The sequence below is a fragment of the Lacerta agilis genome, chromosome 3 (assembly GCF_009819535.1).
Source record: "Lacerta agilis isolate rLacAgi1 chromosome 3, rLacAgi1.pri, whole genome shotgun sequence".
Classification (NCBI taxonomy): domain Eukaryota; kingdom Metazoa; phylum Chordata; class Lepidosauria; order Squamata; family Lacertidae; genus Lacerta; species Lacerta agilis.
In genome coordinates this window covers 76,195,265-76,339,443 of record NC_046314.1, presented here as the reverse complement: position 1 = coordinate 76,339,443, position 144,179 = coordinate 76,195,265, and the positions used below count along the sequence as shown (strand labels likewise).

The 144,179-nt window shown below is 41.3% G+C and overlaps 1 protein-coding gene across 3 annotated transcripts; it reads left to right on the top strand.

Moving 5' to 3' along the window:
• The first annotated feature begins 50,091 nt into the window (after positions 1-50,091).
• On the top strand, positions 50,092-132,345 carry PLD5 (phospholipase D family member 5). Of its 3 annotated transcripts, none has more exons than XM_033144354.1 (10): positions 50,092-50,297; positions 91,836-91,972; positions 99,950-100,118; positions 104,365-104,479; positions 116,171-116,298; positions 123,518-123,715; positions 126,813-126,952; positions 128,695-128,860; positions 130,324-130,438; positions 130,786-132,345. In XM_033144354.1, exons 1-10 carry the CDS (start codon positions 50,109-50,111, stop codon positions 131,016-131,018), a joined length of 1,590 nt encoding a protein of 529 aa, XP_033000245.1. In that variant the 5' UTR covers positions 50,092-50,108; the 3' UTR covers positions 131,019-132,345. The 3 variants fall into 3 exon arrangements, with proteins under 3 accessions (XP_033000245.1, XP_033000246.1, XP_033000247.1); XM_033144355.1 differs by lacking the exon at positions 50,092-50,297 and adding an exon at positions 81,659-81,800; XM_033144356.1 differs by lacking the exon at positions 50,092-50,297 and having other exon boundaries at positions 91,839-91,979.
• Positions 132,346-144,179: the final 11,834 nt, after the last annotated feature.

Genomic DNA, 144,179 nt, shown 5'->3' with positions numbered 1-144,179 from the left:
TTAGACAGATGATAAACAGAAGCCAGAACCAGTGGGTAAAATTGTTGGGGAAAGTATGCATCTGAAGACACAGGGCACGATTCTATGGCTGAAGCTAAGCAGGCCTGACTCCATGAAGGAACAGTTAGTCTTTTAAATAATTTGGAAGCGGGGGACTGGGGGGTAGCAGTCTCCTTGAATGTGCCAAACTTGTCCAGTCTGGAGATGATTCCCCAATGCATACAAATGTGGTCCCCCTAGATCAGGCACCCCCAAACTCGGCCCTCCAGCTGTTTTGGGACTACAACTCCCATCATCCCTTGCTAACAAGACCAGTAGTCAGGGATGACGGGAACTGTAGTCCCAAAACAGCTGGAGGGCTGAGTTTGGGGATGCCTGCCCTGGATGCTTTTGGACCAACTCCCACCAGCTCTACTCAGCATAGCCAATGGTCAGGGGTGATGGCCGTTGCCGTTCAGCAACAACTGAAGGGGTACAGGTCATCCCTGCCACAGGGAAATTGCTATGTTTAGCATTAGGCTTTGTAAAATTGAAAGGGCACAACAGTGCCATATTTGATTTATTTCAGGTAAGATGTGTGGGTGTTAAGCTTCCTGAATAGATTGGTGTGGAGGACTGGAGGCAGCTAACAATGTAAACTAACTGGGGAGTTGAATGAGCAACTGCTCCTAACAGTAGGCTCTGTAGGGGGCTGTTGCAATGCAGAAGTAAACTATGGAAAGTTTTTGAGATGTAGGCAGCAACTCTATACATACTCACCTGGATTAAATGGGGCTTATTTCTGAGTATACCTGTACATGAACTGGTAGCTGGGTGACAGTAGGATAGTTTGACAAACTCCTGAATCTGTACATTTTTTCTGCAGTTGGAAAGTGAATCTGAGAGATCTTTCAGGTCTTCTTGAAAGCTACACATTTTAGTAGCTCATTCTCGGAGTCTACCCTAACAGTTCCCACTTATCTCTGTGTTATATGTATTCAGAGCTCGTTCTTTCCCAGGATAGGCAGGTAATTGCGGTTCTGCATTTTTATTATCTTAGGATGTGTAACCCAGATTGCTTTATATTGCTGGCTCGATTTAAAAATTGGACTGCATACCTCGGAGACCACCTGACTATTAAGTTGCACCGCAGTGCCGTGGGTCTGTCTTCTGAAGTATTAGGCAGATTTCAGTAATAAGTGAGTCAAACGCAGTATCAAAGCACCACTATTTCCATCACCCAGAGGACACACTCCTCAAGGGCATCGGCAACTTGCCATGGATTCCTCAGTGCTGCTTTCCGTGCTGTTATAATGCATACAGAAAAGGCAATCCCAACTCCCCAGCCTGTCTGCATATGGCAATTTACACAAACAGAGGATTGGCTCCTCCTATAGCCAGTATGTAGCACATTTCTACGGGGCTGTGCCTACCATGTGCCCAAGTCATTTTGCTACCTGAAGCAAAGGATGAGATGATTCCTCCCTGCATTCCACACACAAGCCAGCTAGAGCATAAAATGTGGAATTTGCTTCCCCAACTTGGATGTCTTTAGTGGGAGATTAGGCAAACTGATCGTGGGTAAGGCTGTCAGTGGCTACTATCCCTGGTGGCTGTGTTGTGCATCACATTCCAGAGGTGTCCTGTCTCTAAATACTAGCTGCTGGGAATTGCAAGTAGAGGGAGTTCTGCTGCCCTGATGTTCTGCTTATGGGCTTCTCATAGGCACCTGATTGGCCACTATGGGGACAGGATGCTGAATCAGATGGCCTTTTGGTCTGATCCAGCAGGCTCTCTCTTTATATTCTTATGACAGTTCAATGTTACTCTGGAAATAGAATAACATCCTCCCTGGCACCTGAGGGTAACAGGCTAGTTTAAAGGGTGCTGTTTAGAGAGACCCTTGAGGGCAATATGCTAAATTAGGAGAATGTTGGCTCCCAGCATCTGCTGCCTGAGGCGGTTACCTCACTGCCTAATGATTGGGTCGGCTCTGACCATTCGAAGATCTTGTAACATGAGAAGCAAGCCTTGTTCTATCTGGAATGACCTCTTGTGAGAGCAGGGGCAGAGCAAGGGAGGGGCGTAGGGGCGGGCCATCCCGGATACTGCCCTGGAGGGGGTGACGCTCGGGGCCCCGCCCTTGCGTTTGGCGACTCCCAGCCGATCCCAAAACCTCGCTCGGCGTGTGGCAGTGGCTGGCTTGTGCTTGCTCTCTCTCTCGCTTGGCCGGCTCACACTTTCCTTTATTTATTTATTTATTTTTGTTTTTTGGCACTGGGGTGGGCCCTGGGCGGGGCCGTCTGCAGAGGCGAAGGGTGGGCCAGCGACGAGGGGCGTCATGCCAGCCACAAGCGTGACGCCTCGCTGGCCCGCCCCTCACCTCTGCGCATGGCTCCGCATAGGGCCCACACCAGCACCAAAATAAAACAACAATAAAAAATAAAGGAAAGTGCGAGCAGGCAGAGTGAGAGAGCAAGCACAAGCCAGCCGCTGCCGCACGCCGAGTGAGGTTTTTGCCGGGTGGCGGGGCTTGGCTTGCTCCCTCATGGCTGGCGTGCACTCTCCCTGCTGCTGGGCCCTGGGCAGAGCTGCGGAGGGGAGGGGCGGGCCAGTGAGGGGCGTCACGCCAGCCACAAGCATGACGCCGCCTTACTGGCCCACCCCTCGCCTCTGCAGCACATTCGTCCTGACATGTGCGTTGTGACATCACGACGCACGCGTCAGGACGCATGTACGCTGCAGAGCAACACCCCACCCCCGGGGGTGCCTCTGCATTGGCCGCCCCTGGCAGCCAAGAAGCTTCCTCCGCCCCTGTGTGAGAGGCTTTGTTTGATAGCAACCCATACGGTTAAAATTTGAACCTCCCTATGCACAAATGTCAGCAGTGTCTTTATCACCTGTTCATTTATGAGGGTTGTTGTATTGTTTTGGTCCCTTATTCATCCTCAAGATCTGAGTTACACCTAATAACTTTTTATCCTTTTTTTAAAGTATTAAGCAGATGAAAAAAGAAGAGTGCTGCATTTTCACTTTAAAAATGAAGAAAGAATGCACCTTCACTGAGAGTGGTTTGGAATGTGACAACAAGGGACAGAGTCATTTTGGTTGCAGTCCGTTGTCTTGATGGTGGCTTTTGTGTATATAAGCCACCAAGAAATGTGTTGTGTTGGGCAGCTAGTAAATCAAATAAATAATAATTGTCTATATGTCCAAACAGGTTTGATTCGCCCAGACTATGCACTTATCCACCTCCAAACCAAACTTTACCTCAGTAAGTTGCACAGTTTTGAATGTTCTTTGCCTGCGGAAATGCTCTTTTAAATCTGTGCTTTATTATTTCCACTATCACAGACTGTTGAAATGAGTTATGCAATGCCCAAGGTGATGGATATACTACAGTATAACATTTACCGGTGTGTACACACATATATCATCACCCAGAGATTTGACCATGGTGTGTCCTTCATGCCGAGAGCTCTTGCTCTTGTCATAAATTTCCTCGCTGAGTGCCAGCAGCCAGGAAGCCTGAGAAGGAATCATTACTTCTTCCTATGAAAGCAGAATCCTCATCTTACAGTAGCTCCAGATATTAATGTCTTCAAGCCTCCAGTGTATTGCACTCAACCATTGCATGCTCTGCGTACCCAGAATGCCAGCTCTGTCCAAGGAGATGTGTGAATTCAATCGATCTCAGCTTCACAGATGCACAGTAAATGCACTTGTTGAGAGCACTTATTAATAGACTACCTAAACAATCCACTTCAAAGCAATTAAAATATGAGATGCTTTAAGAAATATATTCTCCTACTCTCAAGACCGTGTGTGTTCTGTGCCTGCTCTTCTTGCTGAGTTTAAAAAATGGTTGAGCAACTCAGGGGAGAGGGGTACTACAGTGCAAAATGTCAGAAGTGTACTACATCCATCCATTATCCCATAATTCATTATTGGGTATTTTGTGTTTTTTATTTTGTGATTTTATGTTGTGAACCGCCCTGAGATCTACAGGTATAGAGCAGTATACAAATTATAACAACAACAACAACAACAACAACAACAACAACAACAACAACAACAACAACAACAACAACAACCTGGATTGTGGCTGAAGACTCCATCAACATGCTTGAATGTTCCACTGGTTTCCAGAGGGTTTGTGGTACAGGTGTGTACCAGCTCCTAGATTTGACTTGTTTCTGTATCACTGTAATTAAAAAAATTATTACCTGTTTCTGAGATGCTTTGTGCTTTCTATGCCTCAATCTGTTACTTGGGTTCCATGCTGCTCTGTATAAAACAAAGCTCTACTTTCTCCATTCACAATAATGAGGCATCTAAAAACACACATAATTTTTCTGCTTTTGGCCAAAGTGGATGAAATTTATAGGCACAGGAGTCCCCACCATTTGGGGTGGATAAAGACTGCCAAATTGCAGACATAAAGGCCAGGGTCTTTCAAGTTGGGTATAAAAGGGGTTTACTTTCATCCATAATCCATATTAGGGCAATACAGTTTTTCAAACTGCAGATTTGAACAAGCCTTTCTGGTGCTTGTTTCTCGGTTAGACTTCACAGTTTGAAGCTATATAGAACGTTGCTTGTGGAGTTCTGAAGATCTCTGTGTTCTTGTTGCTGTTGTTGTAGCAGAGTAACATGATACTTTTTTAAATAAAGCTTTTGACACTGAAAAACCTCCTCTGCTGCTGTGCTTTAACAAAAATAAAGCCAGAGCTCTTCAGTGGGCAAAATTTTGGGAATCTGTACTAATGACGGTGATGCTAATAAATACAATGGTACCTCGGGTTAAGAACTTAATTCATTTTGGAGGTCCGTTCTTAAGCTGAAACTGTTCTTAACCTGAGGTACCATTTTAGCTAATGGGGCCTCCCGCTGCTGCCGTGCCGCCACCATGCGATTTCTGTTTTCATCCTGAAGCAAAGTTCTTAACCCGAGGTACTATTTCTGGGTTAGCGGAGTCTGTAACCTGAAGCGTCTGTAAATCAAGGTACCACTGTGTATTTATAGTGCCTACTATTAGGCATTGAATAATTCTTCCTAAATAATAGCTTTAAACATGGAAGTTTCTAGCTCCTATTATTAATATTTATTATTTACATAATGCTTTTACTGTGCATGCTGTTTACAAAGTACAATAGGATTTATCCCAGGCCTGAAGGGATCACAATATAAAATTCAATACAAGGGAGGCAACAGAGATATGTGAAAGTATCCCTTCAAACATCTAATTATCTGTGCTATTCTACCCTCCAAAGTGAGCCAAAGTGACTCATACACACTTCCAGGGACTTAGGAACACTTACAAAGCAGACTTCAACTCCATTCTAAAGTGTTTCAGAGCTATCTCCCTTTTGCATCCAATTATTTTGGGGTGTTTGTTTTTCTAGTTAATGGAAACTGATTCTCGGAAGACCTCTTGCCGCTTTGATGATATAAACATGGATAATGATTTAGCTTCAAAAATATTCTTTTTTTCCTATGGTGCTTGTCAGATATTGATAATGTTTAATTAGAGACAATTTCATACGGGATGCATAAATGAGACAGTACATTTGGACCTCCTGAAGCACCTGCCCTTTTCAGTTTCTTCAATACCAGTTCTTTTTTTAATTCTTTATTTTACAGTGACTTTCCTCTGCTGTTCCGGCATAGTTAGTGTAGTTTCATACAACTTGGTAGAAGTTGTGAGGAGTCTATTCAACACTATTGAGAATAATCCTGTCTCGGCTACATGAAATTGTTCCTTACTTCCTTTCACTTTCTTAGTTGTAAATGTACAATGGTCATTGACATTCCATTTTACTGATTAGGAGTTGTCTGTAATGTCACTCTGTCAAATTCTTACAATTCCCTACTCCTGTTGCAGCTCCACACACACAATTTTAGAGAGTTGTGACTTTCGGGAGTGGCAGGGGGGCATATGGAGGCTGTAGTGCGTCGAGGAGCTTGGAAACTACAGTACCATTCTGCCCACTCTTCTTTAGATCCAAGTATCTTTGCAGCTCTGCTCTGCTAATTTAACTCTTGTAGTGGAAGAGAACTCTATGGTCTCAATTAAGGCCTAAATGAACAGAATCAAATTTGCCAAAATAAAAAGGAAAGAGAAAAAGATAAATACAAGAAAGAAAAAATGAAGAATGAATAGAATGTAAACCTGACATAATTCACACCAACTTCCAGTAACCATTGGTACAGCATTTGCTGCCAGAAGAGGGTATAACTAAGACTTTTAGTTCTTTCTAATTTAGTTGCACCCAGCAGATACTGGCCCATATTGCATATGGCTGAGAAAAGCTGTGCCCCATAATGCCTTCCTTATGGGGGTTTAGGATGTGGTGCTTAGTGGCAGCACGAATAGCAGAATAATCCTTTGCAAAAACAAAGCAGAGTTGCTCTGAGCACCTTTGAATGAGAAAGAGCATTCTGCAGCCTACCATTCCATCACAATCTTTGGCAGAGATCACCTAGTAGCTCAAGCAATTCTCCATCTGCATCCCACCGCTGAGCTGTTAACAAGAAACCACAGCAAAGCATGCCATGGCTTGAATGTCTGAGTTTACATTTTCTACATTAGGACAAGCATTTGATTCAATTTAATTCACCTCCTTTGCAGCTTGGGAAGCTCCCATATAGCTGTGCCTTAATGGAAAGTGGAAGCACGTATGCTGAAGAGGCACACCTGATCAGTGGCAATATATGGCCATCATTTCAAATGAATGTACCATGTGAACTCCTGGGCAGGACAGGCATAGAAGAGCATCAGTCTTCGCGATGGAAAATTGATGCTAGGCTTTGTGCCACCTACAAGGCTGCTGCGGAAAATCTGTGCACTGCGCCACTGAAAGTGAAATAACAGAAGAGCAGCAGCTAGATGGATTATCCACCTCATACTTTCCAACCTGTTAGCAACTGAACAGTGAGCAGGAAATTGAATTGGGAAGACGTCTTGAGTGTGATTCTGTAAGGTTCATTCCTAGGTTTTGTGCTTTTCGCCACCCTCATTACGGTCTGGGGTGAAGTCATTAGAAAACCATTAATGTGGGCTAAATTTAATTCATTGGTGTTCTGGTGTGGCCGCACCTGCTGTTCCCTCGCTGCCATTTATTTCCCAGCGTATGCGAGTCTGAAAACAAAACAGATAAGTCATATTTATTTCTCGTTAATGACCACTTACTGTCATTTGGTTGTGCTGCCTGCAAGATTAGATAAAAGGAAATGGTGGGAAGTTAAAGGGGACGTTCAATATTCTATTCTCCACTTGTTCGGCAAAAGCAATTCTAGTCGTCCGACAGGCTTTCAGTTATTGTAGTCAAGGCTACAATAGCTATGTGGCTAAAGTGGTACCTTTTGTGAATTGAGAGGTTAGAGGTGGACAAATTTCCTAACACTCACATTTCATGACAGCTGGGCAATTCTCCTTCCTTTTTGCTGGACTCATCCCAGATGCATATGGAGGGTGTCCATATCATCAGAATGTGGGTGCCAAGCATGTGCATGTCTGGAGTGGGGGCAGCAGGATCAATCCCACTTCCCCTCTATGTATTTCACATATTTAGCAGAGGCACTGTGGCAGCTTATGAAAAGGTCTAGAATACCTTCTGCTCCTGCAAACTAAAATGAATATTGTAGAACTGAATAAAACACAAAACAGGCCAGCCCATCTAGTTCAAACCACTGCAAGGCAAGACTCACAACCAAAAAAATTCATGACAGATGTCCATCCAACCTCTGTTAAAAAACTTGCATGAAGAAGAGTCCACTGCCTTCTGAGGTAGTCCTTTCCAGTATCAAACAGCTACTGCTGCCAGAAATAGCTGTATACCTGTATGCCTTTGGCTCTGTATACCTGAAGGAGCATCTCCACCTACATCATTCAGCTCAGACACTGAGATCCAACTGTGAGGGCCTTCTGGTGGTTCCCTCACTGTGAGAAGTGAGGTTACAGGGAACCAGGCAGAGGGCCTTCTCGGTAGTGGTGCCCGCCCTGAGGAACACCCTCCCATTCAGATGTCAAGGAAATAAACAACTATCTGACTTATAGAAGACATCTGAAGGCAGCCCTGTTTTAATGTTTGACGCTTTATTGTGTTTTCAATATTCTGTTGGGAGCCACACAGAGTGGCTGGGGCAACCCAGTCAGATGGGCGGCATATAAATAATACATTCAATCAATCAATCATTCAATCATTGAAAGTTCTTCCTAATTTTTAGCTGGAATCTCCTTTCTTGTAATTGGAATGCATTGGTTCAGATCTTACACTCTGGGGTAACAGAAAACAAACTTGCTTCGTCTTCCATGAGCTTGCTCCCTCTTTCGTAATGAGGTGACTGGAAGAACTCACCTGTGAGAAAAGGCTGCAACATTTGGAGCTTTTATGTTAGATGAAGAAAGGCAAGTAAGGTGTATAACACCTTACAATAGAGGTGTATAACATTATGTATGGTGTGGAGAAAGTGGATAGTTGTTTTTTGTTTTTTGTTTTTTTTTGCCCTGTTTCACCATACTAGAACCTTGGGTCATCCAGAAAAGCTGAGTGGTGGGTGATTCAGAGAAGGCAGAATGAAATGGTTCTTCACGCAGCTACCACAAGATGTGGTGGTGACCAGTGACTTGGACGGCTTTAAAAGGGATATTAGGCAAACTCATGGAGGATAAGCCTACAGTGGCTACTAGGTATCATGGCTATATTAACTCCAGAATCGGAGGAAGTATGCCACTGAATACCAGTCACTGGGAAGCACAGGTGGGAGAATGCTATTGGATTCTTATCCCACCTGCCATGAGCATCTGTTTGGCCACTGTGGTGGGATGCCGGACAAGATGGGCATTTGGTCAGATACAGTCAGGCTCTTCTTGTGTTCTTAACTTGGGGTCATCACTGAAATTGGCAGGCACAAGTTTCAGGACCAATTGAAGGAAATACTTCATCACCCCATGTGCCATTATTCTGTGGAATTCTTAGTTGCAGCCTGTAGCGATGGCACCTGTCTTAGACAACCTATAAAGGCAATTAGACAAATGCACTCAGGGCAGTTCTATCAATGGTTATTAGCCAAGACAGGTAAATTGAACCTCCCCTTTCAGGAGTCAATAGTGGGAGAAGACTATTGCCATCACACCCTTCTTGCAAGTTTGCTGGGAGCATCTGGTTGGGCACTGTTGAACAGAAGATGCTGGACTAGAAGGATATTTGGTCTGATCCAGGATTACTCTTCTCATGTTCTGCTACACAGGTACATATAGGACCAGGTTCTCAATTAAAGTTGTATCTGTTCTGCCTATGGTGTCCCATACAGAAGAAATAGGATTATGGTAAAATATTTGACAAAAGCCATTTTTTCCCCAGGATGAAGGATGACCTTTCACTGATGCCATATTAAATCTGAAATAAAATGATAGACTATTTTGCTTTCTGAAGCTACGTCTTAGAAAGGAAAAGAGAAACAAAAAACTATTTCAGGAAACTGGGGCGGAAGGGACAGCTATCAGGAGAACAGGAAGACAGAAAAACTTGGGAAGTGCCAAATGAAGAGAACAGGCAGAAGCAAAATGGAAGCTTCTTATCAAAGACCTGAGGATTTTTAATGCCTGGTTTAGCTAATAAACCATTTGCCATTTTAATCATTTATGAGACTGGAAAGTTACCTTTCTGTTATAGGTCAGCCCCAGCTTATGAAACAGAATTCAGACAAGAAATAGCCTTCAAATGAGACCCACCACTAATGAGATGAAAATCCTGTTTCCAAGGATGTTGCATTTCCTTCAGGTGAGGATATTCAATCTTTGTTGCCATACTTTGAGCAAGCCTTTGCATCTTCCCTGTAAATCCAAAAGTGAAAATGGAGTAGGTTTTATCCCATTAGTTAACAATAACAGTTATGAAAAATACAAACATAATACAAAACTACTAAAAGGGGGGTGGGTGGGTCAGTCAATGATCAGAGTGTGATTCTGTCATCTTTCAGCCTCCTCAAAATATTGCCTGGATTAGCACATTGTAATACCTCTCGAGCTATTTGATTTCAATACACTTAGTGCTGTGTATGTATTATAGTCCATTGCCACATGTAAGGATCTATGGAAACAGACACCTATCCAACCAGTGAAAATTATTAGAAAAGGAATAAAACAAGACAGCTCAGATTTCCTCCTAAAACCAGACAGCTGGAGAATCCATCTTGCCCAATGGTATCAGTGACTGGCTGCAGTTGTGCAGGTTGCGGTCAGACAGGAATCTTTTTCAGCCCTGTCTGGAGGACCAAACCTGGCGTTTTCTGAATATGTGCTCTACCACTGAGCTACAGCTCTGTGCATGTGCACAAACACACATCATGTATCTTGCACCCCCAATAAAACATTCCCTGAAATTTTACAGTCACTGCAGTATAAATGTTATAATAGTTTAAAACAAAGAGATTCATCAGCTTTAAACTTTCCCCTTGAGATGAGCTCCAGTTTTGTAGAGAATGTCCCATAGCAAGTTAAATTTAATAACAGACTATCCTATCAACAGCTCACTGAAACCTAATCAAATTATTCCAAATGGCTTCAGTGCAAAGTCTAGGATGTTTGTGGATTAAGCAATAACTCTAAATTCCAGGTGGTAAGTCATATACAATATATTGCAATTATTTTCTTCCCTTCGGTTCATAGCCTTAAATTTTTGGCATGGACATTTGCTGTGCAAATCTGATTTTCAGCTTTTAAAAAATAAACAACAAGTGACGATACGTGTTTCTGGCTGTACCCTTTCAAAGTACAGGTGTCAGTCAAATATGGCGCCTGAGTAGGAGCAGCAGGACAAGCTCCAGGGCCTGATTTAATTAGAGCAATTTGTTTTGGAAGCTGAATGTACTTTGGGGGCTTTCAGTTGACTGTTGTGGAGGAAGGTAGAGTTTGAGCAGAAAATAAGTTGTGAGGGCTAGAACTGCACTCTCACTGAGGAAACATGTAGCTGTAACAATGCCAAACGGGTGGTATAAAAGCAGAGGCTGGTCTCACCACTTGTAATTCTGTGTTGGATGGCGCCACACCCTCACCACCTTCCAACACCTCCATTATGGAGGTTCTACAAACAAGTTCCACCAATGTAGCTGAGATCAAAATGCATGTGTGGTGACCTCTGCAGATCATATGGAACAGAAGCTGGGCTGTCTGGAAAATTGTGTCTCTGGTGTTGAGGACTACAAGAACTCTATACGTAGCCTCCTTAAAGTAATGAAGACAATGAAGGACAGTCCTGCAGAAATACAATATGCATTGTTGGGGTGTGGTAAAGAGAGGAGTGGGGCAACCCAGCAACATTAATTGTGACCCACCCAAGAGATCTGCTGTAACTTCCTATGGATTATTCTTTGGATATTGAGAGGCACCTTTGTTCACCCAGCCCAGCCCCCCATGGGACACATTTACTTTTTCTCACTGTATTTTTTTGTTTGTTACTGATGTGCATATGAACCACAGAATAAGATTTTTAAAAGCTAGACTGGCTTCCACAGCTGTATTGATCAGAATTCCATTTGCCGGAAATGTTCATGTAATTCTCTATAAATGACATTTTACAACATCTAAGCACTAATAGAAAACACTTGTCCCACATTAGGAGTTCATTAAACTCATCTTTGTGTGCAGTGAGATGGTTCAGGTTTTATGGAAAAAAAATACTCATAAGAAAATCTTTACTTGTGTTCAGAGCTCAGCCACAGTTTTTTCTCCTTATGAAATTTTTACTGTATTGTAATTTACTAGTTCCCCACCAAGAACGTGGCTCTTATTTCTTGTGGATCTCTTAGCAGTGTAAAGATTACTAGGATTCCCTTCCAGTAGAGGCTAGTTCAGCAGGGATCGTGCCTGTCTTCTAGCATACAACCAGCTGGAGCAGCTCTGCTTGTCATTGGCTCTGGCCCCATGCCTTGCACTCTACCAGTCCCAATGGGCAACAGCCACCAGGGTTCTTATTTTGGAAAGGCCGCTGCACCTTTAATAAATGAAAGGCAGCAAGGAATTTGGGAGGTAAAGCTTTTCCCTGCACTGCATCTTCACATGGCCAACAGCTTCATCTATTGGCTTTCAGCTGGTTGCAGCTGGTAAAAGTCCAGGAGGTCTGCCTAAAACTTGACAATCCTACATGTCTGTACTTAGGCAAATGTTGCTATGCATCATATTTCTGTGCCTTAGATTCTGCAGCTTCAAAGTAGGGGTTTTTCATTTCATAACATGAGCTGTACATTTTGCGTGAGATTTTAACATTTGAGTTTAAAGCTTGTAAAGGACCATGCTGGGGAGAGGATTTTGAAAGATAAATCAAGCAGCAAAAGAAACACAGGGCTGTTATGAAAATGAAAGTGGGAACAGGAAGACGCAGCCTTGAATGAGTAAAACCAATATTAAAATTATATACAAGCAGCAACAAATATGCACAATTTCACAACTCTCAGCAAAACTCATACACAAAACATATTGCCAGTTTAGATGAACAAAAAGTACCCATGACTACAGTGTATAGGAATTTTAACTTGCTGCTGCTGCAAGCTGTTTGCTGAATCATTTTCTGTTATTGTGTATGTTTACTGTATATTGATAAGTGACAGTCCAGTTCTGACAAGCAGACTAGTAATGACTGGGTGTGGGACAAGGAAAACAGGATGGAATTGCAATAGCACATTTTTTTTCTAAGCAGGAAGGAAGCCTTGTTTTTTTCCCCAGGGGAATTACTTTTGAGTAAAATAAAAACACCAAAGCCAGCCAATAACATTCCATTCTGCAAAGGCAGCACACTTGGGGAGTGAATGAAATAATTTGTATGCGGAAGACAGAGCTTAAACAGACATACCCCTGTATCCTCCTCTAGCAAGTTTCAGGCCAAAAACCATTAGCCTCTCCTGCTTTTTCTGCTCTTGGGGGGGGGGGGCTCCTTCCATATCCCACATGGAAGTAGCCATATTTTCTTCCTCTGGTTGCTTAGCAACAGTGAATAAGTGCCCCTGGCAATGGCAGTGCCTGCCTGCTGAGTACTGAAGCCCTACAGCTGCCTCTGCATTTTCTGCTCTAACTTTCTTCAGAAATATTTGATAGATTTCATTTTTTTAAACCGCTACAAATCTGGGCCCCCTGCTGTACCCCATGTGGGCAGTCTTAAGGCTAGATATTATTTGAAATTTAAGGGAATCTGCTTTGTGTTGTATAACATGCTCCAGTGCAACAGAGTCCAAAAAAGTTCTAGTTCGGGGTTTACACAAAGCTTTGGAGCTCTAAAGGGACGCGGGTGGCACTGTGGTCTAAACCACAGCGCCCAGGGCTTGCCGATCGGAAGGTTGGTGGTTTGAATCTTCACTATGGGGTGAGCTCCCATTGTTCGGTCCCAGCTTCTGCCCACCTAGCAGTTCGAAAGCACGTTAAAGTCCTTTGTGTACAGAAAGGATTACACTATTGTTCCAGATCGTACTGCCGAATCTCATGCTACCGGTGATAATACTGCCATCATACCCTGATTAGCAAACCAAATATGCATTTATAAACAAGCAGGATTTCTAAATCCTATTAAGTGTACAACAGCTTAGTACACAATGTGGAGTTTTGCTTATTGAAAATTGGTATGCACAACACCACCTTCTCTGTCATAACATAATGCTAAATCTTTCCTAGGCTGACTTGAAAATATGACCTTGACATATTCATAGATCACTATACAGTTGTTTGATGCTTAGAGACAAGAGCTCAGAAGAAAACGAGTACAGGCCTAAATAGGCCTACCGTATTTTCCGGCATATTAGATGACTGGGTGTATAAGACGACCCCCAACTTTTCCAGTTAAAATATAGAGTTTGATATATACTCGACCGCAGATTCTCCACCCAGCGTATAAGACGACCCCCGACTTTTGAGAAGATTTGCTTGGATTAAAAAGTAGCCTTATACGCCAGAATATACAGTAATAGCAAATGAAGCTAGTGCTGAATTTTAGAGAGGCTCAGGTTTTTTGGGAGGCTAGGGAAGTATATATGTATATATATATTGCTCTCATTTAGTGGCGAGGGAACCTACTTTCTGCTCACTGGTATTTTTTGTTTTGTTTTACCTATTCATAGCTGTTGTTTCCTGTTTGCTGCTACTTTGGGTGGGGAAGAAGGAAAGTATTCTGGTCTTACCTCCCAGACAATTGGATCAAGGTTCCCTCCTGTCTTGTTACATTCCATGGGCAGTTTCATTGCCTGCCAACATGGAATTGCAAGATGCTTTGACCCTAATCTAACTCTAGCAATGTGGAGTCACTCAGAAGTATTTGGCACATGAAAGAAGAAAAAGGTGGGAGGGAAGGACATCAATACAGGAAATGGTAACAAGAGGGATCCTCAAAAGATGGACAGCAGGAATTCATTGGTTCAATCTGTTTTGAAGTAACATGATGAAAATTAGCACCCCAAACTCTTCGGAGCAGCTCATCTCAAAAGACAGGTTTTGTTTCCCTTGGGGAGGAGCCTCTCGGCTTGACATGTTTTCAGCCCGTGTTAACAAACCGTACACTCTTTAGGTTTCCTCTTCTCTTCATTGTGTGACTAGCTGGGGACAGAATGGGGACTGGGCTTTGCATCTGGAGACACATCAAATTAAGCCCCTCATCAAAAATAATGTGGTGTAGATGAATGGCATTAACATGTGAGTGTTGTCCAGACACACTGCATGACTTCCAATGGGATGTGCATTTGAAAGTTTGTCTTCTCTTCCAACCAGTCAGCTATGAATCACTGGATCAGGACAAGGCCCTGTTGCCCCAGTTGCTTTAGCAGCTAACGATCTCCTCAGCCTTCCTCTGACACCTGCCCCCTCAATACCCTTTTATAGTGGGGTTCAAAACCAGCAAGAGTGGGGTGAGTTGCACAAAGGGCAAACGTTTTCATGAAACACATCCCCCCCCCATTTTGTTTCAGAATTATACAAAATGCCCTTTTAGCATTTACACAATACTGCTTCAGGAGTCAGTTTAAAATTGCTTCGATATAGAACAAGTTAAAGTGGGATTTGCAGCAAAATGTTGCAATCTATTCTTACCTTCTAAAGGGATCACTCATGTTCAGGCTTCCAGTCATTTCCTTTTCCAGATATTCCATTTTAACCTCCACCCCACCCACATTTTTCATTTTTTTTGTTTCTCACTGACACACAGTAGCTACTGAACATGCTGATTTTTTAGCTGTTGTGTGTGGTTTCTGATTCATTTTTTTCTTCAGGTGGAGAAAATACTTCTGCAAACTTCATGCGGATACCTCCATCATGTTTCTCAGCAGTCTTGTTGTGACTACAATATTGTGAGCACTGACAATATGCATTTGCTATTTGAGGGAATTATAATGTTGATGTCTTCGAGCTATTCCATTAAAAAAAAATGATTTCCTGTCAGATATTTGTTTACGTGCTCTAAACATTTCTTTGGGAATAATTAGAGCATTTTAGGTTGAGATTCTCTAATGAGGTTTTGACAGGCACGGATCTAAAAATAATGAAAGCCGAAAAGAATACATCCAGATAGGAACTGATTGCATCTTCAGTTAGAATAACAAACAGGGTGGGTGTTCCAGAGGTCTTTTTTGATATATAAAACCTCTGCCACAATTAAAGTAATAAATGGCTTCAACATGCATTGCCTGAATTTTTCTTTCTTTCTGTGATGTGGCTACATGACAGCTGGAAATGTTTGCATGTGGCTGAGTGAAGAACCAAAGGGGTTCACCCACACTTAGAACATCGTATCTGGATGGGAGGAAAGACTGGCAGCCTAATTCATTAGCTTAAGTCATGAATGAAAATGGCGGGTAGTCAGCTAAGGCAGTGTTTTTCAACCACTGTTCCGCGGCACACTAGTGTGCCGCGAGATGTTGCCTGGTGTGCCGTGGGAAAAATTGAAAAATTCAAGAGAATTACTTTATATATAGTCAATATAGGCACAGAGTTAACTTTTTTAACGTTTTCTAATGGTGGTGTGCCTCGTGATTTTTTTCATGAAACAAGTGTGCCTTTGCCCAAAAAAGGTTGAAAAACACTGAGCTAAGGCATACCCAGAGAAGACCCAGGGAAATCAATTGATTTAATTCTGTTGTTGTTGTTGTTGTTGTTGTTGTTGTTGTTGTTCAGTCGTTCAGTCGTGTCCAACTCTTCGTGACCCCATGGACCAGACCAGATTTAATTCTACTCAGTGACTAATGTTCGATGTCACTATTACAATAGATTAATAGTACCATTATTCCTAAACATCCTGCCGAAGATTTCATAGATACAGACATTCTGTAATTTGATATCAACTATCTTCATTCCTAAACATCCTGAGGAACAGTGCCAGGAGCGCTACATAAAGATTTTCTCGGCTAATTATCCCAACCATTTTACCTAGAAAAATAAGCATTTCCTGTTGTCTTATACTACAAATGTAGGACACAACACATTCTTCGCATGCTGATAAAACTATAGTGAAGCATACACTTTTTGTGAAATGGGAATATATAGTTTTAAGCCTATTCATTCACCTGGGGAGTTACTGCAGTATTTTGTTTTGTTTTCATTTACAAGAAACACAGGACAGTGGTGGGAAAGAAACTAGGTAATGACTTTACAAAGATGAATGACTGAATTTTACGCATTTTTTGTGGAAGTGTGCTGCCTGAAGAACCACTAACAAGAACTGTCTGTAGTCATTGCTTTCAAAACTAATAAGCCTCTACCAAGTTGATTCACCAGACACTTGCAAGAAATGACTACAAGTTGGAACTTGTTAGTGTAGCCTTTTCTTTCTGTGCTTGCTACCAATTACCCTGAAACATACTAAAAGTGATGTAAGATACTGCCAATACCTGTGACTTGTTTGATAAAGTGTTATTTGTTTTCATCTATATATCCAAAAATAGCATTGCTGGAATCAACCCAAAATGCATATTTTACTTAGAACACAGAAATCTGTAGTTGAGGGAATGAAACCATTCAGCCATTTTGTGTTTTGTTCTTAGTTATGAAATGGTTTGTTTTCTGTATAGAGACTATTCTTGCCAGTGGATTGGAAAACTCATAGAAGATTTAAAATGTGACCTACTTGATGGATGAAGGACCTTGTTCATGGCAGCCCTGAGATCACTGAATGAGACCATGTTTTTAACTGTTTTTAGAATGTTTTAACTGTTTTCAGAATGCTTTTTTTTTTTTTAAGAAAAATGTTTGCTTCCTAGAACTCCCTTGGAAGGAAGCATAGCATACAAATTGTTATCATGGGGTTATGATAACACAGTTTCTCCATAATAGGATTGTGTACAGCTACATCATGACCTTTTTAAAAAATGGTGAAAGGTTCCCTTTGGTCCCCAGTATAAAACAAGAGTAATCATTTTCATTTTCAAAATGTATATATTAGAATTTCACTATTCTGTGAACTTTCGTTACTGTAAGATTTTAAAAAACGACAGTTCTACAGTGTATTGCACAACCGGTTTTTGATCCTGCTCCTCTCTTGTGTAGTGGGCATCACTTGAGGATAGGAGTTGTGTGACTTTTCCTATTTTTCATACTCAAAGTGATTTGCCACACTCTCTTGTTCTCTGACATAGGAATAAGCTCAGATTGCCACCACTCAGGCTTAATAGTTCATTTCTGCTTCTGTTCTCTTTCAAGGAGAAAAAGACTTCCAATTACATTCTGTTGATAAAACATGACACATCAAGTAGCACAGTCCCAGAATTTGATGTGTAAAACAAACTAATTTAGATTATCACACCCACCCCACCATTGCCACCAAAAAAAATCTAATGGTTTCTGGTTTTCTGCTTCCTGGGACTGGTATTTTCACTGTTTGCTTTGAAGCCTTCTTTATATGTTGAAAATATTATCTGAATAAGTCTATAATGAAGAGCAGTGCAGACTGTATGCCTACTGTGCCCCTTGGTATTGACTCATCCCAGCAACTGTTTCAGGTTAATGCCTTTGTATATATGCACAGTGTTCTTACGCATACCCTTGGGTATGTGGACAGTTGAGCTCCCATAAATTACTGCTTGAACAGCTCAAAGATGACCAGAGTGCAGGCTTGCACAGTTTGTGACCCATCTAACCTGATGGGTTGGCATTTGTAATATATTATGACTGGGTCCTTTGCAGCCTCCTGACTTTGCAGATAGAAGATTCATTGAACTCATAGAGTGGTACTCTTTATGGTGAGTAGGATTGCCAACTCTTGGTTTCAGCTTCTGTCCTCTGCTTTTATGTGCAGACATCAGCTCAGTTTTATATTCTCTGTATTAAATTCAGGGCAGCATTCTGGAGAGAGGAAGGTTGACAATAAAGATATGCTTGCATGCATAAATCTTGGAATCCGAAGCTCAGGTCACTGTGACCAGCAGATTATGGAGAATATTTGCAAGAGATATAAACTGGAAGCAAAGCAAAATTCATGTCAATAATATTCAGGTAAAAATAATAATGCTAATGTATGGATGCAGTCCTATTTTGAAGCTGCACTGGTTGAGGGGCTTTGGGATTTGGTGGGAACCGTCCTATGGTAGCAAAACTTCTTCTTTGGTGATCACTCATAGCCGAGTAAGATTCCAACTCAATGGTGTAACATTGGGAAATGTTGATCACTTCTACCTAGGCAGTTATCTTTCCACAAGGTAGCGAAACACCAGCTACATCACCACCATGGTATGCGGTCAGATTTGCGTGGACAGGCGGAGTCCCCCCAAACCCCATGTGACCCCTGAGTGGAATAATGACACAAGACAACGTGCTATGGGATTAAAATTGGCCACAACTTTATTAAAATTCAGATGTAGGGAGACCTTGGCTCAGGCATTGGGTGTTTATCCCTCCCAGCCCCCCCCCCAGCCGGGAATCTGGGAGACTTCAGGGTTGTCCAGAATGTGTGGGGGTTGGGCTAGCTCTGGTGAACATATGTTCAAGCAGAGAGCCCCCCCCCCCGTTCACTGCTGTTGGAGGGTGAGAGCAAAGACAACCTCTCGCCGTATGGCCAATGCCTCCCCCAATACCCCTTTAACGGGGAACCCTGGTATCGCCGCCGCAATGGGGGGGTGGGGTCACTGCCCCCCCATTTAGGAAGATGACTAAAGGATTCCACTCAAGGCCTGAAACTGCCACCCGAGACCACAAACTCGCAGTCTCACCGCCAAGACTACCTACACCTGAAAAGATGCTTCGCAAGCCACCATCCAATCCAAAAGGCCATGCCTAATGTCGCTCAGCCACTATGCTCTGATGAACAACCAGGTCATTTTTTCGCGGAGGTGGAACGCAACCGCATCTGGTGGGAAAAGAAATGCAAATTCATGATGCAACTAAGGCAGCAGAGCATCCCGGCACATTCCACGATGACCGAACCAGGGGACGATGACCTTTGGCTGAAGGCCCGGATGTTCATCAGATGAACCTATGATGCCGTTGACAGCTGCCCAATGTACTATGCTGTGGTCGCAGATCCACACCTGTTTGGAGCACAAGTCTGAAATAAAGAATTATATGGTCCATGTCAGTGCCTGTTGATTGTGCCGAATATAGCCCTTGAAGGTGGCTGAGTGCCACCGTCCCATTGCCATTATGCGCTCTGCAGTGAGCCCGCTTGCAGCTGCTTTGGTTGCTGCCCCAATATGGAAGGAATGACCAGAGAATTATGCCAGATCGACTCCAATGTAAGGGCGGTACCCATGCCTAGCTGGTCAGTTTTCAAGGCACGCGTTCTGATGTGCACCCTGCAATTGTTAAAATTGGCATCAGTGCCCTGAGATAGGTTAATCATGTGCCGCCAACGCACTCTCTAATCCGGAGGGCACCAGTAAAGGCCAGAGAGAAGGCGCCCAAAAGGGCCTGACTTAATTTGCTTACGTGGAATGTGTTACAAGGGATAGGGTGCCTCAAAAAATTTCAGTGGTGGGGAAACCAATTTTTTAAAGCTCTGTGCCATGTGGATTGTCACCTCTCCCACCTGGCCACAATACAGCAGAGCAGAAGTTACAGTATAATGCAGCAGCTAATCACAGCACACCACCACCAGTATATAAACCCCACACAGGAAGACCACAACTAAAGGGATAGGCTACATGGCATGGAGTGATAGCTCTCTAGTACCGTGCTGTACACCCTTGGAGCATACAATGGAGACCTCTGTAATGGGAACTGTGAAGGGAAAGGCACTTTGCCCAGCAGCACTGCCATGTGCATTGTGCATATTGAGTAGGTGTGTTATCATCGTGGCCACACCTCTAGGCTCACAAGAGTGTTGGCTCCTTCCATTCCTGGGCAGTGTGGGGGCATCACTTCCACCTTATGTTAGGACAGATGAACAGTGATGACATCTTCATAGTGCCGTGCATTTTATTTCCAGCTTATTTCTCTCTTTCCTCTTGAGTTGAGCATGTGTTTGGATGTGGGGGATGTTCTGCTGTAGTGGTGGCATATCTTCAGGCTCAGCATATTTGCAATATAAGATTGCTCTACTGATCAGGCTCATGGGTCTGCCATTTTGTTTTGCCTCCAGTCATAGATGTTATCAATAACCATGGACAGAGGCAGTAATGCTTCTGAATACCCGTTTCTGGAAACCACAGGAGGGGAGAATGCTCTTGTACATGGGTCCTGCTTGAGGGTTTACCACAGGTACCTGGTTAGCCACTGTGACAACAGGATGCTGGACTAGATTAACAACAACAACAACAACAACAACAACAACAACATATTACTTATATCCTGCCTATCTGGCCAGGCCTCCCCAGCCACTCTTGGTGTCTTCCAACAGGATATTAAACACACAATAAAACACCAAACATTTAAAACTTCCCTAAACAGGGCTGCCTTCAGATGTCTTCTAAAAGTCAGATAGCTTTTTATTTCTTTGACATCTGGTGGGAGGGCATTCCACAGGGAAGGCGCCACTACCAAGAAGGCCCTCTGCCTGGTTCCCTGTAACCTCACTTCCTGCAGTGAGGGAACCTCCAGAAGGCCCTCAGCACTGGACCTCAGTGATCTGGGCTGAACGATGGGGGTGCTTGGAAACATACTGGGAGCCAATGTAGTTCTTTCAGGACCAGAGTTATACGGTCTCGGCGGCCACTCCCAGTTACCAGTCTAGCTGCCGCATTCTGGATTAGTTGTAGTTTCTGAGTCACCTTCAAAGATAGTCCCACGTAGAGTGCATTGCAGTAGTCCAAGTGGGAGATAACCAGAGCATGCACCACTCTGGCAAGACAGTCGGCGGGTAGGTAGGGCTTCAGCCTGCATACCAGATGGAGCTGGTAGACAGCTGCCCTGGACACAGAATTGACCTGTGCCCCCATGGGCAGCTGTGGTCCAACAGGCCTTATCCAACAGGCCCTTCTTATGTTCCTAGCTAGACGAAATAATAGGATTTTTGTCCAAACTCTGACATAATTAAAAATAATACTTTGTATGCACATAACACTTCAGTGTTCAAAGGACCCTTTAAAGTACATCAATCTTATTATCCTCGCAGCACAGATGTGACCTATGCCTAGATATAGATCACTTAACAAGCTTCTCTGTTAAAACTGGACCTATATGCTACACCAAGTCTTATATATAAAATGCAGAAATTAATTGGGAAACGTTTCTGGAAATTATTATTCAGATTTCAAATGTGTCAGGGCCCTGAAAATTATCTCTTCTACCTTTAAACATACTCAATCAGCTCATCAAATATCCTTCTGATATCAATGGCTTTTCTGCAAGTGTACTTATTTCTTGTCTAAATCATTTTGTACCATTAACGTAAGACCTACAGGAGCCAGAATTCCTGTTCTAATTAAAGTGTTTCTCTCCTGCTTTCTATTTCACATTGATGAGGACCACACATTCACATAAATAGTTCTGGAAAGGCTCAAAAGCAATTTAAATCTACGTGTGAAAATGCACTCTTGGTGGCCTTTTTCTTTTAAGTGCTCAGAGTCGTATGCTGCCCAGTTTCAAAGGGGCCATTTTTTCAGGGGCTGAGACGGTGCCAACTCCAGCTTTTGGGGGGGGGTGTCCTTGGGCAAGATGCACCATTTGAGCATCATTGGGTAGAAAGGTGAGGTGTAAATCTAACAAAGAAGAGTAAATAAATACTGTGAGTCAAATAACATCACTTTGCTCAGAAGCTAAACTGCAGCACAATGGAAACAACATTATGTACAATAAACATGGGTCAAAAAGGAAACTGATACCTTCTTACATCCCTAACACTAAATAGTTATTTTGTCTGGCAATCTGTGCTTGACATAGAAGCATTATGGGCAAACCTTTTGTCCTGGATGTGGGATTTTCTTGCCTCACAAAAGTTTTGTGCATGCTGATTATGCTTACGAAGCCAACTTGCACCTACAAGTGAATTTCAAATTGTCCTTGACAGATTGAGGATTTTACAGTAGAAAATATACATTTTTACGATGAAGTCTAGATCACTTACAGTTCTTGTCAGAGAAATTACATTTTGAAGCTGATATACTAATTTCCTAGAATGGATGGAGTCTCTTGTCTGGGTTGCATGCATGAGTCACCGCAATGAAGGTTGCAGTTGGATATAAAACACAGCGGCATCGTATAACTATGAAGAGAATAAGAGCATTTAAGTAGCTTCTGTCTGCTCCAGTAGGGGCATTTCAGTGGCAGAGTATGTGTTGTTAATAATTAATATAGGAAGAGGCCATTCAGGTTTTATTGTTTCTGTCTCTGCCACTTTAAAAAGATTCCGCTTCAATGGAAATCACGTCAGTGTAGTCATTTCAAAGGCTTAGTCCTGATTCCAGGCAAGGGGGGGGGAGAGTATTGTTTTGAGGCTCTCCACATTTCAGGACAACTTGTGGGCAGTGCTAGCCAAAGACATTTTGCTGCCTGAGGCAAAGAGGATCCCACCCTTCTCAATTTCGATGCCCTGGCTTCCCTCCAAAACACACAGATAAAGACCTATAAGTGAGAAAGAAATGTTTATGCAGGCAAGTCATCATGGCACAGGCTGTGCAGCAGACACAGAGCTCAGGAGTCATGATTCAGGAGGTCAGGAGCAGGGCGACATGTTCAGAACTGGATGGAAGTGCCAGAGACTTCCCAGCCAGTTTCCCTACCTCCCTGTCTTAAATTTCTGTAATTTGTATTGTTTGTATTTGAACTAGTGTGTGATTCTTTGTAGGCCACCTTGGGGCCCTTTTTGGGAGAAAGTCAGCATATAAATAAATCAGTAACGTAACATACCTCAGCTATTTCCAAAGTCCAAAAGATGCTGTTGTTGTTCAGTCGTTCAGTCGTGTCCGACTCTTTGTGACCCCATGGACCAGAGCACGCCAGGCACGCCTATCCTTCACTGCCTCTCGCAGTTTGGCCAAACTCATGTTAGTAGCCCAAAAGATGCTACTGGTGCACAATTCCTACTTGATACAGTGGTCCATAGCGAGTATGTGTGTATCTATACACTATAAACCAGGTATAGGCAAACTCAGCCCTGCAGATGTTTTTGGACTACAACTCCCATCATCCTTGACCACTCTTCCTGTTAGCTAGGGATGGTGGGAGTTGTAGTCCCAAAACACCTGAGAGCCGAGTTTGCCTATGCCTGCTATAACTTATCCCACACACACCATTCTTCCTGGAATTTAAAGTACACGTACAATGAAAATGAATCACTACTTGTCTGTCTGTTTTCATTGACCTGCTGAAGCAATTTCTTATTATTGTAGTTCATCCAACTTTCAAGTTTTGAAAATTAATTATTTTCCTCCTTGTACTAGTGTTACATTTTCTACAGCAGCTATGCCAAGTTTGTCAGGCTATCTTATCAGTTTAGCATTCCAAACTTTTGGTCATTTTCATTACTTGTGGTTGAACACTGTCCAGTTGGCTGGATTTCTGGCCAGAGCTGCATTTAAGCACCATCTCCTGTCTCCTAAATGCCACATTTCTGCTACAGCAACACAAATCAGTGCATGCCCTTTTTAGGATCATCATCACATTCACTCCTGCTCAGTTTGTCATCCATAACCAATAATGGAGAGGGGGCTGTTTTAAGATCTGAGGGTTGGTCAAAATTAGATGCATTGGTGGCCGGTCCACCAGTCCACTGAAAATATCTAGCAATTTTAAAAAATGGTTCTAAAAATCTCAAAGCTGTACACCCTTTCATGTCCCACATGTATTTTATGCTTTCTTGTCAATCTCCTTTTCTCTGGCCAATTAGCTCTCTGCACCACTCAGCCATTCCTAATCCAAAGGTACGGCTATGCAAGGAGGTCCCTCCCATGCGTCTCCAAGCAGAAAAACTGTAGGACTGCCTGATTTCCAGCCTGCCTAAAAAAATCCCCACACCATGAGGTCCATCCAACATATTAGAGGGAAGACAGGACTGCTTCATGGACAGCCTCACTTGTCACTTTTCCCCAGGATGGTGAGGAACAATTAATGTGCCCTCTTTGGGCTTGTTCAGAAAACCAGCTATAAATCCACCTAACAGTTACCTCATCTCGCCCACATTTTATCAGCTTCTGCACAAGAATATAAAGGGGGACTTTGTCAAAAGCCTTACTGAAATCAAGATACACTACATCCACAGCATACCCCTGATCCACCAAGCTTGTAACAATGAAAAGAAAGAAGGAAATGAGATTCATCTGGCATGAGTTGTTTTGAGAAACCCATGCTGGGCCTTAGTAATCATAGCATCCTTTTTTAAAGTGCTCACAGGCTGACTGTTTAATTATATGTTCTAGGACCTTTCCTGGTATCAATGTCAAGCTCATCAGCTGGTAGTTACCTGGATCTCCCCCCCACACACACTTTTGAAGATGGGGACATCTGCCCACCTCCCATCTGCACCCCACCTCCCATCTGCAGGGACCTCACCTATTCTCCAAGAATTTTCAAAAATTATAGACAGAGACTCTGAGATTACATCTGCAAGCTCCTTTAGCACCCTTGGGTGCAGTTGTCAGACCTTGGATATTTGAATTCATTTAAAGTAGCTAGGAATTACCACCTCTTTTCCTATCTTTTCCTACCACCTTACCACCTCTTTTCCTATCTTGGGCTGTTACAGCTCTCTCCTTGGGTTACATTGCTCTCAGTATTTATATGTAAAATATTGGGTGTGGATCCCAAGAGTTCAATACCTTACAGATCAAGGTGGGTAACCTAAAATTTGAAATGGAGAATGGTTGGGCTCAAGCTCCATACTATTACATGTAAGGAAAGTAGTGTTGACTGCTCATGTCTGCAGTGCTCTTGGGATCCTTGATTCTGAAGAGGCCATCAGATTCTAACCCACTCACTGAAATATTGATCAGAATGGAACCTAAACACAGTGGAACACACTTTGCTATCCTTTCTCCCTTTCACCAGTGACTCATTCAAGTTGACAAAGTGCTTTTATCTCCTCCTCTGCCTGTTCATGTTGCAGTATTGAAAGTCTTAGGTTTGGACCCAAGAGCCCTTTGCAGACTCTAGTCATCAGCAGGCCTCTCTGATATGGCACTGAATTACCTTCTTACTTCTGCCCACAGTTCTTTTTGTCCAGATTTTTCAGTGGAAAGTTTTCACCAAAGATATAAAGCGAACAAGGTATGAAACTGATTACTGGCTTGCTTTGAGCATTTGCAAAATGACTTATTAGAAAATGTATGATTTAATCCTAGTTCTTTTGAATGAATGGAAGTTAGCTTAACTGAGAGGTGGATATTTCACACTTTTTCCTAATAGAAGAAAGAAAGAAAGAAAGAAAGAAAGAAAGAAAGAAAGAAGTATAAGTGGGAGATAAGAATATCCTATATTAAGAATTCTGGAGGTTAAAGGCGGCTTAGATAGATATCTGCCTTCAAGTAGCACATATTGCAAGAGTACTGAGTCTTGTTCTTTGTGTTCTGAATATAGCCTGCTTGGATTCCTGAGATATCAAAAATGCTAGTAGCAGCATTTTAAACTGGTCAGCTTGCTGGTTCTTGCTTGATGGAAATTCCCCTGAGCAGAGCTGAACTTAGCACCTCCTGCCAATTCAAGTCAGAGCAATCCTTCATTTGCTGTGCATAGTATAGCGCTGTGCTTGACTTCCTCCAACATAGTTCCTAAGTGTAACAAACAGAGTCAAGAGCAAAGCAGAAAATGAACACAATGGCTGGGACAAAACAGCAAGCAATGATGGGAAGCAGAGAACAACAAGGAAGGACTGGGAAGACTGACCAGCAAAATACTGACATTGATTGCAATAGAAATTTGGTGAGACAATCAATTGTTTATACTGGCATGTTATGCCTCTGCATTTGACATGAACAGGGAGCCCAATTGTGAGTGGCTACAGCAATAAGTAAAACTGGCAAGGAGGAGTCTACAGAAGAGTGAGTGGTTTTTATGCTAGTAATGATGTAGAAGGAAGATGCTGGCAGTGTGTGTGGTCTACTACTGTAGAAGAGGAGCCTTCTAAAGCCTATATTAGTAATAAGGGTTTGATCGCTAAAACTAAACATTGGGGGTTGGGTAAAAAAAATTCCTGAACAATATAGAGACTGATAATCTTTTTTGATCCTGTTGAATGCATTTGTTTCTGCTAGTTGCTTCTCTTCAGAAACATTTCCCTCCACGATTCCTTATGTCTTCCTCCTTACTGTGATCCCAGCCAATCAGGAATCAGGTAGTGAGCAGCATGACATCACTAACAGCAATAGTTTTCAGTCAGCCTTGTTGCAGATCCTGCATTTTGTTCCTTTTTGTTACAGTGTCTCAATGAAATCCTTTTCTGCGGTTTTAGTCAGCTTATGTGAATGTTTATTCATCCTGTCACATCATATACTAGTCCATTTATTTACTTGTTTTCCTTTGTTTTCATTTTAAATGCTAAACATAACAAGTCAATACAAAATATGATTCACTATGTGAGGTGCTGGTTGTGTGGAGCTGTTATCTGTATGGATCTGCCATTCTCATGCTGTTACAAACCGTTGCTATGGTGGATCCATGTTGATATCTGCAAATGTTGTCAGCACTCCCATGGGTAAAAGTTGACACTTTTGACTAAATTTTCCACCTGTCATTCTCAGGAACGGTTGTGAGAAAAGGCATTCAGTCTCTACCATTTTCATTCTATTTGTGTTTTCATTCTAGGCATTTGATCTCCGCTCATTGGCTGGATAATAGAATGCCTTGATGCTTATGCAAAAGGTTCCCATTTACTTTAGTGGGCCTTTTCTCTACTGTTTCACACACACACACATGAGAAGCTGCCCTGGCGTCCGCTACTGGCTGGAGGACTGTGGGACACAGTGAGGGACAGTGGCTGCTGTTGTTGCTGCAGTTCCTCCTCCATCTTGTTTCCACTTCTCCCTCCTTGTTGCCCCTGCTTTCTGACCACTCATCGATCCTTTCTTTCTGGACTTGGAGTGTACAGAAAGGAATGAAGTGGCAAGGGTGAGTGAGTGAAGGGACTGGTGAGCAATAGGACTGGTGGCAGTGAGGAGGAGGAGGAGGAGGAGTTGCCGTTGGAACTGACTACATCATTTAGAGTTTCATGAAGAGCCCTAAGAATTGTGAGTTTCACCCCTTCTTTTGCTACAGGTACTTTATTGGGATTCCAGTGGGATGCCAGGCACCTGTTTCTGTAATTGTTATTGGGGTGGGGAGGGTGTCAGGTTGAAACCTGAGACTGTAATTGCTGAGTGTGTGGCTTGTCACGTGGAGGACAAATTCTGAGGTCCTTCTTTTTGAAATCTCACTTATCATGGATTGGAAGCTGTAGTCAGAATCTCAGCAACAAGTGTTATTCTGTTCTCATAATGATGATTGTTTTAATGTCACAACTATTTCACACCCCTAGATACCTGCTAATTATGGCAAGCAGTGCACATTTTCATTGAATTGTCATTTCCACCTTCTATTACTATGCTAATGTGTGGAATATTTTCATGAAAGCCTGTCTTCTGATTTGCAACAGGGGTATAAAAATGTTTCCCCTTTCTGTGCAAATTTAACCCACCCCACTCACCTTGAGACCCAAGGTTTGAAATGTGTTTCTTAAATCAGAAAAGCAGCAAAGGCTGCAACTTTTAGGAGGTAACAGCAGCTGTAGCATATAAGCTTTTGCTTTGCCCTCTGTGGAAATATAGAACCCTTGCTGAACCTTTCGCATCTATGTTTAAATCAGAACATTTTATAGGTGATGTTAAAAATCAGGGCAAGAGAAATCCTTTTTGCAGACTTGCTGTTGCCTCAGAATAACCCCAGGTTGTGTTAAGCATTCTAACAAAAGATTTAATTCTTGTACCAAGAGCAACAACAAAAAGATAATCCTTTGAATTAATGAGCATTTTAATAGATAGTGTTCGAACTATAAATGGATCCTGGAAGCTTGTTTTTATATAAGAAAAGGGCAAGAGCGCCAGACGAGCCTGCTTTACATCAACGTTCAATTGGTACACTTGCAATGTTTTCCCTTTTCGCTATCTCAATGCAGTGAAGACATAAAAAGCAGCAGAGAATTTAAAGAGCAGAAGTCCCACATTTAAGTCACAACTTCAATATTCATGTTTGATGATAGTGCAGTTAAAGAAGGAAAGTATTAAATATAGAAAAAAATGAAATGTTGGAGTGAACCTTTGAGATACTGGAGTATATTTGTGACTAATTACAGTAAGTGCTTGTTAAAGGTTGCAGCAGGAAACGTACTACTGACTTTCATCTCTTTCCCCTAGAGAAAAAAATACATTCTAGCTTTTGTTTATTCCAGGCACTATATGATTGCGTGTGGGGTGGGAATCGGAATCAGAGATAGAAAAATACAGTGGTACCTCGGGTTACAGATGCTTCAGGTTACAGACTCCGCTAACCCAGAAATAGTACCTTGGGTTAAGAGCTTTGCTTCAGGATGAGAACAGAAATCGTGCAGCGGCAGTGGGAGGCCCCATTAGCTAAAGTGGTACCTCAGGTTAAGAACAGTTTCAGGTTAAGAACGGACCTCCAGAACGAATTAAGTTCTTAACCTGAGGTACCACTGTAATGGGAATTAATTGTCGCATACGTTTTATATAATGTTGGGTCACATCCACACCATGCAATTAAAACACTCTTATATCACTTTAACAGTCACAACTTCCTCCAAAGAATACTGGGAACTGTAGTTTGTTAAGAGTGCTGAGAGTTGCTCACAGCTACAATTCCCATCACCCTTTCTTTGCAGGAAGCCACATGACTGTCAAAGTTATAAGAGGGTTTTAACTGTATTGTGTGGCTGTGGCCTTAAAGAGCAAATATTTAGCATCTATACATTAATGTTTAACACATGTACCTATCTAAAACATAGTTACTATCAATTCAGGGAGCTAAAATATGGAGCCGAACTACACTTTCAGTTGACATGGCTGGTTTGTGTGATTTATTCTATGAAAGCATTGTAAAATCTGGAGTTCATTTTGTGTTCTGCCCCTATTTCACGTGTGAATGCTAATACCATAGCTTGTTAAGCACCTAGTCACGATGGGCAAAGTGAATCACATTTATAGCTTATTGATTTCAACAAGAGAGTTAAGCATACGCTCACCTTTTTCTCACTGAAATCAATTGGACTTCTTTTCCCCTAGATTGTATACCTTCTAATTTATTTTTAAAGAGTATTTATCTACTGCCCTCTTGCAAAACATGAGGCTGGCTCACAGCAACATTTTTAACAAATCCTTTTAAAAGCAATACAAGCAGTGCTTTTTTCTAAAAAAAATATGTTTAGGGGTACTCTCATTTTCCTACTCATATTGAAATACTGCCCCTCAATGAGGCCAAACTTAGATTCACACAATGTTTAGGGGTATGCATACCCCTACGTACCCCCAGAAAAAAAGCACTGGGCAGGGTCATGGGCATCAGTCCCCAGAGATATGATAGTGATAGGTACTTATATACGTCAGTCACTGGCCTTTGCCAGTTTGAGTATAAAACACATCATTGGCATTTGAGAATAAAATATAAACCGCTATATACTAGTAAGATGTGGAGCCTGAAAGTTGCAGGAATCCTGACACAGATGATGGTGCAGGATTGCCCCAGAAGCAGGTGTTCTCTTGCTCAGGGTCTCTGAGATCATGTGCAGCTGATGGGGATTACAGGCTGAAATGCAATGAATGGTGCTATGATTAGGAAAAAAACAGGACACCATATAGGTACCATATAGAAGGAATGGCCAATCCATCTTGTCTGCCAATTTCAAGGGTCCGCTTGAATACTCTTGTCGCTTCTCAGGCATGAGTTCCTGGTAGCTCACTTGACTATGTGCTGGCCAGAGGGTCCTTAGTCCCCGAAGCTCTACAAAATGTAAAGTTTTGTTTGGACTAATATGTCACAATGACTCTCCTGTGGACCACTGCCATCTCTCCATCTCTCCTCTCAGAACATTTTATACTTAATGGATGGCCATCTGTCATGGATGCATTAGCTGAGGTTCTTGTTTGAGATTATCTTTGGGGTCTCTTCCAACTCTACAAGTCTATGATTCTGAATTTGCACATGTGCACCTGCTCTACCAACTGGAATGTCAAATGGGATGTTTGTGTTTCCGATATGCTCCATCCTAATTACTTCGCATTCACATTTAGATGCACTAATTTCTTTTTTTAAAAACCCCATAAATCTCATTGAAAGTTGCAAAGCACTCACAAATTCAAAGCACAGTAGGAAATAATATATAGTTGTAGTTTTGAGAATGATCAGGCATGAGTCAGAGGGATGCAAACAGCAGAGAGCGCCTTGGAATTTCACCTGGCATGTGCCCCGCAATCATATATGACCATCTGAACCTTACAAAGACCGTTTAGAGTGCAATCCTATTTGTAACTAGCAGATATGCTGCTGCAGATATGCAGATATGCTACTGCAGCCTTAGCAGCATTCCCAACCTTCACTTTAAGAATGAATTTTTAGAATGTGGCTGTGGGAGGAAGGGGATCCCACAGGAGCTGAATACCAGCAGCCTTGTTTAACTAACTATGGAATTTGGTGCCAATGCTTAAATTTGAACACTTTGGCCCGTGTTCCCTGTGAATCAGCTCTGCCCCTGAAATAGGATCTCTCTCAGCAGTGCCAGTTCAATTGTCAAGGTCAGCCAAAGCACAAACATTTGAGCTCTCTTTCCCTTTAATTAAGGGGCTGCATTTAATTTCTCTTTCTGCATTCAGTAATCGCAGGCAATTAATGTCTAATGCCACTGTTATGATCAAGACAGGGCAATGAATATATCTGTCCCTAGTCCTTAAAGACCAGTCTCCACCAAGAGAAGTCTATATGTAAACATGTTCATTTAAAAGTTATGACTCATTGAGTTCAGAAGGGCTGACTCCCAAGCGGCTGCATTCACATTGCAGCACAAGTATTTAAAATCCATGAAATGTGGATGATTTTGTAAAGAAAGCAAAGCCACTTGCCCTTTTGCTTATACATGAATTGTGAGAACAGGCCACAAAGATTCCATTAAGATATACTTGCAGCTATACGTAGCCGTCACTCACCCATAGAACCATCCCACAGTGATTGGACCAAAATACCTCAAGGACCACCTCTCCCCTTTTGAACTTACCTGGACACTTTAATCATAATCTGAGGCCCTTATTTGTGTGCCCCCCTCCTTGAGAAAGTCAGAGGGTAGCAACACAACAATGGGCCATCTTGTGCAGTGGCTCCCCATTTGTGGAATGCTCTCCCTAGGGAGGCTTGCCTGGCATCTTCATTACAAGGCAGCCCTGTTTAGGGAAGTTTTTAAACTGTGATATTTTAAATGTATTTTAATATTTGATGGAAGCTGCCCAGAGTGGCTGGGGAGACCCAGCCAGATGGGCGGGGTACAGATAATAAATTATTATTATTACATATCTATAAGCACTAGGTGATAATGTTTCTCCATAATCAAGTCTTTGGGAGATTAACATTCTATAGCCTTTTAAATGTGTTTGTGGGAAGGGGGTGATCTTCGGGTGAAAGGCAGTATACAAATGTAATGTTATGTAATAATATAGTGAATGATCCAAACCCATGAATGGGGCAAGTTGTTCTTTGTATCTAGTTGTTGTCTAGCCAGGAGAGAAGGCATTGACAGGGTTAGCAGACCTTGGGCATTCCACTATCAAACAGAACACAAATTATGGGAAGTGTGGAAATTGGGGGTCCTTAATTTATAAGCCTGCCTGTGCCCCCATTGCCTTATCAAAACAGTACATTTTGTGCTGGAAACTGAGTTGTGCAGCCAAAGTGAACAGGATTTACCACCACCTGCTTATCAGCTGATGAGCAGCAAGTTAAATCCTGCTGTGCTGTGTGTTGGGAACCAGCACATGTAAGTCAACAAAGAATTGAACTCCACTTCCACGTCCATCAGCTGCTATCACCCACCCATCAACGGGATGCCACCCCACCTCACAGGCCAAATTGGAACCACTGTGGGCCAATATTGGCCCATGAGTTAGATGTTCCCCACATCTGCCATAGCTCCCCCGTCCTCCTCTCTGTAATTTGAGCCCAGCTGTCAAGTGAGAAGAAAGAAGAGAAGCAGAGGCAGATGTTGGGTTTTGGTGTGAACCTGCAGGGATCCGCCCTTGCCCTCCTGTTTCTCTCCTGCGCCGACCCTCCTTTCCTGCTGCATAAGAAGCAACAGTGAGGGGCTGAAGAGCTGAGCTATTTGGTGCCAAGCAGTTTTATGACCCCCTTCATCTTTCTGCCTTCTCCCCAGACCGTTACATGCAATACCTATCACATTTGTCAGCTGTTAAAGAGTGCCTTTGATGGACATGACCAGCAGGACTGGTGCTAGGCTTTCTTGCACCCTAGGCAAGACAACCTTCTGGCTCCCCCCGCCGCCCGCCCCCCACCAAAGCCTGCTTTAGCGGGAGGTGGGGGTGGTGGAGAGGCAAGCAGCAGTTTCTCCGCTGTAGCGGAGAAGCTGCTGCTAGCCCCCCCCCCCCGCCCAAGCCTTGCCAGCACCCCCTCCATTATTTTGACGCCCTGGGCAATTGCCTAGTTCGCCTTAATGGACGCGCCGGCCCTGATGACCAGCAGGGTCCCTGTGGAAATCATTATACGGAAACATACTGATTGGTTTTTAAATGCCAAAGCATTGTAAGTCCACATTTGTTGATTTTCTTGTAGACAGAGCTCATGCTGCTGCTTGTTTAATTGTGGTTTTTTAAAAAAAAAAAAAAATTGGGGTGATCTGGCAAACATATTCTTCCTAACTGTGACTGTGGAATCCTTCTAACACTGAATCTGCATAATGGGGTGGCAATGTTTGATTAGTAAAAAATATATATTTAAAAATCACTTCACAATAATTAGATAATCTGAGGGCATTTGCTATCATAGGCATCCTGACATTTTGGGAAAACATTTCGCCCATAACTCAGAGAGCGAAGCCATGATTATCTCGCCCCACAAAGCACCAATAATAGCTGATGACTAATTGTAGTTAATAGCTGGTCAGATTGCATTTTTCACTGCATACCCATTGCTCTTTTGCTCATTTTGGCTGCCATCCTAGACAACCTCATGCCTGGGCATGGCCTTTGCGTGGGCTCTGCACAGTCAGGGGTCTTCTCAGATATTTAGTGCAGTTAATCATTCCCTGGTTTTAAACAGAAATGCAGCCTCTTACAGATGGGCGGATCTGTCAATTTCGGTTTTTCTCACTTTCTCATTTTCCCTCTCTTAAGTTCTCCACATTTCTACATCAGTTTGTGATTTTTTATTATTATTATTATTATTATTATTATTATTATTATTATTATTATTATTAAAAAAACTAATTTCTATTAAATTAGTTATCCTTGCTGTAGCAGCCAGGAGCTTGATCATGTGGGCAGCCCTGTTTAGGGAAGTTTTTAATGACCGATGTTTTAATGTATTTTTAAACTTTTGTTGGAAGCCACCCAGAGTGGTGGGGTATAAATTATAATAATAATTTCTGTACTTTTCTATGCATTCTGTACACATTACTTGGCTGTAGAACTGCACTACAAAATTTCAGTAAATGTGAATGTCAAAGGATGGTTCAAATATTGATTGGGAAAGTGCAAATTTGGTAGGTTCAGCTATAAGTGCGAACTGAATCTAATTTGTCCCCCATCCCCATAGCCTCTCCATTCTGTTGAGTAATCAGTTGCAATAAAAACATTCAAAACATTTCTGGAATAATGTGTGCAATTTTCATGCCTGTGACAGGGACTAGGATGGGAAGTATCCATGTGAACTAGGAAAGCAATGCAGTTTTGCACATTTATGGATGTGATGTGGTACCAACCATAGGGAAGTGACTATTGGGGGGGGGGGAATGAACGAATTCCTATGCCCCATAAATAATCCAGAAATGCATTTTAAATAAAAGGACACATTCTACTTATGTTAAAAACACGCTGATTCCTGGACCATTCATGGTCCGGATTGAGAAGGTGATTAGGCCGTATCCGGCCCACAGGCCTTAGGTTGCCTACCCCTGATGTAGACTGCCAGCACTGTGAGAGGGTATTTTGCACCAGAATTGTAAGCCAACCTGTGAATTTGCGGAAAGGTGGGGGCTGAGAATCCTTCTAATAACATAATACTAGGCTTCAGCATCACCCCATTGAATTGGTTCCCGCACAACACTAAGACAAACCATAGCTTGGCATGAATTAGTGTGGTTTCCCAAAAAGGAGTTTGTGGCTACTGTGCTTCTCCCCCAGTCCTCCTGCTGCTGCACGCCATGAGCCAAACCTTGGTTTGGCTTAGCATACTGTACAAACCCAGGCTTGTGGTTTATCTCCTCCAGACAATCCATGAGCTGTAAACACAAGAACTAATGATGGTTACAGCCCATGGTTTGTTTGGAGCGAGATGAACCACAAATCTGGGTGCAGACCATGCACTGAGCCACACCATTAAGCTGGAGGACTGAGGACAGCAACCACAATCTCATCTACAGGAACCCACACAATCATGTGTTCATCCTGTTAATCAGCCCAATCTTCTGAGTCGTTTAAGCTACACAGAACTTGATCAGTGAAGGAATGCAAAAGTGATGCCCCCTTTGAGAGCAAGATTTAAATTGGGTATTATCTTTGCTGGGGTGGACTATAGATCCCCTGCCCAAGCTACCTGATCCAGGTTGGGAAGGTTTCAGCACCTTTCATACTGGCCATGGCAGCTTCCTGATTTCAATACCCACAGCACAAAACAAACCCAATATCAGCAATATATGTGTGTTGCTGGTTTCAACCTGGACTGCCTAACTCTGACCTCAGACTTCACTTTAACTGCAGTTTGTTGACTTTGAAAGTTTTCTGTCACTGAAATTTGGCCGCTCAAAGGCTCTTTTGCAAAGTGAAATCTTGCTAGAACCAGCGCTTTGCTGGGAGGGGATGAGAGCCATCAGAGTCATGACTAGTTTTGCCTTGCTGACCTTGAGTTGACTTTCAGCCATGGCCCTCATTGTGTGTGTGTATGTTTTAAAGTCATAGATTTCAAGCGCTTCCGAGGGCAATCAGGGCGTCAGTCCCACCACTTCATGGCTTGCTCTTTATTTGTTGTTCTTTCATTCTTTTTTGTTTCCCAGTGTGGCGTCAGTAGCTGGAATTCCATTAGTCATTTTCTAATTGCTGAAGGTGAAACAGATGCCAGTGCTGATATATTTTAAAAAGCCATGTTTTGGACTTTCCTGCAGTCACAACACCTGTTCATTTCCCCCTCAACTATGCTGGCACTGAACTTTTCTCTTCTAAATGCTATAAAGTCAGCACTCTGTACCAAACCATTTCCTCAAATTGAACTGGCTCTTCTGTTACAGCTGGCAGCACTTTGTTGGATTTTTAAGCTGATCATAAACTGTGTGTAAAAGTCTCTCATCAGCTGCTTTTAGGTAGTCAAAACAAGCTTCAACATTTTTATTAAGGATATAACATACACACGGCTCCACAAACATGGGATTAACTAGTAGATATGTGTGAGATGATTCTGGTTTAAAATAGAGTGTTCTAAACCTCAAAATGACTACCCTCCCAAGAATGCATTTATTTTCTGAAATCTTCGTAAGCAGGGGTGTAATCACATGGTTATACATTCCATACTTCTCTGAGAAGTAAGAAGTTTCAGAGGAGGACTAACCAGGTCAGCCTTCCTCTGCAGTATTGGAGACTTGGGGATCCTTCAGACACCCTTTTTTATTCTGCATTCATGATGATTTGTGCTCATGATGGTATCAAGGCAGTTATACTTAATCACACTTCCAGCATTGTTTGTGCCAGCACTGGGGAAATATTGCAGAACAACTAATAAAGCAGAATGATGTGTGGACAGCCCAATATAAATCCACCACCAAAGCACTATTATTGTGTTGATGATAATGCAAAAGACAACAGCAACCGCTGCCCAAGTGTTTTTATAGTATCTCTTCAAATAATATGACTCTGTCTTGCCTATATTATGTGCCTTGTGGTTCTCAGTAAAGCAAAGTTTGGCAGGACAATGCCACTTTTCATTATGCCAAGACTTGCCTTGAAGCGAAGGGGACACAGCATCGACTGGGAGTATGCTTACCCCACCCTTCTTCAGTGTTGTTGTTGGACTGATGGAGAACCCTCTATGAAATCCTGGAGAGAGAGGCTGTCAGTCAGTGTAGACAATACCAAGCTAGATGGGCCATTGGTATGACTCAGTATAAGACGGCTTCCTATGCGATGCTATTAGTGGGACTTCTTCCAAATCCTCAGCCAAAAGATATTCCATGTAGGATTGCACCATAAATTTCCCAATGAAAGATAGCGACAACCTGATTTAATTCTGTTTTATTAGGTCTAGCCTCAGTGGCTTTAAAGGGATTGTGGGTCAATTCAAGTGTAGTTGTCAGGATGCTGTCAGTGGCTCCTGGCTGGTTGCCCAGGAAAGAATAAAGACAAGGAACAGTTTCTTACTGTCCTTTTTTATTTCAGTCTTTACAGAGAGAGACTATAGAACTCAGCCTCTTGGATAATGGCATTGTCCCAGATGAATCTCCAACTCCCATCTCTCCCACTTCCTCGTTCATCATTCTCATCGTCTCCTCTCTGGGTGCTACTATGTGCCCTCTGTCTTTGAGCTCTTTGCTCTCCTACTTTTAAGGCTCGCCGGGTCCTGGGAGATGGAGGGTCTGGAATGCTTTCTAATGACAACAGCTGGGTGTTGTTCCAGCTCTCCCATGATTTTCCCCTCATCTGCCTCTAAGCTGCTACTTCTCTCAAACCCCTGTTGTAAATCTGTACTCTCTCCCTCTTCCTCCTCCCTGGAAGGGTCAGAATGGGGAGGTGGTCTCCACCATTCCTCCTCTGCCCAGTCCCTGACAGTAGTAGAGGAATTTTGAAAATTTCAACCATAATATATTAAAGGTATTTTACACACACACACACACACACACACACACACACACACACACACACACCATTTCAAGGATCTTAGTTTGAACAATAGAGCAGGATTTGTTTCTAACTTTGAAGATCTTTTCCCCTGTGCTTTGTTACTTTTCTCCTTGTACTTTCATTTCTCTGTGCTGTTGTTAAGTGCCATCAAACTATAGTGGAAGCTTCCTTTAGTCAATGGGAATTCAATATCTGTAAATCCCCATGAAAGGCTTCCGGAGCCTGCAGAGCTCAGTAAAATAAATTACAGCATCGTATCTCAAGGCAAGACATTAAAATTCTGTTAAAGCTCCCCACCCCCTACGTAGTTCATTTTAGGTTGTTCTGTACATGCAATTACCAGCTAATTAATCACCAGTTTTTAATATCACTGTTTCTTATAAGTTATCATTTAGAAGAAAGGAGGATGTGCAGTACATTACACATAATTAATATTCTCATTGTTAGAGCAATCATGGCTAGTGTGGAGTTGGTCACAGCTATTATTGCAGCTAATACAGAAATGCTTGCGGCATGCAGTACAATGGGATGGTGTTGCAATGGTACAGTTTTCTTTGCAACTCTATAAGATACAGTAAGTGGTTTTCAATTGGGTTATGAACCATGTTTTTGTTCTGTTTCTATAAGCAGTGTACGGGTGATGTGTTATCATATAATCAATTTCCAGAGGGGTTGCTGCATTAGTCTCTTGCAGCAAAAACAACAGAGTATTGTAGCACCTTATTGGCTAAAAACGGTTTTTGCAAGCAATGCCCCACTTCATCAGATGCATGAAGTGTTATCCTAAATTACAGCTGTAAATATGTTTGGTTGGGAGGGGTTGTAAACAGTGAGGTCAGAGGGAAATGGAACGCAGACGGTATATCCAGCGATAATTGTGCTATTCACATTGGCCATGCACAAAACTGTTGTTGGTGATGACACAAACATATGGCGTCGGTAGGCCAATTAAGACATGTAATGTGATTTTTAAAAAAACTTTGTCCAATTCAGTCCCCAAATGGTAGCGTAGAACCTCTTGATGCATTTTAATCCAATCATTTCACATCACAGTCTCTCTTTGAAGTTCCTTTGTTCAAGGATGCTCACTTCAAGGTCAGTCTATATGCGATGTATATGCCCAGTTTATGGTACACATGCAATAAATATAGACCATCAGTGTCAAACACAAAGCACAACCTGAATAATGCAATTTCCAAACAATGAAAAAGAATCTTTTAGATAGTTTATAAAGACCCATGTACAATAAAATACATTATTTTAATTATGAACAGTCCTATACTCCATGTGTGTTAGCTGCTTCATGGAATATTCCTTGTTTTCATCTTACCATTGGAGGAATAGGGAGTTTACCTTAGAACTTATTCCCTTCCAAAATGAAGGAAAATGTACAATGGAAATCTGTATAATAACCTTCATTTTTATTTTATCAATTGGCAATGTACATTAGATTTATCATGTTGAAAGTTTTATAGTTTGTCTCAGCACCCACTCACCCCAACTGAAGAACCAGATAGCATTTATAATAATCAATATAATTCTCTGTGAAGTGTTGGAATTACAAAAATGGAAGGAGTTTTATGGATCATCTAGTCAGTCACCTGTAACTCTCTGTGCTATTCAGATTTCGTATAACTCAGTTTCTTTAGGTCCAAAGTTCCTATTATATCCCAGTGGACAGCACTCTCAAACTGGAAACTTTATTCATCTTCTCTTAGCAGATGGCTAGAATGGTTTATCTCATTTTCTGATTTTGGGTTCTAAAAAACCAAAACAAAAAACCAAAGAGGTTTGGCAAAATGCTGAGTTATTGAAATTTAATGACAATTATAATCAAAATGCCATTAACTACTCAGGGGGGGGGAATCACTTTTGATGATCCTCAAACAATATTCTTTATCTTTAAGTTTGACGAACAATGCAAAATGTGTCAGTTCAGCCATTTATAAAAAGCAATGTTCCTATAAATACTGCTTGAACACAAGGGATCACACACACTCACCCTGCTCTGCCCGAGACCTCAGAAAGCCTTTTATAGTCCTAGTGCCCCATAACACCCACTCCTCCTCCACACAAGTAGAGTGATCTCTCCATTAGGACCAACCTCAAAGTCTAAAAATGTATGGCATATCCAAAGCAAAGGTAGATTGACTAAACCTAGAGGCAAAAAAAAAATGTTAAAGGGTAGGCCAATATGGGACCACCTATTTATGCAATACCTGCACCACTTAAGAACATAAGAAGGGGTTGTTGAATCAGACCAATGTCCCATCTCATCCAGTTTTCTGGGATGATGATAATGATGATGATGAAGTTACAAAATCCATGGAGTCGGCATCTCAGATCACCCTTGCTCATTCTGTATACACCACCTCCATCTTCTCATGCCCTTTTTATACTCTAGCCTTGACAATTGTTGTCGGTTGGACATAAGAACACAGAAGCATAGGGAACTATCAAATTCTGAGGCAGATGACTGGCCCATCTAAGTTAAGTATTGTTTACCCTGACCAGCTTTCCAGCATTTTAGACAGGAGTCTTTCCCAGCCCTACTTGTAAATGTTGAATCTGGGACATTTTGCACACAAAGCAGGTGCTCTCCCAATGAGCTCTGGCCCTTCCTACCACATCTTCATCTCCTGAGTGCTTCCTCAGCCCCAGTCCTAAAGCCTGCAAAATTTCTCCTGCTTACCCACGGTCCTTTAGGGCAACTAATCCTGTGTCCCACATAAAGAGGTGTGGCTATGGTCTGCCAGAATGAAGAAGAAGAAGAAGAAGAAGAAGAAGAAGAAGAAGAAGAAGAAGAAGAAGAAGAAGAAGAACCAGCACAGTAAGGAAGTCTTTCTGAACATCTGTCAAGGTTCTTACAGAAAGACCCAGCTGACAGAATAAGTGCAATATTTCCAAGAATGAGAAAATAAGCACACCTTTTAGGAAAACTTGAAAGTGTTGCCTGACAAGCTGAAAGGGTTGACAGTGTAGATGCAGGCAAAATAGATGAAACGGAGCTATGTTGTGAAATTTTAATGAACAGTACTTGCTAAGAGCTTTAAGAATTAGAGCAGAATGGGGAGAAAGAAGGGCAATTCATTTCCTGCTTTTTGTTTCCAGGCATACCATAATATTTAATGTGCATTTGAGGAGAACAAAGAAGCTTGTAAAAGGTGATATACATTGAAGATTAATAAATATCATTGAATAATGAACACTCAGGAGAATAGCACTTGGATTGGTTTTGGATCTGGCTGATTCATTGCTGACTCTGCCTTGCCTCCTCCCTGCTTTCTTAACACCCTACATTGGCTACCACCAGTGGGAACAAAACCAGTAGTAGCTTCTCCACTGCCCTTCCTTTCAGGTGGGCATAGTGGAGGGAGTGTAGTTCTGACTATGGAACCTATGGCGCCCCCTCCCACAGAGCCTGGTAAAGAGAACTATCTCTCAAACCATAAACTCCTCCAGCAGGGAGGAGTGCTAAGCAGGGCTTAGTATTGCACTGTGAAGCATTTTTAACACTCCAGAATGAAATTCTAACTATATTAGGAATGCTTATAATTATAAAACTTGCATCCATGATTATTTTAATTACGATGACAAAAATGGAGCACCATGGTTGCATGTTAATCTAAATGAGTATAGAAAAACAACAACACAGAACATTATAACAAGGAATGAAAAAACCCCCCCAAAAATTGCAAAATACATGAAGCATGGTTCAGGATTGACATAACTCCAGGCAGAAACATTTCCATACAGACAACTAATGAATGTATGTTTGAAAATGTATCTCATTAAAATTGTTTTGTTAACATTTGTAATTACAAACAGTACTAACAGTACTGTTACCTGGGTTTTGAGTGGTTAAAAGAAAGAACAGTTTAAGTGGAGGGGAAAGAGACAATAAGCGTCTCTCTTCTGCATAGGTTAAAAATGAAGGGAATATTAATCAAGTGCTGATGAGATAAGAAGGTTCTTCCTGCCCTCCTTTCTGCACTTGTCATGTTCTCATCCACCATTTTGTCAAATTCCTGTAAAGAGCAAGTTGCACATAAATTATTGCAGTCAATGTTGGATACCAGCTTTTTGGTTTTTTTACTACCAGAAACAGGCTCACCGGAAGCCTTTTAAGCCCCAATACCCCTTTCTGTTCAAAAATTTCTGTTATTTCTGTAAATGTTCTGCATGTGTACAGATGGCGGCAGCAGGCTTAGATGGGTATCCATCATTCATTATACTTCAAAGACATATTGTAGCCAAAGATTTGTGGAACAAGCCACCAGGATTTCACCTGACACACAAAGACAAAATAGAGTAATATGACTTTTCCATATCCTTTCCCTTTCTAAATCAATAGGAAGCAGCCGCATTTATTGAATCTGTCAAACAACTTAGAATTATTGAGCATGCAAAATAGAGGAGAAGCTTAGCTGAACAAGACTTAAGAAAACGTCATTGCTTACATCAACTTTGTTGATAGATGTTCTTTTTCTTCCTTTATTAATGTCTAAGACTCTTTATTCAAACTGTTGGTTACTATTAAAATCATTCTTTATTCCACAGTGAATGAAACATGGTCAGGTTTTGAGTGGTAATGAAATTTAGTATAAATGAACAGGACCAAAAAGGGAAACAAGGGATTGTCTAGATGTTTGTCATCACTCACTGACCCATACATTTGAATTAAAATGGGAAAAGGATGCAAGTGTTTGGGCTCTAGTCTACATGCCTAGTCTCAGGAAATCTTTGCTTATGTCCATGGGCATATGAACACAGACTCTTCAGTAAAGTAGTCAGTGCACAACAAACATTAGATTTGAAACTTATCTGGAAAAATTATTCAGCTTGGCATTTTGTCAGTGGGAACAGTTAGTTTAGGTCAAGCCTAATAAAAGTTTGATAAATTCATAATTTATTTTGAGATGATGCATAATCTAGGCTAATACTAAGCATTACTATTTCACTTCCTTACATTTATAGTCAGAGTAACTTACATGGGGTTCCAAGGAAGTTTCCCATCCTAATGCTCTTCAGCATTTAAAACACAGCAGCAACAATCATATGTCCTTTGGGCTTAGGAAAAAAGGAAGCTTTCAGACTGGCTATTTAGATCAATATTATCAGCAGCTGTCCAGGCTGAGATCTTTCACATTCCCTACTGGTAGCTGATCCCTTCTTAAAATGTAGATGCCATAGATTGAACCACCAGCCTGCAAAGCATTATGTCAGGATCACAACTGACCCAGGCACTGGAGAGAATTATTCATAGAAAGAGGCACACACACACACACACACACACACACACACACACACACACATCCTCAACATCCTTTAAATCTGGAGTGAAGAAACTTTGTCAGCCCATATCTTCTGGACAGCCTTCTGGAGACCACACTCCTGTGCTGAGCAAGGCCAGAGGCAAAAGTGGAAAGAGCAATGGATGTGAATTTTACCTTTGCACAGCTGAGGAGAGCATGAGGTTTACAAGAAAGCAGTCAGTATCAGCACCAAGAACAGGACCTTGGACAGCTCCAAAGGGAGCAGTGCTGGTTGAAGCATTCTACTCCTAAGGCAACTACAGACCATGTTATCTCCGCAAGAAGCTATAAATATTATGCCCTGAATCACATCCTCTTGCATGGATCATGACACCAGTAGTCCCACTCATCCTATCCCACATTGTTCAGGAAAACAGTTTCCTTGGGAGAACCACCAATAGCTGACTTGGGAATCTCCTGCTTATAGAGGATGCAGCTCTGCCACAATCTCCAAGTTAATTTATCTTAGGACCCAAGTAGTTACATTACTGAGGCCTGTTGCTGGAGGGCTTTGCGATTCAGGAGAAATTCATTACTGATCATAATGGGGATTGTTTTTCCAAGGGGTCTATGATGTTTTAGGCAGCTTGGCTAAGTTTGATTCTTGCATCACAATTTTTGGCAGAGAACCAGCATGGATATGGAAAAACACCATCAACTGGTGAAGATGAAGGTGCTTCGATGATCTAATCTGCATTCTGTCTATTGCACTTAGCTGAACTAATCAGATAACACCAGCATTTAAAAAACAAAAACAAAAAAGTGAGACAGAAACGACCAACTTAGGGATGTGCTTTTCATGCAAGCCAAAGACATTTACTATCTTAGACAGCCAGCTTGCTGAAGATTTATATCAAATGTATGGCCCAAAGTGATCTTGCCTTTATTCACTCTATTGAAACATAGCTCTCTTAATCCTATGAGTGTTCACCTAGAGATATATAGCTGTAAGAGGAGAACACATTTCTTTTTGGAACAGAAATTGTTTCATTGGTTACCTTTGTCTTTGATAGCCATTCTGCATTTTATATTGAGGTGGCAGTATTCTGGAACGTAGCATTTTCAATAGGGGTAGTTAGGTCATATTTTTGAATGCTCTCCTTGCTTCCCCCTCCAAAAAGTAATTAACTGCACATCATAGATAAAGCACAAAGTTGAAGCATGGCTGCACATATCTGGTTTACAATACACAAAGATGGAGGTGGTGGCTTTTACATGTTTGTATGAGAACAAAAAAATATACGAATTTACTATCGCCTTCTGAAAAATGCACTCAACAGTGTCTACCACTTTGTTTTCTGTGTAGGCTGACTCTCTTGTTTCCCAATGCTCTTTATAATAAATTCAAATTCTACTAGACTAGAATTATAGACTGGGAGATAATAATTAGGGATATGGTATTCAGCAGGCATGTGGCTAGATATTTGGAAGACTTGGGGCACAGTCACAAGGCACAAATTCGCATATGCTAATTTATGTGTATAGGTGCAGATCTGGGCTGGCTTCAGTGTGGGGGACAAGTGCTGGTTATTGCTCCCAGGGCTAACGCTGGGAAACAGGGTGCTAACATGTTTCCCCATGTACCTTGTGCCTTTCCCCTCTGGGCTAGGCTGCAAGGGAGTGGCTGGCCCATGCTGACACAAGAAGCTTTACCACCATCATCATCCCCTAGGCAAATTATGAGAAAGTAGGTAGCTTTTGCCACTTTCTTGGCAGGATGCCTACTTGCCCTGTAAGCAAAGTTTAATTTGGTAATTTAGCAGCAGATTTGTGACCTGGCACAAAATTCCTGTGGCTTATACCTCTCTTCGCCCACCCTTTTAATAATGCCCTTTGGTATTCAAATAGCTGGATTTTTTCCTATATAACTGACATATTTTCTTAATGAGAGCAGATCGTAGAGAAACTAATGGCTATATCCAGTACTAGCTCTGCTAGTACTGGATATAGCCATGAAATTAATGAACATGGCAAACCTAGGCTCATTAATTTCAATGGATCTACTCTAAGAGGAACTGAGTTGGCTACAACCCTAAATTATTTGGTAGTCTGGAGTGTTTCCTAAACATGTTCTTAATATTTTTAAATGTTTCATTTTATTTTTAATTGTATTTTTTCTCCCTTGTTGTCTGCTGCACTGGGCTCTTTTGGGAGGAAATGAGCTGACTGAAATTAAATACCAGTAAATACATTTTAACCTGTTGCTTATTATAAATTCGCAATAAAAGCATAACATATAATTCTCATTATATTCCTTTAAAAAAAACACTTTCCCAGCCTTCGTTTTAAAAAGTGAACATGGATAATGATGGCTGGCAAGAGACTGGTGCTCTGAACTATAGCAGAGCAGTAAAAAAAATGGAACAGTAAAATAGGGTGCACATGAGTGAAGGCTTCCCGACTGTCAAGATTAAGAAATAAATAAGAGTTCACAGAGAAAATGAGCTGACAACAGCTGCTACTCAGCATTGCTAGAGAGAGCAGAGTTCATCCTTCATCTTGAAAATGTGGACTCTCTGATTGAAGAAAACTGTAAACAGGTTCTGAAAAATAAGAAATGTCCTACGTAAAAATAAATACCATTGATATGCTAAGTGCAACCTGCATTTCTAATAGAACAGCCAGAAGTGGGGGAAATAACATAAAATCAAACAAAGCAATGTGGTGATGCTCTTTGTTCATTTCATGTCTCTAACTACTCACAACTGGCATCAGGGTTTTTTCTGTTTGAAACATTCACCTAATTGGCCTCCTCCACCTCCAATGGAAGTTGGAAGGGAGAGTGAGGTGCTTCTCTATCATTAATATCAATTGGACTGGATGAGTCATAGCTGCAAACTAAAGGAATATCTGCATATGCCTTCCATGAAAGTGCCTGGGGTTCAGAATGAAACCTGATAAACTTGAGCCAATGTGTCCAGTGGCTAGACTACCAAGTACGTCATGGAAGCAAACAAATGACTTGAAGATTTGCTTGTGTACAGAACTAAATAAAGGCAAAAAAAATGCAGTCTAAATACTGTACAGATACAAGGTTTAGATTAAATTTTTATAATTCAGCCTTTCTTTTTCCTTATTATAAGGCATCCTCTATCTCACTCCTGTTCTCTGGAGTACTTATCTATTGGTATGTGAAAGCCACTTTAGTATTTAATCACTAAAGTAATAAAGCTTAGTTCTGAATGCTTTCACTAGCAGTCCAGGTTTTCTTCACTATGTTAGCAGTGGTTTCCGCTATCTAGGATAATGAACAGATTCCCCCACCCCAAAAAGCAGATCTTTTTGACAATGTTTATTACCCATTAATATAAAACAACCCTCAAGGTATTCTATTAAGAAATAAAATGTGAACAGTATAATTGTGCTCCTAATTATATTCCAAATTATACCCCCATGTTGTCCTCTAATGCTCTTCTTTGTGTAATCTTCATTTTAACATTAATATCACCCTTGGCTTTCAGGCTGGAATGGAAAACAGAAAATAAATGAGATAATCTGATAAACATGTTTTCTTTCATCAAAATGTAGGGGATTCCCCCCCCCCCTGAGTTTTGATGCCAGTACCTAAGAGGGAAAAAAGCAAGGCAAGATTTGCCAAGTTCAATCAGAAGCAAACTTAGTCTAGTTCGTTCGTAGGGAACCTCTGGCCCTGTGGATCAAATTAAGCCCATGGACCTCTTAATTTGGCCTTAATTCCCCCATTTTGGGAAATCCATACCTATCTAAAAGTAGTTCACTTGCCATAGGTAAGAAGTAGACAGCTGTTATTTCTGAGACCTGTTGTCCAGTCTCATGCACTGCAAGTCTACTCACACAAGCCATGCAACACTGCATCTGGGAGTGTTGTTGTGGTGGCCCCAGGATAGGAGGAACTGGGCTGCTTGGTGCATGCATACATACACCCTAGCATTTGCATCTGGGGAGTGTGGTTGCAGGTTTAATATTCCTTGGCCATGCCCCTAATGACCTCTCTGACCATCTTTCCACACCTGCCCAATTTGCTCTTTGTTCCAATGTAGGATCACCAGTCACTTCAAGGCTAAGTTGAGATTTTTTGCGTGCCTGCACCTTAGCAAACAGGATTCCAAACCCCCCCCCCCCGTGCTGGTTTCAGGGATGTTGGTGTTTAGGGGGCAGTGCTGTTAAATAAGTTGATTTGGTTGCATGGTTAAGTTGGCCACATAGTTGGCAGAGAGGTGCGGGAAATGTAAAGGTTAAATAAGGTAATGGGTGGTCACCGTTTGAAGGTGAAGGATGTTTCTGGAAGCCAGCTGTCTGGATTGTGGGGTCCTTGACCTGTATATGGAACATTCTAGAGGCTCACAGCTGCCTGAAGCTGTGGAGCCCAGGAGGGGCTGAGGTAAGAAGGTCTCCTTACTCACCATAATGCTTTGAGGCTATGATTTGTCATGCCCCTTGAAATGGACAGGGTTTTGCTCACCCAATGTTGTAGTTACATTAGCTTCCTGCTCTTCTCATTTCCCCCTGCATATATTTTAAATAAAATGTGACCCTAGTTCAACCTGTGACTTGTGTCTTGTTTCTTTAATCCTGGGTCTGATTAAGACATCTTTATTCCCCTTTGTATAATATATGATTTACTGCTTTGAACTAGTGTAATCTCTCTCTCTCTGTGTGTGTGTGTGTGTGTGTGTGATCTGAATGTATTCACTCTTCTGGAAATATTCAATCTTGCAAGTTGTTGTTTTACTATACAGTAGTTGTAGTAGTAGTAGTAGTATTTTTCAAATTTTAATTGTATTTTATCATTTTATGACTGTGAGCTACCACAGAACAATGCTATTGGGCAGCTTTATACAAATCTAGTAAGAAAGAAAGAAAGAATGTTAATATGGCCAGCTCTGTTTCCATCATGCCGTTACTTCATCTTCCTTTTTTTAAAAAAAAGCTTTTCAATTATTCTTCATGTCATACATTTTGCAATCATCCTTCAGTTTAATTCATAAATCTTAAGTAGTCATACTTTGGCCACAAATGATGTCTAAATAGCTACTGCTGATGACCTACTTTCTTTCTTTTTTGCTACATGTGCTAAAGGTATGCACTGACCACAATATTTGACTTGTATCTGTGGCTCTGGGAAGGAAACTAATCTGTTTTGGAACTACTTTGTATCTTTCCAGTTCAACTTGTTATTTAGGACCAAATTACACCTGTTAAAAACAAAGTTCTGTTTTCCTTAGGGAGAACAAGGGAGGGTATTATTTTGCTTTTCAAAAAGTAGGTGAAGCTTGCAAGCAGATGTGCCCCAGCCAGTGTGGCCAATGGTCAGGGATGATGAGAGTGGTGGCCCAACAACACCTGGAATGGTTCCCCATTCCTAACTCATGGCATCTACTTTAGCCCCAATTCTACCCTAAGGTTGCCTCCATTTTCCTGACAGTGTTTCTGTATCTCTAACAGTAGCATCTCTGGCACAATTGCAACAGGTGAAGATTCCCACATCAATACACCTCAGTCAATAGACTTCATGTGCTGAGTTCATGTGCTACGTGGCTGTAAAAAGCACACTTTCCTTTTTTGGGGTGGGATGTCAGGATCTTCTTGACCCAGCCTCTCAAATGAACCAGATTAGACCTTGGTTAACATCTGTGCTGCTTGCTTGCATTTCTCTCCAGGCGGGCCCTCTGTTCCTGCCCCCACATTCAGTCTCTTGCAGGAGTCTCAGAGGGCAGGTGGCTTCTGCCAGTCACCTTCTGCCTGACAGAAACAGCCTGCCCTCGGGGGAATACTGACAAAATTTCATCTCTTCTTTAATGGTGGCAATTCCCAGATGGATAAAGGAAACCAGACAGATGGAAGTGAAATTATAGCATGAGCCACAGCAAATGCTGCTGCAAACACCATGGGAAATATACCTGCAATAGAAAGATGGTGTTATAGGTGATATATATTTTTTCTCCACGGTGTGCTGTTATATGGGCTTCCTGGAAGTCCATGGGAGATGCTGAAGGTTTTGTTTTTCTTTAGCATGAGAAGCCACTCAGGTCGTGGGGTGTCTATGTCATATTTGGCTTCATTTGCAAATCTACAAGCAGAGCCTATTGGAAACAAGCAGGCTCCTTTGAAATGCACCACAACTAGCGGTCCTACATCAGATTCCTAAACAGATACTGTCTGTTTTCCCCAGTTTCGGCTATTTAATTGCACTTAAACTCTGTTTTCTGCTTGCCTCTCACCATGCAAAACTATCACATCCCAGCCGCTACAATGATTGTGTGGAAGTAAGGAAGAGTGGAAATGGGACGGATGCTAGTGCCTTCAGATTTAGACATGGATAGATCCCACACGGATCCCTTGGGGAGCTCGGCTAACTGGATGATGGCGATCTCAACCCCATCATCCACATTTTAAAATTCATCCACATTTTAAAAACATGTGCAGTGAAGCCGTTTAGCCACGCTGCACCCTGTGCCCACACCTATGTGTGCGTAAGCCCACGGGGCTTACTCCCGAGTAAACATCCGTAGGTTTTCACTGTCCGATCCCTTTCTTAAAAGTCCCGGACGCTCCCGGGTTGCCCATTGCACGGGCTCCGGAGCCGGCGGAAACTCGCAACAGTTATTTTTCAACTTTCCAGAACCAACGGCGTGGACAGCGCATGAAGAGCAGTCGCGTTTAAGAATCTGCGAGGGAAAAGCCAAGGAAGCTGCTGCAGGTGACGCGAGAGGGTCGCACTGCAAGCCCCACCCGCCTCCTTTTCAACCTCCTCGCCTCGCTCCCCCCCTCCCAAGTTATCTCCCGAAGAGCCTCTGCCAGGCGAGATAAGGCGCCTGCCAAGGCAGGGAACCTGCTCTGGGGTAGCGGCGGCGGCGGCGGCGCGTTTCGTCCGGAGGCGGGAGCTGCGCGAGGGGAGGCGAGGGACGCGCGAGGGAGGGACGCAGCCCTTCCACTGCGCCAACCTGCAGTCTGGCGGCATCCATGGAGTGGGAGAGGGCGCGCGCCCCTCGCTTCCTGCCGCCGCTGCCGCCGCGTGCGCCCCTCCCTCCTCTTCCTCCTCCTCCCCTGCGCGCGCGAATGTGTGCTTGGCGCTCTCTGGGCCCGCCTTCCTTTCCGTGGCGCCCGCTGCCAGCCAGTGCCGCAAGGAGCCGTTTCGCGCGCCACTCGCTACTCTCGGCTGCCGCTCGGAGGGGGGCAACAAGCGGCGGCTTCCCCCACCCCGCCTCCTCCTCCTCCTTGGGCACTTTGACGCCTTTTACCCCCTGAGCTTCCCGCTCTTTTCCCTCAGGAGGGTCTCGTGGGCTCTTCCGCCTCGGCTCTTTGTTTCCCGCCCCAGCCCCAACCCCTCCTCCTGCTGCTGCTGCTTCGCCTTCCTGGGGGTTCTTCTTCTTCTTCACCGCCCGGTTCCTTCTGCCGTTGCCGCCTTGTCATGTCAAGATGGAAGGCAGGAGCGACTGGCTCGCCTCGTCGTCCCGCCACGAGGGCTTCGAGCAGATGAGGCTGAAGAGCCGACCCCGCGAGCCGTCGCCCAGCCTCACCCGGGTGGGCTCCAACTTCTACAGCTCCGTCAAGCAGCAGGACTACAGTGCCAGCGTCTGGCTGAGGAGGAAAGACAAATTGGAGCATGTAAGCCACTTTTTTTTTTGCTTCTCCGTGCTCATTCATTCTCACCAACAGCCCTGCCAGGCAGGCCACTTATTGTCCCCATTTGGACAGGTGGAGCGAGAACCTCATGAGCTTTCCGCCAGGTGAACCGTTTGCACCCGGGACTCTGTATGGTACAGGTCCAATGGGATGGTAGAATTGTAGGGTTCCCAAGGATCATCTAGTCCAACCCCCTGCAGTGCAGGAATCTTCTGCCCAACGTGAGGCTGGAACCCAGGACCCTGAGATTAAGAGTCCCCTGCTCTACCAGCTGAGCTATATATAAACGTTGGTTCTGAGCATAGTCTGTCCCAACCCGGAGCTTCGCCCTAGAAGACCCAAATAGGTTTGACAACATGTGGGAGATCTTGGGAAGAAGGGTCCCTAAGGCTATAATGTGATGCACAATGGCTTGGAAGTAAGTTCCATTAAACTCAATGGAGCTGTCTGCCAAGCGAGCGTGCACAGGATTTCTCTGCAAAAGTGGGAGACGAGGTTCATTTCTCTTTAGGAACAGCGGGACATCAGAATAATTTGAACGATCTGGATCACAGCCCTTCTGAATTGCGAACATGTCCCCCTGTGTTTTCTATATGTGTATACTTAGTTCCTGTTCTGTGGACTATTGTCTACTGCAGACCAATTTCACATCCCTTCCATCTCCATGCATGTACATAGTACATATGGAACAGCTTCAGCTCATAGCCGGGAAGTTACAGTACCTTTTATGATGTTGCAGAATTCAAGTGAGAACAGGTTGGAATGTTGTGGTGATTAGGATACGTGTGTTTTGCTTTTGCAATCCTTATTTCCTATTTGGAGATGCAAACATTCTGTATTCCAGACATACTTTCCCTCCCCATCCCCTGTGTGGGATTTTAAGGCAGTTTGAAGTAGATTGCTTTCCAACATCAATTTCTGCAGCAGCAATGCATGTTAACTAAGTGGTTTTGGGACCAGGGAGAAGCTGTGGCTGGCTGCAATGAATATTTTATGGGGATTTTAAGGTGCTTGGAAATATTCCTGTGGTTCGGATGATTCAGAGCAATGGGCTCTTTTGTTCTTATGTAATTTGTAACAGTAAGAAATTGGATGAATGGCACCCTAGGTTAGCACCATCTGAATAGAGTATTAGATGAAGTCCGTAATTACATTCTCCCCCTCCAGGCACAGATATTATGTTTGCTGCATGCTACTGGGGAAGCATTGCTGGGTTTTACATTGCAGCAGGCTTGCTTAAGAAGACATGCATGCAGTTCAAAGCTGACTTTGTGACATAGAAGACAAGTATGCTGCTTTTATAAAATGCATCAAAATATTTTAATGCAAGTAAGTTCCTTGAAAGAAATACCTGCATCAAAACATGTCTTTTGCAAACCTATTGACTCATTATAGTGCCCACACATTATTTACACTTTGTTAGAAACTGATTCAGTGCCAAATGATGTAATCCAAAACGCAAAGATACAGCAGTACAATAGCTGGAAGCTACAAAAAGTATTAACTTTCTTATCTGCATTACTATAAAAGTATTATTTATTTGGGTGAGATTGCTAAAGGAAAGGATTGAGTGTTCAGGAAACCCCCCCCCCCCAAAGGTACATGTTTGTGGCCAAATATAAGTCGTGGTGATAAATGGCATTGTCAAGATTGATCAACTGTGGAATGTACTGTTCCTCAGCTGTGCTACTAGTATACCTGTCTATCTTGATTCAATAAGACTTCTCAATAGTGGCATGTGAAGTTTAATGAATGGCTGGTGGCTTTGCCTGAAATCTTGAATATAGAAATACCCGTTTTCTCACTATTGGGTTGCATCCTATGTTAGTTACTCAAAGTAGACCTATTGAAATTAATGGATATAAGTGAGGTCCATTAATTTCCATGGTTGTACTCAGAGTGCAACTTAGCAGGATACAACCCACAGACTTTTACATGAACTACCTGTGTAGGTGAACTATCACTTTGCAAATCTGAACATTTCCCATTTCTAATCACAACAGTATGATTACTATCAAAGAAACAGCTAGAAAATTGTAGTATGGTAACAGAGAACCAGAGCAGCCAAATAGGCTCATTAAAACATTAAAGCATTTCTGGTACACAACACAGCACTTGTTTTATTTAACTTACTTGGATTTGTGAACTGCTGTACCCTTAGGTAATGTTGACAATGGATAGCAACTTTTATAAAACAAAATTTTAAAATGTGCATAAACATATGCAGAAAGTAAGACGGTCTTGTAGTGTCTTTGGAAGATGCTCAGGCTGTCTTTGACAAGAGTTGGAGAATTCTTTGATATAAGATGCACTCATATCCACATTTACCTAGGAGTTTTCCCAGTGAACTAATTTCAGTAAATATGGGATGTTAAAGCGATTATTTGACAGTATTGTATAATAAAGCTTGTGTAAAGACCATGACCATTTGAGTTCAATGGCACTAAACTGCATACTTATACAAAGTATTGTAGCCTTAGTTAAACTCCACATAGTTTTGTTTCAGCTGGTTTATAGATTTGGCAGAAGGGAGATTAGGTTGAAATGTAGACTTGGAGCACATAATGGTCCTGCAGCAATGTGAAAACATTTCCTGTAACCTTTTTCAGATAGATGTACAGTAGTACAGTATTCATTGGGATTGTGCAGTAATCTAAAATTGCAAATGCACTGTAATATAATGCAGTAGTTGACAGAGGGCAATGGGTTTGGTGTCATACCTACAGGGCTCAGATGTGGTATTTTTATAGGGCCCGCCCCTCAGTTCTGATTTGACAGCCTGTCTTCTGATTGGGTCTACCTCCTTACAAAAGAGGCTCTCCTCCCTTCAGTTAGATGAAGACACCAGAAAGGGAGGACCAAAGCCAAGCTTTTTCCATCACCTATTGAACTACTCTTTGAGCAGCAGAGATGATGCTAGCTGAATGGAGGCTCCCCACAACAGTGGCAGGAGAGGTAAGATTACCTGGGATACTTGAGAAATCAGCTGTTGATGCCCATACTTTGGCCTTGTTAGGGCTGAGATAAAGAATACCCAAGTGTTTAGGTGTCCCTGGAGCAAAGTACACCCTGGACCATTGTGGATTTGGGGCTTGGAGGATGAGAGGAAATCCTGATGTTGATTCTGGCCATGATGATACCATGGGTCATGATAGCTTTGTGTTTATGGTAAAACTGATGATGGTCCATTGCCCCATGGATCTGAAAGAGGAGCCCACTCTTGCTTTTAATAACAGTGACAAAACCTTCTAATATAGCTATGTTTTGCACAGGGGTAGAGCCTCCGTGTCAACATGGTTGTTACTGTTCATAATTATCCACATTTTGGGGTCTATATAGCACATTACAGAGAATGAGTCTGTGATACATTTATATTGACACCATACTTCAGATATATCCAAGTTCAGCTAAGTAAAAAACCTTTAGCTGATCTCACTGGAATTGCACTTGAGACAAGTTGGTCAACCATATGCTTCTTGTGAAAAATGCCTGTAAGCTAAGGGCAGAGCACACTGAATTGTTTTCAGATGATTAGAATGGTTTTCTGATTTGACAGGTTTTAGCTTAGTCAGTATGTACTTTGCAATACAGTGGTACCTCGGGTTACAGATACTTCAGGTTACAGACTCCGCTAACCCATAAATAGTACCTCAGGTTAAGAACTTTGCTTCAGGAAGAGAACAGAAATTGTGTGGCGGTGGCGCAGTGGCAGTAGGAGGCCCCATTAGCTAAAGTGGTACCTCAGGTTATGAATGGGTTCAGGTTAAGAATGGACCTCCGGAACGAATTAAGTTCTTAACCCGAGGTACCACTGTAAACTTACTGAATGGTGAGATCAATATATAGTCAACCAAAGTACTTGTAAATTCAATATGGCTAAAATATGTTGGACAATTTTATCTAAGTTTGTGCACATATGTGCATTATTTCATTATTTGAAATTTCATGATCTGTCTTGAGTGCTCAAGATATGTTTGATACTAATGGGTAAGGAGATGTTAATAGCCCATAAAAGAACATTACATTTTGTACATTTACGAAAGGTACAAGACCATCTGGTGCTGAGTCATAGAGACAGACTAGGGTTGCAGTTGGTGTACTGCTCACCTTGTTTCCTAACTGCCTCCCTGGCCAAAGTGATTTCAGCAGTGATGTTGGAGAAGCCCAAGGCTGTGGTCCTGGGTGAGCTCAATATCCACACGGGGACCACTACTAGCATTTCTGCTCAGGACTTCATGGCTTCCATGAAAACAATGGGATTGCCTCAAGTGGTCATTAGTCTGACATAAAGAGTAGGTCATACTCTTGATTTGTCTTTGCCTCAAATGATGCAGGGTGTACGTCTGAATATTAGGGGCAGGCTGTGGAACTCTGGTCATGATCAGATTACTGGACTTGCCTGCAAGCACTCCAGTTGGAGAACAGCCGTGGACTTTATGGGTTGGGTTCACCTAAAGAGTGTTATCAGTGGAACCCTTGTGCAAAGACTTAACTAATGCAGTTGGGGATTTCCCCCTTTCCACTCCCATGTGCCCCCTGCCTCCCAAAATTGTTGGGGCATGGAGAGAGCCCCCAGAACAGTTCGTGGGAAGACAAGAGGTGGGATTGTTCCATCTGGAAAGCTGAAATGCTTGCACAAATGGTGTGTAATAGCAACACTGAATTCCACCCACAATGTCTGACCTCCCCTATAAGGATGAGAAGCCCATTCAGTCAGCCCACACCTGGTGGCTTATAGACTCCAAGGGATTCCTGAATGCTCTGGGGGATGTTCCAGTGGCTAGATCTAACAATCCTGTCAAAGCTCTGCTCTTGCTATGGTATGGCTGTTGACATCATCATTCTCAAATGCTGCAAAGCCAATTTTGCCTCTTGGTATTCCCAGGAGCTTTGGGTGTTGTAGCAACTGAACAGAGTACAAATGGCAGAAATCTAACTATGAGGCCAATCATATAATCATGCCTATTGTGTTGCATTATTGGTAGTGAAGACAGCATATTTCACTGTCTCCATTGCATCCTCAAGTAGCCATCCAGTGGAGCTTGTTAAGATTGCCCATCAGTTATCATCTCCCTTAGCTAACCATTCAATAATACAGATGTAGATATTGTTGGCTTGCTGTGATCTCCTTGCAAGGCACTTGGAAGGGGAAGTTGCTCATCTCCATGGAGACATTGATACTGGTTTGAGTTCAAATCCAGTTGAGGTGTTCAATGCTACATATAATTCTATTCTGTGAGGTCTGTTTCAGTTAATGTGGCCTGATGACACGGGCAGGGAACTTACAGGAATGAGGCAGATTACATGCCATCTGGCTCCTTGTCCTTCTTGGCTGATGAAAAGTAACCATCGGGTTCAGGATGTAGTGAATGTATCTTCATGCTGGGAAGTAGTGCCTGGTGCCTTTTAAGGAAGCAACAGAGCAGCCGTTCCTGAAAAATCCCACTCTAGACCCAATAGTTTGTCAACTACTATTTGGTTGGTAGCATCCTCTTTTACAATAAATCATGGTAAATGCCCCCTACACTCAACAGATTGTAGCTGCCGAGGTCCTCTCACAAATTTTGTAAAAACAAATTGGAGAAGAGCTTGCAGGATCTTCAAATCTGGGAGAGTTGTGTACAGCTATTAACCAAATGAAAAACAACAAAGCTGGGGGACCTGATGGGATACCTGCTGAAATTCTCAAAGTGGGAAGAATTGGATTTACACAATGACTTCACAAGCTGAACGAAAAAATCTTCAAAAAATAAATAAATGCAGAGAGCAAAACCAACCCCTGTATATGGCGTTTATAGACCTACCTAATGCCTTCAACACTGTAAATCGTAATGCCCTGTGGACTGTCCTTCTGAAAATCTGCTGCCCAGATAAATTTGTGAACACCCTTCGGCTCCTTCATATGGCAGCAACAATCGTGGATAACAATGGCTCTCAAAGTGAGCCATTCACAGTGGGATCAGGTGTTAAACAGGGTTGTGTTATCACCCCAACTCCATTTATTATTTTCATTGCCATGATCCTACACTTTGTCAAAGGGAAATTCCCCACCGGGGTAGAAATCATATATCGAACAGATGGAAAGCTCCTTAACTTGAGCAGGCTGAAAGCAAAGAGTCTTCTTTGGCAATCACTTGTAGCCAAGTAAGTTTGTCTTCCATAATTCTTGACCCACACATCCTTCCACAGTGTGGACATTGGTTCCTGGGCGGGAGTTATTCATGGTGTGGATTTGCCAAGCGTGCCTTCCTCTTAGCAGATTTCTCCCTTGCATTCTGAGTTTGAGTGTCTTCAAAGTCCATGATACCTTTGGTAAAGGCTGTTCTCTAACTGGAGCGCTCGCAGGCCAGTGTTTCCATGTGCCGGTTCATGACTAGGGGCTTTCAGATTTCACAATCCTGCCCCTGTTACCATTTGTCGATTGCCGTGGGACTTTTGGGGTTTGGGTTGGGTTTTTGTAAGACACTTGTGCATGAATTTGTTTTATGTGAGTAGATCAGTGCATAACTTGTATCATAGAGCTTCAAAATTCTGATGACAACATAGTGCATGCACACTCAGCGGATGGCCTCCAAACCATCCTAAATATCTTCGCAGAAGCTTACGGAAAGCTTGGCCTATCACTCAACACCCAAAAAACCAAAGTTCTGCACCAATAAGCACAAAGGAACCCCTCTGCAGCACCACAAATCCAACATAATGGTGTAACGTTGGTAAATGTTGATAATAATAATAATAATAATAATAATAATAATAATAATAATAATAATAATTTATTATTACTTGTACCCCACCCATCTGGTTGGGTCTCCCCAGCCACCCTGGGCGGCTTCCAACAAATATTAAAATACATTAAAAATGTATTGCTCTGCTCTGCTTTGGATCACGTCATTGAGACTGGGTAGCCCAGGACCTTCATACACACTGCCCAGGCATGTGCCCTGGAGAGGTCACTTTGGACTTCACCCCCGGAGGTGCACTCCATTGCTACTTGAGACAGATGGATGCCAACAATATTATTTTAGAGATAAGCACCTAGTTACAATATTGGATATCCTCAATACTATTGTTTTCAGGGGCCAAATTAAGCAACACATTTTTTGGAATTCTGATTTAAGTCTAATGGACTAGAATCAATGTAAGCTTTCATTAATGTCTCACGCACTTGATATTGATACTGAAAAGCTGACTTTGCGGGGTCTAGCTTCTAAGCCAAAGATCTTTCAATGATTGTTCAGTGGGATTTTCACACAACTCAACCCATAGCACCTTGGCATCTGTTGTATCTATAGCTTTCCATGGGCCTAGTATCCACCCTGATTTCATTCATGCAGCTGTTGGTGTGTAGGGTAGACTGAGGACAGAACTCACAGTACCCTTTAACTGTAACTGACAGTTTGCGTAATCTTATTGTGCTAAGTTTGCTTTTTGATTGTAATATAAACTCTGTCAAGCCAAAACTATATCTAACATCCAAACAATAAAGTGCAAAGAGGTCAAAAAAGCTCCATCGTTGAGGGAGTTGACAACTTGAAGGTCTTTCAAAAGCAAAAAAAGAAAAATATTTGATCAGCAAAATGCAGTAAATCATTAAATGTCTTCTCCAGCACACTCTCTGCTATGAAGACATGACTGGAATCAATTGTGAGTCAAATTGAGCAAGATAACTTTTCAGCTGAATATAAATGAAATTTTCAACCCTTTTGTATTATTAAAGAGTGCCTAGAAATAAGGCATATGATGTTACAGTAAATGGTATAGCATCTTGTATCGGGTAGTGCAACATGATTCTAAAAGTCTAAGGAGGAGCTCAGCACGATATAACCGGAAAGCATTTTTTCCAACTTCCCTACATTAGGTTACCACACTAGGTCTAGTTTTTTACTAGTAAATATTATTTCCCCTGATTTCTGATCCCAGCATTACCCCAAGGCAGATTCAGATGAATCACAGGCCACCCTGACCCCCACCCAAGGGAGTCCTTGGAACCTCCTTTTACATCATGAGGGTGTGGCTTTCCTATCATCTTCAAACTCCACCAGAGAAGATGACTGCTCTGCAGCTTCTCCTTCATAACCATGCAAAGGTATGCAGCTGGAGAACCACTGAAGCCCTTTAAAGGATTACAAACAGTTCTGCCAGTGGGTGGGGGCAGAACCACTGGAAGCTCAAGCTGTGCCAGCCTTCGCAAGGCTTCAAATAACTCTGGTCTTTCTACTGCTCAGCAAGCAGAGCACACTCGGAGCTACCCATGGTTTTGATTGCTGCTCACTGGAACCTGCCAGGACTCAGCCTGACTTGACCTGATCTGACTTATTATAGCTGGACTTGCCTCAGCCTGACTGAGTTTGACCTAAGCTACTTGACTGGGCCTGGCTTAAAATCATTTGACCCACAGTACCCTGGCCCATCCTGATTAAGAACAATTGATCTGCTTGAGTGGGCCCCACCTGAATCTGCCCAACTTACCTGCTTCTTCCCTTAGATCAGGCATGGGTGCAGCTGTTTTGGGACTACAACTCCCATCATCCCTAGCTAACAGGCCCAGTGGTCAGGGATGATGGGAATTGTAGTCCCAAAACAGCTAGAGGGCCAAGTTTGGCCATGCCTGCCTTACATGGTAAGGAAAGGGGGTTATTGAACATTCTGGCACTGGGCAGCCCACCCCCTTGTTTCTTGTTCCCCCAGACCCAAACATCCTAAGTGGCAACACAGTTGAGGGGATGAAATTAGGTTGCTTCTGTCTCTCAGTTAGCAACCACACATACAGAAATCCCCCTCTATCTGTATTAACCTTCAGAGTCATCTAGCAGTTCTTCACTTGCCAAGGCTGTATTTCTGAACGGCAGGCAGCAGAGCAAGAAGCGCCATTACTCAGTGGTAGAGCATCTGCTTTGCATGCAGAAGGTCCAGGATTCAGTCCCTGGCATCTCCAGGTGGGGTTGGGAGAAGCCTCTGTCCGAAGCCTTAGAGAGCCACTGCCAGTGAAGACAACACCGAGCGAGATGGACCACGGGCCTTGCACAGCATAGGGCAGCTTCCTATGTTTGGGATCGATTCAGATGACCCATTCTGTAGTGTCTTCTGTAGTGAGTTACAGTCAGCCACACCAGGATCAAAATGAAATGGGCTTGCCTGAAGCTTTCTGATGGATTTTGACACCAACATGATTTTTGGCAAGTTGTTTTTTTTTTTTTTAAGTGCTGTTACATAACATAATTGTCAGAATCTTATCAGGTGTTGACCCCCTTTTGAGCCAGATTGTAAGCGGATCCCACAATATGGTGATTGCAAAAGTGATCAACAGGTCACCCTTAGTGTCTTGTACCTCTCTTCCCATATCTCTCATATAGCATTGGACTTAGGGTTCGTAACTTGCTGTGCTAAAATCTGTACTCCAGTTGCTCAAAGCTTCTCTTCCCCCTGTGAAGGAGAGTTCCACTTTTCCTGCCTTATTCTTAGGGCATTTTAGAATTTATTTAGGATTTAGGTGGGTGCAGGTGTTTGAGTGAGGGCAGTGCTTTGTTTTTCTTCCCAGTAAAACATTTCTTCTGCGCCCTGTATCCTCCCTTCATCTGAGAAAAGCCCCATGGGAAGATTTGCCGCATGATGTCATCTCCCCCAGTTTTAATTGAAGTGCAGGTATATAGGAAAGCTGCAGAATGCAGACCACTGGTGAGATTATTTGTAGATTGAAAGAAATGACACCCCCAAATACCTCTCAGTCACATCAAAAGTAAGGTAACAATGACAAAAACCCATGAGAATTTTGCTTTAAAATTCTCTCCCTTTGACAATTTTCTTATGCAATTTCTTTTCTCATTAATTGATAGAGATTTTTATTTTATTGGTGGGCAGTGGGAAACAGGATAAATTTCTGGCATGGCATTATTAATAAGTGCAATTTAATAATATTTGCTCTGACAAATGCGAAGATTTGCCCAGAATGAGCATTTGTAGCAATACTGATGCAATCCAGATAAATTCTAGTTTGGGATCATAAAAATTAATTAATTGGAGGACACAAGAATCTGCAGGGGAATCAGCAAAACCCATCCCTGCCTTCCTTCCCCCTCCTCCTGAATGGATCCAAGCCAGTATTTGCAGTTGCAGTTAATATTGTTACATTTTTAAAATGCACCTCCATTTGTAGCTACTGTAATCATTACTGCCTTTTAAAGTACAACAGAAGCAGAAGCTTATTTAAAGATACAATGGTGGAGATTGATGTTTGCTTGGTAAAAGAGTTGAATGCCTAAAGGTTCCAAGTAGCCTCATGCCAATTTCTGTGTAAGCTTGCTTTATTATAATTACATTCTTTGTAAAAGGCTCTAATTCCATGTATTTTTCTAAAACAATAAAAACAGTAGGGTTCCTTTTCCAGTTATTGCAATAATAATTAAAACCAACATGATTGTTATAGGAAATGAGACATGGCACATTGCTAAAAAAAAGTTTGCCAGTAACTTACAGTGCAAAAGAGGGACATGGGTGGCGCTGTGGTTTAAACCACAGAGCCTAGGGCTTGCCGATCAGAAGGTCGGCAGTTCGAATCCCCGCGGCAGGGTGAGCTCCCGTTGCTCGGTCCTAGCTCCTGCCCACCTGGCAGTTCGAAAGCACATCAAAGTGCAAGTAGATAAATAGGTACTGCTCCAGTGGGAAGGTAAAGGGCGTTTCCGTGCGCTGCTCTGGTTTGCCAGAAGCAGCTTAGTCATGCTGTCCACATGACCCGGAAGCTGTCTGTGGACAAATGCCAGCTCCCTCGGCCTATAGAGCGAGATGTGTGCGCAACCCCAGAGTTGTGCGCGACTGGACCTAACGGTTAAGGGTTACCTTTAAGGTGCATCAGTAAGCACCTTTGTACCAGACTCGGGGTGTGTGTGTGTGTGTGTGTGTGTTTGCATTGGATTTGGTGAAAGTGTCTTTCTCTCTGGCCCTGGTAACTTTTGCCTTTAGAATGATGCCAGTGTCACCCTGCAGCTGCAGACCTCCTCCTTTCAACTATAAAACAGGCAGACAGGCCTGCTGCCAGTGGAATCCCCACTAGTGGCAGCCAGCAGAAAGCCCAGAAACGCACAATTCCAAGAGCAGCAAAGGGATGAGCTAGCCTAGAATTCACTGGATTCACATGACAGGATTGAGCCTGATTTGGGTCCGATCCCTGTAGCAATTTCAGGATGACAGTGATTTGCATCCCCCACCCCACCAGCATGTGTGGCAGGCCTGCAAATGCAGCAGTAGCTCCAAAGCACCATTAAAAGCCTGTGTGAAGAGGGATCCCTTGTTTCCATTACTTTTTCTGTCTTGACAAATTGCTAAGTCTTAAATTCCGAATCATCCATACATTATGCACACTTTATATCAAACTTTCGTAATTAAAGTTGTAGAGATAATAACAGACTGATTCTTTGGTCTCACTGTGCATACGTAACATAGAAAAGTGTCACAGGCCATCAGTGCAGGAAATGGGTGCTATATACACATAATTTCCCTCTCTTGAAGTTGCCCAACACTTCCTGTATTAGTACTGGGTGAAGTTTCTTAGTTTGCCCGGACACATTCCTGGTGTCCACTAGGCCTGAATACTGTGCACAAAGGATTGGTGGCTGCAGGGGTGGGGTGGGGGAGGAAACAAACCATCGCCTCTACAAATAAATTAATTACTGTCTTGAACAATTCTACAAATACTGTACAGCTCAGTATTCTCAAGATGATTTAAAATCTGCAGAATCTTTTATAGATTTCTACGAGTCCTCTTGGGAATCCCTTGCAGGATTATTCTCCTTTGGAAAAATGTGTCGTTGGTATTTCTTTTCCGCATAATGGTTTAGGGGCATTTCTAAGTCAACCGCTTACTTGGAAAAAGATTAGGGAAACAAGACGTTTTGAAATGGTTATGTTCAATATACAGGTAGTATGGCAGCTGTTAAAAAAAACTGCTTCTTGGTGGCCCGGCTTCTACATCTCATTGGGGACGGATAAAATCACTAGCATGTATGTTGTCTGGATCATGCGATTACTCATTGTGCCAGCAGCTCCAGTAGAGGTGCCAACCTGGTAAGGGAAATAACTCCATGATAAAGTACAGCTGTCACAGTGATGATGTGTAGATTGTCACTATAGGTGGGTTGACTGTGTTTCATCAAGATGAGAGCTTATTACAGGGACTAGGCTCTCTTTAATTTGCAGCATAAGACTAACGGAAGCAACAGAGGAGGTTGTAAATCCCAGATGATCTGTTATCGACAGAGGAGGGAAACCCAGAGGTCTAATTGCTTAACTCCTTTGCAGGTTTAGAACGCTGGCTGCTCCACAGTGGCAACCATGACAAGCAGTTTATTTGCTTTAAAATCCATTGTGATTACCAAAAAATAAAATCATGTCAGTACTGTAGTATGTTTAAGAGGCATACACTGTGTTACACTCAGCTCAGGAAGCTGGTATTAGAAAAGAAAGAAATTCTGTTGAAGGAATACAAAATAATGAAGGACAGAGGAGCTAGAAATTGTTGGGGTGGGGCAGTTGTCATGATTTCCAAATGGTGTTTCTATTTTTGCACTTACTGCCATCTATTTTCTTAATAAATGGTTAGTTACATTAAAATTTAAAAGCAAGTGCTTACTTATAAAAGACCTTCATTACATTTTTCTCTGCTGTAACAGTTTAACTTCTCAATAAAAAGTGGATGACGGATGCCAAGGCAATAAACAAAGGCATTTGCACTGTTCGCAGATTTCATACTTCCTCGGTCTTCATGTTTTATTCTCTTTTAATTGGAAATGAGCACCTGCTCATATATTACTTAAGCTACCAGTCACAAACAAATAGCAGACGCGCTGTTTCCTCTTGGGATGAATAAATTATGTGAGCAAGTGAAAGAATACACTGGTGTTTCTGTGTCTGTGGCTACATAGATATGCTTTTCAGTGAGTGACAGAAAAGGCACTCTGTCTGCAATTCTGTTTCTGTTGTTTCACTGAGTCAGTTTCTTAAAGGAGAAGAAAGCCAATGAGGGAACACACAATTATAATCTATGGCGAGGGCAGGAGAGCTGCTGCTGTTGCAGCAGCGGTAATACAGCTTGCCATGTCCCTTTCTGCTGCTGTGTGGCGTAAGCAGAGGTTCACTATGGCAGCATTCTGTGTGAGGCAAGCAAGCCAGAGCTTCATGTGTATCTTAGGTCCAAACTGTGTGACTTCTGTGTTCATACTTCCCACAGTTTCTAAATGGTAAATGCATCTGCAAGACCCTCAGTTAGGGCCCATACTATGTTATTGAGGAAGTGATATTTTGGGGGGAGGGATGTTTTAACAGTGCCATTTTCCCACTCTGCTCTGCCCTCCATGCTGCTATTAGTCTCTTTGTGAGGAGTCATTTACATATCCCATATGGGAATATGGTAGCTTCCCCCACAGCAAATACAGCTTGGGAGGGCAAAAGGTCAACCAAGGAAACGGCAAAAGAAGCAACTGCATTTTCTGTGAACAGAAGCTGTGGGAGATTATGGGGCTTCCAATGAAGGGATGTAGAACCCTACATTCTCACTGCCCAATCCCCAAATGCTAGCATGGCAGTCTTGCATGAAGGCTTTGCCTCCTGCTAGGAAACAGCTATGTTACTCAGTTGCCCAACATTCTGTGGATGAAGGGTGGGAGGCAGAATGGTTGGATGCTGAACAAGCAACAGGCTTGAGTGAGAGAGGAAGAAGAGACAGAAAGAGCTGTAGATACAGGACAGACAGCTGAGGAGGAGGTTGCAACAGATTCCCAGCGGTTTGCCAGTCCTACTGTATTCAGCTCCCCTTGTCCCTTGTCTCCAAGGGCATGGGGGGCTTTGCATGTAGCAGAGCAAAGGGCACAGAGAACACAGGAGCCCCCTCCCTGACTGAGTTTAACACTGCTGAGAAAACAGCCTGCTGAGGAGGAAACTTACAGGGAAGTGGGAAACACAGATTGTCAGTTCTGGCAACTGCTTTACCATGGCCAGTTTTGCCCGTAGGTTTCTCTGTTTGTATTTTGTTTCCTTGGATAAAGATTCAACTTTATTGCTTATCCGTGTGCTGACTTGCAGCTGAACCAGCCCTGACAGCTGTCATTTAAGGGGTTTAGAGTAAATATGGCTCATATTTCTGGTAAAGGTTCTGTTAGTTTTGTCTACATTTGACAGAAGGGCATCCAGAGCATCAAATTTTATTTTGAATTGCTCTGGGAGCCTTTTGGCTGAAGGGCAGTGTGTACATATGCATACATAAATAAACTAGTTATTTCAAATCATTAATGAGTGGTGTGTGTGTGTGTTGTAGCTCAGTATCGGAGCATCTGCTTTGCCTGCCAAAGGTCCCAGGTTCAATCCCCAGCATCTCCAGGTAGGGCTAGGAAAGTTCTCCAGCTGAATAGCTGCTGTCAGTCAGTGTGGACAATACAGAGCTTAATAAACAAATGTTCTAACTTGGTATAAGGTAGCTTCCAATAATGTAGTTTAGGGGACCCTCCAGAGTGTGCGGGGGGTGGTTGGTTGTGTGTTTTGCAGGTGTATTCTGTAGCATGTCACTGATGCAGCAGTAACAGTGCTGGATTGTGCACATAACGTTTCACTTTCTTAGCTGTTCTGCAGTGCTCCTGTGACGTTATTGCATTATTGTGATCTGGAAGGGCACTCTTGCACTACTGCACAACAAAAGCAGGGCAAAAAAATAAACCAGAACAAATGTGATATAAATAGTTACTGGATTTCAGCTGGGCATTAGGGGCCACGCACTGATTGGAAACCAAGCAGTATGTCTGGTGCATAAGTGTACATGAACAGAAACTAATTAGGTGGGGAAGACTTACGTTCACATATTCTTTCAAATTAACTAGCCAAGCTTTTGATGGCAGGTTTCTAGTTCCCTGTAACTGAAAAAAAACAAAACACATAGACTGCTGGAACTTCAACAGTACTTTAGTTTTCTTTTCTGATAGCTCTCTGCTAATATAATGGGATTCTTTATTTAGTGGATATGTCCCCTCCGCTTGACATTTAGGGTGCCCTTTCTAGTTGTCATCCTTCCTATCTACCTCTACTCACCTTTTAACATTATAACTTGGCCTTCTCATTAAGTCCCTCCAAGTGACGTATCTTAAAATACTTCCCTTCTTTGAAATGCTTTCAACAACCACCGAGCTAAGAATTCTATATTAAGAGTATATTGACCAAGTTGCCTACACCTCCTAACCATCTTCTTATTCATGGGCAATGAAAGAGTTTGGCAGTCACACAGCTCTCATTTCAACCTCTGCCTGTACTGAACGAAGTGCAGATATTTTTGTATGAGATCTCATTCTTAACTTCAGTTGCAGCATACAGTGAGCTCTCTAGAGAGCTGGGCATTTTAACAATTCTGAGTGAAACTAATATCTTTGGGAGTTTCCAGCCAATTAACTAACTCAGCTTTCATCTGCCTCAGCTTCTGTGCTCTTAGGTCTTTCTGATTAATTGCTCCAGGCTGTTCTGCTGGTGAAGTGTTTTTAAAATTTTGTGCTGATCTGTTACTTTCGATGCTGGACTCACTACTAAGCTATGATTACAATCTTTCCAGAGTTGCTGTTTCACAGGGCTAAAAGCAACATAAGAGAGAAGACTTCATACTGAGTAATACAATGACCAGACCACCACCTTTACCGTTAGCTGCAGGAAAGCTTTTTAATCATCTAAGCTTCTTCTTCAGAAGATGACTTTAGGGCATCAGATACCTGAGTTTCACTGGAAATCAGTGGTGTTCATACTCCTGACATTTCTATTATGTTGAATCTAGTTTCAAAGTTTTTATTCATTAAATGTCAAAGGGATTGAGACATGCTTGAATATTTTAAATACTTCTGAAAATGCCATCCCATAGCTAATATATATTTTCTCCAACGATGTTGTGCAATTCCCACAATATTGCTACACACCACCCCAATCTCCGCCAAGTGGTGTGCGAGATTTCAGGGGTTGCAAGTGCGCTCCCCAGGGTCTGTGTTACCTTTTGGGACAATGAGGCACAGCAGAGACTGTGGTGTCATTGTGAAATATGGTTTATTTGCACATATATACAATCTGAACCTAAATGATGGGATTGCAGGGCATTCACATTCAAAGCAGGCCTAGCCTCCTCCATAAGTGCAACATTGGATTCAAAAAGAACAGCAAAAAAGCTATCCTCTTCGTTTCTGTTGCAGCTTCTCCCAGCTAGCCTCCATTGTGTTTTGCCCCCTCCTTCTCTACTTGCCAAGCCGCTTGCAAAACTGACTTTTTCTGTTTGCTTATGTTATCCACCCTGAAATCCTAAACCCCTTTGGTCTCTTCCCATCAATGCACAGCTGGAAGAGCTCCTTGTCTGACAGTGTTTGCTCTCTCTTGATGGTTTCATTGATGGGCCATCACTCAGCTAGCCCTGACTACCAGCCTGGCTTGTTAGCATAAGCTAAACCCAGGAATGTCAGTGTTTGGCACAGTTTAATCAAACCTTGATTAATTCTAACTCTTATGGGCGACTTGTGCCCACAAACCCCAGCACCCAAGATCTATAACCATATGGTACTGGTTTATTTGTCTCTAAATGCAATTTGTTACAGGAGAGATATATTAAGCTTCAAGTAGGCAAAACAATACATGAACTAATGATGAACAAAGTAGCAACGAGAAAACTGTGGTATTGTGGCTGAAAAGAGATATTAATTTTTAAAAATCCTGACATTTGACTGTTGAAAAGACAAATAATCTGTCTTAATCCTAGTTTCTGTGTCGTTTGTGCTCACTGCAGAGTTAAATGAAGCAAGTTTTCAGATGTTGCACTGCTCATGTGAATATATCACAGTTATACAGTTATACATAGTAGTTGGCCCTGGTTAGTAACATCTGCACAACCTTTCATGCCATCTTTTGTCTGCTGTCACATTTGTGACAAAATGGTAATAGCTCGGGTTGCATTCGCTGCGGGTTGCGTTTGCTACGGGTTATGAACGCGCCAAACCCGGAAGTACCGGAATGGGTTACTTCTGGCTTTCAGCGCATGCGCATGTGCAGAAGCGCCAAATCGCGTCACGCACATGCGCAAATTTGACGCTTCAGGTTGCGCTCTTTTCATGTTGCAAACGGGCCTCCGGAACGGATCCTGTTCGCAACCAGAGGTACCACTGTACTCTGGTTAAACATTAAACCACATCATTATGCACATATATATACAAAACTTTCCCCTGCTTCCACTATCATTTAGCTAGGTCCTAACTTTAAGACAGTGCGTAGTATGCAAAGTGATAGCCAATGTCCAGCACCAGACCCACTGCCAGAGGACTCAGTTTACAGACTTTGACTGTAAACTGAGGAGTGTGCATATGCTTAAACATGGCTTTTGCTTACCTGTATACAGCTTCCTCACTGAGAGACATTATGAACAGTATGCAGAACAGGAAGGAAGTGACAAGGAACATAGGTGTAGTGGGAAAACTGATGGGATAAAGGAGTGGGAGGTGGGGGTTTGAAGAGCAATGCACAGTGCAATGAGATTGTAAAAGCCACAGAGCATGCAAAGCTGTTGTAAATTATATGACCTGCAGAAGAGTGGTATTTGTATAGAAAAGCAGCACTGCAGAATTTAAGGGGAAATAAACTTTTTATAAATAAACACGGGTGGCGCTGTGGTCTAAACCACTGAGCCTAGGGCTTGCCTATTGGAAGTTTGGCGGTTCGAAGCCTTGTGATGGGGTGAGCTCAGTCCCGCCTCCTTCCCACCTAGCAGTTCAAAAGCACGTCAAGTGCAAGTAGATAAATAGGTACCACTCCAGCGGGAAGGTAAACAGTGTTTCCGCGTGCTGCTCTGGTTTCGCCAGAAGTGGCTTAGTCATGCTGGCCACATGACCCGGAAGCTGTCTGCGGACAAACGCCGGCTCCCTCGGCCAGTAAAGCAAGATGAGCACCGCAACCCCAGAGTCGTTCGCGTCTGGACTTAACTGTCAGGGGTCCTTTACCTTCACCTTTTTAAACTTTGTAAAGGAAAGACAAGATCAAACTATTGTTTTTCTAGGAAGAAGTTCCCTATTCATTTCACCAATAGTGTTTTCACAGAATAATGTAGTTAGGACAAGATGCCGTCCATTTTCTTCATTGTTTGTTAGCTTAAAATGCAGTAGCTCAAAACAGCAAAACTATCCCTGTCTCACATTCATACCTGTAATAGAGAGAAGGTGAAAATGGAGATAATGTGATATGCAAATCAGCAAAAAGAACATGTGTTAGTGGAAACTTGTAACTGTGGGAGGAAAAATCTGCCATTTGCTGAATGGAACTCGAAACATCCCACCCTCTCAATACATAGGAATTTATTGTGTGCATTCATTGAATTCATCCCTGTTGAGCTGCTAGTTGAGCTGCTTGTGAGGGAATGGAATTAATTTCATATAATTATTTGAACTAATCACCCAAGTGTTTGACTGCATGGTTCTAGCAATTTTTAAATTGCTAGTAGGCCTATCCTACTCTTTTAGACCAAGAACTACAAAAAAGACACAGTCTTCTTCTAGAGGGGTCTAGGCCAATGAAAGCTACTTGTGGTCTGACCTGGTACAGAGTTACCGTATTTTTCGCTCCATAGGGCACACCGAACCATAGGGCGCACCTCGTTTTTAGAGGAGGAAAACAAGAATTTTTTCTGGTTTTCCTCCTCTAAAAGGTGGGGGGGCGCTGGAGGGGGAGCGGAGGAGGCAGCGGCGGAGGGACCAGTCCAGCGAAGGGGGCAGGGAAGGCAGGGGGAGCCCGGTAGCACCGCTACAGCATCGCTACTGGGCTGATCTCTCCCCCACCCCGCCGCCGCCGCCACCAGCGCGCTCCCTGCCAACCCCATTCGTGAAAGCAGGCTTGTTTTTGCGAACGGGGTTGGTGGGGAAGAACCAGCAGCATCCCTCTGCCGCCGCCCCGCTTCTCGCTGAACGCGGCGGAGACGAAGGGAGGCGGAGGAGATGCTTCACGGAGCAGGAAAGGGGTGACGGGCAGCTGCCGCACGCCCCTCCTTCCCTGCTCCATGCAACATCCCCCCCCCGCCACCGCGGCTTGTAAAAGCAGGCTTTTGCAAGCCGCTGCCACGGCGGGGGGCAGCAGAGATGCTTCACGGAGCAGGGAAGGGGCGGCAGACGGCTTGTGTGACAGGGAGCCTTTGCACCATAAGACGCACAGAGATTTTCCCTTACTTTTTAGGAGGGGAAAAGTGTGTCTTATGGTGCGAAAAATACGGTACGTATCCCTAAGCTGACTGATGTTTTTGAAGTTATGTTCATCTAATTCTGCATAGGAATGGGCTATGTCCCACATTCGTTATATATTTGACTGTGGAAAAACCTCCTGAGAGAAAAATCACAGAAGAGAATAGGAAACTGGATCTGAATAACTTTACTAATACCCATGGCTGGGATTCGGAGAACATCCTTTCCCTTTCTTTCTAAATATTTATTAATTATAATGTTTATTTTGTCAGTACAAAAGAATAAAACAAGTAAAAGTCATGGCAACATTCATTCATTTAAATACCCGAGAAAATTGAAACATCTCCCATACTGCTCTGTGCCTGAATTCTAATGAGCTGACTTGCACAGCTAGTTCCATAACTGCAGCAGCTAGTGAGACATCTAATGGGAGGGTGTTCCACAGGGCGGGCGCCACTACTGAGAAGGCCCTCTGCCTGGTTCCCTGTAACTTCGCTTCTTGCAGTGAGGGAACCACCAAAAGGCCCTTGGTGCTGGACCTCAGTGCCCGGGTGGAGACACTCCTACAAGTATACTGGTATACAGAAGCTGACTGTACAGTACTGGAAAGCTGGCTGTTTGTGGTGGAAATGAAAACCGAGGGGAGGGGAATGGAATGGATCTCCCTGGGAAAGTGCTGGAACTCTGAACAGGAACATTCTAGAATGCAAGTCCCACTTTTTGTATTGTAATACATTACTGCAACCTCAAGTTCCTACGGGGTACATTTTGCACATACCATTTTAAAATAGTAGTACCGTAGTAGTAGTAGTAGTAGTAGTAGTAATAATAATTTATTTGTATCCTGCCATCTGGCTGGGTTTCCGTAGCCACTCTCGGTGGCTTCCAACAGAAATTAAACATACATTAAAACACCAGTCCTTAAAAACCTCCCTAACACTTAAGCCTTTTAATATCAGAAAGTACACCACCAGCCAATACATGCAGTTGTCTCTTTTCTTCCATCTTTTCTCCCATAGGCGTAGCTTGGGGGAGCAATTTTGAGTGGGAAAACAGTGCCATGGGAAACCAGTCCCATTTCGACTTTTTTCCTTTCACTGGAAGCCTCTGGGGCTGCTTTCCAGCTTAAAGAAACCACAGAGAAACAGGAAGTTTAGGGGCAGACACGCACAACTGCATTAACATCTCATTTGGGTCTCAGGCGACTGTGAACAGTGAACTGTTGCCACAATCTACTTCAGAAAGCAGTTCCAAAGCAAGAAGCTGCTGGAATGTGAATTAAGCACTTATGCCACCTAGTGGTGTTCAACTGTAACTTCAGTTTTCTGTAGGAGCAGCAGAACAAAGAATGTTCATCTTTCTGTGTGTTTAGGCCAGTTTGCATGGTTGGATGTTGCAACACGACAGCAACATCTGACCATTAGAAGGTGTGTCAGCAGTGTGGCACATCAAAAGGACTTGCTGGAACAGTGTAAGAGCAACCACTGGGGCAGTAGCAACCAATACACCTACCTAACATTTAAATAAATTCTGCGTCTACTGCACACTTTTAATCAGAAAATAGTGGAAAGTAAAAAATAAATAAATGCAAATAGTGGCAGAATATTAAAATTCAACATTTTAATAAATAACTTTGAAGGAGGTAATAACAATATTATATCCTAACACTTGTAGGAACCTGTACTCGAGTTTTCTTATTTCCTCTTTCCATCCAAACCATGTTCCTTTTGTGTTATGGCTTTTTAGACTCTAAGTCTGAGGTTAAGTACTGTCTCTTTTAAGTGATTTATAAGCTGCTCTGGGAGTATTTTTGGCTTAAGAACAAGCAAATTTTAATAATAAATAAATGATGATGATGATGTTGGTGATGGAAGGGTTGGCTATGGCAAAGGTGCCTTGTTGGAAGCAGAGAGATCACATACAATTTGGAGACACCCATGGACAGTTCCATGAGCATAGAATTACCACTAGTAGTAGGGTTCAAAATGAGATATTCTAGGGCAGAACTGCATCTACCTGTTCCTAAGCTGCTTTGCTATGCCAACTACATACTATGCCCTAACTTGATGAATCTTCCACTGAGGACCTAGCATTCCTAATGACCAAAAAGACCCTGATGTGTGTGCGCGCGCACACACACACACACACATGGAGAGAGAGAGAGAGAGAGAGAGAGAGAGAGAGAGAGAGAGAGAGAGCCAGCCAGCACTGAAGTCCCTAGTATGCTGGGAGGAACCTTCCCAGGCCAGCCTCCAGGGTTTCCCTGGAAGGACACTAAGGGTGGAGAGCAGAGCTGAATCACCCCCAACCCTTGAGAGTGTTGGTGCCAGAAGGTCTAAGCCAGGGGTCTGCAACCTTTAAGACCAAAAGAGCCACTTGGACCCGTTTCCGAAAGGGGGAAAAAAACTGGGAGCCGCAAAACCATTGTGACATTTAAAACAAATATAACACTGCATTTTATTTTTAAAAATCCGATTTAAATTTTAAAAAATCGGATTTAAATAAAAAAATCGGATTTAAATTAAAAAATTGGATTTAAATTAAAAAAATCGGATTTAAATTTAAAAAATCCAATTTTTTTTTAAAAAAATAATCATTCATTTTTATCCACCCTGGGGACCACTACCAGGTCACAGCCTGATCCAAGGTGGGTTGCAACAGCATACAAATATTTGATTTGTTGTTGTTGTGTTTTTTAAAAAAAATGAGTCCTCAACTGCACACTTGTGTTAAATGTTTGTCCCATGTCTAATTGAAGACTGCTGGCTTTTACAATAATCTTAGTGTCTTTTACCCTTAATATTCCAGACCAGAGGCTATGTTCACCTCTTCCAACCTCCTCTCTTGCTAAATAAAGCACAGAATTGCACCAGAGAAGCCTGTGATGTTTGTGCTGACTTGCATACAGGTGGCTGTAGTAGTTCGTAGTGTTCAAACCTTTTTAGGGGAGTTCCCTGCCCCCTTAATGACAATGGCGATAGATTTTGCACATGAACACAGATCCAAGTTAGGACTCCTCTCTTCCATGCCAACAGGTGCTTTGTCAAGGCTCCCCTAACACACACTCAGGACAGAGGAAAAACTGCAAAACGTCCCGGCCTTGCTCCGGGGCGGAGAGAGACGCGCGCCCCCTCGCCCTCGCCCGCCACCCACCGCCCCTGGCCTAGCCCGCAGCTGCCTACCTCGTCGTTGCCTCGACGCAGCAGCCAGCAGCCTTCCAAGAGGAACCGCAGCCAACCCGCCCCCGCGGTCCCACGACCCAGCCGAGGAGTCCTGGCCTCCAGTGCCCGTGCGGGCACGCGTCTGAAGGCCCCCTTCCTGCCCCCATCCTGTCCCGCCTCCCAGCTGCCTCTGGATGCCGCAGGGTCCCACATAGCCGCCGACCCCGGAGCTCCCCTGTCTGCCCCGAGGCCGCCTCCCACGCTAGGAAGACTCCCGGAGCTGGGCAGGGTTGGTCCCGCCAGGCAGGCTCGGGGGGGCGGCCTCTCCCATGGGTGCCTGCTTCGGAGGCGGAGGCGGGGTCTTCAAAGTTCCCCCTCCTGCTCGCCCAGCTCCATCTCTTCCCGAAGGAGCGCGCGCGCCTCAGGCGCGCTCCCCGCCAGAGCCATCGGCTGAGCTGTGCCGCCTCTACTGCATCCCCACTGCCTCCGAGCCCCGCTGCCCCACTGTTCAAGGCCAGGTGATCCTGGGTACGCCCCTGAGCAGCGCCCTCAGCCTCCGGAGGGCGGGCCGCCGGCCAGCTGGAGGGCGGTCGCTGCCACTGGCCAGCTGGAGAAGTGGGCGGGCGTATCCGCCCCGGAGCCGCGGCAGCCGTGTAAAAGAGCCGCATGCGGCTCCGGAGCCGCGGGTTGCTGACCCCCGGTCTAAGCCTAGGTGGCTGATCAATGATGGAGCACATGGCTCTAGAGCAGGGTGGCCCAAGGGTTGCATGCAGCCTTCGGGGCCCTTTATGTGGCCCTTGGCAACATTTGACACACACACACACAGCCCTCACACTGCCTTCCCAAAGCGGGGTATGCCTGGCATTGGGCTTTGGGAAGGAGGCATGAGCGCTCTGGTAGGGTCCTAGTGTTCTTTCGCCTCCTTCCCAAAGCCTAGTTAGCGCTTTCTCAGCTTTGGGAAGGAGGTGGGAGGGCTCTAGGACCCTGCCAGAGCCTTGAACCTCTTTCTCAAAGCTCAGCATATACATTTCTATTCTTATTCAAGTAATCACACACACACACACAGAGAGAGAGAGAGAGAGAGAGAGAGAGAGATGAGAGATTTTCTTGGTTTACAAAAGTTATGTGCACTGTCTCTTTTCTCAGATTGTGAAGTCTTTTCTAAATATGTTACATACGATGTGACACGTTAGTGTTGTATACAGAAATGTCTGATCCTTCTAGCTTCTGACCTCTGCCCCTGACTCTGCCTTTGGATCATGCACAATTCCTGACTGCTCTCTTGTTCTTGACCTCAAATTCACCTTGACTTTGCTATTGAACTCTTTTTGTGACTGGTGGTAGTTGCTGTTCCTGCTGCTGTGTTTTCAGAGATTTAAACCAAACCTAGCCAGAGTAGGACACCATCTCACTCCCTGCTCTGACCAGTGTGAGCTTGTAAGGTTTTGGAAGCAGTGGGTCATTCACCTCTGCCCCCCTCCTCTCTAAACTACCAATGAACTTGTGCTGTGTTCATAGATGTTCATGGTCAGTTCATTAAGGTAGTCATTGTACAACATTAAATCTCTGCACTACATTTTCCTGGAGCACTGCAAAAATAGTATCTGTAATGGGTGCCAATGGCCATGTTAATTAAAGAACTTATATATGCTTCTCAGGTAGGCACAATTTGATGAAAGCATGAAGTCTATTGCTTTTTAGAATACAAAGTATTCAGACTAATTATTTATTGTGTCATCGTCCCCATAGATTTGAAAATGCTTTTTCTTTACATCCTTCAAGAAAAACACCCAGATTGTATAACAACAGTACAGTAGCACAAGGCATCATTTTTAATGATCAGTTTTGTAAAAAGACAAATTGGCTGTTTAACTTCAGCTAAGAGGTTTTGCAGCGCTGTAGCACTCTCTAGTGGCCAAAAGGAAAGAGAGGTTTAATCATTTCTCTATGTCAATGAAAGACTCAGCCAAGAGAGCACAGAACAAAAGCATGGATTATGGAATATTGATCGCTGCTGCTGTTGGCTTGGCTTGCTGTTTGAAAAGACAGACAATATCAGTAGCTGAGATCAATGAAATTGGGCTTTGTTTAGCCATTTTTCATGTCAACAAGACATGTTTATCTATCTGGCTTACTATTGTATAATAGCAGCATAGACGGTAAAATTATAACATATCCTAAGTCTGGTCTGCAATTTGCTGCAAGGCTACACAGTATTTTAATAAATTGTGAACTGTTGTTGGTTTTATGCCACTAGTGGTCAACCTTTTGGCAAGTATATCACAAATCAGGCTTAAAGTATAAGTGGTGCTTTGGTGTCCTGACTTGCTGTGCTTCTAGGGGTGCAAACCTGCTGCTATGACATAGCCAGGCCTGTGGAATTTTCTGCTCCTATCCAATTGCATTACATAGGAACATAGGAAGCCTCAGTCAGATCAGTGGTCCATCTAGCTCTGTACTGAACACTGGAATGTGAGAGCATGCTTTATTTTTTACTGGGCAATTAGGAAAACTACTGACACCTTGCTATGTTGCCTATACAATTACAATAGTAAAAATTGAAATTAAAGTACATCACTCTACTTTCCATTCCCTGGTGGTTACAGGCCTAAGGTAAGTCCCCTAGGAATCAGTCTCATGTTGAACGCAAGTAGGACTTGCATATCTGTAAAACATGCAATAATCGGGCTAAAGTAAGATTGGTTGAAGCTTTGGAGTTGTACTAATTTAAAGGAGTAGAGTACCAAGAAAAATAAGGATCTTTGTAGTACAGAGATATATCACTCTGGTTAAAGCATGTGTGGAGAAGAACCTTCTGCCCTCCAGATGTTGCTTAATTACAAATCGCATCAACCCTGGCCATTGACCATGCTTGCTGGTGCTGATGGCAATTGTAGTTGAGCAGCATCTGGAGGCTCAAAGGTTCCCTATGCCTGGGAAAAAGGAATCAAAATTTGATGCCTATGATACAAGCAATAAGATCCATTTTGTAGCCATCTTATACCTCCTATATATTCACAAGAGTCATGTGTGGTGTACGTGGTATTGGGGGAGGGAAGTACCTCTGGGGAGGGGCATGTTCTCCTCCTACTCAGGTAGTTTGTCCACCTTTGTTCCTCACCCTGCACTCAGCTGTCCCTGTGGTTCCTAGAAGCTGTCAGCATGTGAAAGTGTCCATACAGCTGGAAATGGCTTTTACTGGCCAGCCATATCAGATGAGGGTAGCCAATGGGTCTCAAAGCCTCAGTGAGTTAGGGACTTCCTGCATGCAAAGGCAGGCTCTGGCAGACTGAGCAGACAAGACCAATAATAGTGGGTCCAACAGTCAAGAAGGCAGTTATTGCACATGCTGTAGAGGGAAATGAGGGGCACATGGGGCTCATCAATCTGGGAAGGTAGCCCATCTAGGAGAAGGAAAGCTCTGATCCTAAATCTCCACAGCCTTGTGACTATACTCATTCGTGAGAAACCCTTTAGGAGTAAATCCCGAGGATGGTGCCTTGTGGAACATCTTTGGGAGAAGTCAAGGCTAAGGGGTAAACCCTACACAAATCTGAAGTGGAGTCCCTAAGATGGATGGATGGTGTCTTGTACACCTTCTTCAGGCAACTCTTGCAGCCATACTGGTGCCAACAGTACTGCTATGCTTTCCATTGGACTACAACAGTGAGGCCATGAGTAGGGCCTTATAATCTGAGCATTCCAGGCTTGCACCCCAGAGAGGTCACTTCAGTGCTGCTAACACAGCAAAAACAACATGGGAGGCAGCAGTTATGAGAAGATGATGATGATGATGATGATGATGATGCAGCCAAAACGGTTTGACTTCACCCTTGGAAGCACATTCTATTGTCTCACAAGACAGACAGATGCCAATACTGACGTGCAGCAGGAATTATTTAAGCAGAGTTTTCATTGAAACAAATAAAAACTTTTATTAAGCTTAAAATAAACTTCTTCTTAAAAATAGATCACATATAGAATACAGGCTCTTCTCTATACAGGCACAAACTCTGAAAGAAACTAGTCACCACAGTCAAGGTAAGTAACTCACTGAATGACACCTACAGACTAGAATGGCAGTTATGGCAGTTAGACTCCAACAGCTGTTCCTGCTCTCATGCATCTTTGTAACATGACAAATACAACAGATATGAGGTGGGTTAGTCTGCGAGTTGGTGACTGACCGAAGTTAGGAGGTGAGCAAAAACAATGGGAAGTGAGTTTAAAATATGAAACTGAACATGCCCAGAATACCTTATTTCATGAATTTCTTTTTTGGGAAAGACCCTGTTTTGGGAACTGCACCAGAGCTCCCAACCACTTCAATTAAGCCTTGGAAGAGAGGCCTGTTTATACTTCCTAAACTAGGAGTATGTAGAGTCCCCTGGCTTCTGCTTTCCAGGGATTTATTTGATTCTGCAGGGAAAGCTTTTGTCTATCTTTTTAGACAGACAAAACCTTCAGTTTCATATAGCAGGACATATCTCTTTCCATAAAATTTAATTAGAATCTTCAACTGAGAATCAAACTGGATGTGGCATTAACACGATACTTTTAGGATTTGCACTAACACCCACTTGTCTTTAGTAGTAAGAACAGCTTTGTTATCAATGATGAAATTATTCAAGATCCTGCCCAGTTGCTTAATAAAGGCAAGGGCACTTTCATTTATTCCAATGCTGCCCTGGACAAAAAGTAAGAGTCTCCCATTATGGCTGTGAATGGCCCCAGAAGAAATGCACATGAATGTAATGGTGGGGTCAACAAAACAGCACAGTACCTAATGCTTAAAAAGGTAAAGGTAAAGGGACCCCTGACCATTAGGTCCAGTCGTGTCCGACTCTGGGGTTGCGGCGCTCATCTCGCTCTATAGGCCAAGGGAGCCGGCGTTTGTCCGCAGACAGCTTCCGGGTCATGTGGCCAGCATGACAAAGCCGCTTTCTGGCGAACCAGAGCAGCGCACGGAAACGCCGTTTACCTTCCCACCGGAGCGGTCCCTATTTATCTACTTGCACTTTGATGTGCTTTCGAACTGCTAGGTGGGCAGGAGCTGGGACCGAACAACAGGAGCTCACCTAATGCTTAAGTCCTCCCAAAGCTTTGATGAAGATTCGGATGCAGTTCTGTAACTTGTAAACAATGGTATAAAGTTACAGTTCTAGATTAGTTTCAGTTCTGCTCTAAATGGAGGTGATAATTATGGAGAGAATTCTGTTTGTTGATTTGTTTATTCATTCATCCGTCATTATAATTTATTTTCCACTGTGCACCCTACTATCATCCCATGACATGTTACAGAAAAAAGACCAATCTCCAATAAAACAGCAAATCGTTAAAGGAAGGATAGCTCAGGTGGTAGAGTAGGAGGCTCTTAATCTCAGGGTTGTGGGTTTGAGCCCCATGTTGGGCAAAAGACTCCTGCATTGCAATGGGCTGGACTAGATGATCCTTGTGGTCTCTTCCAACTCTACTATTCTAAGATTCTATTATTAATATGCATCAAAAAATATCTATACACAACAGTCAGCAGCGCCATTTCGTAACTCACAGCATATCCTATTTGACTCCCACAAAAGTCCAGGTGAATAAATGGGTTTTCAGCTGGCAACAAAAAATAAACAATTACAGGGCTAGGCATAACTTAGGGAAGGGAGTTCCATAGCTAAGACAACACCACTGAAAAAACCTGGGTCACCACAAAATGTGCTTGACATCAACAGGATGACCAGGAGAGCTTTCCTATTGATCTTATTACATGGGCAGGGAAGATGCCGCTGCCACATCAGCTCCTTGCTGCCCACATGCTGAGCACATCTGTCCAGGCAAGCCCTGGGAACCCAGCAACAGGAAGACCATGAAGACCGTGTGGTGATTCAGCCTCCTGACTCTAGAATGTGATGATTACCTGCTCGCTCACTCACTCACTTGGCTGCTTGGCTCCTCCCTGTTAGGACCCAGAGTAGCAACTGCATTTTAAAATGGGAGCGTCACAGTTTCCTTATGTGGAGGCCAGCCACCATCAAACTGGGATATGTGACAGCAGACATGCATGGCCACAGCACATGAGAGCTGAGCTTGCTTCCTGTTTCTGTGCAAAAGCACCAGCTTGCTCACTTCTGAATTTTCCTTGCTGGTATTGTTGTAGGAGATGCTACTCCTGTTTCCTGGAAATCCTCTCAGGCAGTGCTGTGGGGTTTCCTGCCTTTCTGGCAGGGCCAGAGCAAGAAAGACAAGGCTGGGGTACAAAATGCTTTATTTTTATGCTAGTTGTATACCATTGATGTTAGAGGCAAGCCATGGTTGTTATGGTGGCCATGAAGTTCTGAGCTGGCCTTGAGGGCTAGAAACTTACTTTAAAAAAAAAGTAAGCTCAGAGTCTGGGTCCCAGTGGCAGCTGGTGGACACTGGACATGGTGGCTCTTCTTGGAAGCCAAAAAGATTCCAGAGGTGTAAATAGGTCCCCAAGTCATAGCGAAGTTGTTCTGGCTTTCTTCCTGTCCTCTTCCCTTGCAAAGATACTGTGGACACTTAAGCTTTGCAGTTGTACAAATAATTAGCACTTAACTGAAAACTGTTTTACGTTGTTTTGGAAGGAAATCCCTTCTGTCAGTTTCTCTCTCAGCGGGGGTGGGGTGTGGGGCAGCAGCAAAATGAACCAGGCTGCCCCTGCCCCTGCCCCCAGCTCCTTCACTTTTATGCCCTCTTAAGAACATAAGAAGAATCTCTGGTCCCATCCAGGCCAGTATCCTCTTCTCAGTGCTCAGCCAGATGCCCATGGGAAGCCTGCAAACAGGATCTGGGGGCAACAGCACTCTGCCTACCTGCACTTCCCAGCAATTGGTGTTCAGAGGCATCCTGTCTCTGACAGTGGAGGTTGAAGACTTGCTCCACCATGACTAGCAACCATTGATATCCTTATCTTCCATGAATATGTCTAATCCTGTTTTAAAGCCACCCACGCTGAAATATACTCGGAGTCCAGTGTGAATTTCATGCTCTTTATTCAGCTCATAGTAGTGAGGAATGCAGTTCCCCCAAAACGTTTGCTTTATATACACTATTTACACAATGGGCCCCACGTGATTGGCTAATTCCGGGATACTCCTGTATGCCAATCGGAGTGTGGATTCACTTCCACCTGGAGCCGGATTGGGTGGCTCCTGCGGACCAATCAGACAGCTGCAATCTCAATCCTATTGTTCTGGGACCAATCAGACTGCTGCAATCTCAATCCTATTGTTCTGGGACCAATCAGACTGCTGCAGTTTGGATCCTTTTCAACTCAGTACATAACACACGCCCTGTGTCCAATGTAATCCTTACTCAGCTTTTACATTGCCTTTTAAATGGAGTGGCAAACTTTCAAACCTGCCCCCCTGGGTCTCCACTCACATGTGCTTGGTCTTTAAAACAAGGTGCAAGCGTGCCTGGGATCAAAGTTTCCAACTTCCTTCTATGTAGGCTTTTAAAGCTCTAATCAGAGGATCCAAAAGAGCAATAGACTTCCCCAAGCCAATGTCTTCCTTCAGCCAGGATCTTGAACCTCAGTTTGCTTATTCGACCCTTCTAGCCTCAATTGACAGGATTGGTGGGATAGGGGAAGAGTCCAAGCAGGGCTGAGCAGCTGGACCCTGGTTCCTCTAATGGACCAGCCTCCACTAGAAAATATTACATCAAGGTGTGGACAGCAATCCAGTTCCGTAATTGCTCCAGTCCAAACAGCTTGCATAAGCTTCACATAATGAATATGTGACAATAAGAAGTTCAAACATTTGGGTTTCATTGAAAAATATAGAATGCTTGACTATGAGCTTATTTTTCTATGACTCCTCTGAGGTTTAGTGCCTTGGTTTGGCTATTTTGAAAATATAGCCCTTTTAGCTCATTGGGGTGCACTTATATGAAATAGCAGAAGACATTGCCCACTTGTGCAAATCTGTGCCTGTCACACCCATGTGCACTGAATTTAATGTGTAGTGATGTCTCTGCAGTTGGAGCCCCAAGGTTTGATAACTTACTATCCTTACCCTAATATGGGCTGTATGCTTTGAGATATATATGTTAGGCTTTATGTATGTAGACATCACACTGTTATGTTACATCCTACATAGCTGAGCCCAAGTGCAGAGGGCCCATGTAGAGTGATCACAATCCTGCTGCCTGTTGTACATTGGGCATGGTTGTGTTTAAAGGGCAAAAGTCTGCCTGCTTCTTTTTTCTGTTCATATTTTTTTAAAGAACAATTCATTCTTTATACTTCCTTGTAGCATAAGGTTATTGTTTTCCACCCAGCCTTCTCTTGCATCAGAGCAGACAATGTCAGCCACCCAACTGACTCTGAGATTTCCCAAGAAGAAACATGGTTTGTCACAAAGCCATTTGGCTTTTGACCAGTTAGTACACTGTCTCATAGCAAAAGCAGATAATTATATCCATAAGTTATTTGGTATACAGAGTCGTTTTTTATTCCCCTGAGTTTCTGAATCATCTAATTGCTTGCATTTGTTAGGTGAATTTTTTTTATTTTATTTTAAAAAGAAGCATAGTGCAAGAAAAAGATAATAACCAATTGGTAGCATGTGGATACACATTTTGATTGCCAACACATTTTCTGGCTTAGTTAGAGGCACTGGGGATTTAGGAGAATACCAAGTTTGGATTCACTGAGCACTGCAAGTCAGGATTTGGGTAGCATGGCAAACCTTTGTGTAATCTGGCACGGTGCCATTCTGCATAATACATACCGGTATTTTCAATCAACCCACTGAAGAAGCTTAAAAACTATGTGTGAATTGCTTTTGAATAAAGAATAGGGAGTCATTTTCTACAGACAGTGAATAAAAATGCAAATAAGATGTATCTTCTTCCTCTTCCAACTGCACAAAACTATGCTATATGAACATTCCAAGCCCTCCCTTTTCCTTGCCTGGATTGGCTGATGATTTCCAAAACATCAAGGCTAGCATTTGAATGACTGAAATATAATAGGTGGTGATGCGTTTTCCACACATAAAACACTCTGTTCCTCTAAAGCCTCCGCTGGCTCCTCTAAGCAGCACTACAGCCACAGTTCCTTTAGCACTGCTCGACTCTACTGGATCAGAATGGTAAGAAGCGATTTGGTTTTTAGCAGCCTAAGAAAAAATATTACAAGCTAGACAGGGATATGATGCATAGAACTTGCTAGTGAAAACAGCAGAGTGCAGTTATTTAAACCAAGCTGCAAGTGGCTAACAGTATCACTATCAATATGCTGTTGGAGGGGGAAGGCAAGTTGGTGACAAATATCTCTGGCACTGATAATATACAGTTTAACAAAAGGCTTTCTAATGAGAAGATTGCTGTTTAAAAGGAATCTTGATTCAGAAGAGCAGGTGTGTAGGTGTTCTCAGTAACATAGTCAGGTATAATTTGGTAGATTCAGATGTAAATAAAACAAGAGTTCCAAGAACAGCGCTGGTGTACTGTAGATTTATTTCTCGTGGCTTAATGGCATCTATTGATTTTGCTACCTTGCATATGACTTTGAGTGGATGAATTCTGTATTTTTGCCATTTGTAATATGTTAAACCATAAAGTGTAGTATTCCAGTAAGTAGACAAATGCAGCTTTGGGTGTGTAAACATTTTTAAAATTGGCAAAAATACACACACACACACCAAAAAACAAAACAAAAACCATAGCAGTAAAAGTATCTTCCACACTGCAAGAAATGCTTGCCTGTTTTCTTTCAAAACAAATCTTTAGACTCTTTGGTGTAAAATAATTACTAGGGGCAGGAGAAAGAAAATTGCATCGCCTTCATTGTAAGCTTTTGGATCCACCCTAACTGGAATAGGAATTTCTTCATTAAATATGCAGTGAAGGCAGTCTGCCGTATGAAAATTTAACCCCTTATTTTAATAATTTATTTGAATATAATAAGATGATAATGACATAATAAGAGCGCCAAGGCAGAAGAAATACAAAGCATGGACATTTAGCAGAAAGCACTAACGGGCTTATTGGGCAGCTGACAATATATTATGCTCTTTGTCATTTAAATGAAAGAAGAAAATACAGGTATGTGGCATGTTTTTTAAATGGGCAGGATGTATCATGCAAACCACCAGATAAAATAAATATCTTAAAGATTTTTTTGCCTCTGATGCAAGTGCATGTGTGCAGGTACATATGCACATAATTCCAGGTCTGGTTTCAATAGATTCCAGAAATGCAGTGCCCAATAAATTAGCTGGCATTTGTCAAGGTATGGCTGGATTTAAGAGTGGATGTAGTAGAAGAAGGGAAACAGATAATAAAAAGGCTGTTGGAATGCCAACATGTTGTTTTGGCAGAAGCTAAGCTCTTCTGACTGTTTACTGGATGTGAATAAAGCCAACTTTGAATGTTTTAAGAATCCTATCTTTCTTGAAGGATTTAAATTTTCTACTTGCATAGTAGACCTTAACACAGTGGGACTAGACTGTTTTACAGTAGTGCTTTCCCCAAAATATTGTACTTGGTCATTGTACTAAGCGTTGTGCTAAGATCAACAAATCATGTTAAAATTAACTGTTGAGCATAAAGTTGAAGCCAAATCATTTTTAAGCTACTGGTAAGCTAAAGTGAACTGTGACCTCAGGGCTGCAAGCCTATAACACTTACCTGAGAGTAAGCCTCATTGAACTCAATGAAGCTTACTTCTTCTTTGAATTAATATCTATTTTGATGGATACTTGTCCAAAGATACACAAACGTTCATACCCAACACACCAGAATCCTATACTTCTGAATAGACATGTATAGGATTGCAGCCTATGTCAAGTGATGGAAAGTGTAGGGCATGGGCAACATTCAAGATAGCATTCGTTGTGCGGTTTTTGGAAAGATTTGTCATATCAAATACTATGGCACTAAATAATACTTGAATGCTGTTTCTGTCAAAATATAAAATAACTAGGGGCTGCATCCCCATTCTCTCTGCTCACCAACTCCCTGTCATTAACCACATATTAACCCCTTAGAACTTCCCCTTCCTACCCCATGCAGCTACAGAGCTCATTTTTGCAGCACAACTTTGCACTCCTGTTTTCCCTTTCATGACTATGTCCATTCTCCCCCCATCTTTTTGTGCAACCTCCACCTTGCACACAAACCACCCCCATGGTAACTTCCTGCATCTTTCTCTGCCCAACCGTTGCACCCTTTTCACCTTCTGCCCAGTTATAAAGCCACTATCACTTCCTCTTCTTCAGGTCTGTCTATGCTCCTGCTTTCATCTTCAAACCCAACCCCATGCCTCCTACTCCCTCTTTTTTGTAACCCCCCTTTTGCATTCTCATGTTCACCTTCACTCACTTTCCCCTTCCTCCTTTTGTCAACTCTCTCTTGCACACAGATCACTGCCGTTTCCATGTCTCTTCCTCTCTCTTATTGTGCAGCCCACTTTGTACACACATTCCATGTTGATATAAAGGTAAAGGGAGCTATTGCTACCAGACAGATAAAATATTCTGGCCTAAAACACTCCAGGAGCTTTTCTACACTGCTGTTCTGGAAAGATGTTTCTTTTTTGTTTTGAAACTCTGTTCCTCAAAGTGGCATTTCTCCAAATACCAGTTCTCCTGTAGCACTTGTTACTTCAGTCTCAAGTTACCTGAGATTCAGATTCTTTTTTTTTTTTTTTTGCCTTTATAATGTTGTTATAGGAACCAAACTTGTACTGTAGTATTCTGAAGACTGAGAATATAGGGAGTTGCTATGGTAACCAACGCATAGCCTGAGAGGGGATCCTCTTAACTCTTGTTCTTGGTGGGCAAGAAAAAACAACAACAGAGCTTAGGGAAGAACAAGATCTAAGGCAGATAAAAGCATTGAGTACAGTAATCTCAAGGCCACATGCTCAGAATAGTTGTATAGAGTATGTTAATTCTAAAGCCTGAAAGGAAGGTATCCCAGTGTTGTGTGAGAGAGAAACAGAACTAGCTTTATTTTACTTTTATTTACCCTCGACCCAACCCTTCAATCAAATTTCCAAGGCAATTTATATGAAAAATACAACAAAACAATTAAAATGACAAATTAACAAGCTTCCTCTATATTAAAAATATAAGAACTTATCATATCATAATCCACAATATAATTCAGATACAGGGTTTATAGTCATTTTTAACAATGATACTAGTTCATCTGAAAACAAGCAACACATAACCTACTTCAAGATATTGTACTTTATTTAGTCATGGGTGAATATCAGTGGATGCTAGTCACGATGGCTATATGCAGCTTCCGGGTTCAGAACAGTAGGTCACAGAATCATAGAATTGTAGAGTTGGAACTGTTAGCAAACGTCCCGCGGGGGCAAGTTGTGAGACTGACCCCCAGGTAGGGATGAAGCACTCCTGGCTACTTGAGTCCAGGGGCACATTCATATGCGATTGTTCCCCAGCGTGAAGAACAACACACACAAGCCATTAAGGCTAAAACTACTTTATTGTAGATAAGATGCAGAGTATGTCTCTGCTTGCCAGCTCAGTAAGTCAGAGCTGTGCATTAGCGTGTCCGGCATCTCTCGAGCCAGAAACAAAAGAAAAGTACAGTACAATAACAGCACATGTGTGAGAAAGCAGTTAGGACTAGTGGCTTTCTCACAGGATAAAAACAGACACATAGTCATGCTGGCCTCGCTGCTGCAGCTTTTGCAGCTCGGCATGTAATATCCTGACATCAACAGGTTTCAAGGGTCCTTTAGTCCAACCCCCTGCAATGCAGGAATTTCAGCTAAAGCATCCATGACAGCTAGCCACCCAACCTCTGTTTAAGAGTCTTTGAATACTAGTTACTAGGTAACAACAGGAGAAGCCTATTGCCCTAACGTGTTTGTGGGCTTTCCATATGCATTTGGTTTGTTACTGTAGGTTGCTGGATGAGATTTTTAGGCCCATCCAGCACTGCTATTCTCATACATACACACTGTTTTAACTACCAGCTATAAACAATGGCCATATTGTTTCAATAGTGTATTGGAAAGTAGTGCCTCCTTCATGCTGCAAATAGTGAAGACCTAAGTTGATAGTTGCCCGAGTGCTGATCTAATTTTAGTTTTATATCAGTGCCCTGCTTGAAGTGTTAGGTGATAAATTTATCTTAACTAAACTCTGGTAGCACTTCAAAAGCAGTTTAGTGCAGCACTAAATTCTACACCCTCAACCCTACAATTTATTATAGAAATAGTAATATATAGAGGTGCACCTAGGGTCTAGCATGCTAACAAACAACCCCAGAAATGAAGTTTGGTGTGAAGTTGCCAATTTTTTTTTATAAAAAAAAAACACTGTGCAAGCAAGAATAAACACCATTCTGCCATCTCTTTTTAAGTTAAGAAAGAGACAAATTCCACTCTCCCATAAGGGATCATGGAGGACAGTGAATCCCTTTTACTCTCGCCACAAAAATAGCCACTGGGCGTATTTGTCTTCAGTTTTGGCAGACTTCATATACCCTGAAGGGGATCCTGTTTCTGTAAATTTCACCCACTTTGGCCAAGAGGCGGGGAACCAATAAGATTTTTTTTATAGTGAATGGGGAAACACAAAGGCAGTTGTGGATGGTGTGATGGAGGCACTCACCTGACCTCTGGTTGTCTGTGTCACTGCTGCATGTCATGATGGAGAAGGGGAGGGGAGAGGCAGCAGCAAGTTCATCATGGTGCAAAAGGAATGGTGGGTGTATCAGATTGGATCCACCAGTGAGTTTGTACCAAGCTGATCTCACACTGAGTTCTAGATGGTTGGCAAGAATCTGTTACTGAGTTTTAAGATAATTTTTGTGCTCAGCCTCCATTCTAGATAAGGCTAATATAGTATGGCTAATATAGTTGCATTGAGTTGAGTAATGTGCTTGTCTACTGAAGAGCAGATGCCAGAATAAGAAAATGTTGACACCGTTTTTAAGCAGCTGTTTGGTATAAAGATTTCCACTAAAGAGCATACATTCAGACTGTCACTGGGATTGTATTTAGAAGCATTCATGTTCAATTTGGCAGTATGATGTCTGCATACTTAACAAACTCTGTAGAGATCCCTTATATTGCATCCAGACCAAGTTTCCATCCGCCAGGTTTCAACCCTGATCAGTAGCAAGGTTAAGAGCAGTACTGGTTTTCCCTTAAACAGGGATTACAAGGTTCAAATTGGGATCTTATATAATGTGCAAATATTACATTTTAGGCCCCCTAATATTGATCTGTGTCCTTGCTATGCAGAAATATTTTAAATAAATTACTCTAGCTACTTTATGATATCTTTTAAGAAGCCATTTAAAGCAAATGGTATTGGTCACTTTAGGAGAAGATACGTAGCTAAAAGGAACACTGGTCATGCTTGGTATGCCAGTTAATGTTCTTAAAATAAAGTGGAAATAGACGGGAGATTAAAGGTTAAAAGATTGCTAATGGATGCAAAGTGGAATGAGACTAACTGCAATACTATTTATGGCAACTGCACAGACTGCCTTTTTGTAAGCTAATGGAATGTCTGCATTTTCTGTAGATCACCTTTATTTTTCAAAAAGAGTAATTTAATGACTTACTGTGATCCTTTACAGGGGCATAAAAAAATAACATTATATATCTCCCAACATACAGTCTAGCACACTGAAAATAATACAAAGGACTGCTGTCTCCTTTATGACCCTGCCTTCCCACTTAAGTCATCTTTGAAGGCTCGGCTCTGTATTCCTCTCCCATCACTATTGAGAGTCTGGGTCAGAGCCTGTTAAATTCCTGCGTGACTCCTGGAGAATCTATGGCCTCCAGATGTTTTGGACTACAACTCGCATCACTCCAGCCAATAGTTATGGTTGATTGTAGTCTAACAATAAATGGAGGGCCACAAGTTCACTATCCCTTATTTATGAGCATGATTATAAGTTTGTTGTGCTGATTTCTGTTGCTGTTTCTTTATATTGTTTTTCATAGAACCATAGAATTGTAAAGTTGGAAGGGACCTCGAGAATCATCTTGTCCAACCACCTGCAATGCAGGAATCTCGACTAAAGCACCCATGACAGATAGCCATCTAACCTCTGCTTAAAAACCTCCAAGGAAGGAGAGTCCACAACCTCCCTAAAGAGTCTTTTCTACTGTTAAACAGCTCTTACTGTCAGAAAGTTCTTCCTGATATTTAGTAAAAATCTCCTTTCTTGTAACTTTAATCCATTGGTTCGGGTCCTCCCTTCTGGAGCAAGAGAAAACATGCATGATGCTATCACACCTCTTCTCAGTCTCCTCTTTTCCAGTGTAAACATACCCAGCTCCTTCAACAGTTCATCATAAGGCTTGGTTTCCAGACCCTTTACCATCTTGGTCAGCCTCCTTTGCCCATGTTCCAGTTTGCCAACATCCTTCTTAAATTGTGGCACCCAGAACTGGCCACAGTATTGCAGGTGTGGTCTGACCAAGGCAGCACAGAGTGGTACTATTACTTCCCTTGACATGGACATTATACTTCTGTTGATGCAGCTGAAAATAGCATTAGCTTTTTTTGCTGCTGCATCACACTGTTGACTCATGTTAAGCCTGTGGTCTGCTAAGATCCCTAGATCCTTTTTACATGTCCTACAGGTAATCCAGGTGTCCCCCATCTTATATTTGTGAATCTGGTTATTCTTGCCTAACCTTACATTTGTCCCTGTTGAAATTCATTTTATTAGTTTGGGTCCAGTTCCCCCATCTGTTAAGGACATCTTGAATCCTGTTTCTGTCTTCAGTTGCATTTGCTACCCCTCCTAGTTTGGTGTCATCTGCAGATTTGATGAGCATTCCCTCAATTCCTTTGTCCAGCCCACATTTTACCAACTTCTCTGCAAGAACCATCCATTGACTTTAATGCAAACAATGTGCAACTATTTCCAGATGTCTCATTTATTGCTTTGAAAAAGTGCAATTAGCATGTTTGATGCTGAAATGATTTTTTTTTTAAATCAGAAGCAGATACTTTTTATGGTGCCCATCTGCCATACAAGTCAGTAATTTTTTCAGATGGTAGATGTGCAATTAAAATAATTCTTGTAATCTCATCAGCAAGTATCCTTAGAAGGACATTTCTGCTTTGTGCTGATATGAAAAGATGGAAGAAGATAAATATTTATCAGGAGGATGCAATAATGGTCAGATGACCACAAGGGTTTATAAATAATAAATTGGACTTACCAATAGCAAAATACTGTAGTCTGTCTTTAAAATTTACGTATTTTTAATTTGTGGGTTTCTGTTAGTATTTTTCCAGCACGCAGCTTTAAGCAGCATCACACAAGTTTCCTCTATCTCTCAGTGCTCAATTTCTCTCTCTAACAGTTATGGATGTGGTGTTTGAGGCTTGCCCTTATGTTCTTAAGAAATTATAACATCTAGTTTATTTGTAATCATAAAAAATGTATTTATAGTGTTTGAATTTTTTGTTCTTCTTCAGTTGTTTCTTTTTTCCATGTTTTTGGTACTACACAAAATCTGCAAAAAAAGGAGAAACTTTTAAATCCCAGTAATTTCCATGAAAGATTATCCCGAGAAACAATGATATCCCTCAATCCCGAACCATGACCCCAGTACGTTCAAATATAAGCTGTCCTGTTAACTTAATACATGACAAATCACTCACAGGGCTAGAATATAAATACATATTGGTGGGAACTAATTGGGAAAGAAAGCTTGCATGAATCTACAACTGAACATATCCAACTTTTAATTGCTTTTTTTGTTTATTTGTTTAGTAGTAGTAGTAGATGTTCAGTTTAGACTGTCATTACCTTTGTACAAATTTCCATATATTTCCTATTGGCTTTTGCCTTTCAGGATCATGGAATCAGTTTTATATTTTGCTTAATAAAGGCTTCACCTGTGCAGCCATAGGGAGGTCCCCAGCTATAGTCCAGAGGTGCATGAACCTGTTATTTTGCTGAAGCTGAGCAGGTTTGGATCTGGGCAGTGCTTGGATGGGGAACTTTGTAGTTAATTATATAAGCTCCCACATTGTATGATGACCTCTGTTGGGAGAGAAGCAGAGGAAATGTGTCCCCGATAATTCTCCTCGACCTCTTCAGTGGCTTTTGATACCATGTGCCATTGTATCCTTCTGGAGCTGCTGTCCGAGTTAGGGTTGGGTGGCATTGTTTTGTGGTGGTTCTGGTCCTACGTAAACTTGGTTATAACTTGGGCAGGGGGCTTTATAGTGGGCAGTGTCCCACCTACAGGTGAAACTCGAAAAATTAGAATACCGTGGAAAGGTTCATTTCTTTCAGTAATTCAACTTAAAAGGTGAAACTAATATATGAGATAGACTTATGACATGCAAAGCGAGATATGTCAAGCCTTTATTTGTTATAATTGTGACGATTATGGCGTACAGCTGATGAGAACCCCAAATGAACAATTTCAACTTTGGGTTTCTCATCAGCTGTACGCCATAATCATCACAATTATAACAAACAAAGGCTTGACATATCTCGCTTTGCATGTCATGAGTCTATCTCGTATATTAAACTCCAGCAGCTAATGAAAACAATTGCTTACATAAATGGACTTTTCCACGATATTCTAATTTTTCGAGTTTCACCTGTATATGAAGGAAGAGGTCTCCACTCTGAGGATATATAGATGGGAAACGTCTGAGCTCGACTGTTAGTTACTTTAATTGTCTTGCTATAAACACTCTATTGCAGCACCAGTGCTAGTTTCCTTGTATCAGGATAGTGCAGGGGTCAGCAACCTTCGGCTCTCCAGATGTTTCAGACTACAATTCCCATCATCCCTGACCACTGGTCCTGTTAGCTAGGGATCATGGGAGTTGTAGGCCAAAACATCTGGAGAGCCGAAGGTTGCCTATGCCTGGGATAGTGCCTTCTAAAGGAATAAGAGGTAGCTAAAGTGGATATCTGCAATAATTATTCTGGGCTATGGTATCCATTTTGATTTCTACATTATTTAATTCTCAGATGTAGTAATTCAGTCAGGAAGTTGGAGGAGCATGTTTTTGTCTCTCTTTAACAAGAACATAACACTGACCCCGTTTCAAGTGTAATACATAATACCTCTGTACAGTGGGTGAATTCATCTGTAAAAATAAAGTACAAAATTTCATTGATTTTTATGGCCTCTATTTGCCTCTGATATATTAAAATATTGTGTTTGAGCTTCTGTTGTTAATTCATGATAGCTCGTTTTTAACAATTTTTTTTGAATTGCATGAACTTGTTGCAGGATTATGCAAATAATCTTTAAATGGGCTGAGTTTGTGTGTGTGTGTGTGTGTGTGTGTGTGTGTGTCCCACTGTCAACAGTGATGTACCTACCCTCAATTTTTCATATGGATATGCACTTGGATGCACATCCAGTTCATGTCTGCAGTTATGCCTGATCCAGCTGGATTGAGTTGATAATTATTGGTAGCCCCTGTTTTTCCTTCTTTTTCTTTATGGAAAGAAGTATACACTTCTCACTGTACTTTATGTAAAATTGACCTTGAACTCTGTTGGTGTATTTTTGAACAAGCAATGGAGTTTGCTGTGTGACAACCACATTATCCAGTGTGATACTCCCATAAGAGAGGTTGGCATGAGAATGATTTTTTTGTCACCTCCCTGTGAGCATGGGGAATATCTTACCTTATTATTTATTCTTCTTGCACACTTAAAATTATTTTTATAGACATAATTTGTTATCATAGGACTCATCTTTCAGTTTCAAGGTACTCTTTTGTGTGCTCAAACCTTGGTGCCAGTGATTCAATTTTCACCTAAAATTTGGGGTGATTGAAAAGTTTTATTAAATAAAAGCTTTGTTCCATATCATACTTCAGTGTATGCGATGCTTAATAAAAAATACTCCCAGTAATATATGCAGAAAATATTTTAATACAATTGCATTGAGACAAAAATAGGAAAGGGGGTGGGATATGTGAATGTTTCTGTCAGGCTTATGACACTACTTTGTTGTGTTTTATTAGTTTTGTGAAACCTCCTTGATGAAACCAATCACATTTTGAAAGAAAATTATATTCTATAAAATGGTTGTGCCTACATTTATGACATAAAGGCTTTTATAACAATTGTGATATTATTACTTCACTTCCTAGCATTTTTATTCTTTCCATTTTAATCTCTTTCAGTCCCAGCAGAAATGCATTGTGATTTTTGCACTGGTTTGCTGCTTTGCAATTCTCGTTGCACTGATATTTTCGGCTGTGGATATTGTTGGAGAAGATGAGGATGGTCTTTCAGAAAAGAACTGTCGAAATAACTGTCGGTAAGAGGTAACAAACAAAACTTCTCTTTTGGGGTGGAAGCAATATTAATATGCAAGGGAAAATTAGAACATTACAAGGTTCTAAGTAGAGTATGAGCATTCTTTGACTGTTTTTACAGGGAAAAAGGCAAAGTGAATAGATAGTACTGTATTGTGCTGTGCTGGCAAAACGTTTGCAACAATCAGAATGCCATACTTACTGCCAAAATGTCTCTCACCTGACAACCCAATCCACAAGCCATTTAACTCTTTTTCATGTTGATGGAGAGCAATTTCATACACCACCTTAAGTTTCAACTGGTGAATATTGTCTACAGTCTGACCAGATTTTACTTTTACTTTTATTTTTACATCTTGACTGCTCACTGAGGGCTTGTTCATACTTCCGCTTGTCCCGTGCCTAGAAAGCACAAATCTGCTCTTTAGTGCTATATGGGAACAAATGGCAATCCATGGAACTCCCAATTGTTGTTTGTTCCAATTCAGCACTAAACTGTGGGCTTTTCCAGGGGAAAGCCTAAGGGCACATGGAAGTGTGGTAGATCCCTGAGCAGCATATTACCAAGCACATTGCTCTGCTGTTGAAATAATTACTTTCTTTCAGCGAAGCCAGTCACAGTGACCTGATGAACTAATACAATCTATATAGCTGTTGCTCCCAGTACAGATGGAGCAGTCCATTCCTGTTGTTGTTGTTCAGTCGTTCAGTCGTGTCCAACTCTTCGTGACCCCATGAACCAGAGCACGCCAGGCACGCCTATCTTTCACTGCCTCCCGCAGTTTGGCCAAACTCATGCTAGTTGCCTCGAGAACACTGTCCAACCATCTCATCCTCTGTCGTCCCCTTCTCCTTGTGCCCTCCATCTTTCCCAACATAAGGGTCTTTTCTAGGGAGTCTTCTCTTCTCATGAGGTGGCCAAAGTACTGGAGCCTCACATGTGGTTTGTTCAATAAGTCCATTCTGTCCTACTTTCTTATAAATCTGTGATTTTAAAAAAAAATCTGATTGCAGATTTGTATTTAACTACATGTTTTACCACATAAAGAATTAGTGCTGTTGGAAACTCCTGATTATTTACTAAGGGGAAAAGGAACACCCAGTGTGTCTTAGCACTGCCATGCTTCTACTTCCTCATCTAACAACTGATTGGGTCCAGAGATCTCTACACAGTCACAAATCTGTATGCATTTAGCAGGCCCAGAAACTGCATCCTCTATAGCTTTCTATGCCACTAATGGTATGCTGGGTGTAGGGTTTATTTTTTCACCACTCACGTGGATTTTGCATGTTCCTGCTTCCAGAATGTCTTTCTGCAGACTGTTTCCAGATCAAGGTGACAGTGTTAAAAATATAAAACCAAGTGAGTTGATTTTCTCCTTTCTACCATTGTTAATGCAAGGTAAAACGCTTTAATGTGTTCTGCAGCACAAGTTTCACTGACCTGACAGCTTATGAAGGTTCTTGCTCCTGTTCTTTTTCAAAGATAAAATTTATTCTTTTTTGTCTAACCTGTGGTGTATAGTACAGTTGGCTCAGAGTTTTACTCATGAACATTTCTTCCCTTTTCTCCCTGGAAACCTTCAGCAATAATCCATTGCCCATCTTTACACTCTTTGTGCAGGGAAATAATAATGTTCATTAAAACAATTTTGTGCAGACAACAGTAAAATGATAATTTTTCTTTTGATGTCTGCACAAAGCAGCTCTTTATTCCCTGGTTAACATGAAGCTTCACACATACAGCTGGAATGTACAGTTTAGAAATGCCAAACAGTCCAGGAGAGAGCAATAATCCTCATATGTTATTTCTTTGGTTGCTTTACAGTTATTATATTTTGGGGGCGGGTGAGCATAAGAAGCTATACCAAATCAGTTCAGTTCATTGGGTCCATCTAACTCAACATTGCCTTCACTAACAGAAAATGGATCTCCAGGGTTTCAGGCAGGGATTTCCCTCCTCAGCTCTGCAGGTGCCAGGGGATGAAAAATGGAGACCTTCTGTGTACACATCATATAATAATAATGCTAGCTGGCAGATCTCCTGGCTGGAGAGGGTTGGGATGGTGCAGTTGAGCTCTGAAGGAACTTATCTGCCATAACCTGCTATGCCCACAGAAAACTCTACAGGTGTAGATCTAGTAGTGCCTGTGTTTTTTTCTGCTAGCAGTAGCTCAGGTTAAGTGTTATAGAGGCAGAGCAGAGGAGGACATTCATCCATTAGATCCAAAGCCGCAACATCCATTCCCCCAAGAGGATCCAACATCAGGCCTATTGCCTAGTCAAACCTAGACCTGGCATGGGTATTTACACCCATTGGTTTAAAAGCGGGTTTTTAAATAAATAAATAAATACTTACCAGAGAAACAAACACATCTCTCCAGCCTTCTGCTCTGGCTAGTGCAAGTGGATCACCCACCATTTCACCCTCTCACAAGTACATTTAATACATGTGCCCCTTGTCAAACCTTAAAAACACCCTTTCACAAGGGTACCAGTGTACATCCTCCAAATGTACAAGGGCTTCCCAATTCCCAATTCCATGGGAACTTTCCATAGTGTTCTTTTGCATTGAGGCTGAACTGAAAGAAAAAAAGCACTGTCGCTCCCTCTTCTCTTGCTTATATTCCCTAATATTGCTCTTACACATATGCCCATAGCTCCCCGTCCCAAGCTATTGCTTCCCTGCTCCTTTCCCGACTTTAAAATCTTAAATCAGTAAAAGCATGGGACTGAAACAAAAGTGGCATGAAAGCGTCCATTATGGTGTAATATGTCAGCATTAATGGTATATTTAAATGCACCCTGAGGACTCATGACCATGTATAATTGCATGCAGGTATAAAAACAAATGCTGCTTTAAATATGCTACCACTTCAAAGTTTGAATGTTCAACTTAAAAAAATAGCATCTGTGCCCATTATGGTAAATGTGAAGGACAAATTGCACTTAGCTTAAACTCAATGCTGGTATTTTGCTAACATTTACAGATGAAATATCTATACAAACAGACTTGATAACTTGATTCCCTATTCCAAAGGCATTGTTAAGTTGGATGACAGATAAATTAATGCCTGAGGTTCCTTGCTTCCACAGTAATGTTGACTGTGATTTTCTTGAGAAAATTCTTGCAGGTTAACCACATAGCTCAGCAGCAGAACATTTGTGTGCATCTTATCCTTGTTCTCTCCAACAGAAAGTGTCTTAGTAGCATGGTTGGGAAATATATCTGCATAAGACCAAGAGGTTCATTTGCACTTATGGTACAGAATGGTGGGCTAAGTTGGTTGGGATTGAGGAAGCGAGTGTTAACATCTCCAAAACATGTCTGCCAGATTCTTCTGCACCAACTTGAGGGGTGGGGTTGTGGCATCATGATCCCAGAACCTAGCCCCTTGTAGTATCCTGAGGAAGACACAGATGAGCAAGAACTACTAGCTACACCACTCAGGGGCGGGCAGAGCAGCTTCTCTTAAACTTTCCAGAATTGAGGACACAGTTCTCCTGCCTTCCTCAGACTCACAGGACGAGCCCTCAACAACATCCTTATCTCTTTGACAGCATAAAGTTGACACCTGCACAGAGGTGCCAACTTGAATAAAATATTGTGGGGACACAGGTAAGTCCCACCCCGCATAATCAGTCACATGCCACAGTGCACACACATCATTTGGATGGGAATGTCCATCAACTTTGTGATCGCCTGGCCCCCTCAAATGTTTTATTGTGGGGCCTGAAGCCCCCATGGCCCCTAGGAGTTGGCTCCTATGCAGCTACAGAATTAAACAAAGGGCATTACAGGACTCGCCAACCTACATAAGGCTTCAAATGGTTCTAGGTCTTAGCAGACAAATGTTTCACAGGTTGGCCAACATGGTCCACTGGGAACTGTCCAGAGTCCTGAGTTTAGAGAAAAACTCCTTAACTTTGCCTGACCCCACGTAGCAGTTCAAAAGCACACCAGTGCAAGTAGATAAATAGGTACCACTGTGGTTGGAAGGTAAACGGTGTTTCCATGCGCTCTGGCTTCTATCATGGTGTTCCGTTGCGCCAGAAGCAGTTTAGTCATGCTGGCCACATGACTTTGAAAGCTATCTGTGGACAAACGCTGGCTCCCTTGGCCTGAAGCAAGATGAGTGCTGCACCCCATAGTCACCTTGGACTGGACTTAACCTCCAGGGGTCCTTTACCTTTTATATATTAAAGTTCATTAGAAGTGTGTTGCTATATTCTTTGTATAAAAATGCACACCATGGAAGAAAGAACCTTTGCCATTCAATATACTAGGTTGGAGTCAGTGCTCAGAATATTCATTAGTAAGCACAATTATTTGGATTCAGATTTAGTCGTGCATAGAATTGACTCTCTGAAATCAATGGAAATTAAGTGATTTCACTGCATCTACTTACTCCAAGCAATCTTAACCATGTCTATTCAGCAGTAAGTCCTGGTGAATTCAAAGGGGCTTAATCACAGGTAAGTGGGATTTTAGTCTATCTGGATCCAACCCATTGTGCTTACTAATGATTATTCTGAGCATTTTGGGTAGCTGTTTACAATCCTGCAGACGGAAGAAAAAAGAGGACTGATTATGTGCCAGAAACATTCTTAATACTGTCCATTAAATAGATTTCACACAGGTCCTCAAGGCTTTTATATCTTGCTTACAAAGACAGCCATGAGCGCAGGATATTTGTAACACCATTTAACCTTTTGCCTCTGAAGCATTTAGTATTTGACATGCTCCAGCTCACTGTAGAATGAATACCGATTGTGACAGTCAACTGGTGCATACATCTAATTTCTTTTGTAATAAATATCTCCCATCTTGTTCAGTGAAAACAATTTATCACTGCTTCATATAAACAGCTTTTTGAACAGGACAGAAAGTATGCACAGAAAAAAAGTGATGCTTGTTTTAAAAGCCATTTGTAAAGTTAAGCCTGACAGAATGCTAACAAATTAAATAGCTAATGTTAGGTCAGAGCTTTCATATTCCAAACTGCCATTTCCCCATAGCACGTTTCAAGAGGTTTCTGCATATAGTTTAACTTTTGCCAATTTACATCACTGAAATGACATTCAAATGCCCTAGGGGGCTATATAACTTAACTCTGGTAATAATATCTACATGGTAGGAATATTTCATGTGTTACCACCTAATAACATGGTAAAGCACTTATATATGTTGTGTAACATTTGTAGACTTAACCCATGGCAAATTCCAGCTGTCAAGAAATGGCAAATTCCAGCTGCACCATACAATTAGATTTCCTAAAGTGAGGGAGAAGTGCAAACACATGTAGTTTGACATCCAGATACTCAGCTGAAAATGTAACAAAGACACATGATTGATAATTAAACCCTCATTTCATGTTAACAAAATTAACTATAAATTTTTGTCCATTGCTTTGTGATATATTGATAAATATCTACCGGTATATCCATATCATTCGTGTGTGTGTGTGTGTGTGTGTGTGTGACCCCAGAATATATTTGAGCATAAACCCCCATTTTCATAGAATCATGCAGTTGGAAGGAACCCTGAGGACCATCTAGTCCAACCCCCTGAAATGCAGGAATATGCAGCTGACCCGGGGGCGGGGAGCAAACCTGCAACCTTGGTGTTATCAGCACCACGCTCTAACCAATTGAGCTATTTTATCTGCAATTACTAGGAGTGGAGGAAAAGCCACATTATAAGTAATCCTGAATATTCTTGTAGAGGACAAATGTTATTCCTATGGAGGCTTAGTTCCATTGTTCCATTATTCTTTCAATAAGGTTGGTCGAGATAAACTTGCTCTCTATTTTTATCCTGGAACAGAAGTGCAAATTCTAGGTCACATACTGTCCCTCTTGCTCAACCTTTCTGTTCTGTTTCCCAATCTATTATGTGAGGGTGATAATGCTCATCTGTTTACGTCACAAGAATGTTCTGAGGGTTTAAGTAGATAATGGAAAAATGGAACAAGTTACGTATTAAACAGCTTCATCCTTCTAAAAGCCTTCTACATTTTGCCATATTTTTGAGCAGAGCAGCCTTTTCTTCCGCCCCCCCCCCACTTTTTACCGCAATCTTTTGTTAAGGCTAGTTGTTGTGACATGGCTGATGAGACCGAACTGTTCCCATGAGACTTCTCTGGTTTAAAATTTCATACAAAACCCAGCAACTCATTGTGATGTGAGAGGAAAAATTAACAGGTTCGCCATTGCAGAAGAACCTGGAAGTATAATTTTACCAGTAACATTGCTTTTACATGTGAAATTATTTATAGTTCTAGTATGTTTATTTTTGAAAGTGCTCATATAAGATGCTCCATTTTTATTTTACAGAAAGGTAATAATCTCTATTTTGTATGGCCATAGATGAGCTGGAATGTGAGCACAGCAATTTTGTACCAATTGGGTACTCATGTATGTTATTTATTTACCCCCCTCCTATGTTCACTTCAAATTTATTATTTTAATAGCTCTTTTCAGAACACATTTCATATATCATTGCAACACCCCTCTGAGCTAGTTATAATATTTATTTAAAATATTTATGGCCAGCCTTGAGGTAACACGAGTTCATTGCTTTTCAAATGTAGTGTTTAAAATATAGAAACAGAAAATGAGCAAGCATGCTTTCTCTAGAAACTGTTCTGGTGAAACTGCAACTATCCATTCCATTTTTATTAAAGCTGCTACTAGACAGTATACTTTCAAGGTGGCTGGCCAGATGAATAGGGTGTTTTGCTGCTCCTTTTCTGTTTCTGCAAATCTGGAGCCACCTGGTGTGGCTTATTTTATTTTATTAAAAGGTTTACAAACTTATTTTGAGGATAATTATGCTCAAAGGGTGAAAGTACAAAGCAGCTACACAGCAAACATAAAAGCATATAAGATCAAATTAAAATTCACTTAAAATGGCAACAATTAATAAAAATCAGAAATAAAAACACATTAAGAGGTCTTTTAAAAGTCACCAGTGGTTCATAGGTGAAGGAATTCTATGAATATAGAGCTACCACTGAATCCCTGGTACCTATCAACCTAAGATCTCTTACTGGTGGGCAATACAGCAGGGAGCATCTGAGACTGAAGGAAGGAAGGAAGGAAGGAAGGAAGGAGGGGAAGGGAAGGGAAGATTGGAGTGACATGACTCACCCAAGCATTTTGGGGTGCAAGATATGAAAACCGGGGGACAGTAGAGTGTGCATATTCTTGTGAAGAATACAGCAGGGTTTTCACAGAAATATGGGCATCACAAAGGAAAAAAATGGGGGGCATATGAATTGACTATGCATTTGAGGAACTAAGCGTGCTAAGAAATATATGTTGTTTTAATTAGTTGCTAGGACTTGATATATTTTTGAGCCAGAGTTCGAGTGCTAATATCTACGTGAGTTTCCTTCTCTTTGTCATTCCAAGTAAGAAAAAGAAAAGACCAACAGCTATGAAAAGTTAAGCAATGAATGTGTAAGCTGGATGCATCACCTCCTCCCTGACAGAGAGGGGAGGATCATGAGCAATTTTTAGAACAAATTCTACACTCTCTGACATGTTTAGCCACACGTAGTTGGAAAGTGTCAGCAAATTATAGGAAACTATTTCAAGAGGTTTTCCAAGATCCAGATAGATGCTACTAAGTCAGGTCTTTTTTAAACATCTAAATCTTCAGTGGGAACAAAATAAAGTTTTTAGTACTGTGGGTCCCCAAATCTCTTGACACATTAAATAATTGATGTAATGAAATATATATATGTGTGTGTGTGTGTGTGTGTTTATAAATATGTAAATGTATTGAGCATGCAGCAATACATACCTTTAAAATGCCTTGGAAGTAAAATACTTCCAAGGACAAGAGGTGGATTGGGGGGGGGGGAGAAAGAGAGACTATAAGAAACCAACACTTACACGCCTGTGAAATTGGAAAAATTTGATTTCAGTTGAGTAGTTTTGTAAACTGTCTCCCTTTCTTTGTGTCTTCTCAGGGTTGCTCTTGTGGAAAATATTCCTGAAGGCATAAACTATTCAGACAGCGCACCAGCCCATTTGTCTCTTTTCCAAGGCTGGATGAATTTACTTAATATGGCTAAAAAGTCTGTTGACATAGTATCTTCCCAATGGGACCTCAGTCACAGTCATCCATCTGCATTCCAGGTATGCTTTATTTTAAATGTTCATGGCCTTGATCAGGTGCTTGGTTTGCATTTTACTGTTCATCCTCTTCTGTGTCTGAACTCTTGAGATATAGTTTGGATAAGAAAGTCTTGTTTGCTTGTTCTCAAAATGAGGCTTCCTCTTTGTAAGAACCAGTTGCCTAGAATAGTCTCTCTCCCTCAGCATTTTAATTAATGTTTCTCTGAATAAACATACTTTTGCATGCAGATTTAAGAAATATACATATTTTTCGTAAGCAATTTCCCCCAATATGATGCATGTTTAAATGTTATTTTCACTAATGTATTAATTTTATGCACACTTTACCCTAATATATGCATTTTCGTACACATTACTTGGCTGGAGAACAGCACTGCAAAATTCAGAGAACCTCCAATTTCAAAGGAGGTCTGCATTTCAGTTTGCAAATTTGGTAAATTCACTTTTAAATGTGAGTTAAATTTCTTCCCAATTTCAGATCACGTGAACAGTTTAATGCTGAAATGGAGAGAGTCCTGGAAAACAGATTTTAGAGAGATGCACCCTAATTCTAGCACAGAAATATTTTCATATTTTATTGTAATATTTTCTTTAAAAAGAAAAGAAAAGAAAAGAAAAGAAAAAGTACTACAACAGCAACAGACCTGCATACACTGCCATGCACTTTCAACTGGTAAACATATTCACTTATCAAACCTTTATTAGGCATTTACATGTAAAATCACGAGAGCAAGAATCACGTACAGGAACTTTAAAATATATATACACAAAGAAATAACATTTAAACTCATAGGCTGATTGTGTGTTAGTAAAATCTAGAATTTCCTCCTGTTACAGTACTCCTTGAAGCACTGTTTCCAAAAACTCGGCTACCCCCAAAGCCACCCCTTGGTCAATGTCAGAGAGACAGAATCCAACACTTCCACCATGCTGCGGTTTCAAACCGTCCAAAAGGGGGGACAACACGCGTTCACGCAGCATACTGTGTAGTGGACAATAAAAGAGAATATGCTCCACAGTGTCCGGGACATTCAGGGAACATCTGCAGTATCTCTTGTTTCTGGGAATATTCTGATATCTACCCCTGACAAATGCTGAGGGAAAGATATTCAGTCGGCCCAACATAAATGCCCTACGTTGGGCTGGTATTATTAGTTTAGTAACATAGTTGACCCTGCTATCTAGGATATTTAAATCATAGAATATAGGAGAGCAAATTTTGTTTACTGCTGCCACAATATTTTGTCTCTCAACATCCTTTAGTCTAATTAGGACATTGTGAAAGATATGTTGCTCACTTGAATTGTACAAGGGCTCCAGCTTGATGCCTATCGATCTGATTTTATTTTCTAGGAGTTGGTACCATCTAGATTTATAGGAGTCCTTAAGCAGGTCAGAGAGCAAGCTTGATGGTGGACAGCGGAAATGGCAGCGCAGCCAGTATTTTATAGCGGTGGTCCAGGCCCAGTATTCCATTGTGTGTATGCCTAATACTGCACACATTGTTTCATATTTAATAACATTTGGGAGTCCAAGGATATGTCTCAAGAAACTAGAGTGAATCTTTTCTAAGTCACTGTTAAATGCTTGTACCCATAGTGTGATCCCATAAAATATCTGGGATAGCACTTTTGCTTGGAATATCTGGTTGGCCGCAGGGATAAATTGATTTCCCTTCTGATAATAAAAACGAGTAACTACTGGTAAACATATTCATTTTTTCATATATCGTCTACCAGGGATGGGTAGATGTGGAATCTAATTTGTGTTTACCAGACCCCTGAGACCCACCAAACAAAGTTAGGTGCAAAATTGTGGCTCCAGCAAGTGGAAGTGCACGAAGAATTAAGAAACAGCGTGCCTCTGAACACATGCTAAGCGCACAAATTTGCAATCAGTACCTGAACCAAGTTCACACATGCCAACTCCTGCTTTATCAAACACACCCCGCATTCATATTAAGCAACCAAACTGGGGTTGGGTGCACTTTTTAGCTGTTGTTAGATAGTTGGGAGCCATAAACCCTTTTCCAGTTTCCTGCAAATCACCCAGGAAGATCCAGTAGATCCAGATCTACCTTCTACCCTCTCCTATCACATAACATCTATCATAATTGTATAACATGTTAACTGAGATCCAAAGGGTTTGAATCAGGAATGCCTTAGAATCAATAAGTTTACTTACTTAGCCTGCCCCTTTATGGACAATTCTTTGCAGCTTTTGCATATCTAATTGCTGATTATGTCTAATTGCTGATATATATTTTACAATATATATATTATATATATAATAGCGTTTAAAACAGAAGCAGTCATTTAGGATCTTTCAGATCCATTTCTTTTTTTCAACTGTACTACATCAGATGCAGACCAGTACTATTTAAGTGACATGCAATCAGGTGAAGGATTGCATTTTTAAGGAATAACAACTAAACTTTCAGGTCCAGATGTTAGTCATTTGGTTACTCTGAGTATTCTTTCGATGTTTTGTTTACCACTATTTGATTCAAACAATAGCATATTGCCCATTGAAACAAATGCAGTAGAGTAGAATGCAAAGCAATAATGATGGCATTGTTGGCACTGATGTCATTAGTGCAACGGCTACTGTGGAAGTTGTGAAAGAGTTTAAAGATCCAATTCCAATAAGCAGAACTAACTGGAGCTTCTCTAGAGTCAAATGAAGAAGAAAACCTTTCCTCATATGCAAAGATCTATATGCACTGCCCAGTTTCAGCAAATGCAAGAAGCTGCTGGACAAGGATGGCTCTTGGGCTGGGGTGTTTTTGCTGTTTTGTTGTTGATTTTTGTTTCTTTATTTTAGATCTTGTGATTTATGTGGAAATTGATTGGCTTGGTTGTGTATCTTATAATGTTTAATTTATTGTTTATGACTACTTTTGTTGTATTGTAGTTACATATTTTTCATGATGTAAGCTGTCTTGTGCGTGGTTTGAACTACGAAAATACAAATAAAATTATGTATGTATGTATTTAGGATAGAACTTGCAATAGTATACTCTTTTTTCATTTGATACTGGGTTTCATGTTTCATATTCATCGCATGACAAAATAAGATACTTTGTAACAATGGAAACATTGTTAAGCATTCTTATAGGAGGTTGAATAATATGTGGAAAGTTCATATTCCTTGACTTTATATCCTCCTCCCAGTTTTTGTAAGTTGACATAGGAAAAAAAGTTTTTCATGAAATGTAAGACACAGCAGTCCGCTGTTGTCTTAAAGAGAAAGGAATACTTGCACAGTGGTATAAGGGGCTCTTAATAAAACTTTTTTTAAAAACATACAGAGAGCAGTGATTAAAGCTTCATAGCTAGGACCAACATATAAGATCTTGATTCCCAGAAATACCAGAAGGGAAAAACAAACAAACCAGCAGTTGGGCATCCTAGGGCCAAATTATATACCATGACATGGCAACACCACATTTGTTTATGTGTTTATCCCATTCACATGTAAAGCAAGGGGGTGGGCAGGGGCTGTAATAGAAATGGCTCAGCCCCTGAGCAGAGCTGGAACCTCTCATGCTCTGTTTTCCTGTGAAGTAAGTTCCGGCTCTTTAAAATATGTGAACAGTGAACTGGGCTCCCACAGTTGCATCTATTTTTGTCCTCGGAAGACATTGCTGTGTAAAATAGCACTTCAGCTTGAATCATTGCCATGCTTGTATTGCATCAATGGAAATTTTTGAAGCAAAATAAATAAATAAATAAATCCAGAGTGAATTTCCACCTACGTGAGGATCTTAGCATCTCCCTGGAGTTCAGACTGCACAGTGACAAAATATACGAGAGAAATTACTTATTTAGATTTCACCATCACCCTATTCCAAGAGTTCAGAGAAGATTGCAGTATCCCCTTATCTTGTTTTGCTCTTATAACAACTCTGCAAAATAAGCTAGGCTGTGAGATAGTTGCTTTTTTAGGGTTTCTTGGAGACCTTCATGGCTGAGCAGGGATTTCAAATTATTTAACTGCATGGCATTAAGAAGTTGCATACCTTGCAAAGTGCTCTTATTTCAAACACAGGATGTTATGATGCCTCCTATGAACATCATGATTTAGTAATTTTAAATGCTTCTTTCAGAAGACAGATTCAAGTTCCACTGAAACATAAAACATTATATCAAAATACACACCTGAATGTATATTTATTTGATTTTGTATATTTTTGTGTGTCTAATAATCATTCCCAAGGATGTTTCCTTTGTTGTTTTTCTACAAGGGGCAGCATCTGTTTGAGAAATTGCAAGACCTGTTGTCTCAAAATGTAGAGATCAAACTAGTGAGTGATATTCTTCACAAGGAATCCAAATTATTAAATGACCTGAAAAACAAGGGTAAGATCACGGTTTTTATGTTGCTATATATTCACATTAATATATAAGAGTTGCCTTTGCTTGTTCTTAATATGTGGGCCAAAGTTAAATGCGTAAAATCATTGACTGGATTGCACCCTATAAAATGAAGCCTTTTTAAGTTTAACTAATTTTTGTGGGAAAGTTAAACACATGCATAACTATTACCCACTTAGATAAACTGAATTTCCAAATGTTTAAAAGTAGTTGGATTTTTTTAAAAAAACATTGATATTCAATATGGAAGCAGTGCTGTTAGATTAAAAGTTCTGAACACAATTGCTTATGATTGGCAAGACTTTTCCAGTAAGCATTGTAAGTGGTGACACCAGTCCACAAGAGTAATTTAGTACTGGGGACATACTATTATCCCTATGATCCAAATGCTTAGGGAGATCCTGAAATGAAGAATGAAATCACTGAAACATCCAAAAGAGAAAATGCAGTGCTGGTTGACTTCAACTACCCTCACATAGACTGGCTACGTATGTATTCCAGTCATGTCAAAGAGGTAGAATTTTCTAGACACCCTAAATGTTGGTCATGGAACTGACCAGAGGAACAAAGACCCTGGACTTAATCTTAAGAAGCACTCAGGACCTGGTGTGAGATATAAGTGTTTTTGAGCCAACCAGGAGCAGTGACCACAGTGCTATTAAATTTAATATACATCTAAATGGTCAATTGCCTAAAAAATCAAATCCAGTAACATTTGAATTCTAAAGAGGAAATTTCCCCCAAATGAGGGAATTGGTAAAAAGGAAGTTGAAGGGCAAAGTCAAGCAGATGAAATCACTCAAAAATGCTTGGCAGTTGTTTAAAATACACTCCAGTTGAGCTTCTAATATTGTATGTCGCTGATCAGGGAAAGTACCAAGGGGATGTCAGCATGGTTAACTAGCGGAGTCAAAGAAAGAAGAAGAGGCAAGAAGGTTTCCTTTAAAAAATGAAAGTCTTCTCCGAATGATGAGAACAAAAAAGGAACACAAACTGTGGCAAAAGAAATGCAAGCAGGCTATAAGGGATGCCAAAAAAGAATTTGAGGAGCATATTATATTGCTAAAATACATAAAGACCACCAACAACAAAAATATTTAATTACATTAGTAGCGAGAGGCAGCTGGATCCTTGAATGACAAGGAGTCAAATGTGTGATAAAGAAGGATAATGAGGTTTCAGAGAAGGTGGGTGAATTCTTTGCATGTGTCTCCATAGCAGAATATATAAGGCAAACCACTGTGCCTGAAAAAACTTTTGTAGAAAGGGAGTCTGAGGAACTGAGAAAAATAGTGTTGATCAGAGATGAAGTTCTAGGCCCAATAGACAAAGGGTGTGTGTGTGTGTGTGTGTGTGTGTGTGTGTGTGTGTGTGTGACAAATTGCTAGATCCATATGACATCCAGCTAAGAGTTCTCTTTAGTTTGGAAAAGCAACTTGTTCATAAAGATCAGCCTCAATACCCAAGGACTGGAAAGTGGCCAGTGTAACACCAATTTTTAAAAAGGGATATGGGGGATGGGGATTATGTTAGTTAGTTTAAGTTTGACATTCCTGCATTGCAGGGGGTGGACTAGATGACCTTTGGTATCCCTTCCAACTCTAAAATTCTATGACCTCCCCCTGGAAAACTAGTGGGAGGTATTGTTAAAGATAAATAACTAAGCATATAGAAGAACAAGTCTTGCTGCTGCTGAACTAGCATGGCTTTCGTAAGGGTAGGTTAGATTACTGCAACAGTGCAACACGTTATATGTAGGGCTGCCTCTTAAGGCGGTTTGGAAATTTCAGCTGGTGCAGAATTTGGTGGCCAGATTGCTCACCAGGGCAAGACAGTTTGAGCATATTACACAGTTCCTGGCCTGATTGCACTGGCTGCCAATTAGTTTCTAGATTGAATTCAAAGTGCTGGTTTTGACCTATAAAGCCTTAAACGGTTCAGGACCTCAATACCTCAAGAACCACCTTTCCTCATACAAACCAACTGAAACCCTATGCTCATCATCTGAGGTCTTTCTTTGTGTGCCTCCTCCACGAAAGGTCCAGAGCATGGCAACACAAGAACAAGCCTTTCCTGTGGTGGCTCCCCATTTGTGGAATTTTCTCCTCAGGGAGGCTCACCTGGCACCTTCATTGCATATCTTTAGGTGTCAGGCAAAAACATCAGGACTTGGGCTGATTAACAGTCTATGCTGGCCTTTTAATTGCATTTGTGTGAGGAAAGTTATTTGTTTGTTTTTGTTCTTGTTTTTACCATGTATTTTGTGTCCTCATTTTTAATAATAATACTTCTGGAAAGCAGTTGCTGGAAACCTCATGAGGGGAGAGTGCTGTTGCACTCAGCTCCATCTTGCAAGCTTCACGTAGACATCTGGTTGGCTACTGTAAGAATTGAATGCTGGATTACATGGGCCCCTGCCCTGATCCAGCGGAGCTATTCTTATGTTTTCTAGAAATCTATTGTAATCACATGACTGCTGGTGAATATGGGTTTCTTGGAATTATTCCTACAGCCAGACTGTTTATCTTCATTGTGCCACTTATAATATACCTTACGTGGGTATAGTATACATCCATTAGCTTTTATGGTTTGTGTGTTAGGGCAGCACTATAATGGATAAATATTAATGTGCCAATACTGAATGCTTCAAACTTACTTAAGTTAACTTCTCTTAGGATCCAAGCCAAAGTCAAATGTGTGAGCCATATGGAGCCAAGTTAACTGACATTTTTACTTGGCTTGTAACTGGCAGTTAAGAATTTTAATTGGTTTTAATTGTTTCATTTAGTAGAAATGTTGCTATAACAGCACTATTGAGACTTTCAGGCTCATTTTTTTCAAGACAGATTGGTTAGTGAATAGGAGCACAACAGATATTTGTTTTCTGTTATGCATAAGATATAAAGCAAGTTTGTGTCCTGCTCATTGTATGATAAGGCAAATACAATGTAAGACTGCTGGTACTATGCTGGTGTCATTATCACAGGATTCCAAACTTCCCAGGTGATAATTTTAAGCTGTTTCCTTGATATCAAGATAGCACCGGACAATGTTACCTTCTTTGCTTACATCAGAAGTGGCTTGCTGCATGGGGTAAAGCCATTAGCTTCCTGGCAGGCGGGTCACTGGTAGGGAGAGGGCAAGTGTCAATGAGGAGGTTGGCACAGTGCTAGTGCAACGGCAGAGCCAATCCAGTGCTCCTGGTGGTGGTGTTTATATCATGGCCAATCTCCCCGCCACCTCAACCCTCTCCTTCCTCAGGAGAATGGAGAAACTATCTCCCTGGTGACAGACTACAACATCTGTGCCTTTTTATGTTTCAAAATCAGATGCAGCATACCTCTGAATTCCAGTTGCTTAGGAACAACATGCAAGAGAAAGCTACTGCCTTCATGTCCTGCTTGTGGGTTTCACATAAGAATCCTGGTGTGCCACCGTGGGAAACAGGATGCAGGACTAAATAGCACATTCATTACATTTTCAATGCCTATGTGCCAAATGAAAGAACCACATCAGTTAGAACATGCATTTGATTTTAAAGTGGCGCACTGCTGCTTTCTATGTGCATTAACCATGTCCCAGTTATGCACTAGAGACTAAAACTGTTGCTTGCATAATTTCTGAGACATAAATTAACCACTGGCTAATCACTAATATGACATGAGCAAAAGTTAAAGGAAGGGGAGGTCAACTCCAATAATGTTGACAATTCTATTAAGTTAGGAGAGCTGCATGGTTATGTTGATTGTGGGAAAACACTTTTGCTACAATGCTATTGCAATGTTGTTGTTTTAAATCCAATGCTTGTCTCTTTTCACTTTTCACTTGTCCCACAAAAGACCAATGATCAAGGTGACTGGTGGTTCTTTGTAAGCATATAGAATCACAGAATCACAGGGGTAACCAGCACAGAATCCTCCAGATAGGCCCAAGGTCAGGGTTGGTAGGAGTTGTAATCTAACCCTGGAAATAATAGGTTTTGGAAAAAATCAAAGGTCATATACTCCATGCACCTCCCCAGGTCTTTCCCTCACTTGTAATCAGTTATGTGCTTGGAATGCATGGCTCTATTTTAGTAGCCTTTTAAGCTTTTTTATTTGGATAACAATTGGGGTTTATGTTTGTTTTTTTGTTTGTTTGTTTGTTTGTTTGTTTAATGAATATGAGTCATTGATTATTCACCCCAGAATTCTGATACCTGCAATGACTAATTCAGTTTGCAATCTCCATCTACAGACTAAGTATACAGACCTCTAGATTTCAACATCCAACCTAACTTTTGTACTCCCACTCCGTCATCCCTCTAACCCCTGATTTATGTTATCTAGCCTAATGCAAAGCTCTGGATAACTTTTACAAATTATTCATTTTTTTGAGACATTGTGGTTTGTCCTAATAACTGTGTTGTCCAACTGTGGATTTTGGAGTGCTTCACTTCTTCTATCTAATGATGATTATGTCCAAGTCTGCATGTATTGAAAAGGTCCTTCTGCAATGTGTAGTGATTTTACATGCTCTGCAATAAGCATTCAGGTCAGTGAGGCTTTAAACCATTATGGTGTCAACATTCAATACATGAGATGCTCTATGGGAATATAACCTTATTCTCGCCAAAGTTCCACTGAGAGCCAAATGTTAGAAAGAGATATACTGAGTTTCACAGCTTTTAACATATAATTATTCTGAAGCCCAGGGTTAGATGCATTGGGTATATCTGGGAGGTGGGAGGTGAAATGTAATGAAAACTCCCACCTTAGAAATTTTAAAATATATTTTTTCTGTAATTCACTTAGCAGCATCAAAATCAGGCTCATTTTCTCATTCACTTTGCAGGGAAGTGTGAAACCCAGAACCTGTGATGAGATGGTCAAGAGAATGAGGGTAAGTCACCCTGGAATGAGAAAATAATGTGCAAAGTTAGATAAAGATAAAATAAAAGGGTGGTGTTTTTTTTAAAGAGGCAAAGAAAAACAAATTTGGAAAAATGGGGAAAAAATGAAAATCATCCTTATGTTCCCATGGAGCTTCCATATATGAATGTTGACACTTCTGAATTCATTGTGGCCCAATGGATTGTGGTAGACTTTGGTCCCAGCTCCCCCATAGATCTTGCGGAGTGAACTAGATTCCATTTCTAACAGCCTCAGTTAATAAAGGGCAACATTAAGGCTCATTCAAATGCCGGTAATTAGCATGGTAGATCTCTGAGAAAGCCAGCCATTTGTGTGCAGTATCTTACTAAACATATTACGCACCGCGGTACAAATTTTTCCACTTCCCACAAACTGTCAAGTGGAATATTTCTGAACAGTGCGTCATTGTACACAATGTGTGTGTGTGCGTAAAAATCAGTTAAAAATACAATTAAATCAAACAACTAATAAGAAAAGTGCAGCAGCAATCCAGAGACCAGTAGCAATACCGCCCTGGCCTCCCCCTGGTGCCTGGGAGAAAAAGAAATGTTTCTACTTGGCGGTAGAAAACCTGCAAGGTCTCTGCCATTTGTGCCTCTAGGTAGGGAGGTGAATTCCAAAGCTGGGGAGTTGGACCAGAGAGGGAACTGCCTGGTACAGAACACCCAGTAGGCTAAACCCACAGGGGGGCAAAGAGAACGAACACACACACACACACCTACTACTAGTAGTAGCACTAGTACTACATTTTTACTCTTATTATATTTTCTAGCATTATTTGATACCGTGCTTCCAGACAAATAATGTATTTGTATGAAAAGTTAATTATATTTCTGTTTTAGCAGCTCAATTTGTTGTTAATCTTATGTGATTAGAGCTGCTTCTTAGTTCACGCGGCCCATATGCTTCGAAACAGTAAGTTTGTGTGTGAGTGTTTGCTTCAATCTGGCGTTCGTCTGGTGTGAAACATATGCAAGACACTTTACAAAAATAAAATTAGAGCCTCTAAGTTTACAGTGTAAGTAGGCAGCAACAACATCAAAGGCTAAGGCTGCAGTCCTGTACACTGAATTCAGTATGGCTCACATCTTAGTAAGCCTCGGTAGGATTGCACTGTAAAAGTGGAAAATAAAAGCTATTAATTAATTAAATATTTATAAACAGGTTTTCATGCTTACAACACTTGAAATACTTTTTTTCTGCCTCTCTGCAGCCTTTATTCTAGGGGAAATAGTAGCCATGGGGCCAAAACAAAATCTTAATGTCTCACAAACAGGGCACAGGGATCCACAGTGGAAGACAAGTCTCTCCAAATTGGAAAAGCACTTAAACGCTTGTCTCTTACTGTTTGTTTTACTAAAGAAGTCACTATAAAAGGGACTTTTCCACTTTGGGAGCTGTAGTCCTAAACTGAGAAAACTTATTCCATTACTGTGAAGGTAGATAGTGTAAAGCAGGATTTCCTGGTACCAAATTAAGAAATGGGACAGTCGTATGTATGGGAGCCAAGTTTTGGTTACATTTTTCAAAGCTTTGATTTTGTTTTCTGTAAACAGATATGCAATAAAATGTGGGCAGATTTTCATAGATGTTCTATTTAAGGTTTTGATTGACACACTTAATAGCTTTGCTGTCTGAAATGCATGAACAACAAATGTATTCAGTTCCTTGGAGCATAATTTTCTGTTAAGCACAGTTGACAGAAGCCATCAAGAGCATCCTTATAACTGTACAGGCAATGCTCAGCTTATGCTGGGGCCATGTTCCGGGATAGTGCTTAAAGCCAAAGTAATGTATAGTCAAAACACATTGGGTTCAATGGAAGGTGTACCATATTTTTTCGCTCCATAAGACGCACTTTTTTCCACCTAAAAAGTCTTATGGAGCGAATGGTGGTCCCTGGAGCTGAATTTCCCAGGGGCCAAAAGAGGATCATGCTTTTTATTTTACAAAGAGAAAAGGGAGTGTTGAAAGGACCCCGCTCAGCAGCTGATCAGCAAGATATTGGGAGAGAGATAAGAGTCCAGGCTCCCTTTCAGCCCCGCCCTCTTGCCTAGGCCTCCATTGTTGAATGTGCTGCAGAGGGAGGTTGTTTGTTTCCCCAGAAACATGTGACTGGCTGATTAGATTATCTGTCTGGAAACTGTAGAAAAGGCTCCCTTTCCTTTAGAAGCTGCAGAAATGTGAGTTGAACCCCATAAAAAGGGGGCTTTTCCTCTTTGCTTTTCCCCCTTTGCAAAAGGAGCTTTGCTTTTCCCCCTTTGCAAAAAAAGCTGCAAAACTTTTAGCTGATCCTCAAAAAAACAGGGCTTTTCCCCCTTTGCAAAAAATCTGCAAAACTTTTAGCTGATCCTCAAAAAAACCAGGGCTTTTCCCTTTGCAAAAAAGCTGCAAAACTTTTAGCTGATCCTCAAAAAACAGGGCTTTTAGAGGAGGAAAACCAGGAAAAATATTTTTTTATCTTGTTTCCTCCTCTAAAAACGAGGTGCGCCGTATGGTCCATGGTATGGAGCAAAAAATACGGTAATTGCCAAAGCTTCTTTTCCTGGACACCCACTCCATTTCCAGCTCCTTTTTATTTGTTTTTCCCCCAAGTGTGCATAGCTTAATGTGCAGAAGTTATGAGTTAGCTGTAGTTACTTCAGTGGCATTCCAACAAAAGGCAAAATAATTGAGTATGATTATGTAATCTGAGATTTGGAAAAGTAGCAGTATTTTTCACTACCACCACCTACTACACCGGTCAGTTAAAATGTTAAAAATGTGTTATAAAAATGTAACACCATCCGTCATCAATGGAAAATTGCATTGAGAGCTATAATACCTTTTTAAAGCATTTTTACAGATCGGTGTACATTTTTAGTGCAACTCTGCAACATAAATAGGTAATGTTAACTCACATAAATTCCCTAATGCTATGAATTATGGCATTTTTTATTTAATAGAAAATTAAATACTATGCAAGTCAAATTGTATCATTACAATATTATAGTGGCTGTGCAAATGCATGGCTGAAACCCCTTCACCTCTTCTGCAAAATTGTTGATATTTTGAGGAAGAGACATCAATAATCTTTAAGTGAGGATATTGGTAAAGGTAAAGGTAAAGGGACCCCTGACCATTAGGTCCAGTCGCGGACGGCTCTAGGGTTGTGGTGCTCATCTCGCTTTACTGACCGAGGGTGCCAGCGTACAGCTTCCGGGTCATGTGGCCAGCATGACTAAGCCACTTCTGGTGAACCAGAGCAGCGCACAGAAACGCCATTTACCTTCCTGCCAGAGCGGTACCTCTTTATCTACTTGCACTTTGATGTGCTTTCGAACTGCTAGATTGGCAGGAGCAGGGACCAAGTAACAGGAGCTCACCCCATTGTAGGGATTCGAACCAGCGACCTTCTGATCGGCAAGCCCTAGGCTCTGTGGTTTAACCTACAGCACCACCCGCATCCCATCCAAGGGTATTGGTAGGGTTGTCAGGGTTGTCATATTTTTGATTAAATTTGGCAAAAGGTGAGGAACCGCCATAAAGAATGAGACCCAAGGGTATGGAAAAATAAATGAAACTAAATGTTAAGCTGAAAGTGGTGAGTGTATATGTTGGAAGGGAGGAAAATAAGTTAAAACGTTCCTTTTTTTAAAAAAATGTAAATTTTAAGATAGGATCAGAAATATTGTAAGTTGCTTATTCTGTTGGTTTTCCATGCTTATGTAGCAGAGTCTGGAAACACCCCTACCTCCCCACAACCTTTCAATGGCCGAGTGTTAAAATGGCAAATAAATTTCCCTCCAGTGGTGGAGAGCTGCTACTACCATTCTCCTACTGCCAGTGGACTATCAAAGAGAGAGTTGTTGGGAGCCTGTGGCTCAGTCCTTGAGCCCTGAAGCTGGCATAGCAACTTTCCCTGCTTTCCTAGGCTTCTCCTCCTGGGGGGGGGGGGCGTGGCTGGCTCGAGCTGGCATGGCTTTAGATGCAACAGTGAATCCATTGCTCCACTCCTTGCAGGTTACATGTTGGGAATGTTCTGCTGGACTTTCCTTGAGTCTGAAATCATTCTTGCCAGTATCTCTCTTTGTAAAATATTGCATTCCTGAAGAACACAAAAACAGGCCATTTTTCAGTTTAGACGCTTAAGTCAGATGTGCAATAAAATACGTAGCCTTATATTATTGACTTGTGCATCCCTCCATTTTACACTTAACCACATTTGAATGCAGAGGGTTTGTACTAATGGAACTTCTGGAACACCTCCAGACATTTGGCATAAAGCTAAGAAGGAAGCTTAAGATGCCTGGAGATGAGATGCTTTACCTCTGTGCCACTGGAAAATATTCAATATGAAATGGTTCTTCTGTCAGCAATTAATATACTTTTTTATATATATACCACATTGGCCTGAATATAAGCCTCATTTTTTCCCCAAATTCCCACCGTGAAAAGTTAAAGTGAGGCTTAGTCCCCTGTCCTCTCCCCCAAGGCTGGGAAGGGAGAGAGCGATGAAGGGGAAAGGCCGCCATCAACGCAGCACAGCTCCCCCACCTGCCTGCCCAGTATGCAGACAGGAACAGTGAGGAATGGAGCAGCTTATATTTGGGTATTTTTTCTTTTTTTTCTTTCCCCCCCTCCAGTTTTAAAGGTGTGGCTTATATTCAGGTATGGCTTATATTCGGGCCAATATGGTACTCTTGTTTCTTAAAAAAAAACAAAAAACCTGCACTTCTTTATTATTTGCTACCTCTACTAAGACCCATTGATACTAAATTCGCATACTATAAAATAAGTTCCATGAAATCCGTAATGTGTGACTCCAAGTAAACATATTGAGATCTCATAGTATAAAGCATATGCAACTGAATTACCTTCAACTGCACTGCGGATATTTTTTCTAGCAATATTGACTAAGCACAAGGCAAGAATAACATGGTGTCTCAAACTCTTTATGGTTTTATTCTCAAGTATTCCTAGGAACAGAGAATTACAGTATAGGTGGGAGACCATGTCATTTGTGTGTGTAGAAAATTATCTTACAATATGCAGAGTGGCAAGATCTTAATGTGGCTGGGATGGCTTGTGAGAGTAACTGCTTTCAGGTGGACGAGCAGAACAATCCACAAGGGGTTTCAATGATTCCAGTGGGGACAATGTCTTACTTTTCCCTGTTCCTCTGAGGAAAAAAAAGTTGGAGAGTCTTGGCAGGCTAGTTCCAACAGGGAACTGCTTTGTCTGTCTTTCACATTTAGTTTATTATTAAGTAGATCACAGAATCATAGAATTGTAGTGTTGGAAGAGATCCTGAGGGTCATCTAGTCCAACTCCCTGTGGTGCAGATAATAGATATTTATTCTTAATATATTTCTAAGGGGACTAATAAAGAGAATTAGGCATTGTTGAAATAAATAATGTTTTATATATGACACATTTTGAAGGGTGTTGGAGGAGTCACAAAAATCTTCTGGTGGTATACAAGCACAGTATCACAGCAGGAGACCAAAAGGAGCACTCATTAATTAATATTACATTTTTAATTGAGTTGCCACAAGCAAAGGCGGAGGAAGGGAGGGGCAGAGGGGGCGGGCCTCCCCGTGTTCCACTCGGGGAGGGGTGACAAGATGGCCACTGCCTCCCCCAGCTGTAGAGTGGCCAAGGGCGCGTGTTCATGCGCCGTCCATACGGGTGTCCGTACAAGATGCCGCTCGTGCAGAAGCCTGTACGGCAGCCCATATGGAGTGCACGTGTGGCATTCCATATGGAGTGTGCACACATGGCATTCCGTACATGTGCAGTCCATACGGGCTGTGCCACCCCGGGTGCCAGAGAGGGTTCCTCCGCCACTGGCTACAGGGAACCATTTATGAATATGGCATTATAGTAAGGGACAGACAGAAGTGGTTAATTTTGTTTTGTTTTTAAAAAGAATGCAGTTGGAATACAAAAAGCCTTTGGGTGCAGATGTGGCCTACAGGCTTTGAGTTAATCACCTTGTTCTAAAGGTTTCTAGGAAACATAGTTCAATCTAACCCAGTTTCCCTTAATTAAACATTGAAATCTTTGCATATTAGTTATTGTAGCTATTGTAGCTATTGTATTTACAATTGACATTGTAAATAATGTCAATAGATGGCCTCTGAGGAGGTTTAGTTTCACCAGTTCTGCATAATAAATGCCCTTTATACACATGTACCATCCAGGCCAGGGATCAGCAGAGAAATTTGTGGTGCCTGTCAAGAGGAGGAACTGCCTCCTCCTTCTAAGTCATGCAACAGAATGGATTTAGAGAGATTAAAAACTAATTTCCTGACTGGACATGGACCATTGTACAAAAAAGAACTGGAAAGAAAGTGTGTGGTTCTTAATGACCAGATAGTTCTGTCTCTGTCTAGCCAACTTTCCTTCCGGAAAGACTCTTATCATTTCAGCTCATTCTTCTGAAGAGCTGTAGCTGATGACTATTAAAATTCTTTGCTTTTGACAAGATTCCCAGATACTTACTGGTACCTTACCTTACACTGCAAAAATGTAGCTAGGAAGTTGTGATAATAAATGTAGCTATAAAGTTCCTGTAATGGAACAAGGCCCACTGAACATGTGAACATGCACAGGGTTGCACTTCATCTCTGAGTATGCCTTCCTAAGCCCACTTCTGCTGAACTCCGTGCTTAAGATGGCATTGTTAAACTCTGAAGTGATTGACTATGTAAGCCGTTTGTTTGTTTGTTTGTTTGTTTCCTTATGCACAACTTAACTGTTATGTTCTTGTATTCCTTAGGTGCTGAAGTGATTTTTATAAACATGACGGCTTACAATGATGGCCATCTGCAGACATCATTCTGGATTGTGGATAGGCAGCATGTATACATTGGAAGTGCCAGTTTAGAATGGAAGTCACTGGGGCAGGTACTTTCAATTTATTTATTTATTTATTTATAGCATTTTTATCTTGCTCTTCAGTCAGAGAGGCTCTCAGCAGGGACGGACTTTAGTAATACGGTGCCCTGTGCAAGGCCAAAATTAGGCACCCCCCTCCCTGAGCAATGCCTAACCAGCTGGGCTGCTGCAACAGGAGGCTCATGCTCTCTCCCTCTCTCCTTTTCCTTTCCTACCCTCTCCCTTCTTCCTCTCCTTTTTCCCCAGACTGATTTTCCCTCCCAGGCAAAAGCAAAAAAACAAACAAAACTAAACTCACAAAGATCTCTCTGGATTCCCTGCCCCCTTCCCTACCTCCTACCCACTTTCTATCCATCTTACTCAAGCAGAAAAAAAGAATCAAAGCTTCAGAAATTCCACACACCCCTGTCTCTTTCCTTCCATTTCCCTTCAGGTTCCAGTCTCCAAACCTGGATTGCTGCTGTCGTGCATTAAATCTAAAAGAGGTATGCAGGAAGTGGGGGAGGTAGCTCCTGCCATTCAGTCCTCCTGGTGGGTGAAGGAACCGAGTTCTGTTTTCTTATAGAGGGAGGAAGTGGCAATCGCTGCTCAAAGGTTGGGAGGAAACACCTTTTGGATTTCCTGGAACTTCTCCCCATCCCTTCCCTTGCTGCAAACTGAAAAGTGGAAGATGAGGGGCTGGGGAGAATCTCGGATACTGTCAGGAGTGGGTGTCAGGAGCAGATCAGAAATAAATCACATGGTGTCGGTGAAGTTTAACTCTTTATTCAAAAAAAAAAAAAAGGAGGCCAGCCCAGCCCATTACAAATACAGTTCACTTCTCACTGTTCCCCTCTCCTCCTCTCAGCTTGGTGCCCCTTTGGCATGGAATCCTGTGTGGGAGAACCACCCACCCTGCCCTAAATTAGGCTGTGCTCTCAGAGTGGTTTGTATACAATCAATTGAAGCAAGACAGTCCCTGCCCACAGGCTTACAATCATGTGTGTGTGTGTGTGTTTTAAATAACAACTCACAAGGGACATGGAAGGAAGAGGGGGGAAATCAGCATCAAATCAAATTGCAAAACCAGAAATACTCAAAAGAACATGGAACAGACTTCTGATTGCCTAGTTTTTCTTTCCTATCCTGCCCTTGCAAACAATGCCCCCCACCACTTCAGTGGTTTCCTCAATAGCAAATTTGGGAGTGGGGGAGTAAGAGGTGCACTTGCACAATATTGATTTTTTGCCACAATGGATCATTTTATTATGGAAGTCATGGTGATCCAAGTTGGAGCTTTTCTCCCACTGTGAATAGTGAGGGGAAAAGGAAGTCCAATAATCCCCTATTATGGGCCCAGTCCTGCTCAGCCCCTCTTCACTGCACTGGTTATTTATTTTAAACTGTTTGGCACTTAGTTGTGTTCTTATTTATGGCAGAACCTATGATCTATTGCTTCTTTACCCAGCTAAAACTGAGAAACATTGTAATTAGTGGAAACGATGTTGTTGTTTAGTCATTTAGTCATGTCCGACTCTTCGTGACCCCATGGACCAGAGCACACCAGGTACTCCTGTCTTCCACTGCCTCCCGCAGTTTGGTCAGACTCATGTTGGTAGCTTCGAGAACACTGTCCAACCATCTCGTCCTCTGTCGTCCCCTTCTCCTTGTGCCCTCCATCTTTCCCAACATCAGGGTCTTTTCCAGGGAGTCTTCTCTTCTCATGAGGTGGCCAAAGTATTGGAGCCTCAACTTCAGGATCTGTCCTTCCAGTGAGCACTCAGGGCTGATTTCCTTCAGAATGGATAGGTTTGATCTTCTTGCAATCCATGAGACTCTCAAGAGTCTCAAGAGTGGAAACAATACTAGCTCCCAATTTGTTCTAATTATGACATATTACATTGTGGCAGTAAATTAAGTATGGTCTGTGGTCCAGGGGCGGCATTTCAAGTCCTTATCTGTATTGTGTTGATGCAAATGTCTTTGTTCCTTAAGGATGTTCTTGAAAATTGTGCTTTGCAAGCTAAACTTACACAGTCTTTAGTTTTACAGAAAATATGCAGGAGTAAGGATCCAATGGATTTAAAGAAAAGACCTATTATGTGATTTTTAAAAATTGGAAATTGCGCTTGTATTTTCAGCATCTTAAAATCCCTCAAGGAATTTTGATCAGCGTTTGTTTTCAGATGTATTCATATGTGGAAAAACAACCCATTCAGTAATGTTTGTTGGTTGCAGTAACATGCTGAAAAGAGCTCTTTGACCTTGTATTTGTCGCACACTATACAGCACTGTTCTGAATAACAGGAGATTTTATCAAATCATCTCTGTATTTGAATGTCTTTCATTCTGTATCTTTTTTTTTGAAATTCCTGTCAGAAGCAATAGCTTAAATTGTAAGCAGTGGGCAATTTTTTATTTTATTTTTATTTTTAGAAAACTCTAGACTGATAATTATTATCTCACTGCGTGAGTGCCAATAATCTGTCTCTGCCCATGCAGCTGGAGTGGGAGTTATCATCTATGATTTTAGCCTCTCCCCTGGAGAGGCAACAGAAGTGAATCCTTTCGTTCTAACTAGCCTGTATATTGCATTCTAGCAAAACCAAAGAAGGAGCTAATGTAGCTTACTGATTCCTTTTTGTAGTAGATACAATGATATTTAATTTTAAATGCATTTGCTAATTAGGCTGCAAAGCAGTTTAAACATGATACAGACTAAAGCATGATTCCCCAATGGGGGCTGTCCTGGAACCCACATGTGGTCTGGGCATATGGACTGGCTGAAGAGCAGAATCAGAAGTCATGGCAAGCGAGGAGCTGACATTGCAGAAGGAGATCCAGGGGTAGTAAGAGCATGGGCAACAAATATATTCAACCAGGGGCAAGTGCCCCAGACCATTTGGTAGAAAAAATACTCTATAGCTCACATTCTTACCCATCCCTGCTCAAGTTTTGATTTGCACTGCACTTTGGAGAAAATAAAAACAGTAAGAGTCTCTGCTACTCTTTCTGATATTCTCCAAACTTCTGAGATGAGATGACTCTTGATCAAGTCCCCTGGGTGAGGTATGAATGCTGGCTGTTTCTTATCTTCATTTGTAGCAACCACAAATAGAGGCTTCCTATTTGACCTAACAGGACAAGGGTTCTGGACCTCTGAGTAAGATTGTACAGAGCTGTGACTAGGAGAATGAATTTTCACTACTCAGTGATGCGGTGCCTCACCAACTCCTCCATCTACATCTCCTTATTCTTTACATTGACTCATTTTCCTGAAATGGGAGGATGATCTAAAGCAGTGCCTTCTTTTGTTAATTTTCCACGCAAATAGAATGAAGGGGTGGTTTTAGTGTATGTTATTATCATTATTATTTGATGTAAGGCTCTCTTTTTGCCATTATGAGTAGAGTCCTAATTTTCTCTGGCTGCCTACAAACCTCAACAAAGCTGCAGGAGCTATAAACACTCACAACTGCCCTGTATTTTGAGAACTAGTCGTGCTTGAGAGGAGTACAGGTTGTATATGCCATTAAAAAATCTGCTTGTATACTACTATAGAAATCAAAATTTTCTGATCCCTTCTAATAGAAGGATCCATGTTTCCTCCAGTGTTGTTGCTTGGTGACTCTATAAACTTGGGAAATGAGTTGGACTCTGTGGTTTTGCTTTGTGCAAGCTTTATTATATGCTCTGACTCAACTTATCAAAGTTTCCTTCATCAAATAATCACTTTAAAGCAGTCCATCTTTAGCATGAAAGTCTCACATGTAACCAAGTACAAGTGGCACCAAGTAAAAACCTCTTGAGCTTTTGGAACAGGGCCAGTTATAAATATACAAAACAATCATCTCTCTATAATGTTTCCAAGCCAGAGTTTACAATAAGATTTGTTAGCCATGGCAGGATTTGTTCCGTTCAAGAGAGCTGCATCTTATCATTACAGAAATATATATGGTGAAAAGAACACTATATCAGTCTTTTACTGTTTTGAAGCTAATGAGTTTTTTGAAGTTATGAAAGGGCCCAGCTGGCTCTTTTAAGATAGGACATTAATGACAGTCAGCTGAATTAAGTTCTTTTACTGTACATCAAATAATACTGGGATTGAAAGGAACTATTTTTTTCACATTTCCACTTGGGATGCTGTTATGCTGGAATTTGATCCAGTATGACTATGATAATTTCACACGTCAATGCCTGTTTTCCAGTTTTGGAAAGACAAACTACCAAATTTATTTATTTAATTTCTATGCTGCCCTTCATCTGAAGATCACAGGATGGTTTACGGTAAACCCCCCCCCCCACACACACACTGTACTATAATATCATAAAAACCAATAATAACAAGGCTTTGAACAACAGTGTAGATTCTGTGCCTTGAAATTATAATCAGGTCATTGCTATACTGCTTGATCAGTTTAGTTTATTCAATATACTAGTTTAAAATATGTGGCATTGCCTTGGAATGCTAAATAATGACAACAGATTTGTGAATGGTTATTGTAATCTGCTAGTTTTTGGACTATGCATAGCACCGCCCACAACCCAAGATCCCAACCTGACCTGGGGAACACCTGTTCCTCCCTGGAATGTCCTGTTTCGATTGACAGAAGGGAAACCTCTGTGCTAGAAGAGTCACACAGGTTTCACTTTGTAGACGGCGGCTAGCAGGTCTGGATGGAGGGAGACCTCTGCCCAGTTGACACTCCCTACCCAAGAGCTTTTGGATTCCAACCATAGACTAGGCCCTATCCATCATATACATGTGGACTGCACAACTATGTATTTCTCCTAATGCCAGGGTGACCGTGAGGTTGCAAGTGAGGGTTTAATAATTGTGGCCATTAATTCCCCCATACAGTATTTCAAAGAACTATAATTAGACAGTGCTTAAATTTTTAATTAATGCAAGCATTATATCATTCTCATGATGGATGGCTCCATTCCAGTTCTGAAATTAAAATTAGAATTACGAAATGAGAGATCGGCTTGTCTACTACAGGTTGTATTGGCAACATTCATGTGCCGCATGATGGCAAGAAAACCTCTGATCAGTTTTTTTAAAAAAACATTAAAATTATCTATAAAAACAGTGAAAAACAGGTATGTAAAAATATTCAAAAGAGGATTAAAATAAACAGTAGCTAAAGAAAAATAAAGCACATGTCTGGATAGTCTTGCATAGAAGAGTTGGCTTGCATAAAATGAGTTGCATAAAAGAAAAATTCCACCAGATGTGGCTTTTTCAATTATTGCAATTAGGAAATGTTAGACTTCGTGAAATTTTCTGTTCTATGCGATTTTTTAAAAGTACAGACCTAAGTTCAACATCAGGGGTAGGCAACCCAAGGCCTGTGGGCCAGATGCGGCCCAATTGCCTTCTCAATCTGGCCCGCAGACGGTCCGGGAATCAGTGTGTAGAATGTGTCCTTTTATTTAAAATGCATCTCTGGGTTATTTGTGGGGCATAGGAATTCATTCATTTTTTTCTTCAAAATATAGTCTGGCCCACCACATGGTCTGAGGGATGGTGGACCGGCCCACGGCTGAAAAAGGTTGCTGACCTCTGTTCAACATGACCTAGGCTTCCTTAAGCCCATTGGTTTCAATGGCCCTAAGTAAGCCTACCTTTAGGCTACAGTCTGAACCTGCTACCCCTAGATTTTCTACAGGATTATTACCAGTAAATTATTTCAAGTAATTTTTAAGCTGATGTTCTCTCTCCGTTTTGATTTCAGCTGCAAGACATCACATTTCCCTTCTTCCTTTCTTTTTATCTATGGCTTATTAGGGTTTTCACAGAATTACAATAGAAAAGTACGGTCCCTATTTCTCCTCCTTTCTCCCCACCCCTGGTTCCCAGCATCCCCCCTCCAACCTCATGCTTTCTCTCTCTCTTTTTGTAGCTACAATATTTTCATCTCTCATATTCAGTTGTCTGATGCCCTGCAAGAGATACAATTTCTTCCAGTCATTGTCTTGTGGACTCAGAAGTATGAAGCACTGGAAATGGAGCCACTGCTAATGGGATATGCACTCTTCTTTTGAACAGAAATTGTTGTGAATGTGCTCATGCCTAAAGATTGAAAAGCAGTTTATCAGCCATGGTGCTGCTGCTTCTCGCATCAACTTTTAGTGGACTTTAGGGCAACGTGCGACACCTCACCCCAAAAAGGAACACATCAGCATCCTAGTGGTGGAATGTGGAACACAGCAGTCAGTGAAAAAAACTTGACAAAGCTCTGCCCCACCAACAAAAAACCTTGGTAGGCTGCAAAAGCCTTGGGGGAGTACGTTATATGGCCCGGCAGCAATGCGTTAGCAATCCCTGGCTCTCTCTAAGTGCATGAAGATGACGTCTTACGATGTTTCTTTTGTTTGGAAGTATTTGCAAAAATTGTTGTGGAAAATACAGCATAGCAATCTATGTGCGATGTAACCACAGCAATAAAACAGTAGTATAAAGCTACAGTAAATCTAAGAAAGGGACTGAAAATCCAATCTAGCTGCTACAAGGGGAGAATAATACATATTTATTACTACTTAAATTAAAGTAATATACTATGCAGCTGTACACAGATGAAACATTAGCTGATATTTATATTAATATATTCAACTTCCTTGGGGTTTTTTATTCCAATCACAGTAGGTAGCAGGAAAAATAAAAACATTTTGCATTCATATTTATATTGAACAGGATTTTTTCAGTAGGCTTAGGCTAAGAAAAGCAAACAGCATAGTACTTTCCCCCAGGAAATAGAAAGTAGATATTGAAGTTGATGTTAGTACATGATAATCAGCTGTGAAACAAGTTGATTCTCCTATTTTGAGGATATAAAGGACTAGACAATGAGTAATATGCAATTATTAATAAACACTATTATTATTATTAGTCATGAGCAGAACATTTTCTTTCTTCCACCATGTTTCACTGGATATAAATTTAACTTTCAGAAAAATCAAATACTTGTGTTGTGTCCCAAGATCTACTTTGTTAAACCAGGACTCCCACATTATCAACACAGAATGTATTAGCCATTCATGAAGAATACTTACAATATTAACAATATATTTGAAACTTCTTTACAGTAAGGTGCTGGCCTAATAATGCATTTATTTCGCACAGGGGCAATCACACTTGAGACTATCTAGTCAGAATAATGAACTTCTGACCAAATTATGTTGACCAGTTGAGATATTTTTGCTGGGCAATGTGCTCTCAATTATATGTAATTCTCCTTCACAGATGAAAGAGCTTGGAGTCATTGTATACAACTGCAGCTGCCTGGTGTTAGATTTACAAAAGATATTTGCCTTGTACAGCTCACTAAAATCCAAGAGCAAAATCCCACCTCTTTGGTCTAAGAGACTGTATGCAGTATATGGCACTGAAAATAAACTGGCCCTTGAGTTGAATGAAACCAAATCAGAAGTCTTTGTTTCGGTGAGTTGGTTTGTGTTGGTTTTGTATGCTTGTGCTCTTTGTTTATTATATTTTTTTTAGACAGGTTGAGGTGTTAAAGCCCTATGTAAGTTCAGGTTGAATTAATATTTTCACATGTCCTCTTAAATAACATCCGACTGGCTCCCATCAACGCCTTAGAACTTGGCTGCCACTGATCTCTGACGCAGTCTATCTTTTTATTATTTAAAAGCTGTCCACAATTCCAATCTACAACTGCCTTGCTAAAATGTGCTTAAGAAGAATGAGATCTGTAATGTGTAACACACAAACTAACCACTTCCTGCTCTCTCCAGAACCCATTTAACCTTTTTTATAGCTTCAAAGAAGACTACAACCCAATGATTCAGGCATGGGGGAGAGAGTATTAAAAACCTCATGGCCACAGGTTAGCCACATTGATTTTAATTAATTAATTGATTAATTAATTTGTTTGTTTGTTTATGACTGCTCCAATAGTCTCCCAGTGGCCAATTTTTTGTGGTACACCAGATTTGTCATTTAAAAAATGAAAATTATTTTAATTTATTTTTTAGTTATTCTAGGTTATTGATCTCATTGGTACCTACTGTTATACATTTTTTTAGTTTTTTTTTAAAAAGAAAACGTAATTTTTTAAAGTTTTGGACCACTCTTGCAAGTACAAAAAGCATTTTGTAACCTCCTAAGACCTCCCAAATTGTCCATGCCCACTTCTACACTTCTGCCATTCCCACTTTAACATGTGGCACCTGATTGAGCATGGGTCAATATGACCCTCAGCTTGAAAAAGCTTACCAGCCCTGATTTAAATGAAGGCAATTTAATTCAGTGATTTAAATCAGTAAGAAAAGAGACTTATCCACCCGAAAAAAACATGTCATGTGCAACTTCCGTTACAGATCCCTTATGACCTCTCTTAGTTGGTCTCTAACAAACTTAGTTGGTCTCTAACAAACTTTGTTGGTCTCTAAGGTGCTACTGGAAGGATTTATTTTATTTTATTTTGTTCTCTCTTTTATTAGTTCTTAAGCAAGTAGAACCAGCAAAAATATGGTGTCTGGAGTGTTTCTGTCCCAACCAGTCAGCAGTACCTTCTCTAGAATACTACATACAATCCTCGTCCCACCCAGTTTTCTATTTGTTCCCCCTCCAGTCAGTCAGCAGTCTACATCTACTGAGAATGCTCAGTCATCATCAGGTTTTAAGTCCACCCACCTACAGAGGGCTTCTCCCCTGAAGAGCTGTTTTGTATTTCTGCAAGTTCAAGCCTGCTGATATCACCCTCCTATGTGAGGATGGTGCTATTGTGGCTGCATAAGTACAGTCGTACCTTGGAAGTCGAACAGCCTAGTTCTCAAATGTTTTGGCTCCCAAATGATCGAAACCCGGAAGTGACTGTTCTGGTTTTCAAATGTTCTTTTTGAAGCTGAACATCCAACGGGGCTTCTGCAGCTTCTGATTGGCCGCAAAAACTTCCAGCAGCCAATCAGAAGCCTCAATTTGGTTTTTGAACGTTTTGGAAGTCAAACAGACTTCTGGAATGGATTCCATTTGACTTCCAAAGTATGACTGTATCCACATGTAGAATTACAGATCTATAGACTTGGAAGGAGCCATGAGGATCATCTAGCCCAACCCTCTGCAATGCAGGAATCTCTCACCTAACATGGGGCTAGGAAGTTTGCTGTTAATATACAGGACAGCGCGTAGCCATTAGAGAGCACATTTCTGGATAAAAAAACCCACCAACAGTGTGCATACATTATCATGTGGTAAAGAATGCCAGCAAGAGTATTTCACCTTGTATGTCTTGACTACCTCTTTCTCCTTTTATGCTTTGTGCCTGTGATTTTAAGTCTGGGTGCTCTATCTTCAGCAACCATTGTGGTATAGTTGCTAAGCAACAGAAAATCATCTCTCTGATAAACACAAAAGAACATGTACTTTCTGTGTAAGGTCGTGGAAGCTGCTGGCTGCTTTTCAGTATTAATGACTTTAATGTTTGAATTATTTATTATTGCATTATTATCACAAAGACAGCCAGGGTGTAACAGTGATATAGCTATGGCACACACCACACATGCCACACTAGGTATAATTTTTGCAGACAAGGAAGAAAGGAAATGGAATAGAACCTTAAAAAAAAGTAACACAATGGAAATTGTAACAGAAGCGTTGAAGGCTTAGCTTGCCCGTTGCATTAAGCCAACAATAATTTTTTCAAGTTTCATAGAACAATGGTTTCATCAGCAACAACTGTCATTATCTTGTTCAACATGTACCTGCAAATATAGATGGTTAGCCCTAATTTGAAAAAATATGGTTTTTGACAGTGGTTTGGTTGCAGTAGGGACGTGGGTGGCGCTGTGGGTTAAACCACAGAGCCTAGGGCTTGCCGATCAGAAGGTTTGAATCCCTGCAACGGGGTGAGCTCCCGTTGCTCAGTCCCTGCCCCTGCCAACCTAGCAGTTCGAAAGCACGTCAACGTGCAAGTGGATAAATAGGTACCACTATGGCGGGAAGGTAAACGGCGTTTCCGTGCGCTGCTCTGGTTCACCAGAAGCAGCTTAGTCATGCTGGCCACATGACCTGGAAGCTGTACGCCGGCTCACTCTGCCAATAAAGCGAGATGAGCGCCACAACCCCAGAGTCGTCCACAACAGGACCTAATGGTCAGGGGTCCCTTTACCATTACCTTGATTGTAGCAGCTTCTGCGCAGGAATGTCAGAAAGTAACATGTTGTTTTAGCACTTAAAAAAATTAGGATACACACACATGCTGGTTCTTTAGGGGGGTCTGTTTAAAATGTAAGGAATACGAAAAATCTGTTAGGTCTTTTGCTGGGTCTACTTGATCCTACATTTCAGTATTAGAGATAAGGGTTGTATTCATATTTGAAAAGGTTGGGCTGAATCCTATGGCACATCAAACAATAACTTCCTCATATTAATTTGGGTGTAACTGCTAATTTTTTAAAAAAAGAATTGAGGAAGTGTAATAACTTTTGTATAAATTCTACACTGAAGAAAGATGAAAAAGTAAATCATATCCTTTGTACAACTTCTGATATAAATTTCAGCCTTTTTATCTTCACAGAATTCTCCCAAACTGCTAAGCCCTAAGGACAGGGTTTTGGATGTTGATGCTATCTATAGTGTTGTTGATAATGCACAGCAATTTGTGTACATAGCTGTTATGGATTATCTGCCTATTATCAACATCACAAATCAAACAAGGTTGGTGAATACCAGAAATCTACATTTATCTAATATTGTACCAAGAGATAAAAACTGTTGCTTCTGAAATCGACAGATATTTAGAGATTTCCATGGGGCAAAAGTCCAGTAGTTCAGTTCTTCTCTTGGATGTCAATGAGTTTGCAAATATAAAATCTAGAGCAGAGAGTGATAGGAATGTAATTGTTACAAATCATGTTTGCTCCTGAACAGAAATTGCTCAAATATCATACTAGTTGAGAAGAGCACAATCATTTATTAGATATGGGTCTCTTAGCATTAAACAAATAAATAAATAAATAGAAGGTGATAGTTGAGCATCTCCAATACTTATCCACAGAAGACATGCAAATGTTTTCTTTTTGATTAGATCACCAGACTGCCAAAAATGTTCCACAGCCAGAGAAAAATAGATAACATGTCATTTGACAAGCCATTTATTTCCCAAGCTTAAGTTCTCAATTAAGTCTTTTTTTCCTAACATGTTATGCATTTAAAATGGACAACTGGATTTTAAGCTTCCAACAGTTTAAAAGTTTTTAATCCTAGCAATGCATATACCATAATCTCCCCATCACAACCTGCCTATTAATAGTGACCACCTGAGGAAAAAGGATTTATTTTTTCATGTTTGGTGTGTATTCTTTACATAAGGGCTATCTGCTCCCTGCAGGCACCATGAAAAACTGTGGAGCCCTATGAAGCAGCTTCTATTCCCCCATTTCAGTGCCTATGCACCTTCTTATATTATAGCCATTGAGATATATATTGACAGTGGTGCCCTACCCATGGAATGCCCTTCCAGCAGATGTTGAGGAGATAAAGAACGACAAAATTTTTATAAGACTTCTGATGGCAGCCCTGTATCAGGAAATTTTCAGCGTTTGACGTTTTATTATATTTTAATATTTTGCTGGAAGCTGCCCAGAGTAGCTGGGGAAAACCAGCCAGATGGGTGGGGTATAAATAATAAAATTATATAGATATATCCCCTAAAACTTGGATAGGGATTTTTACTAGTTACTCTGCTCTACCCATACCCTGAGGTCATCTTGGAAGCTCTTCTCCCTGTGCCTTCTCAATCAGAAGTTTGGAGGTTGTCGTAAGTGCTTTTTCAGTAGTGGCACTCAGCTATGGAGTTCTCTCCCTAGCAAAGCCCACCTAACACCCACATTGCTATCTTTTTGTGCCAAGTTAAGACTTTTTTTCTTTTCTTTCAGGTCTTTTAAGATCTGGTTTTAAGTTCCTATGGTATAGTAGTTTTAATCTATATATTTGGTGGCTACATAGATTATTTTATTGTGCTGGTTTTCAATTTCAGTTTTCACACTGGTTGTTTCTTAAGCTCATTGTGGTTTTATTGTACTATGGTTTTATTGATACATTTTTATTCTGTTTTTATTCGTATGACACCTAGACAATTTATTTTATGAGATTCTCATAAATAAATAAACGAAATAATAATTATCAGTTGGAAAGTTCCTTGCCAACCCTTTCAGTCACTGGTATCTCACCACCTAGAGAGTTCCTAATGACAGTTCTATATGATGCAGCTGTTGAATTATCCTTCTTGAGTTCTAGTCTCCTGGCTAGTCATATAATGCAGAACTCTGTATTCTGCTAACAGCTGCACCACAGTAGACACAGCTGGATGAGGTTCTTGTTTTCTTTAGTTTTCCATGAGTTAGCAAATCCTTTTTCTCAAAAAATTATGTAAATAACATTGGATGCTCTTTCCCTAGGTATTGGCCATATTTGGATGGAAAGATAAGAGAAGCTCTGATTTTACGCAATATTAAAGTACGACTCCTCATAAGTTTATCAAAAGACACAAATCCACTCACATTTAACTTTGTTTCATCTCTTAAAGCAATTTGCACCGAAGTTTCTGGCTGTAGGTTAAAAGTTGTAAGTATTCCTCATGTTGTTTCTTATAAACCTAAAACAATTTCCAAGTAAATTTGTTCAGTTGCCTAGTGAGGACTCCATGTTTGACTTCGAATAACTGAATTACATTTTGAAGCAGATTATTAAAGTGTAACACAGTATCTTCTTTTTTGTCAACATAAAATAATAATAGCAGACTAGTGCCAAATACCTCTGTCTAACAATGGGCAATCTCACCCATTCAGTGCACCTTCTCTGCTTAGATTGCACTTAGTTTTCGTATTGACAATTCCAAACTCTGTGGCTCCAATATGTGCCTCTTTTCATTAATGCTGATAATATAAATTGCTCTGAAGAACAGCATATTGCTGAAAAGTATTGGGTTAACAAGTATTTCTTGGCTCCAGAAATGTTCTGTGCATCTTTTACACCTTTTTTCTTAATTACATGAAGGAAGAAGCTTCCTCAGAACCTTGCTTCCTTTCTGCGTAATACACACATGCTTCATTCAGACATAATGCTATGTGATATGAATGTCCCTTGGACTTGTTGCTTTCCCACTCTCCTCATCTAGCATAGCCACAAGGAGGAAATTAGAAGCTTTCAGTTCTGTTTTTAATTAACTGAACTTATGACTGAAACCAGTGAACCCGTGGTTAGGGTTAACTATGACTGAGGGAAACAAGCTGTCTTCAAACCACATGAAGATACTGTCCCCTTAGATAGTTAAGTCTAGCCAAAGTTTTGGGTGCAGAATGAGAAAAGTGTTATACATTTTCCAGTGTATTGAATGCCATTGTGTGGTCATCAAAAACAATTTTCTCTATAGCTTAGGGGTGCTGAGAATAAAGAACATTGACTGAACAAAAATCTTGCAAGTGGCAGCCTACCAATATTTTTTTCTTCTTTCACGTCTGTATTCAGAATGCCTGGTACAACCCAGAAGAGCAGTGAGCTAGGAGTGGGATATCACAAGCCAGAAGGGTATATGGGCATGTGACATTAGTATTCTGTTTGTCAACAGTCAGCACACATTCTGGGTTAACCTGCAGCTGCGCACCTGCAGAATGCTGATGCTGATAGTTTTCTGCCTTCAGGTGTTTCCCAGGCAAGGGTGCAATCCCCCTTCCCTATAACTGTAGCACCCTCTCTTAAAATGCCATGCTCATTTCAAAGCTGCTGCTGCATGCCATAATGGAAGTTTCATGACTAATAACCTGTTTGTATAGTCCCACGGGCAATTAGACACCAGGCTTTTGAAAGCAACCTGTTAGTTTCTTTGGAAATCTTCCAGAATGCAATCAGCAAAGGTATAGGAAACGTGTCATTTCCCATAAAATCCTTTTAAACTGAGGTTAGTTCATGATCTTTTTTTATTCTATAATTTCACTTTTTTCAAAACCGGTACGTTATCATCTTTAAGTTTTCCTTCTGCAGTGCAATCAACACATTAACTTTCACTAACTTGATATTCTTTAATGCAGAAATTCTTTGACCTTGAAGAAGAAAGTGCTTGTTATTTAAAGGAACAGAAGAACTCTTCTCTTCCTAAACTAAATCGCAACAAATATGTGGTGACTGACACAGCAGCTTATATTGGTAAGTAAAGCATTGAATAATCTGATTCCAGGCTGTTGTTTGTATATACGGTACAAATCTAAAATAACAACTGATTGCACAATTAAGAATTAGATAAACCTCGGCTTGTTGGTAAATGTTAAATGCAAAATATCAGAAATATATAGCAGTATCCATCACCCTCTCACCCTACTTGTGAGTCATCGAAAACATCATGTAGGAAAGTAAGGTCCAGCTACTTTTAGCATAGTGACATGCATAAAGGAAAGGATTTCAGTGGAGAAAGGTGAGATTGAGCAATGGCTGTTCTAGAGAAAACTTACACCCAATGTTAACATATCCTTGTATGTGCTTCCATTTATTTGCAGGTAATTTTGACTGGGTTGGGACCTATTTTAACCGTAATGCTGGAGCTGGCCTTGTCATCAACCAAACAGACACAGGAAACAAGACCAGTCTCATCAAGCAACTGAAAGCTGTGTTTGAAAGGGATTGGTATTCAAATTATGCTAAAAGTTCGACCACAAAACTTCCAAACTGTTTAAGCTTCAAACATAACAAAGCAGCAGCAAATAAGACTGCCCAAAGCAATGTGAATTGAAGCCTATTTTGCTGTTCACTGCAACTAATGGAGAAATAGAATGGGACTGATACTGATCTCCCCTTTCGTATTTACAGACAATAGACTTTTTAAACAAAGCAAAAGAAAATTTATAGGAAAAAGCACACTTATATAAAATGTTCTTTAAACTATATTCTCTATACTGAATTATTTACAAATATTAGATTTGTTACTGCTGAAACTGAATGTCATTTCTGCTTTATTGTTGGTCTGGAGGTATCACATTTAAATTTAAAAAGCATGCTTTGATACTTTGGTTTTAGAGTTATTCCTACCTCTCTTTTCTGATTAGCATAAACAAGGCAAGTTTTATTACTAAACAAAATTCTTAGATTGGTTGATATTAAAGTACAGATTTTACCCAAAGGAAAAGATACAGGTATAAGCAAGCTCTTTATGATATATCTCCAGTATGTGATCATCCTGAAGCATTTTTTGTTTCAGCATTATTGACCTGATTTATCCCATTATGCCCAGTCCAAATGTATTAAAATTTATCTATTTTCTTGCTTTGCTCTAATCATGATGCAAAGGGCACAGCTGAATCAACTTTAACTGTTCAGTCAATGGGATACTAGTCCAACTAACTCCGATTTCTGAAAAATATTTTATTATGATTCTCTTGCTTCATCACTGTAAGTAGGTATTTTAAAAATATTTTTTGTTTTGTTTTGTTTTTTACATTGGGCAGCAATAGTGTGTATGTAATTTTCTTCTCCAAAGTAGCATATTTGTCAATTTGGGAGTAATGATTACCATTCGACTAAAGTAAACATGTAACTTTGTTTCTGTAGAACTAATATGTACCAGCATTCCTTTGGCTAACCTGCTTTGTTTTTCATGAAATAGGGCATTACCCAGCATAAGCACAGAGCCCATGCATGGAGGCTTCCCAAAGGTCTTGACAGAGTCCTGTTTCCAGGCCTCTCTTCCTACCCTGGCAGTGCAACAGATCATAAGAGAGAACGAGACATTTGAGCATGTCTCCATTCTCCCTGTTACTTCTGCTCTCTCTGCCTATTGCAAATTACTTAAGTTTGGAGCATAAGTAATCTGCATGGTGCGGATGATGGATTGCTGGACAGAGATATGAGAAACATGCACAGACCTCCATTTCTCCTAGTGTCAAGCTGCCTTTGTACATACTCATCTGCACACATAGGTAGCTGGTAGAAGGTGTTGCAATCGTAGTGCAAATGGACTGTGCTCATGTTGTTTTGACGCACATCTGAAATGTCAGCTTTTGAAAAAAGCTTTTAATGGGATACTGATTGAAATCAATTTGATTAAACAGATATTGCCTACAGCCACTGGAGATTCTGTTAGCAAAGCAGCGTTGTGGATTCACCCATAAAATGGTGACCCCAGTGTGGGATGTTTCACTATTTAAAAAGTCCTCTTTTTACCATTTAGGTTACCTGGGGGAGGGGGGTCTAAATGATTACAGTTTTATTTTCTTCCAGGTAAATGTTCTTAGGCTCAAGTTCTAGGCATCATTTTGGTTTAATTTACCAACCTTTATTTCTTTACTTTTTTCACAATTTCTACCACAACAATAAAATGAATTCTATATTTCCCTTTAAACAACATATTTATTTCCTAATATCCAATGCCATTAATGATGCCATTAATAAGTAGCAGTTTGTAATATATCACAATTTGACCTATAGAATTTCTGATTCTAAGAATCCAATTTAATTTTTAAATCATAGATTGGGTCAGTCCTGACAAGAGATTAAAATATCTATCTATCTATCTATCTATCTATCTATCTATCTATCTATCTATCTATCTACCGGTATCTATACATACATATGTTCACTTCTAGCACTGAAATGCATAGCTTACAATGTATATGCTAGCCCATGGTAATCATTTTAGCACAATTTCTCAGAGCAGATTCCCACTACAACAGTTGGACCAAAATTAATCTGTGTGACTCTCTCATCAAGTATCAGCTAGTGCCAGCAAGTCCAAACATGCAATGTTCTTATTGTGGGAAGAAAATATGAATCATTATGACCCACGTGTGGGGTAAATAACAAAATAACACACTGTTAAGTAACTTCAAAATTCTTTACTTACAAAAGTTCCATGGGTCAGGTTTATGTATTTATCCAAGCAGCAGCAAGGGCAACATAAGCAGAATACTATTTGGTAGAAAATACAGAAAGTTAGCTTCAAATATGTGTTCTAAGCTTGGAGCTTGCTCAGGCATGTCTTCCTTGGTCAGTTACATGGCATATGGGAGAGGGAACAGGAAGAGATGGCTTCACTTTCTTCCTAATCAAAGAAGGAGGTGTGTGACCTAGCTGAGTCTAATAATCCAGCTCTATTGTCTTAACCACACTCTTGCATAGTTACATTTGACTGCAGTTTCCCACACATGCCAATGGTTCCAGGCCAAGGTTGCCAGTGTTTCAGCTGTGCATTTGGGTGGTTTGTTTAGTGTTTTTCATAGTTTATCTGCTTAAATGGGGTTTGCTAAATGGCTTTATCAATCGTAATGCTGCAGTGAGACTAACAGGCATAAACACACCCAAGTGTAATAATTGTAAGCTACCAATCCTAAAAGCAATTATACTTGTCTGTGCTCCAACAATTTTTAAGGAATCTGTATCTGTGTAGGATACAAATCTCTGGGCACTTAGATGCACAATGAACCTCTGGTGCATTCAGCTATCCACATTCATATCAGCAGGACCAACTGCATTGTGTACACATTCATTTTCAATTAATGCAGAAACCAGGCAGAGTGTTCCATATGTGTCACATCAGAGCTCTCAAGTGCTGAGCAGATTGCTGGATGTGAGGAACAGTGTTCAGAATTGTAGCAACTCCAGTGAAATAAAGGTTTTGTTGATACAGCATGTTGTCCAAACCACAGAGCATCCTTGGCAGCAAGAAATAATAGGGAGGTGAAAATATATTTGATTTCAAAGACAATCAACAAACCAACAATAAATAAATCAACAACATTTATTTCAGATGACCTTAGATGAAAAGTCATGATCACAATCCTGCTCACAGTTTTCTAGTACAGGTATATAAAAGGCTGCATGATATGACTTGGTGGGGTTTTGCATTAATGATCTTGCAGGCAGAATTCCATCAATGCATTCCCACCAAAGCCTTCTAATTGCTGCTGGGAATTCTGGGGTGTTCTGTCATATTGCAATATTGATTTCCAAAAGAAATCAGCCTTATTCTTAAATTAATATAAGCTATAACTGTTGCTTGCTATAAATGCATGCCTTCCAACATGTCGCAATGGAAAATCAGGACTCCAACGTCCGGGGCTGCACTCGTATATGAGTCATGTGACTTGCGTGACACCACAGCCCTGAAAAAAGAGGTTTTTTTGGGGGGGGGATTTCAGCAGCTAAAATGTGACTCCATTTTTAACATGCTTGGACATCACTGTATGGTGCTAATATAAATAGTTTTATGTCAGAGTTTGTGTGCCTCTAGCTCCAATGTCTTCCCCATATAATCTGCAGTAATGCAAGCTGAATAACTGTGATGTGCTGTGCATGGGGACTACCTTTAGAGAGTCATCAGAAATATCACTTGGGGCCCAGAATGCTGCAACAAGGATGTTAGTGGGTGCTTGCCATGGGATGATATTAACACGTATACCGCTGCAGACACACTAACTGCTGATTCATTTCTAGGCACAATTCAAAGTGTTGGTGATGACCTTTAAAGCTCTAAATGGCTTGGATACAGGGTTCCCGAGGGACTGTTTCCTTGCATTTAAGCATGCCTGCTCCTTGACTGGAGAGGTACTTTCCATTCCCATCTGTTGCTGAGACATAATTGGTAAGGCCTTATTGGTGAGCGTGCCCAGATGAGAAATAACTTACCCAATGAGATCTCCCTTACTGTTTTTCACTGACTGGCTAAAACAGCAGGCATTTGTTTTGGTAGGCAGCTGTATTTTGATATAGATCTAACAATTTATTCTTTCCTGCTACTATTAATCAAAACACTTGTCCACTATTGGGAACAGCTGCTTCCTGCCATGTTTGGTATATTTATAATACAACTATTTTGGGTTGTATTGAGAATGAATAAAAATATGTGAATAGATAACACATAATTTTGCATTAAGACTACAAACTTACCTGCAAGTAAGCACCATTTAATTGAGTGGTACTTTCTATTGACTGGACATGTACAGGATTGCACTGCAAAGCTTATAATTATGGTTTCTAAGCATGCAGTAGTATTGATGTACAACTGCATTTATCTTCAAAGATTATAGTACTTTTACAACTTGATCTGACAGTTCTGAAGCACTGAACAGATCGATAATTTTGTTGGCTTCTCTTCTCTCCTAAAACTTTAATCATTCCCACTGCTTTCCTTTGGATTATTTCCACTTTTTTTAGCATCTGTCTTCTAATATGGAGCCTAATACAGAAGTTATTTCTCCAAGTAATATCTTACATGTGCCAAACAAGCAGAAGGATACTATTACGGTAATTCCTTTGTCTTGAATCTGATTCTTTTGGCATTGCAACTCAAAACTGTGCTTATATTTTGTTCCACGGCATCCTGCTGATTAATGTTTAGTTCATCTGCTGTGACCCCTTAAATCCTCAGCAGAGCTAATATGTAGCTAGATATAATTACAAAAATCATTAAGTGGCCATGTTCATCCATTAGAAAATGGTTGTTGTTGTTGTTCAGTCGTGTCCGACTCTTCGTGACCCCATGGACCAGAGCACGCCAGGCACGCCTATCCTTCACTGCCTCTCGCAGTTTGGCCAAACTCATGTTAGTAGCTTCGAGAACACTGTCCAACCATCTCATCCTCTGTCGTCCCCTTCTCCTTGTGCCCTCCATCTTTCCCAACATCAGGGTCTTTTCTAGGGAGTCTTCTCTTCTCATGAGGTGGCCAAAGTACTGGAGCCTCAACTTCAGGATCTGTCCTTCTAGTGAGCACTCAGGGCTGATTTCTTTGAGAATGGATAGGTTTGATCTTCTTTCAGTCCATGGGACTCTCAAGAGAAAATTAGAAAATTTCAAGTTAGAAAATTTCAAGTTAGAAAAAGGACAATACCTTTATTTGGACAATACTTTTATTTGGACCAAATAGATTTCACAAAATACTGTGCAAGTCTTTTAGTGCTCCAGAACACTTATTCAGGTAGAGGAAAAGCTGGGCATGATGTTGGAATGCAAAAGTCTGTCGTTCTTTACAGACTTTGCAAGTTGGTAAGATAACATGGGAGGTGTTACTTACACTGAATTAGGTTAGTCTCAATTAGGTACAAAACCTAGTAGATTTCAGGTTGCACAAGGACTGCTTGCTGTTCTCACTGCTTCTGTCTTCAACCAAACAGAGCACAGTAATTCCTTTCTTAATTTGTGGATGTGTTGAGTCTGCAAATTCGTTTTGCCACTCTTGTTTATCCATTTCAGTAGAGCTTTGATAACTCTTTCCTTTCCAAGATCTAGCTCACAATAGTCTTTAGAGTTCCGCAGATATCAGATTGGTCCTTAGTTCCAGTTACTCCAAAATTAGATTTTAGCATATTGTCCAAAATATAGAATTGAGAATGATTTATAGGAGAAGTAAAGAAGTAAAGGAATTTCATGATACTTCAGAGGATGACGTAAATCTCTTAGGAAAATGAGAGAAAAGCCCATTCCCACCGCTTCTTTCTTCCTTATCATAGTTTTCGGTGCTGCCATTAGATAATGTACCAGATATTCAAACTGCACCAAAATGCTTCCCTTCATCTGATCACATGTCTTGACGCTTTCTGGGGATATTGCTTTGGCTGCCTTTGGGCAGACAATGTCATTTATAAATATTAATAAGATAATAAATAAGACCAAGAATTCTGAGTGCAGCTTCTTATATTACAAGGCATCCACCTTAGTCAAACTGATAAATACATGGCTGTGAAGGCAGAATCTCACTGAATCACCAATTACTCGATCATTCGTGGTTTTCTGCTGACAGTGTTATTTATTTATTATAAGCATCTAATAAAATTCTCAGGGTGGTTTTCAATAAAATTCCGCAGAAAATGCACTTTAAGCAAAATATTTATAAATATGTGTAAAGCAATAACTAATACGGTTCTTTAAACCTGAAGCAGCATAAACAATAGCAAAGCTCATAAAGGATTAAAGGGGGGGCAGGAATTGCTTGGTCCCAAAACAATGACGTTGGTGAGTTTCTCTTGGGAGAGCATTTCATAACTGAGGCACTACCCCTGAGAAATCACTGTCAATGGTAGCCACCTGCCTTATCTCAGATGCCAGGGGCAACTGTAGAAGGTCTTAAGCTTCAGGAAGATACATATGGAAACAAATGCTGCACCAAATATTGTAGTCCTAAGCCGCAAAGGGCTATAAAGTTCAAAACCAATACTTTGGATTGTCCTGGGAATGAACTTGGTACCAAGAGGTCATCTGAACTCCCCAAACCATCCTACTGTGCTGTCGCCCAAACATATGCAACGTGACAGCTTTGTATGATGCCACTAGGCACCAAAATATTGGCAGTGCTGCTGCAAGTGAAAACACAGATCTTGGTGGTTCCATCTTGTCCTTTATTGCCAATGAAAACATGAGACCAGACCGTCCTGACTGTAGACATTGGTAATGTCTACAGTGACACAAGACCAGACAGACAACTAGCCTGTCTGCCCAATTCTTACATCTTTGTTAGTGGAGGAAGTCTTAAGGCTAGGTCCAGGGATAATTTTACAGGGTTTTTAGCATGGCATGAACAGCATCCTATTTTCTAAGAGTTAGCACACATTCTGTGATGTCGCTTAGCCTGCCTCTCAAATTTCTCTTTCCCTTGCTGGAGCCATGCATGCCTGCTTCTTTAGTATGGATTACAAGTACGTGCCTATTGCTGAGTTCAGCAGTTGATTCTTTTTGGCTTCCATATTTATGCGCCTTTATCTTATAATATACCTCTGTGGATGGAGAAGGATCTAGCCTATGCATTAACATTGGAATCAATGACAAATTTGAGCCTTATGAAGTGTAAAGCTAGACGTTTGAGCTCCCACACCCAGCTGATTTAGATAAAGGATCTTCTGGTTGCTCAGAAACAGGTGCCTTGTCAATATAGTTGTGCATTGTTAGCTTCTTAAGAAACATATTTGCTTCTGTTCCATGTGAAATTCAATTTCTCCTCCTGTCTCCTATCTTTGGGCTAGAACTACTGCTACTTGTCACTATTTTGTAGAATGAATTCATCCATATACTGGCAAATTTAAATTGGTCAATAAACAACAGGCATTGTTTAAGAGCCACACAAACTGTAAAAATCAAATCAGGATGCAAGCTCAATATATCAAGTATAACACAAACAAAACAAAACAAAATTCCTTCCAGTAGCACCTTAAAGACCAACTAAGTTTGTTATTGGTATGAGCTTTTGTGTGCATGCACACTTCTTCAGATACACTGAAACAGAAGTCACCAGACCCTTATATATAGTGAGAGGGTGGGGAGAGGTATGACTCCGAAGGGTGGTGGGAATGGGTGATTGGCTGGTAGGTGTGGAAAACAGTTGGTGACTGTTAACGACTGCAATTGGTCTTAGAGGAGAAAGCAAGGGGTGAGATGGCTAAAAATAGCTTTGTCATGTGTAATGAGATAAGAATCCAATGTCTCTATTCAGACCAGGTCTCTCCATAGTTTTAAGTTTGGTAATAAGTTGCAATTCAACAACTTCTCTTTCTAGTCTATTTCTGAAATTCATTTGTAATAAGACAGCTACTTTGAGATCTTGTAAAAATGTCCTGGGAGACTGAAGTGTTCTCCTACTGGTTTCTCTGTCTTGTGATTCCTGATGTCAGATTTATGCCCATTTATCCTTTGGCATAGGGTTTGGCCTGTCTGTCCAATATAAAGAGCTGAAGGGCACTGTTGGCATTTGATGGCATACACAATGTTAGAAGATGAACAATTAAATAGTTCTGAGATGATATGTTTGATGTTGTTGGGGCCAGTAATGGTGTTGTCCGGGTGTATGTGGCAGCAAAGTTGGCATCTAGGTTTATTGCAGGCTCTGGTTCTAGTGTCCATGTTAAGTCTGGTTGTTGTATTATTGTGGGTGAGGAGTTGTTTAAGATTGGGTTGCTGTCTGTAGGCAATGAAAGGTCTTCCTCCCAGAGCTTGAGAAAGAGGACTGTCATTGTCTAGGAGAGGTTACCTACCTGTAAGTATAATACAGACATTGCAGGGTTGTTGTTTTTTGAAAGAATCAATTTTAGGTAGAATGTTAGAGCAATTCTTTCTATTCAGGCTAATGGGTTTTAGGTAGAGTTTACTTTCTAGGGTACTATTGTAGCATTTGCTGTAAAACAATGGAGTCTCATGGAACCCCGTCTTGTGAGTTAACATGGCAACTTCATATTCTGTTACTCCTTTGAAGTAACTAAGAACTTCCTGGCCAATATATAGTGAACATCCCTATTTGCTGCTCCATGGATACAACTGGAATTTAGAATAAAGCTTCCCATTGACTTTTGAAGTCAGGATGTATTAAGGGAATGAACATGTCTTACTGTACGTACACTGCTTCTGTACTTTCACAGCAAAAATCACTTAAAGACTGTGTTATGTATTAAGCAGTATAAAAATATCTGAAATTAAATTAAAAATAAATTTCAGTAAGAGATTCCATTGGAAACATCTCAGATTTCAAAGCTTGGAGACTAATGTGAGCACATACAGGAACATTCAAGTGCATTATGAGGAACCTCCAGTCAGAATTGCTTTCTTTATTATATTTCTTCTACAGGAATTTTTGGGACCAGTCGAATAAATTAGAGCCCAAATACTTTCCTGTCAATGCCTTATTTTAAGTGGACTGGAACTCATTTGGTACCTCCTTGAATTACTATAAGGCTGACTGCATGAAACCAGGCATTTGAGATTAATTCCTTCATTGCAAATATATGGGACAACAATTTCTTAAAGGGCAGGCATTTAATGGAATTTTAATCTAAACAACTTCATTGAAGGATGAATTTTTTCATCTGATCCATTCAACAAACTTTAATGTACATCATATTTTATAATTGCCACTTTTCTGAATTTTCTCACAATCTTTAATAAGCAATTTCTAATTCTTGCTGTTTCATAGAAGCAAGACCAACCATGTCCCTCTAAAACCTAAATCACAATTTTTCAACACCTGGGAGCTAAAAAAGAAAGAAGAGTGTTTTCCCCGCTCATTTTCTCTTCTGTGATATTGACCAACCTTATTACTTGTGCTCCTTCAGGCAAAAAACACATGCAAACTCATGCACTGATTGAAAAAAAGAGAGGCAATGTCTGCCTGTGAGGTTTCAGATATATCTGGAATTGTTTTTGCTTGTTTAAGTGCTGTCAAAGCTACCACAATTTAGAAGCTTGATATATGTGTTATCTTGGCAAGCAGAGAAGGCAATCCCACCTACCAATGTTGATGGTTTGGGGATAGGGTACAATATTGCACAGGACTGCTGCCTATGCCCAGGAAGATTGAAATTCCTCACTGGCAGTAACAAACAAACCTGAAATTGAACAGCTGGCAAGGTTTGAGATGTGGCGATGAACCTGCTGTTCCCCTCCTCACTATGACCCCACTTAGAATAGCTCTGTTACCCATTTTCTTACTTCATCATTAAGACACAACAAATACAGTATCATAGGAATCAAAGAACAGGTTTACCTGGCTACTCTATTTTCCCCATCAAATTACAGTGAGATTCATGTGAAGTTACGGACTGTCTATAAACACATCCAATGAGTGGTGGATTCTGACACCATCATCCTTTTGATGGGCTGGAAAATCTTCTTTGCTAAACTAGGAAAGTATGGTGTGGGTGGGTTGCTTTTTTTTAATAACCCAGGAAACTTGTGATTTGCCACAACAACTCCAATACAAACAAATAAGAAAAGGGGGTTGGGGGACGCTGTCCCCCCCCCAAAAAATTACTATTTGAAAATCATGAATAGAATTTACAGGGGCAGTAGTGTTTTGTATAGCACCATAAAATGTATGTCTGTTACTTTATGCATTCTTCTGACATCAAAGAGCAGAAATGCTTAAGCTCTCTTTGAAAACTGCATGGCTAGCTTATGCGGTAACTTGATGTGATAAGACTCTATGTTGTTTTCTAAGACTCTATAATGTATAGTTTGGACATGTAGCTAGAATCAGGGTTTAAGGGTTGTGGGCATGATGCTGGCTACCTGCAGTATCAAGCATTCCCAGGTTCCTTTTAACCTGGATTTGCAACAATCACAACATCAAGAACACCTAGAGAGGGTGATGAAAATTCACAAGAAGGAGTTATGAAAAAGCATGCATTATTTTGCAATTTGCCTTTAGTCCCTAAATTCTAGTTATTTTTATGTCTGAACTATAAGCCTAAGAAAAACACAGTGAATATTTTATTTACTTGAGACAAGCCTTACAGAGTCTCCAAGCAGGAGTCATTTGCATTGCTTAGACATGTTGCATAGATCTATTTTCTAGTGCACACAATAAATGAAATTTGCCACTGCAAAGTATTTTTAATTACCTCTTTTTTATTTGAGCAATCAATGTGCTGTGATTTTTTTTAAAAAATCTAAACGCAGGGCAATTGCTGCATGCTTATATAACATTAGTTTTGTTATGATATAACTTTTATGAATGCCTATGCACTGTAAATGCTTTAATACTAGAATACTGAATGTTTTGTACCCCTTTTTGTAATTATGCTATATTTATTGCATGGTTCTTTTCATGGTTCCGTTGTCCCCATAAAGTACAATCAAGGAACATGTGGTATTTTATAACATACAAAGTTCAATGTCAACTTAATCCATTACAAGACATGGTTGCACCAAGACATTTTAAAGAAACAAAACATGGTTGGAAATGGGCTTCCTACCAACAATGGGCTTGGTTCACAGCAATACATGAGTCCGTGATCTATGTGTTTGTAACATTGTTGATTTTGTATAAATGGGACTAGAGGCCTTATCGGATCCTGGAGACACTTGCATAATCCAGTAGGGCTGTACAGGAATTAGTGTTTGCAAAATCAAAAAGGTAATTTGCAAGAATGTGTGATCTGTTTGGATAAAACCTGTATATCAGATATATTGGTGCAAGGCCACTTTGTCTGATATAAGAGATAAGAAGAATAAGCAATATCCTTAGTTGTTGTCATAGACATTGCCACACAGCAAGTGGTAACTATTTTGCCTGACATAAGCAACTGTGCATAATATTATCAGGAATAAATGTAGTAGAAATAGGTCTACTATAGATCTGCAAAAATTATTCCATTCCATTTGTATTGCAAAATAGATAATTCCAAACAGAAATATTTCATTTGGTAAGGCACTCTTGAATATGTGAGGCATTTTTCTTTATGAATAATAATTCTCGGGGATCCGAACAGCTGCTTTGGTTAAAGTTCAGTGAAATTTTTGGCAACTTTTTCCTTGAACAGCAGAGTACTGTTAAGAGCTTAGGGATGCATCTAAAGCAATGTAACAGTCAGCAAAGGAGCTCTTGGAGAAGAAATATGCTTGATTGTCCCCTTGGAATCTCAGAACAGGTTTTCATGCAACTTTGGATCCTATTTCTTACCTTTACAATACATTTATCCTGATCAAGTTTGAAAAACGTGTAAACACAAACAGGTTTCTCTAAAATGAACTTCCTTACCACCAGAGTGAAAAGTGCAAAGGAGGGGAGGGGCAAAGACTCTGCATCTAATGACAAGATATATGTTGAGTGTTGTTACACTGCATGGGGTGTAACACAGAATGGGGAGGCAGAAGGAGGGAATGGACTATCCATCTATTTTGGGTCTAAAGGATAATCAGAGCAAAGGGCATGGAGTGTCCTTCTTCACTCCAGGTGCCTTGGATCAGGGCCAGGGGGTGCAATCATCACTCCACTGAAGTTACAGTGGTGAAAACTGGTTGTGAACTGGGCCCATTGTTTACAGTGTTACTAAACGTAACCAAAGATCATTTGAACAAAAATTGGAATACCAAAGGGTTGGATTGATCTAAAAATAGCTTTTTATTGTATTGATAGCTTTCATATCTGAAAAATCACTGAGTGAGGTGGCCAGAAAATTGGTGTTAAAATTTTTGAAAGAGGGCTGGTAATATATTTATACTGCTGCAAACTAAGTTAACAACGAAATAACACAAAATCAAAGTATTGTGTAATGAATTGATTTCAAGCTGTGTAACAGTTGATTTTCATGCCAGTACTATTTACTTCTTTTTCCATCGCTTTGATATCCAAGAATACCTGATATTCCACAGAATGTTTTCCACCCAGCATTTGTTTTATTTTCAAAAAGTTTTGCCGAGCAGAATAACTTTCTCTTTACTTCACAGAAATAAAATAAACGTGTTTCAGTACATTGTGGTTGGTACCTCTTATTTTGGTGAAAAATTAGGGTAGACTGCCTGCCAATGGCATGAGCTCCCCTGGTCTTTGTGTTGGTCCAAAGGGGCTGTTCAGTGTGGTGAACAAATGCATATGATTTGATGGGAAATCCCACAAGGGGCACTGCTGTTCTTGTCCCAGACTGAAATAGAAATGAGAGAGAGAGAGAGAGAGACTGTTCCGTGTAGTGGTGGCAAAATGCTATTTGTAGACTTATTTGTTCATATATATATATATATATATATTGGAGCTAGGATTGGCTGCAGGTCCCTGTAGAGTATGCGGTACAGTGCAGATTCTGGATTTTTTGCTATGTAACCTTTGTAGCAGGCTCTGCACAACCTTCCCCCTGGATCTCTCGGCTGATCTTCTCTTCCACTGAATCGGAGATTTTTAGATAGTGATAAAGGATACGTTTTCACATACAGATTTAGTTGCCACAGAATACTGAGTATCTGTTAGTAGGGAGAGGCGGAAAAGTGGGAGGTGGGCATGAAATTAAGGAAGCTAACAGAGATTGTGGCTGGCTTGCCAGAATCTTCACATGAGTCTTTCACACTACGACATTTTGTGGCAAGTCTCACTAGTGCGTTCTAAGAACAGGTAACACGTAAAGGAGACAAGAGAAGGAGCTTGGTAGAGCAGATGACTGACAGATGATTCAGGAGGCTGTTTCCATATGGACCTGTGGGACCATGCAGACC

Bases quoted from the DNA above. Each gene is read 5' to 3' on its own strand.
- PLD5 (XM_033144354.1), top strand. From the start codon at position 50,109: ATGGAAGGCAGGAGCGACTGGCTCGCCTCGTCGTCCCGCCACGAGGGC. The intron at 100,119-104,364 runs GTATGCTTTATT...TTTTTCTACAAG, and splicing joins GTCATCCATCTGCATTCCAG to GGGCAGCATCTGTTTGAGAA. The intron at 116,299-123,517 runs GTACTTTCAATT...TCTCCTTCACAG, and splicing joins AATGGAAGTCACTGGGGCAG to ATGAAAGAGCTTGGAGTCAT.